This window comes from Carassius gibelio, chromosome B11 (genome assembly GCF_023724105.1).
Source record: "Carassius gibelio isolate Cgi1373 ecotype wild population from Czech Republic chromosome B11, carGib1.2-hapl.c, whole genome shotgun sequence".
Lineage (NCBI taxonomy): Eukaryota > Metazoa > Chordata > Actinopteri > Cypriniformes > Cyprinidae > Carassius > Carassius gibelio.
Window position 1 is genome coordinate 6,615,445 of NC_068406.1, and position 144,179 is coordinate 6,759,623.

General features: G+C 39.3%; 5 protein-coding genes, 1 long non-coding RNA gene and 1 pseudogene across 7 annotated transcripts; 2 read left to right on the forward strand and 5 right to left on the reverse strand.

Moving 5' to 3' along the window:
* Positions 1-16,091: 16,091 nt before the first annotated feature.
* On the reverse strand, positions 16,092-22,881 carry LOC127967921 (ATP-dependent RNA helicase DDX19A). Its single transcript, XM_052568693.1, has 13 exons — positions 22,819-22,881; positions 22,628-22,712; positions 22,235-22,301; positions 22,074-22,121; positions 21,837-21,972; positions 21,649-21,741; positions 21,206-21,308; positions 20,999-21,113; positions 20,648-20,825; positions 18,544-18,781; positions 18,290-18,452; positions 18,024-18,215; positions 16,092-16,321 (listed from the first exon to the last, which is right to left on the reverse strand). The coding sequence occupies exons 2-13, from the start codon at positions 22,682-22,684 to the stop codon at positions 16,260-16,262; spliced, it is 1,452 nt and encodes a 483-aa protein (XP_052424653.1). The 5' UTR covers positions 22,685-22,712; positions 22,819-22,881; the 3' UTR covers positions 16,092-16,259.
* An 11-nt stretch (positions 22,882-22,892) lies between these two features.
* Positions 22,893-52,120, forward strand: si:dkey-33m11.8 (trypsin-3). 2 transcript variants are annotated; one of them, XM_052568694.1, is made up of 6 exons: positions 22,893-23,029; positions 49,528-49,590; positions 49,760-49,910; positions 50,053-50,194; positions 51,306-51,560; positions 51,692-52,120. In XM_052568694.1, exons 2-6 carry the CDS (start codon positions 49,539-49,541, stop codon positions 51,848-51,850), a joined length of 759 nt encoding a protein of 252 aa, XP_052424654.1. In that variant the 5' UTR covers positions 22,893-23,029; positions 49,528-49,538; the 3' UTR covers positions 51,851-52,120. The 2 variants fall into 2 exon arrangements, with proteins under 2 accessions (XP_052424654.1, XP_052424655.1); XM_052568695.1 differs by lacking the exon at positions 22,893-23,029 and adding an exon at positions 48,662-48,708.
* On the reverse strand, positions 32,430-34,259 carry camk2n1 (calcium/calmodulin dependent protein kinase II inhibitor 1). The gene is made up of 2 exons (XM_052568697.1): positions 33,709-34,259; positions 32,430-33,411 (listed from the first exon to the last, which is right to left on the reverse strand). The coding sequence occupies exons 1-2, from the start codon at positions 33,875-33,877 to the stop codon at positions 33,347-33,349; spliced, it is 234 nt and encodes a 77-aa protein (XP_052424657.1). The 5' UTR covers positions 33,878-34,259; the 3' UTR covers positions 32,430-33,346.
* On the reverse strand, positions 39,417-45,492 carry LOC127967933 (trypsin-like; annotated as a pseudogene).
* A 5,073-nt stretch (positions 52,121-57,193) lies between the features above and the next one.
* On the forward strand, positions 57,194-58,434 carry LOC127967924 (uncharacterized). Its single transcript, XR_008155862.1, has 3 exons — positions 57,194-57,739; positions 57,870-57,961; positions 58,088-58,434. It is a non-coding gene; the product is annotated as an uncharacterized LOC127967924 (long non-coding RNA).
* Positions 58,435-58,563: 129 nt separating this feature from the next.
* On the reverse strand, positions 58,564-71,574 carry LOC127967920 (dnaJ homolog subfamily C member 16). The gene is made up of 15 exons (XM_052568692.1): positions 71,429-71,574; positions 70,632-70,830; positions 69,513-69,579; positions 66,844-67,165; positions 66,487-66,671; positions 65,549-65,653; positions 65,300-65,458; positions 65,057-65,187; positions 64,781-64,958; positions 64,500-64,682; positions 64,256-64,332; positions 61,915-61,995; positions 61,731-61,820; positions 61,443-61,613; positions 58,564-59,884 (listed from the first exon to the last, which is right to left on the reverse strand). The coding sequence occupies exons 2-15, from the start codon at positions 70,805-70,807 to the stop codon at positions 59,449-59,451; spliced, it is 2,361 nt and encodes a 786-aa protein (XP_052424652.1). The 5' UTR covers positions 70,808-70,830; positions 71,429-71,574; the 3' UTR covers positions 58,564-59,448.
* Positions 71,575-103,339: 31,765 nt separating this feature from the next.
* itih3a.2 (inter-alpha-trypsin inhibitor heavy chain 3a, tandem duplicate 2) lies at positions 103,340-118,318 on the reverse strand. The gene is made up of 20 exons (XM_052568498.1): positions 118,140-118,318; positions 116,641-116,807; positions 116,419-116,523; positions 116,154-116,316; positions 115,936-116,046; positions 115,056-115,184; positions 114,856-114,972; positions 114,611-114,779; positions 114,332-114,448; positions 113,024-113,205; positions 112,743-112,928; positions 112,521-112,660; positions 112,286-112,443; positions 105,513-105,539; positions 105,310-105,396; positions 105,080-105,193; positions 104,770-104,971; positions 104,484-104,656; positions 103,802-103,913; positions 103,340-103,705 (listed from the first exon to the last, which is right to left on the reverse strand). Exons 1-20 carry the CDS (start codon positions 118,251-118,253, stop codon positions 103,567-103,569), a joined length of 2,712 nt encoding a protein of 903 aa, XP_052424458.1. The 5' UTR covers positions 118,254-118,318; the 3' UTR covers positions 103,340-103,566.
* Positions 118,319-144,179: the final 25,861 nt, after the last annotated feature.

Sequence of the window (144,179 nt, forward strand, 5' to 3'; positions counted from 1 at the left end):
TCATCACGCGCGCGTCTGTCTCTCTCGTGATGAAAGCAGCAGCGGACCAAGCTGAAGAGAAAGCAGTCTCTGCCAATACATTAGAAAATCTACAATAATGAATACATGTGAATCAGGAGGATTGAACTTGGTTTCTGTACTCTAAATAATACCTTTAAAATTAACTGGATCAGACATTTCACTCTAAATCCAAATTCTTTGTGGAATTTTATACCTAATTTCTTTTTTCAAATTAGGTGGTCTTAAATTTCTCTTGATTTGAAGTTACAAAATTGATAAAATTCCTTTAAGCTTGTCCTGCTTTCATAAACAAATGTTGCTGGCTTGGTCTCTATTATATAAACATAACTTTTCTCCCCATACGTACCTTATTTGGAACAATTACAATATATTATATAAAAATAAATCTTTAGTTTTTGAAAATTAGTTTTCAGTAGGCATAATACGAGTTAGTCAGTTATTAAACCAAGAAAGCATGTTACTCACTTATTCTGAGTTTTTAGCTGTCCATGGAATTCCAGTAACACCAAAGGAGTTTTCTGTTGTCATGGATGCAATTCCCACAGGAGTTTTGGCATTATTCAGAGCTAATACTCAAAACAGTATTACACCCCCCTCTACGTTTGATTGATTTGATACTCATATTGGAAAAAAACGTTGTTTTGGCCCTAGAAATATGAATGTTAACAAAACTGTTCGTTCCTTACTTCAAAAAGATATTGTTTCTTCTGTATATTTTATTGGAACAGATTAGTCAAAGGTTTAATATGGAAGGACATTTTGACCTTACCAAAAAAATATATTGGTAAACAAAGTCAAGGAAGTGTCTTTTAAAATTTTACATAGATACTACCCAGTAAATAATTTTCTTGTTAAATTTAAAAATGATATTGATTTGAATTGTTCTTTTTGTAATATGAGTACTGAAACTTTGTTTCATCTATATTGGCATTGCTCTTATGTTAAAATATTTTGGAATGCTTAATAATGATTTAATAATAATAATAATTAAAAAAAAATTAATCAGTCTCTGCCTGAAAAACAATTCAAAACAGTTAAAAAATATGCAGTTATTTTAATAAAATGTTTTTTTTTTTTTTGCTTGTTCTTTTTTACACTAATCCAACCAGTGCATGTGGTTGTTCACTGTTTCACTCATCTGCATTCAGATTCTCTCACTGTTGCTTGCCTCAAAACATCTGTCATCCTCTTCAACACAACGGCTGCTCATTAAATTGCATCTCTTTTGGAAATGGAATATAAATATAAATATACTGCGGTAAAATCCTTTTGTGTGATGCTTTTCTGTTGGCAAGACAGATAGTTGTTGCGTGGCTTGGATGGTCTCTACTTTTGCCAAATATTTTAGTTAACCCAAGTAAAGCCTGATACATGAAATACAAGTTATTTAAAAAGAAATGAAACGGTTTATGTATATGTAAATTAATAATAAAACTATTAATAACAAAGTAAAAAACAGCAATTTGTGTTTTGTATCATATATTTATAGATCAGGATTTTATGACACATATTATCCTGTGAAATAGGAGAATATTTTCCTATATACAGAGAGTAAATCAAAAAGCAAAATATATTTTTATGGCCCAAAATAACATGCAATTCTGATTTGCTTGTAATGTAAATCTGTAATGATGAGACAGAGACATTCGGATCCATATGCAGAACTTTAATTATTAGAACGGTCAGACAAGCAATGATCAGTAATGGTGTCAGGTTGGTATGTTAGGGATAACCAGAATCGATAACAGAAACAAGCAAATGTTGAGGCAGGCAGCAAAGAATCAGAGTAGGTATAAACAATCCAAAGGTCAGGTACTGAAGGAACAAACACAAGGAAAAACCACTCAGAAATATCAGACTGGCTAAACAAGGCTTCGCAGAGAGTGAGAGTGATAGTGCTGCTTTTATGTGAGTGTAAATGAGGTGCAGGTGTGGCAAGGAAATTGGCTGATGAATGAGGTGCAGGTGTGGCAGGGTGATTGTGATGCAGTGACTCATGAGGAATGTAGTTCGGGTGTGGTGCAACAGTATGAGAGGTGCTAGTGTCCAAGTGGCATCTGGTGGTTGATGGGTGGAATGGTCCTGAGTGGAGTGCCCTCTACTGAAGTTCATGGGCACTCCATCTAATGATCGTGACAAAATCAGTGAGATGTATATATTTTTAACAGACTACTTAAATAAAAGATCATTATATCTCCCAATAATATGTCTTTGTTAGATGACATACAGTATATGCTTTGTTTTATAATCAAAGGTTTGTTTTAATAATTTAATCGTTTGGTTGATGTTTAAATCGACCGAAGTTGCTTCAGTCCAGATAAGTTTTCATGCTACTTTATATAATCAGTATGCATATAATACAATGCATAAAGAAGGTTATGTACTGTATAACAGTTTTTTTTAGCAAAGTTGATCATTTAGAGGCCTTGGAAATTAATGTATATAATATGATACATTAGGCTTTGTAGGGTTAATAATGATTGCACAAATCCAAATTGTATTTGATTCAAAGGTTATATTTTTATATCTCTCTAAGCCAGAAATATATATGTATAATGTCATGATGCGACCAGAGCTGTCATGCAGATGAAATTCATTTAGACATTTATGTTAAAGATGCTGAGTAGAGGTTTTGTTGAATATAAAACTATTGTCAGTAAAATGTAAAGGGAAACCATGTTCCCCTCGAACAAAACTCCACTAACAGTCTCTGAGATTTTTCTTTTTAATTCCCACACATTATCAGTGTTATAATTATGCAGTTAACTTCGTTTTTAATCTTCATTTACAGAAGCACACTCATAATCTGTGTGTGCCTGCATGTCTTTAATTACAATATTGCAGTAATGATGAAAGGGTCACAGAAGAGATTTAAAACCTCTGACAAAGTATACAATTTAGCAAATTTGTGACATCAAGCATGTGAACTCCTTTGTACACACGGTCAGATTGTCCGCTTCCGTTCAATCCCTCAAGGTAGCTTTTGGAATGTTGGTATCATGCTGGATTCCAGGATCATGGGGCTTGTTTTTTGTGTGCAGAAACTAAAGTCGGTGCATGAGGTGTCAGTGTTCATCTTCAGTAGAACAGACACTGTTGTGCACACCTTGTGTAACTCTGCACATGTAGATATCCAGCGGAGAGGAGACAAGCCGCTGCCAGAGCAAGACCTGGACCTAGTCTTTTAAGGCATTTAATAAACTGAATGCTTTTGCACCCCCGTTTTTTTAACAATAGGCCTAGTTCAAGTTTGAGGTCAGTGATCCCCTTCTTTTTTCAAGAAGGATGCATTAAATTGATAAAAAGTGAAAATAAAAACATTTGCATTCTTAAAAAAAAAACAAAAAAACAACAACAATATATATATATATATATATATATATATATATATATATATATATATATATATATATATATATATATATATATATATATAAAATGATTTCTAAATGTTCATTCCAATGGAATTATTAAGGAAATTACAGACTACATATTATAACACTCTAAAATAGAAAATGTGACATTAGCAGGTTATAAGGGAGCAATAAGACAGAAAGGTTTTCTTTTAAAAAGAGGTCAGAACAGGGCTGATTCACATCTGCTGCAGTCTTTGGAGGTTGTGTAGTTGTGAAAGATCAGGGCCAGTTCTCTAAAAATTCAATCCCCTGAAGGGATCCCCAGTTGCTGTTGTGCAAGAGACATAATCCCATGATGCTCCAGGGGGACCTTCCTTGTATTAAATGCTGTGTAAATTGCTTTTACAAGGTCACCTTGACACATCCTCTGCAGTGAGGTTAATCTGCGATGTGCTTATATGTTGCTTTGCTGTTAGTGACCACCTTAAAACATCAGGTAGCACTTTATTATACAGTCCTGTTCTTCATGTCCATACCATGTAATTATTGTAGTTATTACAATAACTAAGCAATAACTAGGGACTAACCCTGAACCTACCCATGGAATTACACCAGTACTTTCTTGGGTAAGTTCACTGTAAGTGCATTTTCACGTACTGTAAAATAAAGTGTAACCAATCATTTTGTGCTGGTAAGTATGCTTGATAATGTGATCATTTCATTGGTTGATTATAAATAGTTGAAATTTATATCCCACTGGAAATTGAAGTGTAATTGCTGAAAAGAGGAATTTACTGAATCGCATTTCAAAGATAGTAAATGTAGCCAATATTAAATGCAGTTATTATAAACTTAATCATTGCTATTATTTGGTGCCAACGCTGAGCATTCAATTAAGCGTTATTCCATTAATTTCTGAAATATAATTAAATATATACATACATTTCAGGCACCTAAAGAAATTTGTTTTTATTATAATTTAATATTTCCGTTACATGTACACCACCGTTAAAATGTTTTTGTTTTAGTATTATTTTAAACGTAACACAGCAAAGAATCATTGAAGTGACATTAAAAATGTATAAAAGACTATTATAGATAATTAACCGATCCCAACTCTGAACAGTAACTAAAAATTCAATCTATTAGGCTCAAAGACGACACTTCCCATTTTGGTGTCTGCCTCAAATTCAGTTACAAAAGTGATTTAATACACATAGAAATTGAACATTGAAAAGCTGTATTAATATTTAATTGTTTGGGATGCTTGGAAACCCCTTTTCATCTTTAACCCATTTAAAAAAAATAAAATAAATTACATTTACATTTATTCATTTAGCAGATGCTTTTATCCAAAGTGATTTTAGGCAAACATCAATGCCTTGAATTTTATGCGAGCAGCTATTGGAAGCCAGTATGAATTGATAAACAGAGATGTGACGTAATAAATAAATAAATAAATACAAATCTAATAGTTAAATTACAAGCAATTAAATATCGGCTATATATAATAATAATAATAATTATTATTATTATTATTATTTTTTTATTTTTTTTGCTATATGAATCCAAATTCTGTAAGAACATGTTCGTCATATTCAGATGCCTGGGATTTCTTAAAAGGCTAAACAAAGATTTTATTAATGTATTAGTCCTGCTTTAGTCCTGTTTTCATTTAACATTTGCCTTATATGTCACAATAACGTGTATATTGATGGCACACAGCTCTGTGTGTGTTTCATCACGTTCCTGCTGGTAAATCATTAATACCCACAGACAGACTCCTCTGGGAGCCCGAGCATGTCTTCTTCTTTATCTGGTGTTGTGAGTGCTGAGCAGAGGAGCAAACTGCAGGAAATTAGCCCTAAAATGCCCCAGCAGCCCTGCAGAGATGCTGTCAGACGGTAATGGTGCTTTTAGCTGGAGATGTGTTCTGGCAGCTGTGCTCTTTTCTGTCTGGCTATTCTATGATTAAACACTGACCACCGAGACTACATCCTCACCGACACATGATGAGTTTTTGAAAGTATTAAATTCACTAAGGCAAATTAAGTTTCTATTTGAATGTATTTTGAATCTCTATCTGTCTGTCTGTACGTTCTTCCATATATCCATCCGTCCGTTCATCCATATCCATCCATCCATCCATCCTTCCATCCATATCAATCCATCCATATCCATATCCATATTCATATACATATCAATATCCATCCATCCATCCATGCATCCATCCATCCATGCATCCATCCATCCATCCATGCGTACATCCATGCATCCATCCATCCATTCATGTACCATCCATCCATCCATATCCATCCATCCATCCATCCATCCATCCATATCCATATCCATATCTATCTATCCTTCCATCCATCCATCCATCCATCTAACCATATCCATCCATCCATCCATCCATATCCATCCATGCATCCATCCATCCATCCATCCATCCATCCATCCCTCCATGGATCCATCCATCCATCCATCCATCCATCCATCTCTATCTATCTTTATTTTTTGTTTAAAAGTTTTCTTTTTTATATTGGCATATAGTTGATCTCCCATCTGTGGTCTGTTCTTTCTGAAAGATATTTTCTGCATTTGACTCTCGTGGCCTCATCACAGTAAATGTATTGCATTTGAACATGACTTGGACTTCAGAACTTGATCATCTTTTGTGATGCTATAAATTTAACATTTAATATACTCGTAGAATATCCATATTGTGGCTCTCATGAATGATGATGAAGCCCCCTGTCATGTGCTTCAGGGAGGTCTCATGGGATTATATTGCATAAATATTTAATAGGGAATTGAGGCGCTTTGTTATTTAATCGATAAAGACCACCATCCCAGCAGCTGACAGTGTTTGGAGCAGGATATATGGTAAAAACCTAAGAGATTTAGCAAATGCTGTTGTATGTTTATTCAATTTATTATTTTAATTATATTTATTTAAATAGTATTTCACATAGTAAACATGATATTGAATATGTAATCTAGATTTGAATGCGTTCTGAAGAAAATGCGAGGCGTACTGCTCTGATGCTAAGGTGTTGCTTTGATAATCAGGTTTGTAGAAGTGGTTTGATTCTGATTTAATGTACATCTATAGCAGAAGTTCACAATCAGGGGGCAGAGACTGACTAGAGGGTCTCAGCACACTTCCAAGGGAGGCACAGAAAGGCTTAAAATCTGAAATAATATTTCTTATTTTTATTTGTTCTTTTAACAACTTAACAACAATAACTGTGTACTTTGCTATGGATATACTATAGGGATTTGATTAATCCAAATTGAAATTAATCCAAATATAAAATCTCTTCTAAGGAATATAATACAAATGTACACTTTTATGTGTTTTTTTTATGTAAAAAAATGTATATTCATATTTAATTGTCAAGAACTATGTATTTTATTGAATAATTTTTTTTTTACATTGTACATTAGGAGCACATTAAAACAATTTAGGGCTACAATGCAATTTTTTCAAATTATGTGTTTTAGCTTAAGGGGACATACAGAGACATTTACAAACACAATCATTTTTTAAAAATTTAGCTTCAGACTCTATTTAATAGGCTAATTATGTATTTATTTATAGTCAAATTCTGTGTACATTAGGTATGTGACAGTATAAAATTTTCACAATAGTCTTTGAAGATTTTATCACGGTATATGGTTTTATCACAATGTATAACATGATAGGCAAAAAAAGTGTTGTCCTCCTAACAGGTTAAATAATTTTATTAAAGATATGCTGAATAAAGTCATAATTTTTGCTATTTTTGGACCAAAATGTATTTTCGATGCTTCAGAAAATTCAAACCGACCCTCTGATGTCACATGGACTACTTTGATGATGTTTTTCTTACCTTTCTGGACATGGACAGTATACCGTACACACAGCTTCAATGGAGGGACTGAGAGCTCTCGGACCAAGTCTAAAATATCTTAAACTGTGTTCCGAAGATGAACGGAGGTCTCACGGGTTTGGAACAACATGAGGGTTAGTCATAATTGACATCATTTAGATTTTTGGGTGAACTATCCCTTTAAGACAGCTGACTTTACTGTGTGACCCTGTCCCTCTCTCACTCTCTCTCTCACACACGTGCGTGTGCGCACACACACTCACACACACGACACGCAAAACTCCTCATTTGAACAGTCAATATATCAAATACTTAAGATTGTCAGATTGTCGTAGCAAAGAATTACCTCCTCCCCCAGGTTAACGAAACGGTCGTCCATAAAATGCGTTGCTGTTCTGTTGTAAGCAATCTTAAAGATTACTAAATATATCTTCTTTCAGAAGGCCAAATAAAGTGCTTTTGCTTATGCCTAGATACACACAGCATCTCCCTGACATGACTACTTCAACACTAACTGTGGATACTTTGTCTTCTTTCTTTGCGTGAACATTTGGGTGACATTACGCAAATATTTCCAAATAGTGATGTAGAGATGTGGGGGTGTGTTTAAACAAGGCGTTTTAGGAGGGCGAGGCAGAGTCTTATCTTTGATAAAGAATATGTCTTTGGATTTTGAGACTTTATCTTTGCAACTTTACAGATCTTCTTCATGCATCAAGAGCTTGCACTCCAAAGCATCATATGACCCCTTTAATACAGAGTGGGAGCCCATCATATTTTGCATGCTTGAGCATCATTGTCCAGTTTCACTGGCATGATTCAATAAGGCTTCAGTAGTATTTGTAGAAAAGGGTCATTCCCATAGCAATGTCTCGTCCCCTCATCTCAGGGAACCGAGGTTACGTGAGTAACCGAGAGCGTTTTAGTCTCAAATGCGAGTGAAATGCCCGCACCGTCGAGCCCTGACTGTGATGATATTACAATATTTGTAATTATTTTAAAATATATCTATGACATTGTAGCATAAGTAACAGAAACATCCTTGACAAAGGGAGTAAGTCTTGAAGTAAATATGTTTACCATTGAAAATTTTGGCAAAATCATTTAATGGTTTCAGCAGTGCATCAAAATTTACTTTCCTTGAATATGTTGTGTTGAAGAGAAGAATGAACACATTTCCATGTCACTCTTGTGTGTCCTCAACCATGAGTATAAACCAGATTTGTGTGTTATGATCAAGCTGCATTTCAATGATGAGCGACTATTGTTTTTCTTTCATGGAAACCAGTGTTTTGGTATTTCCTCCAGTGTCTTGATTTTCTCTGGACTAACTTGAACCTTTTTGGGAGGAAATTGGAGGGCGAGTTTGCAAAACAAACAAAAAAAAAAAAGAAAAAAAAAAGAAAAAAAAAAGAAAAAAAAAAGTGACGTGACATTCAGCCAAGTATGGTGACCCATACTTAGAATTTGTGCTCTGCATTTATCCCATCCAAAGTGCACACACACACACACACACACACACACACTCACACACTCACACACTGTGAACACACACCCGGAACAGTGGGCAGCCATTTATGCTGCGGCACCTGGGGAGCAGTTGGGGGTTCGATGCCTTGCTCAAGGGCACCTAAGTCGTGGTATTGAGGGTGGAGAGAGAACATGCACTCCCCCCACCCACAATTCCTGTCGGCCCGGGACTCGAACTCACAACCCTTCGATTGGGAGTCCGACTCTCTAACCATTAGGCCACGACTTCCCCTAAACATATGTACATTACCAGATTTGAATCAGTGTCTGCCATTCTGCCTTATTTCCCATCATCACCAGTCTACAGTGACTTCCACGCATGTTACAGGGCAGTATCTCACACATATGTGCTTTTGGGTCTCAGACATCACACAGAAATGTCAGTAACGGAGAGGAACCTATTCTGGGTGTTTCGAGACACGTGAGTGCCACCTCCGCTCTTCTGCACATGCTCTAAAACCGTATCAATACGCATATGAGGCTAAATCACGACTCTGATTCACAGCGGATGAAGCCGCACTTGAATTATACACACTCACAAACAAACGCCATCATCATGAGGGCAAGCAAATGATTACAGTTATCAAGGCCAACTCTAAAACCAAAGGACTCAGATGAAGAAAGCATTGTAACAGCAGTGCGTGCCTCAGATGTCTTTGTGAAGCAAAGGAACGTCGGAGCGAGAGGGTGACGCTTGAACATGAATGCTATTTTTTCCACTCTCTTCATATTTAGCTGGAAAGTAGGCCAAGATAAGCTCTGGGCTCGTAGTGACGCAGAACAACACCCACCGTCATCTCATGTCTGCTTCATGCACACACATTCCAGCTGCTTTCCCATCTCATTCAGAATCTCCACACAGAAACTGGATTCGTTCCTTTAAAATATGTTTCTAGAGGCTCATCTCAGCGTTCATTGACCTGTGTGGCTTTATGTCATCATTTATTTCTTACAAGACTATAAGAGATAGTTTGCCAAAAAGTAAGTAAATTACGAGAGCATTTAGGTGAACTAATCCTTGAATTTCAAATGAATGTTCTTTGAAAGTCTTGCCCATGATTAGATTTTTTTTACTTCATATACTCATATAATCAGATGAATTGGTCTGGGGGATGTAACGGTCCGTCACAAATCAATAATATATTACCCTTTTATGTTACCAAAATGAATTTAAGTGCAGTTTATCCCACAGTTTGTTATTCTGTCATTTGGTTAATGCATTTTATTTTAATAGCCACTTTTCAACAGCATGCTGAAGGATTCATTGAGCAAATGTGGAGCATATATATAGCCTTTGATTTCCTAGAAAGATGTATCACGGAGCACGTCCCATCTGCGATTAATGGATCAGCAATTACAACATGCTGTCAATAGTGGCTAATATACATTCCTTCTCCAGCTATAAACCCTCTTGGCTGTTAATAACCCTAATTATGACTTCATATAGTAAGCCTTATGTTCTTCAAACACTGGTCATTACCAGCTATAATATTGTGTAGATACGTGAAATGCAAACACACAGTATGAAAGGCGAAGCGGCGTGGATGTCCGGTCTTTGAGGCTCGTGTTTCATCAGACGTCTCTTCAGTAAGGCATGTGCAATGAGACTGTTGCTAGGCAACAGATGTTGGACTGAAGCATGATGTTGACAAAAGCGGGCTGCTCATTCTCTCTGTCCTGAGCAGCTTGTCAGACGAGGTGAAGAGTGGCTGTTTTTATACTGTCCACATCAGCGTTCTGAAGAAAACATTATTTTAGTCACAAAAAATATAAAGGAGGATTCATTATTGGATGATTTGGGATATATCCTGTAGACTATCATTCAGAAACAACTGAAAGAAATGAATGCTTTTATTCAGCGAGGATGCATCAAATAGATCAAAAGTCACAGTTAAGACCTTTATAATGTTACAAAAGATTTCTTTTTGGAATAAATGCTGTTCTCTTGAACTTTTTCAAAAGAATCAAATCAAAGTATCAAAGATTTCTGAAATGAATATATCGTGGGCTTCACAAGAATCTTAAAATGATTTCTGAAGGATTGTGTGACACTGAAGACTGGAGTAATGATGAAAAAAAAAATCTGCCTGCATCACAGCAAAAAATATATTACATTTTTAAATATATTACAGTGGAAAATAGTTATGCAACCTTGGGCATTCATAAGAGACTAAACAATCACAGCAAACTTTTGAACAGTATTTAAAGGAATATTCTGGTTTATTGTGGACTACATCTGTGGCATTTAACCTCATATTTCTTAAGACTCATAATTTCAGTGTTATAGTAACATATCACTAATATATGTGATAATCAACAAACTGGTTTTATCTATTAAAAAATATTCTGCATACAGAAACAAAAAAATGATGATCCATGCCTCTCTTTAAAAGCCATCGGGACATATGTTTAAAACCAACTCACACTGGGATCCCTTTGGCAGGTCATTTTGGGTTTTTTACGTGCAGCTCTAAGCTGTCAGGAAACACACACACACACACACACACACACACACACACACACACACACACACACACACACACACACACACCATCTGCTCTGTTACACACTAATGTCAAAATCTGCAGGGGACTGACTGCATTTATCATTCACACACACACACACACACACACACACACACGTGTCACTGTCTGCATCAAATCCAGATCAAGGCATTTTGCGGCATAGCCCTTCAAAAATGCAAAACAGAAGGTTTTTTTTTTTTTTTGTGGTCTTATAAGCACAGTAATACAAATGAATAGTTCACTCAGAAATGAACATTTGCTGATAATGTACTCACCATCAGGCCATCCAAAATTGTAGAGGGGTTTGTTACTTCATCAGAGCAGATTTGGAGAAATGTAGTATTAATGTACATAATTTGCAATGCAATGGATCCTCTGCAGTGAATGGGTGCCGTCAGCATGAGAATGGCTGATAAAAACATCACAATTATCCACAAGTGATCCACACCAGTCCATCAATTCCATCTCCTGTTGTCCTCTCACGTCAAAATCCACTGATATGTTTGTTTAGAGTTGTTTTGGACTGTTTTCGTTTGTAAGCAATGCTTGAGCTGTACATATTTCTCTCCTGATTCAGATGAGACAATTTTGTTTTTAGTTTTTTTTGAGAAAGCAATATTATAGAGAGAGGACACTATTTTATTCAAAAGCAATTGTTTGAAGTTAAAAACATGTTATTTGTTTCTTAGAAACATTCAGTTTTTCACTTCACAAGACGTTAGCTGATGAACGGTGGCAGTATGGATTACTTGTGGATTATTGTGATGTTTTTATCAGCCGTTTGGACTCATTCTCACGGCACCTGTTTACTGCTGAGATGTAATGCTGAATTTCTCCAAATCTGTTCTGATGTAGAAACAAACTCCTCCACATCTTGGATGCCCCGAGGGCGAGTGCATTATCAGCAAATGTTCATTTTTGGGTGAACAGTTTTTTTTTTTTTTAAGTGATTCAGTTAAACTATTCATGTATTAACTTGGATTCAAAACTTCAAGATAAAATTGTTAATATGGAAACAAAGTTTTAAACTATAGAAGTGTTTACATTAATGCCATGTTCATCTAAATCATAATGAACTGAGAGGACATCACACACGAGAAACATCATGAATATGCCCACATGTAGTACGGAGATGAATTAATTAATAAATGGAAAACTAAGATGACCAGGTGCACCTGTTTAGAAAATGCATTTTATTATGAGTTAGATATGAAATGTTTGTTCAGTCACTTAGTTAATGATATCCTCCACAATGGGGTGATGTTCATTAAAATGATTGGTTATATGGAGAGAGAGAGAAAACAAGTTAATGAGGTAACCCTAGAGTTTATTGTTAGTGAAAAAGAATATGCTACGCCTTGCTAGTTAGCATTAGCTTAACTGATGTTAGGATTTATAACAATGCTACAGTTTCTCAGACTGGACTACCCTAGTTAAAAATAAATGTACTAAAGTGTATTTGAATTACATTTATTTCATGCTAGGTATAATACACATACATTTACATATGTATGTACTTAATAAGAAAATACTGTACTTTTGGTATGCTAAACAGGTATACTTAAAGTTTGATAAACTGGAACGACTTATTTTGTACTTAATGCACTTTAATTGTGTTAAAATAGTGCTGACGTTCAACTAAAGATATACTGAACTATATTTGATTGTGCTTAAGTGGAACTATTGCAAATTTAATTCAGATACACTTTAAATATCTTGCATTTAAAGACTGAAATTATTCAAAGGTCATGCAATCCTCATCATACTATTTGACATATAGTAGAAAAAGTAGTGCAGTAAGCAGTTATCAGTAGACTATTATTCTGTTGTGCACCTAGTCTTTATTCTGGAAGTGCAGCTCTATATTTGCTTCCTCTGAGGTTTTGCTTGCGTTGGTGTTGAACGCTTATCTCTATTCATGTAACGTTCATTCAAAGCCGTGATTAAATGAGAGCCAGACGATCTCATTAAGTGTCTCTGTGAAGTCAGTCCAAACAAATCTCATCACGAGTTTAACTCTTGTTAGAAAAGGCACTATGAAGCGGCTTTGCTCGAGATGTTGTCCAGTCTGAGCGCTCCAGGGCTCCTGCAGCAGCTCCAGTTGTTTATTTGATGCAGACAACTTGGCAGAATAGCACATTTAGATTTGATGGAAAAAGTACTGTACCAGTGAGTGAAGGACACAACCCAAAAGAGGTCAGGCCTGAACTCTTCACCCATGAATCTCTGCACACGTGGAATTTTGTCCACGTTTGATGACTTTCAGAGATATTCCGTTCTGGAAGCTCAATTTTAAAAGTAGGTTTTTTTATACAGACATGTACTGGCTTTGTTTCCTAATGAACAGAATCTTTGTGTGGCGTTATAGGATGTCTGCCTCCTAGTGTTAAATGTGTGAATCTGCACACATTTCATTTCAGTAAATTAATCTTTGACGGTAACAGTAATAGTCCTGTACTCAGTATGCAGTACACAGTATCAGTCACACACTAGAGTTATGCATTCCTCCACAAGAGCATGCATTTTACTGCACACCATGTAATTAATATTGTTTATATATTTTTTTTTTTCGTTACAGATCTTGGGGCTTGTATGACAAAAAAAAAAAAAAAGTAATATAATTATGTATTTTAATTAAGATACAGAGATTTCACAATATCTATTGTAAATATGTAAATATATATATATATATATATATATATATATATATATATATATATATATATATATATATATATATATATATTAAAGTCTTCTTTTTTTATCCCTCGCCTCCAACAATCATATTTGTCTCACTTAAAAGATTCATATAAATCAAATTATTATTTCAAAACTGCATTTTGTATTTACTCTGGTTATCTTTGTGTAATATTAAAATTAAATTAAAATTAGTTTGATCTGAAACATTCTAGTGTGACATATGCAAAACAAAAAATTAACAGCAATATATATATATATATATATATATATATATAAAAAAATTAAGTACTACTGATATTATAAACTTATTTTTTAAGCCGTTTTATTTTTAAAGACAATTGCAAAAAGTAGGTCAACGATGCTTGAGTTGGTAGCTTTATTCTAGCACACATCATTCAGACATCAATATGAGCACAGAAGCAGCAGACCTGAGAGGAGCTGCATTAGTTGAACAGTTTTATCAAGCGTTCCTCGTCCTGTAACATCCAGACAGTCACTGATCCGCTCCAAACACACAGAACCTTTCAAGACACATCACTTTCAAAGAGATACATACTTTTTTGTCATCAACATTCAATTGAAGTGAAACACGGAAATGATTAATCGTCTCAAAAGGCTGATTTGTCAGCTGTAAGTGCATGTTTGTTGAAAAACTAGCAAAATTGTTTTCACATAAATGAGAATAAATGATTGTTAAAAAAACATCTTCATTGAGGTGAACGTTACATGCAGCCTTGTGGTGCTGTGGAAAAATATCGAATTGGCCTTGAATTGTACTTACTAATATAATAAAAAAGAATGCAATGATTATGCAGGAATGTGTTTGATTACAGAGACAAGTCCATTTATTTTCTGATCATACACCAGATCAAATGTTGGTTTCTAAACAGTCCTTTAACTTAGTCATAGATTTCAAATTCTGTTTGCAAAGAAAAAAAAACCCTCACTTTTATTTAACATCATCGTAACAGGTATGATTGACAGCTTGAACCAAACTGAGAAAATACACAAGGCAGCAGGAGATATATTTAATCGATCTAGTTATTCTTAATCAAGAAAAGTCTTTCCTTCGAAGATGCGACTGACACACTTTACCCCAACCTCACTACTTGCATACCAATGAATAAAATATACGTCTATCATAATGCATATATAATGGAGCCGAGTGCAGTGTCGTGTAGTTAAATTAAAATGTCCCATAATATAAAATAATCATTTGCTACGGCTAACCTGAAGAATACAGTGAGATTGTAGAGGATGCGCTCACATCTGCCTTTCACATTTTTAAGGCGGCTGCAAAATGGGAATGTGGCACAGCCTTCGGTTGCATTTGTGTACGAGTACCTGATCATTTCTAATTAAACTCAGTCTGTGACTGGGAACACAAATAATGCTTCCGCTCCAGAGCACTCTTCCAATGAATGCCATGATGCATCTGCTGTCTGTTAAATATAGCAACAATTTCACTCTTTGTACTTATTAAATATGTATGACAATATTTGTACATGATGAATAGATAGAAACGTTTGTGTTATATTCCATGTTAAATACTGGAAAATCCAATGGAGGCACAAATCTTTGGTTTTTGCATAATTTTATACCAATAAAAGGATTTTGGCAAACGTTTCAGTTTAGTTCAAAGCCAATAACTGCCAGCATCCATTCGTTAGCAATGTCATGAGGTATCAAGTATTAATGTATGACACAATAACAGCAATCTCTCAATACGTTAAATAAACCCTGCATTTGGACTCCTATTTTAGAGCGACACGCCAAAATCAAATGTAGCTGCATCCTGATTTCATACAACACAAACTTGACAAAAACAAAAAAAAGAGCTTATTTTTCAAGCTTGATAGAAAATTCATCTCATTCCATAAAGATCTCATCCGTAATTATGACAACATGAGCCCTTGGTTGGGAGTCCCATGTTAGAAATCAATAGAACAGTCTATGGAATTTTTTCCCACGTTTTGTGTGAAGACAGGCTGTTAAAAATGTGTTTAAAAGGTTCATGATGAGTTTGTGGATATCCTCGTGCCACTATCCCAGAGCGCTGCTGTAGCATCCTCATACACGTGACGTTAAGATTAGACATTCAGAATTTATTAAGAAGTACAAAGAGTGAAATGTGTTTAAACAAAACCTATAAAAACACCATCTGAGATAAAACTGCTCCACATGTAAACATCCTCTCCTCTTCCAGCCTCTGAATTAAAACCAAGTCCTAGTAGAAGAACAAAGACTGCCGCTCAGTTGGCGATTTTCTCGATTTCATCCAAATCATCGGTGTCCAGCTTCTCGATCTTCTTATCTGCAATAGGAAACGGATAATTGAATTAAGCCACATTCTGAATCATGAAGGCATGGCAATAAGTAGAAGCATGGACACAAGTTATTGTTCTGGTTTAAAACTGAAGATCTTTCAGCAGCAGCTGGGAAATGGAGATCTCGGAGATAGAAAGTTAAAAAATTTATATTTGTTAGTTGAAACCATTAAAAATTTAGAATTTTAAGACACTGTTCAAAAAACAAATACTACTTGGTCAAAAAAAGTTTCTCTCATGTATGAGTTTTAAGTCAGTTACCAAAACCATGTGGACAAAGAGATGAGCGAAAAAGAAATCGCCTCAATTCTGTAAATACCAGAGGAAAATAGTGTACTAGCTAACAAATTAGCTGCTAGTAAACACAATCTGTGATGCAAGAGAGCGAGATCACATGAGGTGCTCATAAACTTGCAGTGTGTGATGCGCTGTGATTTTCAGATCTTGTAATGTGTGCATTAGGGGTGTGAACCGACACCGGTTTCATGATCAGGTCAACAGTTTGATTCAATTCAATATCACGGTGCATCGCATCCATTTCAATATTATGGCACATGCCTACATTTTCATTTAATATAAAAATCTATTTGTGCATTTGTAATAAATTATACTACTTTACTTTAGACTACTTTTAAATTTACAAATTAATAAATCAAAACAATTGTTAAGAATTTAACTATACAGCTTCAAAATATACAAGCAAATATAAATAAAGAGGGTGAAAGACAATTACAAGTGATTAACAAAAACAGCTTTCATTATCTGCATGTGATTTAAATCAGACAGCGAATAAGTCACAGACTCTACAAATCAGAAGTTGTGTTAACTCAAAATTTCCCATCATCTACAGAATTTTATTTTGACAGTGGTGGAAAAATCCCACGGCTCTCAGTTACTTTGACAGTTTACACTCAGGGTGATCTATTGTGATTTATAACTGTAATTCCCCCCCGGTCCAGCGGGTGGCGAGTTTGCTCCAGTGTGGCAGCAGAGCTGAGGATCATCAGCTCCAGAACAAAAAATAAAACTGACACCAGTCTTTTGCAAAGCATTTGATTACAGTAATATAAAGTAAACTAACAAATCATATAATAATAGCATAAATACAACCAAGTTTCAGGTAGGCTACAGAAATTAATAAAATGAATTAAAAGTTTTAAAACTGCATAGCTTTCTTTTCATAAATAGATTTAAATATTTAGTCAAGATCAAGGATTTTTCTGTTCTTTGATTAACATTAATGACAGGTAGCGTGATTATTAGGCTGCTGTCTCTTTAACACCGAACGTACGCAGATCTAAAAATACTGTGCAGGAGCATTTTCTTTCTCTTCTGTTAACAGTCACTTAAGACAAAAACGGCTGAGTTTATGATGATATACTGACAGAATTTGACAGAGACCGCTGTTCTCTGTGCTCACGCTGCACACAAACAGTTCTATCCGTTCCTGCACTTTAAATCACATTAAAATGCAAACACAGGAATAATATCCAATTCTTGGAAATTTGGAACCGGTTCTAAAATAGAACCAGTGTTCAAAACCAAACCCTAACTGTGAAAGAATTTGTACAACCCCGTCCATCAAAATGACGGACAATACTGAAGTCTAACACAACCTCTGCAGCTGATAAAGCTTCATCCAGGACATTCATTAGATTTTTTTTCATGAGAAATAAGTGCTGAACTTACTGAAGTGCTCCTGGATGCGGTTGAGGATGTTCATGCTAAACCTGCTGTCCACCATGTTGATCGCCAACCCCCTCTTGCCGAATCGCCCTGTACGCCCGATTCTGTGCAAATACGTCTCGTTGTCAGGGTTTCCATCCTTGTCCACTGGCAGATCAAAGTTGATGACGACTGAAACTTGCTCCACATCAATACCTGACAGAAGGTGAAATCTGCTTAGCCTGAACGGAGGATGAGACTGTAGGTAAAATGAAAGCTAGCCGTCATACCTCTAGCACAGACGTTAGTGGTAACCAGAACTTTCTCCTTGCCATCACGAAAACGTTCGATGACCGCTGCCCTCTGTTCCACCTGCATCTCTCCGCTGAGCAGCGCCACCTGGTGGCCTTCTCTGGACAGCTCTCCCGCCAGCCACCCGGCCGTTTTCCTGGTCTGTGATGGCAAATCTCATGGTCATGCATTATTTCTTTTGGTTGTACTTTGAACCAACACTTTAAAAATCACCAAATGTTATCGTGCTTACGTGGCAGAAGATCATGGCCTGTGCGATAGTAATGGCTCCGTAGATGTTGCACAAAGCCTGGAATTTTTCCTCCTTGCTGTTGCAGATGACGAAGTACTGCTTGATGGTGTCCAGAGTTTCCTCCTCGCGCTTCAGTTTAATGATGTTGGGGTCGGGAACGATCCTCTTTGCGAAGTTCCACACGGTGTCTTCAAATGTGGCCGAGAACAGCAGCATCTGGCAAGTTTTAGGAAGCATCCTGTAAAAATACAAGAACAACAGCTCGTGATACTTTCATTGAAAAATTCTAAACCACTCATTTCTTCCTAATGCTCTGAACTAATTAAAGGGGGGGGGGGGGGGGGGTGTTGGTGAAATGCCATTTCATGCAAACTGAGTTTTTTTACACTGTTAAAGATTCCCATGCTAAACATGGACAAAGTTTCAAAAATTAAGTTGTACGTTTGAAGGAGTATTTCTGTTCTAAATATACTTCTTCCGGTTTGTCACAAGTTTCGGAAATTTATTTCGAGTATGGCTCTGTGTGACGTTACATGGAGCGGAATTTCCTTATATGGGTCCTGAGGGCACTTCTGCCGGAAGAGCGCGCGCTCCCGTATAGCAGAGCACTGAGAGCACAACAGACTTCACTGATCAGAGCGAGAGCGTCGCCAAATGTCACAAAAGGAGTGTGTTTTTGGTTGCCAGGGCAAGACAACCCTGCACAGATTACCAAAAGAGAAACAGCATTAAGGGACAAGTGGATGGAGTTTATTTTTACAGAGCATCAACGGAGTTGTGCAAGTGTTTGTGTTTGTTCCCTGCATTTCGAAGATGCTTGTTTTACAAACAAGGCCCAGTTTGACGCCGGATTTGGGTATCGTTTATTTCTTAAGGATAATGCAGTCCCAACGAAAAAAGGTCACGATCGTGTGTTGGAACCGCAGGCGGTGAGTTAAACTGCTTTCCTCACTGTAATGTCACAACTTCCAAATGCTCTCAACGCAAAAGCCTACTGGCGCTCGTGATTCTTTAGCTCCGCCCACACGTCACGCCTCCAGCCACTCGTGTTTTTCCGGGAAAAATTGGTACAGACTATCTTTCTCTTATGAATATAATAAAACTAAAGACTTTTTGGAGTTATGAAGGATGCAGTACTTCTCTATAGGTACTCAAGATTAACAGGATAATGAGTGAAAGCATTTCACCCCCCACCCCCCCCCCCCCCCCCTAAGGACTATATATATATATATAGCAATGTCCTCAGCTGATAAAACCTCAGGTTTAGAGATTTACAGTGGGGTAGCAAAAGTCAAAGATCACTTTCAAAGATTCTATTTTTATGAAATATAAAAATAGATGTATAACATGTATAATGTATAAACCATGTATAATGTATAAACCGCACCAATTTAAATATAGCAATAACTCAAAAGTTGAAATGGGAGAAGAAAATAAATAAAGGCAAATAGGAATTCTTCAGTATTTGTAAGGACCAATGATTTCCATGATGTAGAAAATGTAGATGAACTGAAAATTTTGTATGAAAACAGTAGGGCTGTACACTTAAGGGTGTTCAATTCTAGATTATTTTTGATAGTTGATGTAGACTCCATTTACTAAAAATAAACTTTCAATAAAAATATATGTTGTTAAAATATATGTTTTTTTGGAACGGTTGCCTTGGTAAAATTCGCATTTTAGGCACTAAATATCACGTTATTGGTATTGGGGTTGCTTCAAACCGCGGACACGAAAAACAACCGCAGACTTGGCAACACTAGTTCAGGTGGAGCGGCAGTTACTAAACAGAGCCATAGTGCACCGACAACTAACACAAAATCACTTTCAAAATCGACAAAGAATCGCCTGCGATTTTAAAATCGATTTTGTGTAGATTGACAGTGAATTACGGCTGTGTAGTAAATGCCGAACCAGTGTTGCCAAGTCTGTGGTTGTTTTTCATGTCCACGGGTCAAAACGACAACAGCAATAACATTTAGCCCCTAAAATGGGAATTTTACCAAGGCAACCCATCCAAAAAAACCAATAATAATAATAATAATAATAATAATAATAAATGGACTTTTAGAGAACTATGCAAACTATGAGAGAAATCCTGTACCTCTGGATACGAATGCTCTGGTCTTGATGGCCCTGTGTGGCGATCATGACATCAGCTTCATCCAGGACGAACACCTTGATCTTCCTGGGGTCGATGAATTTAAGCTTCTGGCACCAATCCAAAACAGTACCAGGAGTGCCGATCACGATCTGCTCCTGTAATCGAGTTCCCCGCTCCACTGGACCAAACACACCACAACATGCACAATTACAAGCTACTCCTGTGTAACAAACATGTAGTGAGCCTTTAATAGAGACATCATGGGGTTTACGAGAAAACATGCAGTAATCTACAGATTCCAGATGTTGTGTTAGTAGAGAACTGTACAGAAAGAGAAATAAAAGAGCTTACATTTGTTTCCTCTGATGGCATACACCAGCTGGACTTCAGGGTAAAATTTGCCCATCTGTTCGATGACCTTGCCTGTCTGTAGGGCGAGCTCGTATGTGGGGGACACACACAGACACTGGACACACAGAGAGTCAGAGCGACATTAACACTAAAAACAGCCAAATTATTTCCATGCATTACATTCACTGCTTCTGGAGCATTTCATACCTGAGGCCATTTGTTTTCAGGGTCCACGTGACTCAACATGGCCAGCACAAAGGCAGCGGTTTTCCCCGTGCCTGACTGAGACTGAGCGATCAGATTCTGTGGACTGGACAGGATATGATGCGATGTACTCTCATTAACAGTCCCTCAAGTTATTCACAATGTCACATTTTTGGGATCATTTGGATTCTGCATAATTCACCATTTGACCACAAAATGACTGCAAAAATGGCATTAAAAGCGTGACAGTAGTCTGAAAAAAGCAGCAAACTCAGAATCTGATGAGAAACATTTTCTGTGAGAGGAATATTAAATGTGTGTGCTCTTAATTTTATAAACAATATTGCAAACTTGACACACAATTCTAAAATCCCGTCCACGAAATGATTAAAAACAAAAAGAGATTCTGTCGGCAATGCATTAAGGAAAAGGTTATATAAACGTACGGTTCTGCGAGCATCATGGGCAATGCGGTCTCCTGGATTTTGGAGGGCCTGTTGAAACCCATGGCATACACTCCTTGCAGCAGCTGAGGTTTCCTGGCAAGAGAGAAAAAAATAAACAATTTCATGCCAGTCTGGCCTCTGTTAAAGCTGGAACACAATCAGGAGTGAGAAAGCACTGTCAGACTCACAATCGTAGCTCTTCAAACGACTTGACAGAGTACAGTGGAGAGCTCGGGTCCCTCTGAAGGACTTCCACTTGATTGGTCGTGTCCACTAGATTGCTGCGGATCAGTTTATTCAGTAGTGACTGAGCTGCCTTGTCGTCTGCAATTCAGATCAGTTTTAGCTACCTCAAATTTGGAGAATACACACACACACACTCTCAAGATTTGAGAAAACATTGATGATTCTGCTGTAAACATCACCTTTATCATCGTCCTCGGTCTTCTCTCCATCTCCTTCGGTCTTTGCCCCTTATTAATAAAAGGAAGAAAGAACAATACCAACACCAATCATTATAAGACTCCAGATCAGCAATACACAAAAATAGCAGGTTACTCAATTTTGAACAGAAATCCATTCTCACCATTGGCTTCAGCTTTTACTTCAGCTTTCAGCTTGTCATCTTTTTCATTTATTTGCAAGCTGCCTATCTGTAAATGAAAGTGAAATCAGGACTGATAAGTCAAAAGAGCATTACTGTAAAGCATGTTGAAAATACAAAGAAAACAACTCAAAACACACACGAAATATAACGTGTAATATATGAAGAACGACTTAAAACACCACTAAGATAGCAGTACAGTAACAGGACACTAGTATGTTGCGTTAATCACTGCGCCACAACTTTAAAGTTTTAAGGTCACAAAAGCTAAAAAAAAAAGAGTGATAATTGACTAAGTGAGTCATTGTGGTTCGTTCAGTGTTTGATTAAATTATCCAGCTTGCCATAATTGTTATGTTTGAGGTTTAAACTCACCGATTCCGCTGCGGCTTCTTGTTCATCCACAGCCTGGGCCCACGAGTCTGTTGCCATCTCCTTAATTGTAAATAAAAGGTTCGTCCTTAAAAAAACGGATGTCGGTGATTTAACAAGGGACTGTTAAATCAGACTGCAGATAAAACTTTAATAAAACTAGACGAAAAAAACGCGAATGAACAAATTCATACAATGGCGTGTGTCGGTCCTCGCTGTTTAGAGGGTGCGACACTCACACGTCCGGCCGGAAACAGAGTCGTCTGCGCTTGGTTCCTCTTAAACGGTCCGCTGTAGGGGTTACATGCATGACGTGAATCGAGATCCACAGTGAAACATCTCTACTTGTACATAATTTATATAAAGGATGTCCTGGACCAACAAAAGCTGGCTAAGTATTGACTGGTAAGAGGTTCATTAATTCATAATTGTGGCAGAATTTCTGCTGTTCCTAAACGCTTCCGTTTTCATATACTAGTATCACTTACAGTTACATTTAGTCATTTAGCAGACACTTTTTTATAAAGCGATTAAGAAATGATGACAACATAGGCAATCAAAAGTAAACAAAAAAGCAATAAGATGCAAGGGATATGACAAGTCGCGTCTAACGCACACGTAATAAGGTTGTTTATATATATATATATATATATATATATATATATATATATATATATATATATATATATATATATATATATATATGTATATATATTAACCACTCACAACAACTAGGGGGGCACCACATGACACAAGCTTTAAAAATATTTTTCGTAAATTGTTTTATTTTTAACTTGAAATTCTTGAAAGACCATACATAACTCGTTTATGAACACGAACTTAACAACAACAACAATAATATTAATAATAAAAAATTATAAATAAATAAAGATTACATGACGACTATCAGTCCCCCCCTTCCGTCCCCAATCTGTCAGAGTTGGATTGGTCCACAACAAGTCCGCGCAAATGCTTTTGAAGTTGTACCCAGGGGCACCACACTGTCTTAATACAGCCCTGATTTGGGGTGTAATGGTATGCAAAAATCACGGTTAGGTTTGTACCTTGGTTTTAAAGTCACGGTTCGGCTCGTTTTCGGTACAGCAAGGGAAAGAAATTCAAACATTAAACTGCAGGTTGTTTATTACTTTAAACCTTTTTTTTAAAAAAAAAACAATTTGTATACACTTTTAAACACTTTAATCAAATATAATAAAAAATAAAAAATATATAAAAAAATATATATATATATATATATAAAATTAAAAAAATTATACGAAATAAAATAATGCTGCAAAGTTTTCCAATAAATAAAATACTGTCTCAAACCAATATCACCTAATAAAATATAATGAAAAATATAAATAAATAACTTTGATTACAGTGCAGCATTACCAATCCCAGCTTCTAGGCCTGCTGCCCTGCTCATATTTAAAAAAAATATTAAAAAAAAAATTGAAATGCAGACGGGAGCTGCGTTTGAATTACGGTCATATTTTTCCTAGTTGTAGTGATGTTCACACTCGCGTGATGCCTTTTGAAAACTTTAGAATCAGTTGCAGGCATTGACAGTAAAAGAAATGGACACACCGACATGGCACGAGTGCAACTGGCTCTTAAACGGAATGGAAGATGAGACTCTGATTGGTTTATTGCACGTTACGCCCAAAAAACACCCATTACTCAATAAGAGAATAGGGACAACCCATTTAGACCATGTGCTCGGCGCGCCAACCGTTTTTCCATTGTTAAAACAGCAAAAGTGGATTTGGACACACTTTGAGTGCACCTGCGCTGTGCGCTTTACACTTTGCGTTTAGATCGTTAAAATAGGGCCCCAAAGTGTTAAAGGCCTTTTTTAAAAAGAAAACTAGACATTAGAAATCCTCTTTGCACATTTACTAGACACAGATTAGAGAACATCTTTACATTAAAAATTTTCTGGTCTGAAACCATTTCAGCATAAGATGTTTTTTTGTTGTTGAGTATTTAACTAAAGTTGTTTTCTTTTGGGCCGTCTCCCTCACAAAAATTCTCTTGACAGTAGCATTGGGGAAAGTTCATTTTAAAAGTAATGCATTACAATATTGCAACCCTTAATAACAAATTAACTAATTGAACTACTTTTTATGGAAAGTAATGAGTTACATTACTTTTGCGTCACTTTTTGTCACCTGGGCTGGGCTTGCTATGGTTGTTTAGTAACAAAACAACTCAAAAGTTATATTTTAGGCAACTGTAAAGGCCCGTTCCCACCAAAAGTGAAATAAATAAGTGCCAGGCTGAAGGAAGTGCCCCCTAGAGAAGAGAGATATCAGTGATTAAATGGGAAAACAAAGTAACTGACTCAAAAAAGTAACTCGGATATAAATTTAAAAGTAATGCGTTGCTTTTCTAGTTACTTGGAAAAAAAACATTGACCATTGAACATTGAACATCTAAGACCTGACAGAACAAAACCATACGTCCAATAGGAAAATACACTTCAATTTTTATCTCTTTATATTGCTGTACATATGAATAACTATTTTCACACATTCTTATTTGCATATATTTGTATATAAGAACAATTTGTATGTGTACAATTTGTTTTTGTATTTTTCTTGTTTGTCATATTCTAGATTTGTGTCATGTGTGTCAAAACTGAAGAGGCTTTGTAAATTGTACAGCATGTCCTTCCTCAGATCAGACGTCCAAATGATGCAATACATTGACAAAGTACAAGTTTTGATATCAGTAATTCTCTTCATTGCCTGTAGATGTTGCCCCACACCTCTCGAACGGTTTCACAGACAGGCGGTTCTCAGTGACAGACCAGAAGAATATGCTAGAATGAAACATTATATATTTAAAACTCGGTGGACATTTCTATTGTTCTGTTCTCTCTGCATCTGGACTTTGTTCTGTGGATCAGGAAAGAAGAAAGCGTTGAGGCTCTAATTAACAAAAATAGGCTTTTTATTCACTTCATTTACTCTGTGCATCTGTTACTTATGCAGTGTTGTAAATTAATACCTATATTATACCAAAATTAAGCTGGCTTCATTTTATTATGAGCTCTCTTTTTATTTGTATATTGATTATTGACTCTTTCACTGTTTCACTATCAAGACTGTGGTCTGGCTGACTCTCTTGTTAGTTTGAATGAGTAATTGATTCTGGATTGTTCTCTTGTTGAAAAGGCTGACCGATGCTTGCATTCTGCTTGTGTCTAAAGATTGCATCAGGTTTCGTCGAGAAACATTCTTCTCTTCCCAAAAGTATTTTTGACTGGGGGACTTTTCATCTTTGGTATTCATAATGATGATCTTTGCAAGTGTCCATGGTAACCAGCGATAGAAAGATGAGGAAATGCTCCTTCACTGCACGCACAGTATTCAGTTCACCAAAAATATATCTGTTTTCAGATATAGCTATGCAATACAACAATCCCCAGTCTTTGAGCTGGTATTTTCACCTTCTCTTCCTAGTGAGCTGAAATACTCAAAACATTTTCTGCTATGATTTGCACATTAAAACAATCTAAAGCAACATCATAAAACTTGGAATATTTAATATTCATTTATATTTTTATTATAATTTATAATAGTATTTATAATAGCATTTATATATATTTTTTTATTTTATTTTATTTTATTATATTATTCTACTGGATTCAGATGTGTCAGTCTGCATTCGGCCGTAAGAATATTTCCAATCATTCATAGTGTGAATGCTGTACTACCACTTTTCCATCCACATTTTTTTATGCAAATATTGGGACAGCGCATTAAAAAAATGCTGGATGTAAAAACCAAGACTTACATAGAATCTTAAAATGTGCATAAAAACATATGCACTCAATTAAGGCAGATAATTATTAACACATAAACTATGATGGAAACAAACTGATTGTTCCTTGATGCACAACAAAAAATTCATGTGAATTTGACATGATTAGGAGATTCAAATCTTTTAAAAATAAGCATGTTTATGGTATGTTTAGATGGATCGTGAGGTTTTTGGAAAATAATTGACTTGAAAAAGCGTGTGTGAGAGGAGATAGTAAATATAATAATTTTATTATATAGAAAAAAGAGCAGAAAAAAGAGCCACAATATTCACATTTTTAGCATAATGATTTGGATTGAAAGATCTACCTGTGCAGCCACAGCTGCCTAAATTACCTTTTTAGTATTATTTTTTACTGTAATATTGTTGCGGCATTTGTCTTGCTGCCAGGCTGATTGATTCGTACATTGTAGTGAACTATTTTTTCTTAGTGGAGGTTAAGATAAGAGTGATGATTATTTTAACTAAAGTTTATAATTTTCACATCCTCTTTAAGAGATGATTAGCCATGTCATTTTTATTATCATAAGTTTTTATACGTAATAACTTGGCGCTTGGCTACCACACCATAAACTGCAAACACATACGCTTCCTAAAGGTATGACATTTCAATCTCAAGAAGTCTAAAGGATGTGCCAGACGATAAAATGGCAGCAATAGCATCCATATGCAGATTTTTACTGGTTTTGCCTGTAAAAGTGAGGCAAACAACAAGCACAGCGCTCTGACTGCAATGACCGGAGCTTTTCATATCCAGACGTGAGTGCTTTATTGTGTTAGTAGACAGCAGGCAATCATTCTCCAATAACGTGTTTCCAGCACTGCCTTATTACGGTCTTAATAATACATTAGTTTCTTTATAATGCTGACACTCAATAGCTATTTGGTACCCTTTCACCTGGACAAACAAATATTGGATTTGTAGAATGTGGATTTATCTGATCTACTACTCTGAATTTGAAGGACTCTTAAAATCAAGAGTGTTTTGTGTTTCGCTTCACCCTCCTAAATGAAGGTCTGATGCTTCAAATCCTTTGGAGGGATTGCTTGAACGAGTCAATGTCCTAACGGTTTGTTTGGGTCCTTTAGACACGTGGGTCTAATCCAGCGCCCAATGGTGGATTTCCAATGGCATATTTAATTCAAGAGCTTGACTTACACAGTTACCAGCCACGTTTCCCCGAGTCGCTCCACGCCACCGAGAGACAAAGAGCCCACTCTGAAAACGATCTCTGTGTAATAGCTTGTGAAGTGACCTCTTGGCTTCTGTTAGTGGAGCGTTTGTTAGGGGTGAGCTGATGCATTTTAAATGCTTTTCCTCAGAAGCCTATGAACTACACAATAGGGTCACATCATCCTCAGCGGAAAGCCAATTGTTGGGACACAGTATGATTTTTTATATTTTAATTAGCAGCTGTAGCTCTGTTACATCATATTTGCCATCGCAGTTTCATTTTCCAGAGACTGAAAGATTTCCACAGAGAGCCCGAGGCCATTGTTCGTGCCGCAGTTGTTTCCGAAGGCTTTCGTTTGAAGCCTCTGCACCAAAAATCCCTCTCTGAAATATTCTCGTACACTTCCAGTGGCGACTTTGCGGTAGCGAAGAGAGCAGAAACCTGTGATGGTAACCATGGAAACAGTCCAGTCAGCCCACAGTGTGTGTAGCCTTGTGGTGTGCATGGTGTACATACTGAGTGAGGCTCTGACTCACACCCAACACAGTCACAACTAATCCAGCGCACACATCTGACCTCATCAGGCATTTAAACACCCTGAGTTACTCTACTCTATGATTTAATGATATAACACTGCTTTAAATGTTTCCTATAGGAACTATTTTGAAAGGTTTAAAATAGTATTCATTGACTTTTACACATTTATCAAGTCAATCCTTGCACAATACTGTATGATTTAATTATTCCTTATTTAAATTTAAGGATTTAACAATATATATTACAAAAAATATGATGAAATGTTTAATATGTGTGTACATACATTCAAATCTATTACAGATATAATTTATATAATGATTGATTTACCATATAAATAATTGCACAATATGATATATTGTATGATTTAATTATTAATTATTTAAGTTTAAGGATTTAACCATATATATATATAGAGTATATATTACAGAAAGTGTTATGAAATGTATTTACATTACAAATTTATTACAGATTTTATTTAAATATAAGGATTTAACAATATATATTACAGAAAATATGATGAAATATTGACTTTGTACATATATAAGAATTTTATTACAGATATTGTTTACACAATAAGTGAATTTATCATATTATCTAATCAATCATTACATAAGGAGATATAATATAATTATTAATTAGTATGAATAATTATTTATTAGAAAATAATATGATTTGATTATTTTGTATAATAATCTTATGTATATAATGATTAATGTATCCTCAATCATTGAACAATATATATATTTAAATATATATGATGTAATCAGTTAAATGAATGTAAGGATATATATGTGTGTATACATATATGTATGTATATATATATATACACACACACACACATGTTGAAAAAAGTAGTTGTATTAATCCTGCAAAAATAATTTATATATTCTATAAAATAGTTATACATATAAATGTATGAATATGCATGTATAGATAGATAAAAAGATAACTGTTCAATGTTCGTAAAGAATTTGTCATTACATTTTTCTCGATTGCTAATACACAGTTCATGAAACAATTCACAATTTTCTCACAACTATAAACACAATCTCAAAACTACACCCGATTTTGTAAACTTCCAGGTCAAAGTCAAACAGTTTAGTCAAAATTGTTCTCTTTTGTCAGACTCAGACTTTGGCCTCAGATGACACACAAACCTGTCAGATACACACAGGACTGCACTGCCTAGAGAACACTAGATCAGTTCAAAACACTTACAGAAACCTCCTTTTGGGAAATATGTCTCTTACAGTATACGACATAAACAGGGGTGTAGATATGGTCAAATTCAGCAATACATTTAAGAAACATTTACTGTCATTACACTACTGTAAAGAGATCTTACAGTAAATGAAAAGTTCAAAGACTAAACAACTGAATATGCAGTAAACACACATTGGAATATACTGTCAGTTACTTTACAGTTATTTTATAAATAAATAATTTAATAAATTCATTCATTCATTCATTCAGCATCCTCTGCCAATTTGTATTACAGTATTAATCATATCCTTATTTTTTTATAGCAGTTTCTTAGTCTTGTTTTTTTGCCTCCCCTAAACAGTCGACTTTCAGTTCTGCACAAATACATTACATGTAAGGACTATTTTGCTACAGTAATGAGTGTGTTACAGTATTTATTTGCATAGAATAATGAAAGTTCTCTCATCTGATATACTACTATATACTGTTATTACAAACCCGATTGAAAAAAAGTTGGGACACTCTTCAGATTGTGAAGGAAAACAGAATGTAATGTGGAAGTTTTAAATTTCAATATTTTATTCAGAATACAACATAGATGACATATCAAATGTTTAAGGGAAGAAATGTTTATGGTGTCAACACAGATCTCAAACAGTTTGGACAAGGCCATGTTTACCACTGTGTGTCATTGCCTCTTCTTTTTATAACTGTCTGCAAACATCTGGGGACTGACGAGACAAGTTGCTCAAGTTTAGGAATAGGAATGTTGTCCCATTCTTGTCTAATACAGGCTTCTAGTTGCTCAACTGTCTTAGGTCTTCTTAAAATGTTTTCTATGGGGGAAAGATCTGGACTGCAGGCTGGACATTTCAGTACCCGGATCCTTCTTCTACGCAGCCATGATGTTGTAATTGATGCAGTATGTGGTCTTGCATTGTCATGTTGGAAAAAGCAAGGTCTTCCCTGAAAGAGACGACATCTGGATGGGAGCATATGTTGTTCTAGAACTTGGATATACCTTTCAGCATTGATGGGGTCTTTCCAGAAGTGTTAGCTGCCCATGCCACACACACACACACACAATCATGCAACCCCATACCATCAGGGATGCAGGCTTCTGACCTGAGCGCTGATAACAACTTGGGTTGTCCTTGTCCTCTTTAGTCTGGATGACTTGGCGTCCCAGCCTGCACTCCTGGATCATGTTTAGATATTGCTTCTTCTTTGACCTGTAGAGTTTTAGCTGGCAACGGCGAATGGCATGGTGGATCATGTTCACCAACAAGTAATATGGAAGTATTCCTGAGGCCATGTTGTGATTTCCATGACAGTAGCATCCTCTGTATGTGATGTAGTGCCATCTAAGAGCTGAAGATCATGGGTATCCAGTATGGTTTTCCGGCCTTGACCCTTACGCACAGAGATTGTTCCAGATTCTCTGAATCTTTGGATGATATTATGCACTGTAGATAAGGATAACTTGAAACTCTTTGCAATTTTTGTCTGAGAAACTTTCTGATATTGCTCCACTATTTTTCGCTGCAGCATTGGGGGAATTGGTGATCCTCTGCCCATCTTGACTTCTGAGAGACACTGCCACTCTGAGAGGCTCTTTTTATACCCAATCATGTTCCCAATTGACCTAATAAGTTGCAAATTGGTCCTCCAGCTGTTCCTTATATGTACATTTAACTTATCCGGCCTCTTATTGCTACCTGTCCCAACTTTTTTGGAATGTGTAACTCTCATGAAATCCAAAATGAGCCAATATTTAGCATGACATTTCAAAATGTCTCACTTTCAACATTTGATATGTTATCTATATTGTATTGTGAATAAAATATAGGTTTATGAGATTTGTAAATTATTGCATTCCTTTTTTACTCACAATTTGTATAGTGTCCCAACTTTTTTGGAATCGGGTTTGTATTTTTTTTAATTACATAGTATTAAAACCTTGTAGATGAATCTGTAGGCCATCTTTCCTCATGGTCAGTCCATGTAGAAGAACATGATCAACTATAGTGCTTCGTATTTCATCAGGAACAAATAACCTTTGACCTCATCCCCTTCATTTTTATTTTCCCCTCCCTCCTATTCCTCTTTGTCTCCCACTACCAGGATTCATTTTCTAAAACTCATATTCACTTCTGCTGCTGTGCATATCATCCTAAGATTCGGACTGGTGCGTCATCATTTTTGCTACTGAATGTTCACACATGGATAATTGTGCACTATTTAAGTTCATTTTTTTATTCTTGAGTTAATTATACTGTGTCTTTGTGTTTTCTGAATGAGAACATGGTTAAACCTGTGCAAAATGTTGGCATTTTTGTGTAGAGGAAAAGCAATACATAGAAGCGAAATGCAAATTGCAGCAGGAGCCAGATTATTTGCATGTCTCTACCAAACCACCACACAGCGCCGACTTCCCTTGTGCGTTACGTAACGCCTTCTGACATGAGCTAACGTTATTACATCCTGCAGTCTTCCCTGGGATTTGTGATATTTTTTAAATGCATCATGTCACAATCTGAACTCACTGCTTCAGGGCAGATACTCAGACTGCTTTTTAGGAAAAGTCTCCAACTGGAGCGAGTGTCCTCGAACGCCTTTTTTAGGATGCCTATTCATTCTGGCATAGTGCTGAACAGGTAAAAAGCACTGGAGAGTGATAAACTCGTATGAGCCAAGCCTACTATATAGAGTTTATGTGTTGCTCCTCCATGTTGCCAGGTCCTCTGCTGTGGTTTCCCTAGTGGACACAGAGGAGATTTCAGGAGGGTTGAATCTGTTTCCATGGCAGCCCATCCATCCAGCCAGCCAGTGTTTCTAAGGAAAACTCCCTCGTACAGTGTGCAGATCATATTTGTGATTCCTCGGCGGACTGGATATAAAACGGTGAGCTTTGACAATGCTCATCCCAAACCATGAATCATTTAAAGCAGGTGGCAGAGGCTGAAATGTCACGTCCCTTGGATTTGAGCGCGCGCACAGATTTAACCGGGCTAAACTGAGCATTAGAGATGTGTCAGGAAGACAGAAAAATTAAAACGTTTGGAACGTTTCTCAAAATCTTTATTATAACAGATATCCTGTAGAAATGTTCAGTGAGATAAATACGTAATATATTCAAGAAGACGTTCTTGAGGTTTTGAGGTTCGTCATGCATGACTAGAATACATCACAAGTAGTATGAAAGAGCCCTGTAAACATGACCACCGAATATTAATAAACCTGCGCACGTGAAGAAAGCACAGAAAGATACGTTTCTTGTCAGGATAAATTTGGCACATCTACAGTTAATATGCTTTACGATAATAAAGTTACTGTCCTTAAACTGGCATTTCAGATCGAATCAAACATCAAATGAATGAAATGAAACGAAGCAGATCACGAGAATCACAGTTAAGCTACATACAAAACATTTATCCAAAGCAAAATTCACTTCTCGTCATCGTTCCATTATATAAAATGGTATCTCAACCTTCAACACTGCAAAATATGTATCCAAAGATTTAATAAATAGCTTTTTTTTTAACATACGTAGTGGAACCTCTTTGGAGGTGCACTCTTGGAAGAAAAGGTCAACATTGCTAGTATACCATTAACACCACCAGTAGGCTACTGGGTTAAGCGGGAAGATACTGGTTTGATGTTAATGGTACTGTTTGCTCAGTCTATCAAATTGCTTCATTAGAACCAAAAAAAAGAAAAAAAAGAAGAAGAATCCGGTCTCTAATGAGACCGAACCCTGTCATTGCACATATCTCGGAGTATAGTTTGGAAAACACAGTATTCCTTCAAGCCCCTGGGCCGCTCTTCCGGACCGCCGGCTCACACTGTAAACCCTGGACAATGGAGTTTGGGAGATCGAGAGGGGAATGCATGTCGCCAGATGGGAGAGAGAGGGTGCCTCTTCACAACGTCTTTGGATATACACATCAGAGAGGTCAAGAGTCTTTGGGTCAGTTCACGCTGACGAGGACTTCTCTGTGCTCTTGTCCAGTGCTTCGCCATCGTTGTCTTCCTCCATGACTGTCAGTGAACAGAGACACAAGGGTTATGATGAGAAACCAACTCACACATATCCTACAGTCTGCGCACTGGCACAAAGATGGAGATTCCATGTGCCATGATTTTTAATACATCAGAAATGGCGCAATACATCACTGTCTTCCAAATCGCGAAGCAGAAAGCAGACAGTTTAAGCTCAAATAAAATAAGCAACATTTTCGCGCGTAAATGCATATAATCGCGAAGCGCAGCGTGGAATTTCGCATCATTACAATGATTCCTTTTGTTCGTGTGATAAGCGAAGGCTTTGCCCGTTACCTCTTTTGCTTCTCCCGATCTGCCCCAGCTTTGGTGGTCGTTTATTCTGGTTGCCACCGAAAAAGTTGTTGGTGTCTTGGAGGCGGCAGGTGAAGGAAAGGTGTTCCTCGTCCCCGTCGTTGCCATAATGAGTCATTTTGTCCTCGTTGTACGGTAATACATCCGACATGCTGTATAAACCGACAGCGGCTACTGTATCTGCTGTTGAATCGGTAGCGCGAGGTGAATTTTGCGGAGCGGATCTCTGGGCTGTTTACCTCTATCGCACGTGTCTCCGCGAGTGGATGGCGAGGACGCGAGGCGAATGCATGTGATTTCCTCCGTTCAGTTCGAGCGCGAGTCAGGAGCGCTGGAGAGGCGATGAACGCGCGATCGCGGCGGAACGCGCCTTTGCCTTTGCTCTCGGGGCTTGTCGGTGGCTGGAGCGTAGTATGGAAAACCTGAGAAACAAATGCAAATCGAGAAGCGATGCAAAACAAAGATCCCTGATGGGGAATGAACGTCACTGAGGCGCGGGCTTCCTCTCCAGCTCTTTCATTGTCGCTATGGCCAATATTAATCTTGGGAAATTTCCAAGCTATTTGCGCGTGGAACAAAATGCTTCCATGTGTCAAAGATGTCCGAGATTAATCATGCATATTCATGTGGATTTCATACATATTTTCATACACAACATTCTACACAGACTTTCTGTTTTAATGACTCTTAATCTTAACTATGCCATGTAATGTATTCACCAAGCAGCCTACTGAGTGTATAGCTACAAAATCATTATAAAGTCTATCTATCTATCTATCTATCTATCTATCTATCTATCTATCTATCTATCTATCTATCTATCTATCTATCTATCTATCTATCTATCTATCTATCTATCTATCTATCTATCTATATGTATATTTGTGACCATAACCTTGAGACATATATTATCCTATAGATACATTCAGATTTTAACAATACTGAAAATCAGAAATGCTAAAACAGAAAATCAATATAGACTATGCTGGACAAAAAATAAATAAATAAAAAATAATTATAATAATAATATTAATAAAAAATAAAATATTAAAGTCCACAAACTTCTGGGGAGGATATTATTATTATTATTATTATTATTATTATTATTATTGTCATCATCATCATTATTACTACTTTAGCTTTATTTTCATTCATTTCATGAAAGAAGGTGAACCTGAATAAACGGAATTTTTATTAATATGCATATTTCATTTTCATAAGAAATCCTCTCAAGTTTTTCCAGTTTCTGTCATATGTGCAGTGACGGTTTGCAACACAGACTGAATGCTTATGTTGAGGCTTACAGATACATTGGTTCTCAGTCCTGAACTCAATCCTGAAGTACAGAAGTCTCTCTTATGTAATACACCTGCGTCGCCTTCGATTGCTCATTTGTAGAGGATCCAAGGCCTGAGCTGGGTAGACATGTGTGGATTTGACAAATAAATGAACTGTATGTGCATCGCATCACCTGTGATCATATATATCACTGTAGTGAAACCAGGGGTTTATCAGGAGTCAGAAAATCAGCAAATCAGAGACAGGCCTGATTCACAGTGTTTTTACACTTTAATCTACCACCAAAATACCAGCTAAGGACACAGTTAAAGGGTTAAGGCACACGATAGTGTAAATTAAATAAGCACTGACTCAGTTTAATAACATTGAGAGCCATCTACATTTTGTAAGACCTCATATCTTAGATGTAGCAAGAGCCCATGTGTTATTTTATTTAGTGATTTTATCCTTACTGCATGCTTTTTCAGTTAAAACCCGACCAAACAGAATAAGATATTAAAACATGCCTGTAAATCACAAAAGGAGGCAATATGGGATGTTTCCCCCCCTCTGTGTATAGGTTTTCATTTTGTAATATCAGAAACTGGAGTGATGCTGAACTCATACTGGCACAATCTGGATATACAGTATGAGCTGAGGGGGTTTGCTTCTCTGTCCAAGATTTGGAGAGCATAATCTGCACTAGACACAGTTATAACCTTTCCAGGATTGAGCAGCAGACACTGTCACTCGGCGGGATGAAAGCGAGATGCACTGCTTCCTCCCATCTGTGAATGAGACGCCATTTTGTTCCGTTCTATCTGATCTGAATAGCTGAAATGGGAAACGCACAGAGCCAGTCGAGCCTCGTCTCGGTTTGCTAGAAACCAGCCTGTTTTCTTTGAGAGAGAGGCCATCTTCAGAGAGTTTAATATTGGGAAGAATGACGAAGATGAGCTGAGCGTAGAGTAGCCAATGTCAGAATAGGAAAATGAGGGACAGTTGTGATGCTTTACATAAAATTAAGGGACGATATTTTCATGCATTTGTAATTTCTGTGTGTCTGCAGCGAAGCATGTGGTTTTCAGAAATAGTAAAATTTGTTTCGCTCAATCTGTTTATGTACAAATTCATGTCATACACGTTATACAAATAATTGGCCTGAGTAAATTGTACCTATATAGAATTGTGATAAATTTATACAGTACAGACCAAAAGTTTGGACACACCTTCTCATTCAAAGAGTTTTCTTTATTTTCATGACTATGAAAATTGTAGATCCACACTGAAGGCATCAAGGGCTATTTGACCAAGAAGGAGAGTGATGGGGTGCTGCGCCAGATGACCTGGCCTCCACAGTCACCGAACCTGAACCCAATCCAGATGGTTTAGGGGTGAGCTGGATCACAGACAGAAGGCAAAAGGGCCAACAAGTGCTAAGCATCTCTCGGGGAACTCCTTCAAGACTGTTGAAGACCATTTCAGGTGACTACCTCTTGAAGCTCATCAAGAGAAGCCAAGAGTGTGCAAAGCAGTAATCAAAGCAAAAGAAGAACCTAGAATATGACACATTTTCAGTTGTTTCACACTTTTTTGTTATGCATATAATTCCATATATAATTCCACATGTGTTAATTCATAGTTTTGATGCCTTCAGTGTGAATCTACAATTTTCATAGTCATGAAAATAAAGAAAACTCTTTGAATGAGAAGGTGTGTCCAAACTTTTGGTCTGTACTGTATATATTTTAGGAAAATATTAGTTATTATTATCGTATTGGACTAACAATTAACAACTTATCCAAATATTTGATAATTTTGTACTTTTGAGGGATTTTTTCCCCATGGCCATATTTGGTGAGACAACAGTGTTGAGAAAATGTACTTCTAAAAGTAATGCATTACAATATTGCATTATTCCCCCCCAAAGTAGTGTTACTTAGTTACGTTTTATGGAAAGTAATGTATTCCATTACGTTTGCATTACTTTTTCTCATCTAGACTGGGCTTGCTGGTTTGATTATATATAAATGACCCATTTCCACCAGTTGTAAACTTCACTAACCACACTAAATTACAAACAAATATTTTGTGGTACAGATAATACAATGAATCTTGGTCAACTCCTTGTCCTGGCACGTGAAATAAGCATTGTTCTTTAGTATTTACTTGTTTTTGTGTGGCTTGTTCATTCACAATGGCTTTCCCTGTGGGAACATGCTATTCTGCGATTTATTTCCCATGAAACTCTATTCAGAGATCCATCAGATTACTCCGTTACAGGCAAACATGTTTGCAGCCCTTCTCAAAAACATTATTATTCCCATATGACCTTTACTGTTGGTTGGTTTAACCTTTATGCTTAATGTTACCTATTGTTTTTAATTATGTAAGTAATGAATGATGCCCCAGATACATAAAAGTTATTCTTATCAAACTAAACTTGCATTCATATGGTGCATGCATAAACTGCTGCGAATCATTGTGTGTAGTTCTTGCGGCGATCATCTTACATGTGGTGTCATGTGCAGGCAGTGAAACCAGCAGCTCCTGAAACTGATGCCACCTTCAGAGAAGAAGAATTGCAGACACACCCAGTCCTATTAGCTGCGCAAAAACATCCATTGTTGCAAGAACGGTACAACGTCAAATCTTTTTATGGCTTCCCAGTCACAGCAGTTGAAATAAACAAAGGCAGATTTTCTACATTTAATATCCTTTGATGAAACCATTAAAGCAATTTAAAGGGAGACAGTTTATTATTACAACTATATGCATGACATCTAGTTGCTAACTGAGATTAAAACGTAGTCATCAGTCCTCACAACATCAATGTTTGACATTTTTGTTCATTTAACATGTATATTAACCACATAACTTAAGAGTTTGTAAGTGTATTGTATTTTTAAGAGGCCTTCACATTCATTTATGGGTGTTTGATGTTTTTTATTTGAGATGTTTTAGAATGATGTTTTCTATTTTAAGATGTAATTTTTTCCAGTGATGCAGTCTTGAGTGCCACATGATCTTTCAGAAATCATTCATATATGCTCATTTACTGCTCAAGATAGGTTTCTGATTATCAGTTTTGAAAATTTGGCTACTGGATGATATTTTTATAGAAACTTTTTTTTTTTTTTTTCAGTATACGTCTTTGCATTAACTTCTTTTGTAACTAAATGTGCATATCTTTTTTGTTGCTTTTGAAAAATTGAATGTCTCCTCACTAAAAAAAAAAAAAAAAAAAATATCTTGACCTTATTGAAAATCTTTCAAAGATGAGCCAGGGACCAGGGATTTAAATTTTTTATGAAAACGTAATATATAAATATATTTAAAATCCTATTAAAACAATTGACCATGCCTTTTCCACTGCTTTTCAAATTCCTTTTAGGTAACGAAATCAATCATGTTATGACAATCAATCATAAAAATTATAATTGCATGTTTTAAACTATGATAATATAAGCAAGCAGTGAAAAAAATGAACAATATAGTTCATACAGTATTGTGAGTAAACGATATAAATACGTTTTTTTTTTAAATTAAGACCAAAATTAACAAACCAAAAAAAAAAAAAACATTCATGAATTAGGTTTTCGGTCACACTTTATTTTAAGGTCCAATTCTCACTATTAACTAACCATTAACTATGACTTTTGCCTGGGTAGGATTATGGATGTCATGCATTATATGTACTTTATAAGCACTAATAAACAGCCAGTATGTTAATAATAGACATGCTAATGAGCAACTAGTTATTAGTGAGAATTGGACACTATATGTAAAATATAATATTCTATCACTGTGATTTCCACCACAGGATGATGTGAAATGAATCACAGAATCATTTAAAGCTGTGGTAGGGAACTTTTGACGCTCTAGCGGTTAATAAACAGAACTGCTTGCGTCTTGCGGAAGAACATCGTAGCCGGATCTACTTCTCTCTGTTTATGTCTATGAAGAATCACAAAGGTACTGTGTTACTCCGCCGCAGTACACCCGAAGCAATCTGAAATAGTCCGAATATAAACACTTATTATAGATGCACCCTAGTGATTCAAGACAAGCTAAAAACACGGTTTGGAAAATGGATTCATGGTGTTCTCGCTTATTATATAAATTTTTCTACAATTTGAACACAAACAAAGTTACGGACCGCAGCTCTGATTGGTTGATTTCTTACAGGGAGCGGTCCGTAACTGCAAATGGCAATAGGACCACTGGGAGGAGCCAGAGGAGCTTGATTTTTTCACAGATTATCTGTCTCATATTCTACTGTCAGGACATAATGACAGGTTTAACAAATATGTAAAAAATATATTTTTTTTACAAAAGTTACCTACTGCAGCTTTAAGATGTGGTGCAAATATTGAATATGGATGCAAGTATTGGAAAAAGCACAAAGAAATTTAATCTTCCCTTCTGAAAAGACCGGCTGACTTAAGGCATCGTGAATATGGGCCGTACATTGTCTGGTTATTCCGCCCGTGAAACCTGGACACGCTGTATAAACCCCTGGAATCCTAGAATCTCCACAGCCAACTCCCCAAAAGACCAGGCCATAAACACGTCCAACACACACCAGCGGCCCTCCGGAGGCTCCCTTGAGCACCAGAACTCCAACATCCTTATAGAGCATTTGAATTATGGGTAACGGAGAATGTCAGCTGGCCATTACTGCTAGTGTTTTTCCACTTTACCTTACACGCATCTTTTCCTCCTGTGCTGGACCCAGCGCAGATCATGTTTGTTGTGATGTTTCCGCTGAAGGAGTTACTGATGTTGCGCTTGGAGGTGGAGGTGATGGGGAGTTTGACAGTACGCAGGGTGGAGCCCCATTCAGAAACCCGGCACATCCTGCCCGCCAGCATCCCTGCGTTCTGTTTGGGGAGCGGGGTGAGGGACACACCTGTTCAGTTCTATGGGCACACTAAGCTGAAAGAACCCACATCCAGAGACAGGCACACAGTTCAGAATTGATATGAAAGCACAGCTTAAATCATATTGAACTCAATGTTAACTTACATTGTATAACGTAAGTAAACAAAAAATTATTTGGAGTAAATTTAGAAAGAAAATACCATTTCAGTCTTTCTACTTTATTTAATACAATGTGTTACTTGCTGTTTCATTGTAATCAGTGTTTTAGTGACTAATTTCAGACAGAAACTTTAAATTGAAGAAATGTGTTGAATAAATGATTCAATTATTCATTATCGAAGCATATTACATACTTTCTGAGTAGGTCCTTTTTTCGTCAAAGCAACTGAACAACATTCATTAGGAAAACAGTGACTCTAGTTCATGTTGGCCACTATTATTGTCACCCAATTATTGCATTGTCCTTCTCCCATGATAACAGCTCTGAGTTTCTCCTATAGTGCCTGATGAGTTTGGAGAACACTTGTCAAGAGAACAGAGACCATTCCTTCATACACAATCTCTCCAGATCCTTCAGATTCACAGCTCAATCCTGGTGCTTCTTCTCTTCAGTTCACCTCACTCGTTTTCTATAGGGTTCAGGTCAGAAGACTGAGGCAGCCATGGCAGAAGCTTCATTTTGTGCTCATTGACCCATTTTTGTGTATGTTTTGGATTATTGTCCTGATGGAAGATCCAATCACGGCCCATTATAAGACTTCTAACAGAGGTTGTGAGGTTTAGATTTTTTATCTGTTTGTATTTGATAGAATCCATGATGCCATGCATCTGAACAAGATGTCCAGGACCTCCAACACAAAAACAGGCCCACAACATTCAAGATCCAGTAGTATATTTAACCGTGGGGATGGGGTTATTTTATCCACTGTTTGCACCAAACCCGTCTGGAGGTAAAAACCTCTATTTTTAGCTTCATCTGACTATATAAGCCAGTACCATTTGAAGTTACAGTCATGTCTGACACTGAATATGCTGGAGATTGTGTTTGGATGAGCAGGAGGATTTTCTTGAAACTCTCCTGAACAACATTTGGTGATGTAGTGTCTGTTTAATATTTTTTAGGCTTTCTGACCCCAGGACTTATCTAATCTCTGCAATTCTCCAGCTGTGATACTTGGAGAGGCTTTGGCCTCCTTGTCACTGTGCATTAGGTAGATATAGATGATAGAAATGGGGATTTTTTCAATGCTTTATCCCTTTTCTTACAACCACTTTCTATTTTGTGAAGCTCAACAATCTTGTTCTGCACATCAGAACTATATTCCTTGGTTTTACATCTTGTGATGGAGGATATAATCCTGTGTAATAGGAAGTCATGGCTGGACAATTTCATGCTCCTAATCACCCTGGTGTGTTAAACATGTAAATACGAATGGCAATAGAATTTAGAGATATTTTACTCTTAGGAATTTCTAGGGGTGCCAATAATTGTGACCAACAAGCTTTGGAGAAAAACATTTATTTCATCATAAGATTTTCAGTCAGAGACCTCCAGTAATTTTTCTTATTTCTGGATGAATCAGTGATTTTGAACAAATCAGCTGAATTAATGATTAAATGATTCAAGACTTAGGCTGCAGCCAAAATCGCATAATTCGTTATTATACAGTAGGTGAAAAACAGCATGCGAGCCATAAGACCAAATTCATACCTATAGCAAATTCTACCCAGATGCAACACACCTTCATATCATATAGAATGTATTTTAAATGATCATGAAGTAACTACTTTTTCAAAAGAAGTACCTATTTAGAGAGTATGCTATTAATGCTGTATAATTTGAGTACTTGACTCTGACCGGTTGATCAAAAGGTTCAGAAAAGTTTTATTATGTAAGGAATCATAGCCAGTCTGTAATAGAAATTCCTACTGGATGATCAGGACGTAAGGTTTTGAAAATATTTTAATGTATTTATTTATTTTGTCTTTCAACGTTTTTCGCTATGCTGTACTTTATATTAGATTGTCATAATTGAAGCCATGAAGGCCATGATAGTTGACCAGATTGAAGCAGTACTTTCTTATTTACTCACTTGAGAATGATATAAGCACAAAGGTGCCATTTATGAGCATAATATCTACATCATTGGTGCTCCTGTTGTACTGAGGGAGGGTGCGGGATAAGTGACAGAGGCTTGGAGTAATGCTCTGTCCCCTCATGAGCACCTAAAGTATAGTCTCCAGACACCACCATCATCTGATCCATTCATAAAGACAAGCAAAAATACAGTAAAGACCCTCTGAAAAAAACATGGGATGATATTCTAACACATATGTAAGCAACAGTGAAGAAACAGATAGTTATATGCTTGATATCTGATTTCTTGTTTTTCACAGTGACACTTTTGTAGAGGACATGAATTGAATAACAGTATTTCTTCGCTGTTATTGCAGCCTCATCTGTGCCAAGCTGCAGATAAGCCAGCATTCATTAAGTCCCACATGGTGATGACGGGTCAAGGTTAGCGTGCGTCCTTAGTGCCTGTCTGCTTTTCTCTGGCTTTCGACTCGCCCACGGACTTGGCCATCAAGCCTGCCATACTGTACACCCTGTTAGTCTCACTAACAATCTGTTAGGCAGATCATTTATTTAAAGAAAAGTTGAAAAATCACTTACCGCGTATTGCAATGGGCAGCTGTAAGCACCCAGGACTTATGGACCAGAGATCTGCCACAGAAGTGCTGACCCTTCGAGCTCTGTAACAGTACAAAGTATTTGATTGAATTTGGCGAGGGGGTATATCCACCAACAATGCGCCCCTGAACAAAGTCCAGACCAGAAAAACATAAAAAACATTTCAGAACTCAAGTTACAGTAAAAGGACAAGGAATTAAACTTCTAATCTCAGAATACATGGCCTGATATTCAATTAAGGCTTCTTCTTGGTTACAAAGTTGTTAATGGTAGTATGCAGTAGTGGTTTATGATTTATGATATTTATGAACATTAAGAATGTTCACGATAAACAAAAGAAAAAGAAAAAAAAAGAAAAAATTCCAGTTGTTGATTAATGAGTTTAAATGTAATGACTCTAATAATGTTATTGGTATAACTAATAAGTAAAAACTATTAACATATTTCCTTTTTAAAAAATAAATACATTTTAGATTACATAAGTAACTTAAAATTTTATATAGCTGAAATGTACATAGGACAAAATTTTCTGATATTTTGAGGCTTATGTATTTATATATATATATTCTCTGCCATATCCTGTCCCAAACCCGGTTGAAAAAGGAAGAGGGTAAGGCAACCTCACCCAGCAAAAACCTTTTTGCTATGGAAACTACAGAAAGGAAAACAGCTTCACCCTGCAGAGGGAGGGAAGCAGGCCAGGTAACTGGACTAATGAAGGGTGAGGATAAAAGCCGAAGGGACGCCTCAGCCCGATTGCTGACTTCCTGATGCCAAAATGCCAAGTGCGAGTTGGAAACTGGAATGTACGAACATTGCATTAAGCTGGAGGGTTAGCACAGACCATGAGCGAGTTAAACAGATACTATCTGAGCTTACTCGGAATCACAGAGACAAGATGGATAAAGATGGGGAAACAAAAGCTGAGCAGTGGGGAAGTGATCATCTGGTCAGGTAGACAGGACGATGTTCACCAAGAAGGAGTGGCCTTACTCATCAACAAGAAGTACACCAATACTTTGCTGCAGTTGAACTCCATTAACGAACACCTGTTGTATATATATGAGTCTGAACTCAAAGTACAACACGCTGTCCACCCTAGTGGCCTACACCTCTACCGAAAATGGTGAAGAAGAAGAAAAGGACCAGTTCTACAGTGCATTACAGACAGCACAGGAGGACACCTTTGAAACACGAAATGTTCCTGTGCAATGTCCGAACTGATTGCACTGTATTTTATGCAACATGAAATGATTCCACTGTATTAAAATTCATTTTAAATGCCCTTTTAAATAATTTTCTACGTTTTTAAATTCCTTGTTTTATTTTTGTGATTATTATTACGTTTTTTATGATTATATTACTTTATTTTATGTAAAACACTTTCAATTACTATTGTGTCGAAATGTGCTATATAAAAACTCTTGCCTTGCCTTTTTGCAAATAAGAGAGTAAAACATAAGGTTTTAATCATTAAAATGATCCCACTCCGCTAACGCATTCAAAAAGATACTCCCCTAGCTTGACACAATCGGTCACGAGACACACAAGAGCCAGTGGCTGACATAAGTCTTCTTCTGGCGGCATTTTTGTTTGAATTCGCACAAAGAGAAGGTTAGCCAGCACACAGGAAGAGATTCACAGTAGACTGACTAGGCAATCACGTATATTGGTTGTAATAAATATTAGCATTTTATTTTTAAGTTTACTATAAAAATAATTGTATTTGTACTTAATACTAGGCCAGTGGTCTAACTAAATCAAGTGCAATAATATTATTACTATTATGAATTCATTTTTTAGAGTTATATTTAATGGGTCATGTTATATGCAGTGTTAACTTGGAGTTGGAGATTATTGACTTTTGTGAACAGAATGACCTAGTCATTGGTGGAACACTCTTTCAGCATAAAACCATTCACAAGCTTACTTGGACTTGCCACAGATCCTTCAGTGCATCTTACAGGACATCTGGGAGAAAGAGACAGCCCAGAGACCTGGAATAGTGGCACCATCATCAAGCTGCCAAAGAAGAGGGGACTTGGGGATCTTGGGGAATGCAAAAATTGGCGAGGCATCACCCTACTCTCTCTCTCACCAGTAAGTTCTTCAGCCATATCATACTGCAGCACATCATAGCAGTGATGGATTACATCCTTCAGCAAGAACAGGCTAGCTTCAAGGGAAGGATGGTCATGCATTGACCACATCTTCATTCTACACAACAATCCTAGAAATGGCCCATGAATGGAACAGCTCATTATTCCTCATGCGCATCGATTTTGAAAAGGCTTTTGACAGTCTGCATTGTGCATCTGGTATATTCTACATCATTATGGCATTTGTAAGAAACTGGTCAACGTCATCCAGTCACTATATGAGAGCTCTGAGTGTCCTTTTTTCCATAACAGTGAGCTGACAACCTTTTCCAGTAGAAAATGAAGTGAGACAAGGCTGCATCCTGTCTCCAGTCCTATTCTCCCTGGCCATTCACTGGCTGTTGTGTAATGTCACCCAAGGAAAACGTCAAGGCATCCAATGGAGCCTGACCTTGCTTCTGGTGGACTTGGATTACACTGATGACCTTGGAATGCTAGCTCACAAGCATCATGACATTCAGCAGAAGACAGAAGAACTCTGCAAAATAGCAAGTCGGACTAAAGGTCAACAGCAAGAAGACTTAAGTCATGAGGAAAAATGCCACAGTTAATATTAATGTCAACATAGATGGAACACCCTTGGAGAACATGTAGGAGTTTGTCTACCTGGGCAGTGAAATGACAGCAGTTGGTGACTGTGATGTTGAAGTGAATGCCAGAATCAGAAAGAGCAGCATGACCATGGCTAATGTGAGATTGAAAAGCAGGACTGAAGGTCAGCTGGACTATATCTACCAAATCCCTCAACATAGGTTAAGGAAATCACATCAACACTGTTCATCAGGTTTCCATAGTTCTGATTTCAGTATTCAAGGGGTGCTATGAATCAAACAGTGTTTGATTCAACTGAGCAAGTTAGGCCTTCAGCGGGGTTGCCCTCCCTGACCTTCCCATAACACATAATGTGTTCTTCCTGGATAAGCTTCAAAGCAATTGACATGTATTAAGACAAGTTAAAACATGTCTGGTAAGCCTTCCCAAATCTGCATTTAATAATTCATCAGTCCCTTGTAGTTGATGTGCGTCACTGGATGGTAAAATTGTGATGAAACGATGGGTTTGATGGAACCACAATTAATTATGTCTTGGCAAGATTGAGTTGAAGGTGATGGTCCTTCATCCAGAAAGAAATGTCTGTTAGACAAGCTGAGATGCAAATAGCTACCGTCGGATCATCAGGATGGAATGAGAGTAGGAGTTGAGTGTCATCAGCATAGCAGTGGTATGAAAAGCCATGTTTCTGAATGACAGAACCTAGCGATGCCATGTAGACAGAGAAGTGAAGTGGTCAAAGAACTGAGCCCTGAGGCACCCCAGTAGATTCAAGATTTTTTTTATTCGTCACATACACAATTATATGTAGCACATATAAGTTGTTAGATGTTGCGACTTGGACAACTCACCTCTCCAAGATACTTTGAAGGACCTATCTGATAGGTAAGACTTAAACCACTGGAGTGCGGTTCCTGAGATGCCCTTTGCCAGTAGGGTTGACAGGAGGATCTGGTGGTTAACCGTGTCAAAAGCATCGGACAGATCAAACAAGATAATTATTGAAGATTTGGATTCCACTCTTACCAGTCTTAGGGCTTCAACAATTGAGAGCAAGGCAGTCTCAGTTAAATGTCCACTTAGTAAGACAGATTGGTTGCTGTCAAGGAGGTTGTTCTGTGTGATAAAGGCAGAGACTTGGTTGAACACAGCTCGTTCAAGTGTTTTTGCAATGAAAGGAAGAAGGGAAACTGGTCTGTAGTTCTCTAAAAGAGATGGGTTGAGGGTGGGTTTCTTAAGTAGTGGAGTTATACGAGCCTAAATGTTGAGGGAAAAATACCAGTGTGGAGGGACATGTTAATGATGTGAGTGAGTGCAGGTACAACTGCAGGAGAAATGGCTTGAAGGATATGAGATGGAATGGGATAAAGAATATATAATTAGAACATAGATTATTAAAACTTTATAGTTTTAATTTGTGTTAAGTTACCATCCTTAGTGTAAATGGCCGTTAGATACAACTGAAATTCTGGATGCTAAGTTTTCAGTTATAACTCATTTGATTGTTCATAGTTTATAAGAGCCAAGTCTTGGAAACCGTGCAGAGATGTTTGCTAGCATTCATAGCTTTTGTTGGGGTGTACATACAGAATTCTATCCCCTTTCCTCAAGCCTGATCCAAAATATATTATGGTGATATCGTGTTCTAACAAATCAAAAGAGCAATTCTTAATAAGTTAGTGCTATGCTAAGCTAGCAGGCTAAGCTCTAGTCCACTTCGAGTGTAACTAAACGAACCAATGCACATTGGCATGCATGACTGCATCCAGCTCTGAACATGGTGCGAGTATAATTAGGCAGGTGTAATGCATACCAGCTTTTGCTTTGGAGTCGAGTGATCACATTGTTTTGCTACTGAATATTCTGATGAGAGAAGAAGACTGAACAAGTTCAGCATGCTCTTTGGAGCTCTAGCTGTTGGCTGTACGGTGCTTCAGCGGTGGTGGTTTCTCATGTCAAGTGGGATGCAGCCTGAACTACCCTGTTTGTGTGGCCATCTCCTCTGTGCACTTCAGCACGCTAAAAGAGCTTTCCCCCCTAAAAGAGCATTCATGGGTGCGTCTTTGGTCATTACCTGGTGTCGGGTGATGGTCACGATCGCTGCCTAACATGTCTGGGCATTAAGCACGCTGAGGTGGCGTTCTTGGATAAGTCATGTTTTCTCTGCGAGAAGATGACCATTGCCTTCTTTGCCTGTGCCTCGATCTAGTTCTTGTCATGGTGGCAGTCAGGCAGGGGCTACTTAACAGAGTAGCTTGGGAGGTCTGAGGATAACAGTGATGGCAAACCCTCCAGGGAACCAACCCTAGGAGAACCAACCCTTCTTGCACTCCGCAACCAGTAACATGTTGGGCCCTCTACAAGGAGCATACCAACAGTATCCATCGGCACTCCTCCCTATGAGTGGATGTCAATCGCTGCATCGGAGGGCGAGTCGGAGCTTTCTGGAGAGGAAGATTTGACTGGGCTGCTGGCCTCCAGGACTGTAGCAATGCCTGAATTGGATCCAGAAATGACGGCTATGCTTTTCCAGGCAGCCGTGAGTGTAAGGCTCAAGTGGAGAAGTCCACCATGTCCCGAGCCCTCAATGTTGGATGATTGGTCCTTCAGCGTGGCCCACGCTGGTTTTCTCTGTTGTATCCCACATGAGCATTTTGTTTCAGAAATACACACAATATTTCTGTAACTGCCCAACCCAAGGGAAAGATAATCACAACAACATTCTCTGGGTGGACTCCCTGAACAGATTATAGTTACATACAATAAAGACAATGTAGCACCAATAATAAGAATTTCATTTTTGGTATCTCATTTGATTTTCAAACAATGAGAGGAGAGAAATTGACATTATTTTTCTAAACAAATCTCACAAGGTTCTATGAGAATACAGATTCATTACATTCAAGGTGGGACTTAAGATAAATGGCAAACTCATCCTTCTAGGTGGAGCTCTCCCCTGAGGATATAGACGTGTATTTATACAGTCAAGCAATATTGGAAAGACCTTGTTCGCAGCTGCTTTGGTTACCACCACCATATTGCCCTTTCCACCCAGTTTCACTGTCACCCGATATCCTATTCTCTGACAAACTGTTTTTTCAAATGAAATCGTCTATAGATATTTGATTTCTCCTTGGAGAGCAGCTCACTGTGTGTGGATCAAATGCAAGGTCTTAGACTTGATAGCTTCAAACAAGAGGAGTCGATCATAGATATTCAGAGCTTTTGGGTCAGCCCAAGTCCTGGCGTGTTATTGTTTTTGTTCCTGCGAATAGTTAGTGTACAAACAAGACCATAAAACCTAAGGGACAGATGTGGTTACACTATATAAGCTAAGACAATATCACAGCTAAGTTACTGTTGGTGGAAGTAAGTGGAATTTAGCTGCTCAGGATTAAGCTTTCGATGCTCAGGGTGAGTTTTTATGCTGTCCATTTATGTTTTGAGCAGAAAAAGTTATATATTATCATATTATACAGCTTTGTGAAGCATAAGAAACCGCTTATGCATATGAGCTTTCTTACGCTTCCCAAAGCTGTATTTATCTGATCAAAAATAAAGTAAAAACAGCAATATTGTGAAGTATTATTACTTTTATTAATTTTAAATGTCTGCTTTCTATATGAATATATTGTAAAATGTAATGTATTCCCGTGATGCAAAGCTGAATTTACAGCATCATTACTCTAGTCTTCAGTGTCACATGATCCTTCAGAAATCTTTCTAATATGTTTTTTTGCTGCTAAAAAAAAAAAATTCAGCTGTTGAAAACACTTAAATTGATTCATATTTTTGTGGAAACCTTACTTTCTGTGTCTTGTATTTATTATTATTATTTTTTACATTATTTCTCAGGATTCTTTGATGAACATTTATTTGTATATATATATATATATATATATATATATATATATATATATATAGCGTTCCTGTAGCTCAATTGGTAGAGCATCGCATTATTAAGCACAAGGTCGGGGGTTCAATTCCCGAGAACACATGATAGGTAAAAATTGATGGCCTGAAGTCACTTTGGATAAAAGAGTCTGCTAAATGCATATGGAGAGGTTATGCATATATATATATATATATACGGTTGTTGGAAATTTGCTGTGACATTCATTCAATATCTCAAGAAAAAAAAAAAGACCATGTATTATGTAAAATGTGATGTCTTTTCTTAACCACAGCTTTTTGTATTTGTTTCTTTACCTCTAAACCTCCTCTGTGTTTTAGACCCCTCAAACATGAAGAAATGCCTTGAATACACCTTGCTCCTCATCATCTCTTCGCTTCACGGTAAAGCACTGCATTACATGTTACTAGCAGCGGTGCTATCTAAAAATAATGCAGATGTAACCAGAAGTTGCTTTCTGTGCATACATTATTGAAATCCGTTGGTGAGCACAAGCGGCTGGTGTTTTAATGTGATTCTAGCACATACAAGGCTTTGCTTTAACATTCACAGGCTCACTGCAGCAGAGAATCATTGGAGGACAGGAGGTTGGGCCCTACTCAATAAAGTACCAGGCCTCTATCCAGTACAACAACTTCCATTACTGCGGAGGAACGCTCATACACCGGCAGTGGGTGGTTACAGCCGCCCACTGCTGGAGACCGTGAGTATTTCAGTCAGAATTCACCTTCATTGACAAGCAACTGAACACGCCAAGCATGCTACAGTATTTGAGGTAGGCCAAATCTTTACTCTGACTGTACTGATGTGATAATATTGGGTTCTGCTGTCTAATCTGTTCGCAGGAGCTATTTAATCAAAGTGGTTTTGAGTGAGCATAACCTCTCCATTAAAGAGGGTCTTGAGCAGGTGTTCGGTGTGTCCAGAGCTCTGGTGCATTACATGTACAATTACAGGACATTTGATAGTGACATTATGCTCTTGAAAGTAAGTTCATCAAGCATGATATATACAAATATTGCACACATGGTAATAATCTGAGTTTATGTATCCTTGTATCCTAGTTAGGAAGTAGCAAACATATGTGACCCTTGACCACAAAACCAGCCATAAGGGTATTTTTTTTTTTGAAATTATGATTTTTACATCATCTGAAAGCTGAATAAATAAGCTTTCCACTTATGTTAGGATAGGACAATATTTGGCCGAGATACAGCTGTTTGGAAATCTGGAATCTGAGGATGAAAAAAAGAAAAAAAAAAAAAGAAAAAAGAAATTGAGAAAATTGCCTTTAAAGTTGTCCAAATTGAGTCCTTAGCAATGCATATTACTAATCAAAAAAGTTTTGATATATTTACGGTAGGACATTTACAAAATATCTTCTTGGAACATGATCTTTACTTAATATCCTAATGTTTTTTGGCATAATTCTTTTTTTTTTTTTTTTTTTTTTGACCCATACAATGTATTGTTGCTCCAGGGTCACATATAGTAACAAACTGAACTACTATTTCCTTTCAAGTAAATAATCACTTTTTATTTTATTTTTTTAAAATACATAATTATTGGAGAATGTTTTACTATGAAGAAAATAGTATTTCAGTAATATAGAAATGAAAATAAAACGTTCATAAAATGGTCATAAATAAAGGATTTTTTTTCTTTAGTTTGCTATATGCATATATATGATAATATCAAGTAACAAACTGATTTTTAAAATGTAAATTAATAGAGTGAAAAATCTTATTGTGAAATATTATTAAAATAATATTTCACAATATTTTTGGAATATTGTAATATATTTTAAAATGTTATTTACTCCTGTAATATATTATAAAATGTGTAATATGTGTAATGTAAAATATTATACAATTTCAAAATTTTGTTCCTGTGAACAAAGCTGAATTTTCAGCATCATTACCCCAGTCTCCAGTGTCACGATTCTTTAGAAATCAATGCAATATGCTAATTTGCTGCTAAAGAAACATTTCTGAATATTATCAAAGTTGAATTATCAATAGTATATAATATTATCAACAGTTAAAAATGCAATTGATAATATTTTTCATTTTAATTCATTGTTGGATTTGTGCATTAGCTGGAAAAGCCTGTAGAGTTCAATGCCAACATTCAGCCAGCTGTGCTGCCAATCTCACCCGCTCCCTTACAAGGGGGCACAGTTTGCACGGTGAGCGGCTGGGGCGTCACTCAGGTCTACAGTTATTACCTGTCCCCTGTCCTGCGTGCTGTGGATGTCCAGATCATCCCTCAGTGTCAATACTACTACTACTACAGAATCACAGACAACATGGTGTGCGCCGGCTCCCCACTGGGCGGCAAAGACTCCTGTCAGGTGAATCCGAGAAGCAGGGTTTTATTCTGAAACTCAAAACACAGAGAGGATAAGAGACATTATATTTATAATTAAGCTGACGCATCATAGAACACTTAGCACTGTGTGATCCTGTGTTTGTTTGGCTGCAGGGCGACTCTGGTGGGCCTCTCGTCTGTAACGGTTATTTTGAGGGGATCGTGTCCTGGGGCATCAGTTGTGCCAACCAGTATTTCCCAGGAGTCTACACCAAAGTCAGCAACTACGTCTCTTGGATCAACTGGATAATCGAGAACGACAACACCAGCTAGAATGTTCCTTTTCTAAAGGTTATTGAACTGCCACACCATAGAAATGACACCCGATGGTCAAAACGACCCAGTATACTGAGTACGGCAGTCAGTGTCTGTTAGAAAAGATAAATTGTTTTATTCTTATACGTTCTCAAAGAAGGATGCTCAATTTATGAATGAAAGAAAGAGCAGCGGGTTATTGTCTTAATTTTACACCAGTAAAAACATCAGTTTAACCACAAAGTCTAGTACAAATGTCTAAACATTCTTAAATCAAGATACAGTTACTTGAAGCAAAATTACTTAAGATGTAAATTCTTGTTTTCTAGGAAAAATAAATGTATTTTGTTTGTTTCTGAAATTTTTATACTTTTTTCAGCAAACAAGATTAAATATCTTAAGTCATTTTGCTTCCTATAGCTGTATCTTTATTAGAAAATGTTTCGATGTTTGTATTAGAATTTATGGTCAAATTGATGTTTGTACTGGGGTCAAATCAAATTCCAACAAACTTAAATGGTCATCTTGATTTAAAATCATTATAACACATTAATAAATAAAATATTTTCCCCAGCTTATTACCGCTGTTGGCATATTTATCTTCAGCTGTCTTTTGTGAAAAGGAAATGCTTTTTCATCATTATTCCATTGGGAATGCCACTGTAATGTAGTCAGTGACCTTTATACCTCATCCTCCTCACTGTCTCTCAGTGTGGCTAAGGGAAAGGTTACTGTGTTGTCTCTGACTGGAAATTACATAACCTTGCAGCATGACAGAATCACACACATCAAACACAGAACGTCAGGGAGGTGGGAGATCTGGGAAAAGGGGATTGGATGCCGGTTCTGGGAAAACAAAGTCACAGGCAAGTCTGTTAAGACACAGAACACACAATACACATATGGCACAGCAACATAGGAGTTCAAAAGATTAGATGTAAGCTTATTAATGGGTTGAATGAACACTCTTTGGAATGAAAGAATTGATTCGGAAATCCCTTGAGGCCAGAAAATTTGCCTACTGCCCCTACAGCAATTTCCGAGTCGGGCGGCACTTCTGACACAAGACAGGAAGGTTTTCACAGGTAATGCACTGTAAAAGTGCCAATTTCAGTCAGTTCCCAGTGCTGGTTAGGTAAAAAAACATCAACTGCTGTAACGAGTGTTTATGAACTCAGGACTGATGAATAATATATGAAGGCTGAAATCTGTGTGCTCAATTTTTGCCACTCTGAGAGCAAAGATGTTGGCAAATTCACATGAAAGCTTGCTAAACCATTGCATGCCAACAGAAGGAAGACTAATAGCAGGTAAAACCTCTGACACGTAAATGAGACTCAACACACACACTTTACTCAGCTCTTCAGTCTCGTGAAATTCTTTGGTCAGATATTGCCTGATCTTTGCCGTCTTAATTGGCAATGGTGTATTTCAATCCAGTCATCTGAGTAACTGAAACCGGTGCTATTTTCACGTCACTAGTATCATACAAAGTTATCACACGGCAGATTCTCCCTCTCTTTTCATTCAAACATCTTGCACCTTGACTATCGACTGTGGTAAAAATGCACTCAGATGACTTCAACATTAATAGACAATTACTAAAATATTGTTGCAATGTTCATCTTATTGCTAGACCAATAGTTTTGCACATTTTATTGAATTATTTTCTGTTAGTGGAAGCTTTAAGATAATATACAAGTAAAATTATATTTAAAGGTGCTGTATGTAGGATTGACACTGAGTGGTTGAACTAGGTACTGCAGTCCAAATTCTAAATATTGGAGAGGGTTTTTTCACGCGGCCTCTGCTCCTCAGACTTGACGCACAAGCAGGTTGCCAGACTGATGACACGAACAGGAACAAGTGCACTTGACGATGAATTAAATGAAATATGCTGTGTTTTCCTCCAACTGGCAACCTGAAGTGCCGAAATACAATTGGGTAAACTGGGAGTGGGCAGTTCACAAACCAAAACAGAGACCGACATTCTGGCCCAGAACACACATTTTCAAAGAAGATAAACTGACTGTAGCATTGTTTTTCAGATAAACAAGTATGTTAAGTTAACATGTTTCTTAAATATCTGCAAACCATTTTATGGTATTTTTATGCTTTAATAGAGTCACCATCTTACATACAGCACCTTTAATGTCATGTCTACGTCTGGGGTTCTTATGATTTTTTGTGTGACAATATGGAGCCCCTAAAGCCTGACGGTGAAATTTAACATTGAGTTCTAAAGCTAATTAGGTTAAGCAGAACTCAATATAAATAAGTTACTATAAATTATTTTAATCTATTATTACCATAGAGTCTATGATTATTACATCTAAATGGCTGAGCACAAAATATTGAAAAGATATATGAGCTTATTTCAAGAATTAATGTTGAAATGTTTTTCGAGAAGTCACGTTTGTATAACGTGGAACTATAGGTTATTATGCTTTTCATAAATTACATAGTCTAACTTAACATAATATATTACCTTTTCTTAACTAATTATATAACTAAACGATAATATAATAAATATATACATGTATCTCATATTAAGCATAGACTAATCATTTTAAAGTAATTAATTTTACTCTAGACAAAATATTATATGGTTGTTTTTCAAAAACTGCATCACATCAGGACTACTCGCAAAGCGGTCACGGAAAATAACAGGTAAGCATTCCAACTTCTTTATTCTTCATTATTAAGCACTTTTGAACGTTTTGTGTTTTATTGTCAACTTTAAATGAAGATAAACCAGCCTAGTTATCATTATGCGTGTAAGTTAGCTGGCAAAGAAGAAAGCAGCTAACGCACCATTACATCAAAGGTATCAACGGCAAGTGTTAAATATGCAGTGTTATATACACAACAGTTTGTCAGTGATTTAATTAAGATATTTATTTACTTTTTTTTTTTTTTTTGGTTTCTCAGAGCTGGACACAGACAAATGAGTACCGCAAATAGGCCATCTTCCTCATCACTAACCGTCACTCGCGCCACAGCTCTGTATCAAGGTATCTTTAATCAAGGTAAAGCAAACTCACATTCTCTATATAACAATATGTTTAACCTTTTTGTTATTCGTTATTAATTATCAGTTTTGTCAGTTTCATCTAGAATATCAATGTGATACTAATCAAGTTTACTAAATCCGCTGAACAAATTGGCTGAGGGGCGTTTAGGTTAACGTTTTGTTAACCTTAACATTTTACACTGTTATTTGCTCCTCACGTTGTATTTTTAAAATTTATACTAACACTTTGTTAGTAGAATTGACATTAAACAAATTGTGTTGTTTTTAGTGTTGCTTTTACCATATGTAATTTGTCACATTATGAACAGCTATTTAAATACATCGTTCTTCAGTTTTAATTTTTTTATTAATTTCTATTGATGCAAAAGTAGTGATGATCTGAAATGACCAGCAGCAGAAATGTTGTCTTCTGAAGCAATACTATACTTTTTTTTTGTGAACATTACATGAAATGTAAACCTAAACATTGATCAAATCATGAACACAGCACAGATGAAACATAAATACTTTATAAAGTAGGTAGTAAAGGGACATGGAGATGAGAAAAAAATTAGATGAAAGGAAAAATTACATTTCAAATGCTGAAACTTGAATACAAAAGCTTGAGAGCAAATGCTAAGTTTCTCCGGAGAAAAAAACCTTTTGCTTTACTCGCGCTCTCTCTCTCTCTCTCTGTCCATTTGTAAATATATATTGTTTATATATTTACACACACACATACAGGTGTGTCTAAATAAATGTAAATGTCATGGAAAAGTTCATTTATTTCAGTAATTCAACTCAAATTGTGAAAATTCATGTATTAAATAAATTCAATGCACACAGACTGAAGTAGTTTAAGTCTTTGGTTCTTTTAATTGTGATGATTTTGGCTCACATTTAACAAAAACCCACCGATTCACTATCTCAACTAAATTAGAATATGGTGACAGGCCAATCAGCTAATCAACTCAAAACACCTGCAAAGGTTTCCTGAGTCTTCAAAATGTTCTCTCAGTTTGGTTCACTAGGCTACACAATCATGGGGAAGACTGCTGATCTGACAGTTGTCCAGAAAACAGTAATTGACACCCTTCACAAGGAGGGGAAGCCACAAACATTCATTGCCAAAGAAGCTGGCTGTTCACAGAGTGCTGTATCCAAGCATGTTAACAAAAAGTTGAGTGGAAGGAAAAAGTGTGGAATAAAAAGATGCACAACCAACCGAGAGAACTGCAGCCTTATGAAGATTGTCAAGCAAAATCAGGAATTTAAGAATTTAAGTCAACTTCACAAGGAATGGACTGAGGCCAGGGTCAAGGCATACAGACGTGTCAAGGTATTTGGCTACAGTTGTCGTATTCCTCTTGTTAAGCAACTCCTGTACCACAGACAACATCAGAGGAGTCTTACCTGGGCTTAGGAGAAGAAGAACTGGACTGTTGCCCAGTGGTCCAAAGTCCTCTTTTCAGATGAGAGCAAGTTTTGTATTTCATTTGGAAACCAAGGTCCTAGAGTCTGGAGGAAGGGTGAAGAAGCTCATAGACCAAGTTGCTTGAAGTCCAGTTTTAAGTTTCCACAGTGCAGTGATTTGGGGTGCAATGTCATCTGCCGGTGTTGGTCCATTGTGATTTTTGAAAACCAAAGTCACTGCACCCGTCTTGGAGCACTTTATGCTTCCTTCTGCTGACCAGCTTTTTGAAGATGCTGATTTCATTTTCCAGCAGGATTTTCCACCTGCCCATACTGCCAAAAGCACCAAAAGTTGGTTAAATGACCATGGTGTTGGTGTGCTTGACTGGCTAGCAAACTCACCAGACCTGAACCTCATAGAGAATCTGGGATATTGTCAAGAGGAAGATGAGAAACAAGAGGCCAGAAAATGCAGATGAGCTGAAGGCCACTGTCAAACTGATCACCTCCAAGCAACAAATTGAGGCAGTAATTAAAGCAAAAGGAGCCCCTACCAAGTACTGAGTACATGTACAGTAAATTAAAATACTTTCCAGAACGCCAATGTTTTTTCTAGTATGTTGATATTTGGGTTTTTGTTAAATGTGAGCCAAAATCATCACAATTAAAAGAACAAAAGACTTCAACTACTTCAGTCTGTGTGCATTGAATTTATTGAAATTGAATTACTGAAATAAATTAACTTTTTCACAACATTCTAATTTATTGAGATTCACCTGTATACATAAAAAAATAAAAATAAATAAATATATATATATATATATATATATATATATATATATATATATATATATATATATATATATATATATATATATACAATATTCTACCAATTTATGTTTTGGCCATTTTTGTTTATGAATTTTACTAAATGTAAAAATATATATGTATTAATATCTAAAAATATTATACCCTCCATAAATTGAATATAGTGTCTATAGCAGTGGTTTCTATCCACGTTTCTGGGAGGAGTTTCGTCAAAGTTGATTGAAAACGTGACCGAGGTTGGAACTTGAACTTGATGGACCTTTTATATCTTCAAGGCGAAAAAGGAAAATAAAAGCTGAAACATTTTCACAGAACCTTGCACATCATGTAGCTTATAAACGCTGAACAAAACTGGTTTTATGGTTTTTAAATGCAATACACATTTTTTGTTTGTTTTTCTAAACTGGCTAAAGCTCTGGTTAACTAACACTTTGATCCCATTAAGTAATGCAGTTGATTATTGCTCTCTCAGTACAACTGACACAGCCTTGAACTGGTGAAACAGCACTAAATGTTGTTTAATGACCATACTGTTCGTGACTGCAGCAACTCAACAGTGGCACGAGAGAGGACCTTTTTTGTCATCACAGAAAGTAAATAAAAACTTGGCTCCTGACCTGAAAGGCGCCTTCCGGTCCAGCTAATAGAAATCGGTACAAAACACAGTACAAGATGTACCTCACACAATATTTGTTAAGTGTTTATGGTGTGATGTAACATATTTTGGCAACTCTCATTTAAACTTTTTATTATTTCTCTACATCATTCTGTAATGTACTGTAGGAAACACATGCTTGGAAATCTGTCGAAAGAACTGCCATCTAAAAAGACAACTCAGATGGCTACCGGGATTTCAAAGCCATTGCTACTGCAAGGTAAATTTCTACTGTATTCACAGGCCCTCTAGTGGTTGAATTACATTTCTAACTACCTCCATATTTGGAAATAATATACTCTTATAGTACAAAACTGCATCAGTGTAATGTCTTCTGCTCTTTTAGCAATATGTGTGAGCACTTCATTTCCCCCTGTGGTGGATGCAGGCAATTCATGAGAGAGGCAAGTTTCATTTACCACAGTATTTCATATCAATTAAGCAAGAAGCATTCTCAGATTTCATTAAACACGTTATTTTTGTTTTTACCTATACAGTTCTGTGCAAACTGGGATGTGTATTTGTCAAAACCTGATGGTTCCTATGCGGAGATGACTATTAAAGAACTGCTGCTTGCATCTTTTGGTCCAGAAGACTTAGAAACGAAGAAAGTGAATATCCAGAACGAGTTTTGAAGCACAGACTCTAGAAAGACTTTGTACCTGATACTTTTGCTTGTAGATAGAAAAAGGTTTATGTGGATTAATGGTGTTGTTTAATAATGTGTCTTAATGAATGCTTTGTGTAAATGTGTAAATTATGTTAAAAAAGATTCAAATTAGTATGTCAATACAGTTATATATACACAAGTGAACACGTCACTACAATACAAACTTTTATTATTTTTTTAAACAATGCACATATAAATCAACCACAAAAAAGTGCAACATAAATATAATGCCATTTTCCTATAAGAAAATGGCAACTGATGATCTAGAGACATTCTTAACCTTAAGTTTCAGAGATAAGTCAAATACCGTTAGAATCTCTATTTAAATATTACGTTTATTAATCGAATCCTAAGCAAGTCATCAAAGTGCAAAACATTAAACAAATGACATTAAAGAAAGTATGGGCTTTAAGGAAAGGCAGCACATGCACGAATGGCAGTAAAATCTAAGCATCTTCTCAAGTCTTCAAAACGTGATTCTTCATGCTTTCATTAAGTTGGACTTTTTGCATAAGGAGAGAAGGATAATTAAACGTTTTCCACACACACTCTTTTTCAAATTTCTATCATCCACATAGTGACTCTGACTGGAAAAAAGGCAGAACGGTAATCTCATTATGAGTTGCTTCTGAAATCTGGCCCATTGCTTGAATTCACAGGACCCTGGATGATATTATATGGGTGGACTGTAGCTGCCACATGACCAGCAGTGTAAAGAAACCATAGCCCTGTTGGAAGCTACACAGAGAGGCTTTACCTGGACACCGGTAACCATTCATACAGTAATGAAACAACCATACTAACAAAAAGACAGTGTATGTTAACAGATGGAAAGGAGTTTTGCCCTTAAAGCAGCCAACGAGCACATGGTGCTCTAAAACAAAACGAAACCAAAAACTCTACTAATAACCAGTGCTTTTTACAGAATAACTTAATATCTTTTAAAGTAATTTGGATCGAAAAGATGTTGACAAGTCAACTCTTTTCACGTCACTACAGACCGCCTCCTGCAATGGGCCTGAGGACAAAGAAGAGTCTTATTTCTGTGGTGTTATAGTGTCCAGACTGGGCCAGGCCGGAACATAGTGGCGTGGTAGAGTTCCCTCCATGAGCCTCTCCATCCACAGACCCAGTCGGTCCAGTTTGTGGTGGATCTCCAGAGTGGTGGCCTTCTGTCGAGAACTTGACCGGGACCTCGAGGCTCTGCTTGGACCGGCCTTCGCCGCATCCTCATCGGACCACCTACCACATTCGGCTTCCTCCCCTGTGAACACGGGTCTGAATATGCAGAAGTATTTCTTGTGGCCATTGAGTGCCAGGACATGGCCAGTGTAGTCTGATTTGTCGGAGGTGGTGTCTTCCTCTTCATCCAAGTAGTCTGACGGTCTGGCGTCAGGAGCCGACTCCATGAGGGAATCCATCCATTGGCTGTGCTTGTCCACATTTAAAAAGGAGTAGTGAAGAGTCTGAGACCTGTGGGAGGAAATAGGGATAGTTTTCTTTGGATTTGTTTGTAGCACGATTTAAGTTGAAAGCAAAGATGCTTAATACAGCTTCTGGAGAAGTGATTTCTTTCAGTGTTTAATTCCGGTAATGTAATGCTGCTTTCCGGACTTGGAAATAGTAACAAATGGACATTCGAATTCATATTCAAATGATGCTCCATTGTTTCTCCAAGTGGTGGTGAGAGAATTGCAGTTGGAGTTGTCTGGAAAGCACCATGACTGGAAATCAAAACTATGCAACTTCTTACTTGTAAATGACCTCTGGAATGCTACTCAATTTCAGACACCTGAACCCTAGTGTAAAAATAAAGCAATATGCCCCAAGAAGCTGTGGTTTACAGTGAATATATAACAGTTAGGGGTGCTGTAAAGCATGACGCAGAGTGCCTAAAATCCTCTTAACGGTTATAAATTCACTGTAAACCATGGCTTCACGGGGCTTATTTTATTGCTATAAAACAGTTATTCCATTCAGGTACAAACGTTTTGATTCTCAGTGTAGTATTGTTGCCGCAGCCGCCATGTTGTGGAGATAAAAAATTTGGGGGACACAACTAGAAATCAGTGGTTAAGTTGTCTTTAACACAATGTTCTAGAAGTTCAAATTAAATAATCGAGTGTTTGCAGCGCATTTTACGGAGGACTGTTTCCCGTTCTGGGAGAGTAGCCTACAATGTTGGATGTTCTGACTCACAGACTGTAAGTAAGTTTTGATATTTAAAGAATTGCCACTGACGATTAAAACGTTGAGTTTTAAGCAGTGTAGTCTTGCTGTTTGTCGTTTCTCCGATCACAAATGAAGACATGGTTTTATGTTTATGCGGCGCGATACATAACGTGACACGTAAAAAGACATTATAATCAGTAATTATGTCCCCAATGGATGCAACAAATGCCTAGTTTTTTAATGGGTTTTATTGGTTTCTCAAGATCTGTTTTGAACAGTTTTGAATTGCTGAGTGCAGAGAAAAGATATTGATGTGTGCGAGGGGAGCATAAAAAAATAAATGACTAACCAGATTCATGCTAAATTTATACATCTAAAAATGTAATAAAAAAATATAAATATAAACCATTTACAGGTGATTGCACAATGCACGGACCCAGAGTTTACAAAAGGAATGCACCTTTTAATTGTGCACATTGACAAATTAGAAGTTTGGAATAATGGGTCCTATTGTGCTTTTATGAAATCCAGATGATTTCAAGTGAACCCAGGCTGCATTTACTAAAAGCACTGGAAGCCCATGTAGATCACTGAAACCATTGGTACCAATGTTCTCTAGGATCTACTGAGATCTACTTACAACTACAATCTCAGATTTGGAATATGTTTAAATAGCATCATTGACTTTGGTTCAGTTGTCTAAAGCTTAATGGAAGATGATTTGCATGTGTGCTAAGCTTCAAGTGGCCTTCTAAGTTGGGACGTTTTGAGTTGAATAGTTGACAGCCTAAACTCTGTAAGAAGGTAGATCTCCAGAAACAGGTTTTAGCATTCTCTCAAACACATATGCAGGCCTCACCCTGAGAACGAATACACTTCTTTGGCAAACTTCCTGAGCAGTACTTGCTTAGAAGCATCAGTGAGGATCAGCACAACGTTGATGTGACCAGGCTTTAACCTCACTAGGTTACTCATGTATGTGATGTCCGTCAGCTCCGTTACCTCCACAAAATTCTTCTTTGGTGGACGACTGTAACAGGAAAACCAACTGTCAGCTATTCAGCTAATGAACTGAACACATCTGTGATCTCAAACTATATTTGACATACTGTTATTATATTTTATTCTCAAGCAAGCAGTGCCTTACCTTGAAGTGCTTTCTTGTCCTGGTGAGCTCTCTGCTGTCTTTGGTGGATCAGTGGCCTTTTGTTTGGCTGGTTTCTCTTCCCCAGCATCGCTGTTGATCCAATGAATGAATGAATCAATGAATCAATCAATCAACAAAAAACTCTCCTTACCAAAGCACTTTGATATAACAAAATCGGTTCTACCTGAAGGCCTGAATGATTACAGTCCCGAACAGAATGAAAAGAGCGGAGAAGATCAGAGACAGTACGGGCATCATCTCACGCCTGGGGGGAGCAGAACATGACATAACAGGGTGCTTGTTTTTTTAGTTTGTCATTTAAAAAAAAATAAAAAAAAAATTGGGCTGCTAATCTAAGTTAATCAAAAATAAACCCGAAAAGAATCATCAACAAAAGTCACTATCATTTAGTCTGATATTATTTGTTGTCAATCCCATTTGAAACATTTTTGCACACAATGTACAGCTTTTGCACCTTTTCAGTCTCTAATCTTTATGGTCTAATTGCAGATATGTTAATATTATACTACAGAATCATCAATCTCTGATGATTTTATCAGCAGTATAGTAGCTTGAAAGCTACACTCGATTTCTCACTAGTGAGGAGGTAACAACGGCATTGTTCTTGAAGCTGATAAACTTACAGTTTCAATATTAGTAGAGATGCTGCTGCTGGACATAGTTGAGAGACGCACAGACTCAGGTAATTCACACACCCTTGATATCTCTCTCTCTCATGCTCTCACTCTAAGAACTTAATTAATAACTGCATTAGTCTACTATCAGTTGCTCTAGGTTCTGTTAATAGGTCTAAAATTATGTTTTGGAATTAACAACTGAAGCAGGGATTGAGATCTTCCAGAAATTAGTGCTAGAGGCAAGGGCAAAAATGAAAATTTTATATTTATCTGCTTACCGCCAGGGCATCCAAGATGTAGGTGACTACAAACAAATATGTAGGTCACAAACAAAGATTTTGAACTAAAACCATTGCAGTCTGTCAGTCTTATAATGGAGGTGAATGGGAATCACAGCTAAAACATACAATACACATCAACAACCACAAAAAAAAATAACAGTAACAAATTAAACCCTATGGCTAGTGACGATACACTGATGTGTAAAGACACAAAACGATCGGTCTGTGCAAAAAAACTGAACATTATTTATTCGTTTTTTACTTTTGGTGTACTGAACTGTCTGAACTGTGAGCGTGTCCTCGACACAGCCTGTGTGAGGCATCTTCTTCTTGCTTTATGGTGGATTGCAGACTTATAAGTGCATTACTATGATCTATCTCTCAAATGGACCACTGACTCTCTATCTACAATCTCAATTAGGAGTTGCAATGGTCCACTTGAGAGGAAGGTCATGGTAATGCACATGGTAAGTTTGCGATCTGAATTAAAGCAAAAAGAAGTGAATCAGAGGTAAATAACAATATAAATAAGGTTTGTACAGTTTGTTTCTTGCACTGACCGATTGTTTTGTGTCTTTACACATCAATGAATCATCAAGAGCTGCAGGATTGAATGTGGTTTTGTTTGTGTTTTTTTTTATTGTATGTTTTAGTGATTCCCATTCACCTCCATTATAAGACTGACAGACCGCAACGGTTTGAGTTCAAAATCTTAAGTTTGTGTTCTACTGAAGAAACAAAGTCACCTACATCTTGGATGCCCTTGGGGTATGCAGATAAACACTGGATTTTCCTTTTTGGGTGAACTATCCCTTTGAGGGTAAAACCTGATGAATGTCTTGCAATACAACATCTGAACAATATTTGAGGTGTGGTAACTAGTACAGGTGGAATAACTGATTCCAATCCGTTGAAATATTAGAAAATAATCAAACCCAGGGTGTAATGAACACACAGTGTTAAGTCTTTGATTTGTTAACATGCAGGTCTAGTTCCATTTTAAAAATCCAATTCCAAATTAGAACAGGTCCTATTGTTTTTTTTGTTTTTTTTTACTAGTTTCATAAAGCAGTAGGTGAAAAGTTCTGAAGTGCGCAACCATTGGAGACGTCCAGTTAGTGAAGCAACACAAAGCACACTGTAGGCCTTGTGACATGAAGTACATCCAAATTTAATTCGTATTACACAGAACAAGCTGTTTTAATGGTTGAGTTTAGTTTCAAACAAAATATAGCACAATACAGTTTGCAATTTAAGATGTAGCGACTGTATGACCCAAAAGTCAAGTGCTGCTAATGTTGCTATACTTTCTGATTGACCACAATAGACCACACATCCTTTTTTCACTGACACAGATTTTTGAACCATTCTATGTGTTTCCATAACGGTTTGTTTTAGCTGGTTTTAGTCAAGTAAACAACAAATAGCAATATTCATTTCTCAAATCTGTGGAAACATATGGCTGGTTTGCAACAGGACCCAGTTTGCCTGGTAGAGCACTGGTCAAAATTTTGCTCTGGCTCTAAAACTCAAATCATTCTGGGAGAAAAAAGAGCTTAGAAATGGCATGCAGACAGGAACATGAACACTTTATGATTGTACTCACCAGTTAGAGTAGAGAAGATCAAAGTAAAATTGAGCGAGGTAATCATATGCAGCATTTATCCACTGAATCAAAAACATCTGAAATAATAACAATTACAAAATGCATTATTACTGTTAATTATTTCTCTTATTGCCACTTAGACCTTCATGTGATCAATCTTGAGGTTTAACAATGCATTCATTAAACCATGTTTTGGAAGTCCTAAAGACAACCTAAGCCCTTCACTACCCTCTACATGACTTACAGAGGCAAACTCATTGTTGAGTTCAGGCAGCATGGCATCATGGGTAAGGTAGGAGGGGTCTCTTTGCAGAATCTCAAGCTGCTCATGGAGGCGGTGCTTATCATCATCACTCCCATTCCATCCATCCGTCACAGTCCGATACAACACCCGTCCTGTAGCGCTGCGTCTCTCCAGGAGAATCACCTGAAGTAGTTATATGCACAAGAGGTTTAAATTCATATGGCATCAAAAAAAAAAGTGACTAAATGGAGTGTGTGTATTAGCACATGGATCTCTCTGACCTGTGGAGGGGTTGTGTCTTCCTTTTTGAGCAGGGTGTCACAGAGAGGCTGCTGTTGTCTCTGATAAACATAAGCAAACCTGACAACTTCTTTAGTGTTGGAAGAAGCAAAGTCAAAGAACGCCTCATTCACTGACACAAACTGCTCCCCTTCACCAGTAACGAGAAGAACACAGTACCTGTCAATCCGAAAGACAGGGAGATGATTAGGTTTACTCAGAGACATACAGTTAGTCCAACGACACCCAATGCTACAGTTAGAGGTCAGATTTCTTACTTCCTGCGACGGTGGAACTGTTTAACTGGACACAGCTCATCGAAGAATTTCTGATTAACCAGCCGCGGCACCAGCAGGAAACGATTATTGGACACAAACTCGTCAATGATCTGCTTTTTCATCCCTCTTGCCTAGAGAAGAAAACAAAAAAGGACTCGTCTAGCAAAAACAAATCAGGCAGTATACAGTTGTTGAAAAAAGAAACTACAGTTGGATGTATGCTGATGGAGAGCTGGGCCTCACCTGTATGACATCAGCAGGTTTGTCTGTGTTCTCTTTGAACAGGAGCATGGTGGGAGCGTATGTGTTGATGTTAAACCTCTGCACGACTTTGGAGGTCTCAGTCAGACCCATGTCTACATAGCCAAACTGTACATAGTCTTTAAAGGCAAACGCGGTGAGCTGCGAACAAGAGAATATAACAACTTGTGTCAAAAACACAGATGATTTTAATGACAGACTCTTTGAACGGCTAATATAAGGAACACTCACCTTATACAAAAGAGGGATATTAGATGCTACATCAAACATTAGCACTCTGGGCTTATTCTCTTCATGCCAACTATTTAAAAACTCGAGGTAGCTGTTATCAGTCACCTAAAAGAAGAGAATAAAGAAGGAAAGAAAGAGGGAAGGAATGGAAAAGGGAAAAGAACGGCAAGGGAATACAAGAGACAAAGGGATGGGGGAAAATAAAAAGTTACAAAAGTGGGAAAAGAAAGGAAAGGGAGAGGGAAAGAAGAGAGGAGGAAAAGGAACAGAAAGGCATTAGGAAAAGGGAAAAACGGGGAAGGGACAGGAAGAGGAAGGAAGGAAATGAGAAAAGAAAAGGAAGAAAAATAGCAAAGGAGAAAGGTTAAGGAAATGGTAAAGGAACAGAAAGAGATAAGGAAAGGGAAAAGAGAAGGAAAGTGGGAGGAGGAGGAATGAAGTGAAAAGAAAAGGTAAAAGAAAGGGGGAAAAGGGGAAGTGGAGAGGACAAGTGGATTAAGTAAAAACGAAAGAGAAAGGCAATAGAAAAAGAACAGGAAAGTAATAGAAATGAGTAAGGAAATGGGAGAGAGAATGAAAAGGATAGGGAAATGGTAAAGGAAATGAAAATAAAGAGACAAAGGGAAGGGTTGAAAAAAGGAGAAAGGAAAAAGAGATAGGGAGGGAAAATGAGCATGAAGGGAAAAAGAAAACACAAAAGGAAGGAAGGAAAGTGGAAAAGAAGAGAAAAGGCAAGGAAATCGAAAAGAAGAGTGACAAAAAATTAACTCTTATAAGCTGCATTTATGTGATTGTTTAATTGACAGTCCGTGTTCATTGCAACAGGAGCCAGTGCTTGAGTTAAGTCGAACCTGACATATAGTTAAATTCACCTCAGAATAAAAATAATTCAATATGTAATAACGAATACACCTCAAAGTGGCTGACTGAGTACAAACCTTCTCAACCAGCTTCTGGGGCAGAAGGCTTTCCACAAACTGTCTCAAGTGTTCCCTGACCACAGCGTAGTGGAAGAAAGTGACTTTGCCATTGATTAAACCAAGTATGGACGGTGTGCGGTGGGCACCAAGATGATTAGCAAGCTGTCTCTCATATCCAATGTCCACCACACCAATACCAACCCCTAAAAACAAACCAATAGCTTATATTCCGATTATATCATTTAATTGAAAATATCGTCATATGATATAGATTCATTTGCCCAATATTTGCATGCTCTGCCATTGTATGCTTATTAGAATATTACCCAATTCTACTGGAATTAACTGTGAGGGTGAAAATCCTGAAGACCTTACCCAACGGCTCCAGCTCTAGCACAGTGTCCTTCCATACGGGCTCAATATGGATGCAGGTGAAGCACCACTCTGACGTGATCTTGATCAGGTAGGGTCTCTTGAAACTGTCCGGCAGCACCTCACTGATGTATTGGTTGTAGTGAAGGTGGTGCTTGCTGTCGGTGAAATCGCCACTCGTCCGAGGGAAGTGAAAGAAAGACTCATCGAAGTAGAAGCTGTCATGAAAATGTCTGAAGCCCTGCGGTGCTCGGGCAAAGTTTTGATTCTCGTCCATTTGACCAAACCGGTCATAGTTTGACCTTCTCTCCTCATTGGAAAGAATCTATGGACAGCAAATCACATGCAATTCAAAACGCATGCTTTTTACTGAAGACACATTCAAATGTTTAACATGCGTCTTACACCAATTCCTCCAGTTTGCAAATTCCAACCAGCTTTGCCCTGTTACAATGTCAGTACTGTTGTATGTAAATGAATGATGTGTACTTTTGCTCCGCGTTACATGCAAACAAACATCCCTGTGTGTCTGTCAGCAAAAGTCTGTCGGATGATGCAAAAATGTTTTGTTTTGCTTCTTCCAGCAGACTTTTGACAGTTCTAGGGCTTATGTTAAAGGAGTCATATGATGCTTTTTTGTAAAGATCATTATTTTGTGTATTTGGTGTAACAGAATATGTTGACATGCTAAAAAAACACATTATTTTTCAAATACGGTACATTATTGTAGGTCCTCTATGCCCCGCCTCTCTCAAACTGTAATTTTCTACAAAGTCCCTCCTTCTGACAAGCACAGTCTGTTCTGATTGGCCAACTGACCCAGTGCATTGTGATTGGCCGAACACTGCAAGCACTCATCGGAAATGTAACGCCCCTTTCCATTATCACGTGCTTCAATAGATCCAGAATTAGATCAACTAAATCTCTCTCATTTACAGACCAGAACAGAGTTAAAATATATATGGAGGAAGAGAGACCCAGATACTTTCACTTATTCATGCTACTCGTTATTCATGTTATTCAATAGTACTTATAAAACATTCTTTCATATAGACTATTTTCTTTTATCTGCTGATCTAATTTCCAAAGTTAGTAACTTGGTTGAGAGATCCCAAATTTTTGGAGTTCAATGATAAACAGATAGATAATTTTTATCTTTTATTAGAAAGATTTTCTCGCAAAATAAATGTAAAGAGAGTTAATAATGACCATTGTTTTAACATCAGTTCAAGCCTGAAAGGGGAACAGAGTCACGTGACGGACACAAGCTTGTATGTGTTTGCAGTACACAAACTACTGACGATTAAGACAGCTGACTCCTCTTCCTGTCTGTCTCTCTCTCTCTCTCTCCCACACACTCACAGTCAGAATTACTTACACTCCTAGTTTCATGAAACAGTAATCCATAAAATGCGTTTCTGTTCTGTTGTAAGTAATCTACTTTCAGAAGGCCAAATAAAGTGCTTTTGCTTTCTCCTAGACACACACAGCATCTCCCTGACATGACTGCTTCAACACTAACTGGGTTACTGAAAACACGTGGATGTGGCAGTCTCAACTTTGATATAGAATATCTCTTTGGTTTTGAAACTTTAGTCTTTGCAACTACAGGGATCTTATCTATGCAGAATCAGCTTGTATCACTCCAAAGAGAAAGGAAAAACTTGAAATTGCATCATATGACCCCTTTAAAACCACTGATTGAACTTACTCTTTTTTTTTTGGGACTTTTTGTATTCACAGAAGGGTGGCACCAAAATCAAAAGTGCATTATGTGTATGTTACACATAATGCACAAGTTATGTTCTTGATTTCTTGCATCTAAACTCTTAAACAAGTCTTTATAATGAGCAGATATTAATTAACATTTGTAGAAATGTTAAAGAAAATATTGCACATTTGCCAAATTTACAATTGTAATTGTACAATTGTTCAATTGTAGACAATCACATGCTATAAATTTTGGATAAAGATTTCATAAAAATATTTGTATAAAATAAAAAATGTGTGACTATAGTGGTATAATACAATACAATATTTTCAATATAAATAAATATCCATTTTATTTTATATTTACAATTAATTGCTTGTAATTATACATTATAATTTTTGCCATTTTATAGCACATATTTCGTGCCATAAACATATTAGCAATCAAAAGATCATACAGAAATGTATAATGTTACAAACTAAAAATTTGATTTCAAATAAATACTGTTCTTTTGAACTATTTATCAAATAATCCTTAAAGTATCACAGACAGTTTCCAGAAAAATATTAAAGTTCTATAATATGAAACTGTTTTCAGCATTGATAATAATAATACATGTTTATTGAGCAGCAAATCAGCATATTAGAATGATTTCTGAAGGATCATGTGACACTGAAGACTGATGATGTATTTTTAAATGTATTCAAATAGAAAACACTTATTGTGAAATATTACAACAATTTAAAATATTAAAGTCTTTTTGATCAAATAAATACAACCTTGGTGAGCAAAAGTAAGTTATAAAAAAATAAAAAAAATACACACGGATCCCAAACTTCTAAATAGTAATGTACACACACACACACACAGTATTATGTATAAAAAAATAAATAAAAAAAAAATTAAGAGTGTTTTTGCTCTTACTCTACATTATTTCCAAGATGCAATGCATCCATCCTACCTCATATGATTTAGTGATCTTGATAAACATGTCCTCTGCCCCTGGACTTTTATTTTTGTCTGGATGCCTAAGGATAATTGTGAGAGAGTTACACAAAGTTACACAATTACACTGTATTAAAGAAAAGCAGGTTCCCTACTTATTTTCCATTTCAAAATTCCATTTCCAAACATCTCAGTAGATTTTCAGACCATATTTAACATAAATGGTTCATAGAGCATTATTTTTAGCTTTATATTTACAGTCCAGCCATCAGTAAATATTTGTATTCTCTCGTTTTTCCTCATTGATTTCAAAAATACAGAACCCCCGAAATACTTTTACATTAACACAACAAACTTTTTTTCTGCCAAAGAATGTTTTTGCATGCTTATGCATTACAATTTCTAGTTTTATATAACCCATTTCCTTTGTTTATCACTGCCATCTTACTATGAATAAAACGAAAGCATGGATGCACATGAATTAACAGAGATACACTAGCTCAGAATTTAGCTTTTCTTATGGTATCTCTAATATCGAGACCCGCTGTCCAATTTAACTCATCCTCTGTGGTGGAGGAGAATCCATGACACAAATAGTCTGATGGCATATAATCAGCCAAGTTCAAGGGTCTAAAAAAATAAGACTGGTACTATAAACAAGTGTTCAAAATTAGGCCTTCATTAGGGCAGTATGCCATATTTTAAGGCATTAGGTCTCTTTAAAGCATAGTCTGTGGCCGTCAAGAAACCACTGGGAAATGGGCTGATAGGACATTAGGTGCCAAGTTTAAGGGTTCTTTGTGTGCACAATAAAGTCTGTATAATTTGTATTTTTGTAAAGGTACTTGAGGCTGTAATACAGTTCTTAAATATAGTGAGAAGAAACTAGAAATGCTTATAACCTGAATTATGCATCATGAAAACGTGGACCTTGAAATCATTTAGTGTATTTGACGATCACTGAAGAATCACTTAACAGCTGCCATGAGAGCACACTTCTTATATGACAAATGTATTTTCAATGAATTCTTAATTTGTTATATTATGAATAACTAAATGGGGCAGAAATCTGGAAACACTATAATTTTTTTCATTTTTTTCATACTTTGCGAGACCCCGCAGGAACCCTGCTCACCATTCTCTCACGAGCTTCTTGTAGACTTTCTTGATTTCGTCCTGGCTGGCATGTTTGGACACTCCGAGAACTTTGTAGGGATCAAACTCAGGCGCAGATGCCAGTGAATCTCCAAACAGAGCCAGGAGAAGAATGGCCCAGACACAGCAGGTCACAAACATACTCCAGCCTCCCATCTTGAGGTATATGAACCGACAGGCTACACAAACAGAGGAGACTCGGGCTAGTCACACACTTTAAACCACTACAAATTCCTCAGGATAGGTCTACTTCTTTATCAACAAACAAAGAAACATACAGTTCACTGACTCCAATAGCGGGGCATGTTGTCACACTATATGGGGTAAGTTGTCACAATAGAACATAATATTAAACGGCCTATAATAGGCTTCCCGACTAAATAAAAAAATAAAACAATTCGAAAACATGACATATACGCAAACATGTAAAAGGTAACAATAATATCAAACCACAGTCACAGTGATCAGTGACTGCAATTTAATCTGAATCGTCTCTATGGGAACCAGCACACCGAAGCGATCAAGAAAGTAAATAAGCATCAGATCAGCTCAAGGTGTGATCATTTGATCAGTGCAGTCAAAATGCATAAGACAGCGATTATTTACAGCAGATCAAAGCACTGTCAGCGTCTGATAACACAGATATGCCGAGAAAACATTGCCCCATTTAATGATTTCCACATCAGTGCGCAGAAGCGCGAGCTGCACGCCCTACAGAGGATGACTCTTTCATGCAAACGCCTCATTAAACACATTAATCCACAATGACTGTAATACCTAGGCACGACTCTTGCTGTAATCGTATGTATCTTCAATTTAGCAACAATCCATGTTTTCCCGATGGCAATGGGTGGATCGCTTCCCCGGCCTTCCCAGTCCAGGACTTCCGGAAGAGAGGGATTGTGGGTAAACACTTTCTAAGACAAAAGTCCGACGGATTTGATCCAAAATCCAAAATCTTCAACAAATCTTATTTTATTATTGAATTACATATATTAGGGCTGTAAATCGATTACAATTTTAAATCTAATTTATCTAAATTCATTACAGGGTGTTGCAATACATTTTTAAATATAATTTTAATTAATTGTCAAATTAATTTTGATATGAAAATACCACACAAAAGACATGTTAAAAATTTAGGCTACAATGGTCTAACAAAGTATGGAGGATAAAAGAAGATAATTTGAGAAACATCGCAGTATTTTTGTTCATGCATTGAAAGTCACAGCTTAGTTACCAACAGTAGGCTATTCAAAATACCTTCTTTTATGTTGTGTAATAGAAAGTGAGTCATTCAGGTTTAAAACAACACAAGGGTTAGTAAATGATGACAGAATTTATTAATTTATTTTTGTTGAACTATCCCTTTATTAATTAATTAATTAATTAATTAATTAATTCATTAATAAAGGGAATTTTCACAGATCAAAACTACCAGAAGGTGTTTATGAGTCGATTCGTTCACACAGCTGATTCATTCAGGTGCCTTGTCCAAATACCCACACTTCTGGTCTTTGCACTTGACCACTTGATAACTTATATGAGGTATGTCCTGTATTTGGCCCAAGTGTTCATGTGTGGATGAAGACATACCCTCATACATAGTCTCAATGTTAAAGTAAAAAAAGTTAAAAAACAAATGGATGTTTATAAAAGTTCACATTGCTCTTGCAGATGAAATATAACACGGATAACAATAAATAAATATATTTTACTAGGTTTGGTCATTCGAAGATATCCAGGCACCTTGTATGTTTAGAGGGGTCTGTGATCATTTGTTAATCTAATGAATAATTGATTTGTTAAATCAAATGAAAAATGGCGTATCTGATTTGTCCAAATGCTACATCAATGTAAATTTAGTGCTAACATATGTATGGTATTGTTTTCTGAAGTAATCACTACTTTTCAATAACATAACAAATGTATCTTTTTATAATATATATATAGAGCAATGAGGTCGGTAACAGGCAACGCAAGCAAAAATAAGGGTTGCAACGATGCCTGAAACAGCTTGAGCAGAGAGGCCTGTTTTTTTTATTTTAATTTTTTTTTTTTTACTTTCTTTAGTTTTGTTTTCTCTGCACCAGATTGCTGATGTCCTTTACCCAGCATAGATGTCCATCCATCAATTATGAACATTCAGCTGCAAACATCAGTGCGGATGGGAGAACGGAGCATGTTTTTTTTTTTTTTTTTTTTGGAGCAACAGGGATGGTGCCACCTCTGAGAGTTAGTGCCCTACACAGACTGCATACTCTGCATATAGGGAGCGGCTCAAAGACTGTGAATCTGACTCTCACACCGGAGACCCGAGTTCTAGTTCCGGCTCAGAAACTCCAAGCCTTGGTGGACTCTTGGTGAACTTTATGGTCATCTCTCTTGCTAGGAGTCTCCAGATCCCTTTGAATCCCTCGCTACCCCTCTGACAGTTACTTCTCTGGATGAAAGGCCTCTGGGTCCAGGCAAAGTAACACCTCTTACCTCTCTCCTTTGCCTCTCTGTTTGCCAACACCAGGAGGAGTTGTGTTTTCATCTGATACAGAGTCCACCCCCCCAAGATTACAGTTATAAACATGAGCCGAGTCTAAAAGGCAAAGGGGGAGGTGTTGCTTCAATTTATAACAACGTTTTCAGGATTGCTCAGAGGGCAGGCTTCAAGTATAACTCGTTTGAAGTAATGGTGCTTCATATAACATTATCCAGAGAAACAAATGTTAATGATAAATCCCCTGTGATGTTTGTACTGGCTACTATATACAGGCCACCAGGGCACCATACAGATTTTATTAAAGAGTTTGGTGATTTTACATCTGAGTTAGTTCTGGCTGAAGATAAAGTTTTAATAGTTGGGGATTTTAATATCCATGTTGATAATGAAAAAGATGCATTGGGATCAGCATTTATAGACATTTTGAACTCTATTGTGGTTAGACAACATGCACCCTAAAGAGAGCAGACCGAAAAATGGAGCGCAGCTGGAGGAAAACAAAACTAGAGGTATTTCGTATTGCTTGGCGGGAAAGTAACCTATTCTACAGAAAAGCATTAAAAACTGCTAGATCTTTTAGAAGAAAACAAACATAACACCAGGTATTTATTCAATACAGTGGCCAAATTAACGAAAAATAAAGCCTCAACAATTGTTGACATTTCTCAACATCACAACAGTAATGACTTTATGAACTACTTTACTTCTAAAATCTATACTATTAGAGATAAAATTGTAACCATTCAGCCATCAGCTACAGTATCGCATCAGACAGTGCACTAAAGATTCCCTGAGGAACAGTTCCACTCATTCTCTACTACAGGAGAGGAAGAATTGTATAAACTTGTTAAATCATCTAAACCAACAACATGTATGTTAGACCCTATTGAGAGCGAGGAGTCACATGCCGATTTGGGTTGATTTGGGAGGGGTCTGAGCCGGTCGGCCCTGATGGCAGGATACGCTATCGGTTGCCAGGGGCAATGCCTTCAGAACTTCACAGAGGCGTGACTAAACATTTCAGGGATCTTAAATTTTTGCGCATTTATTTTGTCGGCGGAACAGATCGAGACGGATCTACGAATACGAGAAAGAAAAGGAAGAAAGTAAAGCAATGCAAAACCATAAGGCGAAAGAAAGGGGACCTTACAGGAACAAGCTCACACCAAGTGCAAAACATCTGTGTTTGGAGAAGCTCTCAGGCATCCAAAATATCGACCAATACAAGCTCCCTGCAGCGGCACAGAGACCTGAACCATTTACATCCATGCAGACATATGGACATTGGGAATTATATTGTTTACGATGTAAGTCACCTTGCATTCACACTGTTAATGGCTTTAATCTAACCAGGACATTTACATCTTGCAATCACACATTTAACTACCCTAGCTAACCCAGAACTGGTTTGTCCACTTTGCAGCCCCCAACATGTGTGTGTCAAGTATGTGTCATTGGGTTAAAATCAAATTATAACTAAACATACACAGCTTTAGCCTACATCAAAAAATGTTGGAAACGTTTGTATACATTGAACATCTTGTTACAATCTAATGTTTACGAAACAGTCGCAGTTAATTACTTTGTCATTTTGGTCAAGAAGTGCATTCTAAATGCAATGTAATTACAATACACTAAAACGCATGTGAATAAACTTACTTTGGCCAGTACAGCACTGTTTTCATCACCTGCTGTAGATGGACCCAGCCACAGCAGAAAGCCTCGTAACTTTCCAAAGACTTATGGCTTTTAAACTCCTACATTGTGTAGTAACTTAAACCAAAAACCATATAATTCCCAATGTCCATATGTGTGCATGGAGGTAAATGGTCCAGGTCTCTGAGCTGCTGCAGGGAGCCCGTATGGGTCGATATTTTGCATGCTAGAGAGCTTCTCCAAATACCGCTGTTTTGCGCTTGGTGTAACCTACTGTATTCCATTGTTCCTAAGTTTTCCATATGTATTGTGTGAGGTTCTGGAGCTGTTTTTAATGCAGCAGTAACTTCCAGGCATGGTAAAACAGTGCAGAATTGTGAGAACCTCCTCTACTACCGAGTTAACAACACATTTAAACAATCCTATTTTGCCGCCGGTATCCTGCCAACATGGCGAAGACTGTGATATCGAGGGAGGGGCTTTGTGTTATGATGACAACTCCTCATTCTCAATATACCATCTAAGCTCCCAAAAGAGGTGCTTCCAGAAGTCATAGATCCTCTTCTAACTATTATTAATTCCTCATTGTCATTAGGATATGTCCCCAAAACCTTCAAACTGGCTGTTATTAAGCCTCTCATCAAAAAAACACAACTTGACCCCAAATAACTAGTTAATTATAGACCAATCTCGAATCTCCCTTTTTTTGTCCTAGATACTAGAAAAGGTGGTATCTTCACAATTTTATTCCTTCTTAGAGAAAAATGGTATATGTGAGGATTTCCAGTCAGGATTTAGACCGTATCATAGTACTGAGACTGCTCTCCTTAGAGTTACAAATGACCTGCTCTTATCATCTGATCGTGGTTGTATCTCTCTATTAGTTCTATTGGATCTTAGTGCTGCGTTTGACACAATTGACCACAACATTCTTTTGCATAGACTTGAACACTTTGTTTGCATTAATGGAAGTGCATTAGCATGGTTTAAATCGTACTTATATGACCGCTATCAATTAGTAGAAGTGAATGAAGAGGTATCATTTCGATCACAAGTGCAGTATGGAGTACCTCAAAGCTCAGTACTAGGGCTGCTACTCCTCATACTCTATATGTTACCCATGGGAGATATCATAAGGAAACATGGTGTTAGGTTTCACTGTTATGCTGATGATACTCAGCCCTATATTTCTTTGTGGCCCGGTGAAACACACCAATTTGAAAAACTAATGGAATGCATAGTCGATATAAAAAACTGGATGACAAGTAACTTTTTACTGTTAAATTCTGAAAAAAAAAACAGAGGTGTTAATTATAGGACCTAAAAACTCTGCATGTAATAACCTAGAACACTGTCTAAAACTTGATGGCTGCGCTGTCAATTCTTTGTCATCAGTTAGGAACCTGGGTGTGTTATTTGATCGCAATCTTTCCTTAGAAAGCCACGTTTCTAGCATTTGTAAAACTGCATTTTCCATCTAAAAAATAAATCTAAATTATGGCCTATGCTCTCAATGTCTCAATGCCGCCAGCCAAGTGCCACGGCACAAGGTGGCCGCCAGTCCAGCCCCTCTGCACAAGGTGGCCGCTAGCCCAGCGCCACTGCTCTAGAGTCGCGTCAGGTCCCCGTGGACTCTCTAGAGTCGTGTCAGGTCCCCGTTGATTTCCCAGAGTCAGGTCAAGTCACCTTTAACACCCATGAGTCAAGCACAACCACAGTTAGACATCATGAGTCAAGTCAAGTTACTCTTGATCTCTGTGAACAGGGTCAAGTCACGGTTGGTCTTTATGTGCCCAGTCAAGTCACTACCATTCTTCCAGAGCCTGGTTGAGCCTGGTCACGTCTCAGCTGAACTTCCAGAGCCTCATCACATCCTGTCTGTTGTACCCAGCAATGCTCTTTCAGCCGGTTTTATTGCTGTCAAGAAGACTGTTATGGCTGTGGAACCTCCAGAGATGGCAGCAACTGCTGCAGAACCTGCGGAGGCCATCCACCCTCTCGTCATGGATATGGAGGCCACCTATGAACTCACCGCCTGCCCTGTCATGGCCATGGAGGCCATCTACCATCTCATCATGGCCATGGAGGCCACCCTTAACCTGTTCATGTTCTCTGTTTCAGTCTTACCTGACCAGACTTGCTCTCCTGTGCCATCGACCCCACTGTGGTGGTCCTCTGCTCCACCCTGGTGGGATTCTGTCTTGTCGGCACAGCTGTGTCGGTCCTCTGCAGTGCCCTGGTGGGTTTCTGTCTTGTCTGCTCAGCTGTGGTGGTCCTCTGCTCCGCCTTGGTGGGCTTCTCTCTCATCTGCTCGGCTGTGGTGGTCCACTGCTCTGCCCTGGTGGGCTTCTGTCTTGTCTGCCCGGCTGTGGTGGTCCTCTGCGCCGCCCTGGTGGGCTTCTGTCTCATTCGCATGGCTGTGGTGGTCTTCTGCGCCGCCCTGGTGGGCTTCTGTCCGGTCTGCACGGCTGTGGTGGTCCTCTGCACTGCCCTGGTGGGCTTCTGTCTGGTCTGCACGGCTGTGGTGGTCCTCTGCGCTGCCCTGGTGGGCTTCTGTCTCATCTGCACGGCTGTGGTGGTCCACTGTGGTGCTCCAGTGGGCTCCAGTTCCACCTGCTCCACCCTGGATTCCGGCTCTGTCGGCACTTGCTGTCCCTGTTCCCCTCTATAGACCTGGCCCTCTGTCCCTACCCTTGATCATCCATCAGTCTACCTCCCTCCTGGTCTCTGTTTTGTTTTGTTGGTTTTTTCCTGTCCCCGTTACCGTCTATGGACCTGGCCCTCCGTCCCTCCACCTGGTCATCCACCAGTCCACTTCCCTCCTGGTCTCTTTGGTTTGTTTTTTGTGTTTTCTGAGAAGCATCTGGCACCTGCTCCTTGGGGGTCTGGTCTGTGTATCCCTGGGTGTCCACTAGTGGTCTCACTTCCCCATAAAGTCACCCCACAGCAGGTACTACATTTCCCACAAGCCTTTGTCTGATTCATCACTGTTAATTGCACACCTGTTAATTGCACTCAGCTGTTTCCACTTGCATTGTTTTCACCTGCCCATATATATCCTGTTTGTTTCTATTAGTTTCATGGAGTTCTTGGTTTATGTCACCCTGCTTTTCGTGTTCCCTAGTGTTCGTCATGTTTTTTTGTTTTGGATAGATGACCTCTTGCCTGACTGAATTACCATTATTTGGATTCTCCTAATAAAACACTGCAACTGGATCTCTCCTTTTGTGTGTACGTTCGTGACAAAATTCTACCATAATGTCTTATCTAAACCCAAATGCTAACCTAACCACTGTTTAATATAAATGTATTTATTTCACTTACTGCAGTCCTTCTAAAGTTTTGTTGTTAGTCCATGAGACTTTTGCCTGTTTTCCCCTTTCAGACAATAAGATCTCCTTTGAGCTCACCATCAATCTGATACCAAACTTCTTGTGAACAAGCTCCCAAAATAAGTGTGCATCTTGCTCCCTGGAATGACTTTATCTCTAATTATCTGGCCATTCACTACAATGCCTGAATATGATTAAAAAATTAGAAGAAAGAGTATAAACCTAGTCACAATTACACGCATCTAAACTTTGTTTCTTGTTTTTTGACAGAATGAATCACCTGTAGGTGGGTCTCTAATCAGGTTGAAGATGGTACCAGGTTTGTGATCAATGCTGAAGCACAGAGCGTCCTTCTGATTTGAAAGCTCAATGATGAAGTGTGGATATCCATCAACTCCAAGGCAACAAGAGGCAAACATAAGAGTGACACAAGATATTTTTCTCTAGACTGTAATAGTTATTTTTTTAAAATTATTCAAATTACAAATAATGACTTTTCTTCTAACAAAAATAGGAGGAGAGTACATTTTAGGGTTTTAGTCCTTGGCCTAGTTGAGCACTGCCAGCTATTTGAGGTGGATCATAGCGGGCATATCTTAAAGTAGTTGTGAGCCATATAGAGTGTTCATTCCACAAATTTTGTAACACAAGTAAGATAGGACACATCTTAATGTTCACAATGATGATGTACCAGTCCAATTCCTCTTACCGGGTTCTGTTGTGTTCTCTCCAAGCGGCAACCTCCTGCTCTCTCTCATGAAGCCAACAAGGAAGTGACTAAAACTGTAATTCATCGACTGCCCGCTAGATGCTGGCTCCAAAAGGGAGTCAATCCCATAGACTACATGTTAAAATGCCCAACTTAACAGCAGAAAAAAAAACTTTTACAGCCTGGTCCAAATTTTTTCAATGATCCAGGTAGTAACGGTGACATGCTTCTAAGATGGTGGCGGCCTGCTCCGTCCAGTTTAAACTTCAAAAGTGCACTTCAGAAAACTACGAGTAACATCACGGGCACTACGTCCATGATTTTATACAGTCTATGGTCCTTTAGCTGACCTGTGAATCACTGTAAATCAAACTGTGTTTATGTTTCACATTAGCCCCTCTTCAGTTAGTCACATTTTTGGGCCATCAGGATAATAATAAAATTTAAGACCAAAGAAATCATAATCTGAATATTGCTTTTTCCATTGAATTATATTGCTGGATTTGCAGTTCAGCTTCAAGGAGTTGGAAGTGTATAGTTTTTTTTTTTAATCAGCCTTCAAGAAAACAAAGATACTGTAGGTTTACAAGGTGCTAGGCTGGTACAATTAATAGATTCTAGAAAGAACTAGTTCTGGTTTTGTTGGTGAGATGTGCAAAGGATAATTTGATAATTAGTGTGTCATCAAATTTTGATTTACCAACCTGTGAGCTGCATATAAAGTTTAGAACACCTCCATTGTATGAATTAGAAAAAAAGGCTTGGCTAGGAAATGGAGCACCATCTGTGGTCTGTGATGAAATGATCATAAAGTATGTGCCACTGCCCAGTGTGGGCAATGTTGATGACATGCTGAAAGAGGCAGTCCTTTGCTGTTGCAGACTTTACTTCCTCCAGTGTCATGGCTTTAGGGACTGTGTTAGTGGCGATAAAGTTTACATGCATTTCTGTGTCAACATCATGCGTGATGGAGGACTTGTGCAGTTGTTGTGGGTGGCGAGACATATAGTCAGCCGGACTTGTCTTCCCTGCTTTGTAGATTACCTTATACTTGTAAGGCTGGAATCTGAGAGCCCATCTCTCAATTCATGCTGGCGGTTTTGATTTAAGATTGTTAAAAATTAGCTCTAAAGGTTTGTGGTCTGTGATCATGTTAAATTCAGCACCATAAAGATACAGATGGAAGTATTAACAGCTCCAGATGATGGCAAGAGTCTCTCTTTACGTCTGAGAGTACCTCTGTTCAACTGGGGTCAATGCCCTGCTTGAATAAGCAACAATATTTGTGTGATTAGTGGTTTTGTCTCTCTGTGCCAAGATATCGCCAAGGCCAACAGGACTGGCATTCACAATGACAGTGGTTTCTCTTTCAGGATAGAAGTAGCTCATCACAGGGACTTTGACCAGTCTTTCTTTCAGGGTTGTCAGTGCGTCTGCTTGCTTTTTACTCCACAGCCATGCAGAGTCCTTCTTTGGGAGGTTGTGTGAGTGAAGAGTAGTCAGGAATGAATCTTAAACTATAATTGGACATTCCTAGGAGGCTTCTTACCTCACTCTGGGTTTGTGGGGGTGGCATACATGTTATTGCCTCAATTTTTTGGGGGGGTCAGGTGCGATGCCACGATTAGTGAATACATATCCAAAAAACTCCAGGGATGTTTTGTGAAATTCACATTTGTCCTTGTTGATTGTCAGGTTGTTTTCATGCAATCATTGAAAAACTGCTTCAAGAGATCTGTTGTGGCTATTTGCTGTGGCGCCATACACCAGAATGTCATCACTGAAATTTCTAACTCCAGGGATTCCCTGCAGGACCTGTTAAATGGTATTTTGAAAATCTTCAGCTGCAGATGAGATGCCAAATATGAGCCTTGTATATCTCCTCAGTCCAACATGGGTTGAAAATGTTGTGATATATCTGGACTCAGGTGCTAGTTCAAGGTGGTGATAGCCTGAGTTAAGGTCCAGTTTAGAGAACATCACTGCTCCATTGAGATTGTGGATGATGTCATCAACCGTTGGTGAAATGTGTCTCTCTCTTCGTACAGCTTGGTTTGGCAAGCGCATGTCAACACAGATACGTATTTTCTCTTAATTTTTAGGCTTGGGCATTGCTACGATAGATGACCTGAAGTTATGAATGTTACTGAAAGAGCTTTCTTTTTGTTTGATAATCTCGAAGGAGAGGCTCGAGACGAAATTAAATATCGACCAATCATGGATAAAGATGACCCAACAAAAATTATTTTAGCACTTCGCGAGTTATATGGTTGTGCAGTATCTTATGTTGCACTTCAAGAGGCTTTTTACTCGCGGCGACAATTGGAGGGAGAAACGTTACAAGAATTCTCCCTAGTATTGTTGGGTCTGTTCGAGAAACTTAAACGCTGGGAATTAAAACAGCTAGTACTGCGTCAGCCTGCTGCAACACTTTTGGAGGTGCGAGGGGAAGCTATTCGCTAGGAACTAGAGGGGATGCCAGGTGGTGCCAGGGGCCGGAGCCAATCTGCACCTTTGGTGCACGGGAATCAATGTGGGGTTCAAGGCGATATGGGGATAAACTCCGAACATGGGAGGCGTTCATCAGAATTAGGTGAATTACGGGAAATGTTGCATCAACAACAAAAGCAAATTGATCAACTTACTCAGATTGTAGCCTGTAGCCATAGCCCCCAGTTTCGCGGTCATTCGTCAAGGTTCGCGTCCGTGATTTGCCGGCAGTGCCAGCAGCCCGGTCATTTTGCTCGAGAGTATAATCGGCAACATCACTCTCCTGGCCCTGCAGCTCATCCTCATGTTGATTCGTTACCCTGCGATGCTAGGCCTGGCTTCTCCAACCAGTCAGAAAACTAGGTTATGAATGGCTCTCGTGCATTATTTGATGGTGTCTCCACGTCTCGTTTAGTCTCCTCTTGCCCACACTTTGTTGTCACGATTGGGGGTGTCTCAGTGCCCTGCTTCATAGATACTGGTTCCATGGTATCGACCATTATAGAGAGCTGTTTTAGGTCGTGGTTTGAACTGTGGGGCCAGGATCGGTTGCAATCATGCCACTGGTTGCGACTTAGAGCCGCCAATGGATTAGAAATTCCTTATATTGGGTACATAGAGCTAGATGTTGGACTGTGTGGTCGTACTGTACCTGGGTGTGGAATATTGGGGGTTCGTGACCCCCCAGGCGCTAATCCGAGTACCCCTGGTATTCTAGGAATGAATGTTCTTAGTCATTGCTATAGCGAGCTCTTCGGACAACACGGAGCAGCCTTATTTGATTTACCATTAATAACGCAGGATGCGGAATTATCCCAGGCCTTTCAAGCCTGCCAAAGAGTGGATGCCATTCTTACATGCGGAGGTAACACCAAAATCCGTGGGCGTCGGGGGTGTCGTATTCCAGGCGGCACTCTGAAATTTGTAACTGCTACATGTTCGTCAGTGTTTAGTGGTAAGACAGTATTATTTGAGCCTCTTGAGACCAGGTTACCTGTGGGCTTATTAGCTTCTCTGTCTTTAGTACGTGTGAGCGATCATACAGTCTTAGTACCTGTGGTTAACGTTGGTATACTCGATGCGGTTTTATATCCTACAACGATCCTAGGGAAGCTGCAGGAAGTGTATTTTGTGGATCCTCCTGTGGGGCTGACTGAGGTCTCAACAGCGGCTGCTAGGACAGCAACCTGTGATGGGATTGTTGTGTCGGGGGCAGAGTGTGTCGAAAAGGTAGAATTGCAAGGGTTGTCGGATGAAGAGCAGGATCAGGTAAGGGCTCTCCTTTGGGATTTCCAGGGCGTGTTTTCCACTGGCGAGGGAGATATCGGCTGCACTAACCTGTTGTCTCATGAAATCCCTTTATTAGATGAGACTCCAGTCCGACAACGCTACAGACGAATCCCTCCGTACGAATATGAGCTGGTTAAGACTCATATTAGTCAGCTTTTAGATGCTCAAGTGATCCAGGAGAGTTGCAGTCCATATGCTTCCCCGGTAGTATTGGTAAGGAAGAAGGACGGTAGCCTGCGCTTATGCGTAGACTACCGTCAACTAAATTCTAAAACTCGTAGAGACTCGTTCCTGTTGCTGCGAATCGAGGAAACATTGGATTCTTTAACAGGGGCCCGCTGGTTCACTACATTAGATCTGGCCAGCAGGTATAATCAAGTCCCTGTTGCTGAAGCTGACCGTTATAAAACTGCCTTTTGCACGCCCTTTGGGTTATACGAATGGAATCGTATGCCCTTTGGCCTGTGCAATGCACCCGGTACCTTCCAGCGCTTGATGGAGCGGCTCTTTGGCGACCAGTCTGCACCAGTCTGTCTTATTGTATCTTGACGACATTATTGTGTACTCCTCATCCGTGCAACATCATCTGCAGAGGTTGAGGATGGTGCTGGGTCACCTACGAGCCGCTGGCCTCAAAGTTAAGTTGGAAAAGTGTGCATTTTTCCGGGAAAAGGTGCAGTACTTGGGACACGTAATATCGTCCCAGGGGGTAGCTACAGACCCAGGAAAGGTTGAGGCCAGAGCACGGTGGCCCTGCCCGAAGACTGTATCAGAGCTGCGGACCTTTAAGGGTTTCGTTAGTTACTACAGGCGATTTGTGGAGGGGTTCGCTCAAGAACAGTGCGAGCGAGCATTTCAGACTTTGAAACAGAAACTCACTACCACGCTGGTCCTTGCCTATGTGGATTTTACACTTCCGTTTATCTTAGAGATTGACGCCAGTTATGTAGGGTTGGGGGCAGTGCTTTCCCAAGAGGTTGACGGCAAGGTGAGACCAGTGGCGTACGCTAGCCGAAGTCTTTGGCCAGCGGAGCGTAATACTGCCACATACAGTTCCATGCGACTTGAGTTTCTAGCCTTAAAATGGGCTATGGCAGAAAAATTTTGTGAATACCTGTTGGGTCACCGATGTATTGTCCGTACCGACAATAATCCGTTGAGTCATCTGGCCACTGCAAAATTGGGTGCCAAAGAAAAGCGATGGGCAGCCAAGTTAGCGGCTTCCGATTTTGTAGTGCAGTATCGATCATGTTGGCCTAACCAGAATGCGGACACGCTATCGCGTTTACCTTCTGGGAAACAGCCCGCGGGGGACAATAGCCAGTTGGGTATGGTAGTTCCCGAGCTGCTGAGGCATGTGGCGGTGCTAGATCCAATGGCACCCACCGCGGTGAGAGCAGTGCAGGCTATGCCAGGTCGATCCGGGACAGAATTGGTTATTGGCATAGCCCTTAGGTATTGGCATCAAGGGCGAGGCCCAGGGCCTCATGAGAGACGATCCTTACCTAATCTGGTGTTAATATTACTTCGGCAGTGGGACTGTTTAGAGGAACAGGAAGGTCTGGTATATCGAAGGGTCCATCGTCCAGATGGTGGCGAAGAGGTGCTTCAGCTGGTGCTGCCTGCTGTGTTACAATCTGAGGTACTGACCCAATTACATCAGGGCCATGGGCATCAAGGCATCGAACGCACCCTGGAGTTAGTGCGACAACAATGCTACTGGCAAGGGATATCGGCTGATGTAGCCCAGTGGGTGCAGCAGTGCGAGCGTTGTCAATAGGCCAAGGGGCCTGCACCAGTTGCTCGGAGCTATATGGCACACTTATTGGCTTCTCGTCCGAATGAAATCGTGGCCCTTGACTTTACAGTCTTGGAACCCTCTCATTCTGGGCAGGAAAATGTGCTCGTGATGACAGACGTGTTTAGTAAGTTCACAGTGGCAGTCCCTACTTGGGATCAGCAGGCAGAGACCGTGGCTCGTGTCTTGGTGGGTGAGTGGTTCTATAAGTTCGGTGTTCCAGGCCTAATCCATTTGGATCAGGGGCGAAATTTTGAGTCCCGTCTTATTCAGCAGCTGTGTAACCTCCACCAGGTGGGCAAGTCTCGTACTACATCATACCATCCAGCCGGGAATGGCCAGTGCGAACGGTTCAACCATACTCTGCACAACTTGTTGCGGACTTTGCCCACCGGGAGAAAGAAGGTCATCTTGTTTGCCCCAGGTGCTGTTTTGCTACAACACCACTCCCCACCAAGCCACTGGAGAAGCCCCCTACTATCTGAAGTTTTGGCAGGAGCCTAGATTGCCGGTGGATTTCCTGCTGGGTCGGGTGCAGGAGCCGGTGGCGGGTAGGGTTCATCATTGGGTGGATGAGCATCAGTCCAGGCTTCAAGTGGCTTTTGATGGCACCCGTGAGTGGCTGCAAGCGGCAGCCCAATATCGTAAGGCCAAGCATAACCAGCAGGTAAGGGAACAGCCACTATTTAAGGGTCAAATAGTCTATCTGCGTGACCATGGGTTTGTGGGACGTCATAAGATCCAGGACCTTTGGAGCTCAACGGTATATAGGGTAGTCCAGACTCCACGAGACGGCGGGTCAGTGTACACCGTGGCACTGGTGCAGGACCTTGAGAAGGTTCGCCACGTTCATCGTGCGTCCTTGAAACCTCGTAATCAGAACAATACAGCAGGTACTGAGTCCTTAGTAGGGCATGTCGAGCCATCGTCACCCCCAGAGATAGAGGACAAATTGGAGGACGGGGATTTAGTCCGTGTGGTGGTAGAGTCCCGTCGGTTGCTCAAGGGGGTGTAGAGGTGGGTAGAGCTCTAATAGAGGCCAGGGGTAGTATAGCTCCGGGGGCGGAGGAATCCACTAGTTGGCCTATAGTGGGAATACATGGAGATGGCGTTAGCCCTCGGCTACAGTTAGAACCCATAGCTTCGGGACCACCCACTCTGTAAGCGGGTGCCCCAAGAAGAACGGGCCGTGTTGGGGCAGGTCAGCACTCCAATCGGTACCACTTGCCGCGAGCAGTAGGAATCGAAGTCCATCAGATTTCTGCCAGCTCTAGTTTGGGCCCGGCCTGATTCAGACCATGGGAGCGGTAGTGCTTTTCATCATCGGGACTACGATGACTAATGGTGATGTAATTAGCCATTATAGGGCTAATTCCCAAATATGGCATCTCGCGAGTATAAAAAAGAGGTGTGACAGACATCTAGGCAAGCATCGTCATTCCAGGGTGCTGGTCTAGGTTCAGGAGGTGCCGTGCTACCTTCTTTAACCCTGTGCGGCGCTGAACGATTCCTGGCAGATCGGGTGTTGTTTCACTCCCCAGTCGCTGCGTTCGCCGTCCCTTCCATCTTTTGTTCGAACTATGCAGTTTCTGTGAACTTGTATGCGAATTCTAATTGACAGGTGACGGTCTCCATCCGGTGGAGGACGACATCTGAGCTGACCAACATACGCGCTGAGCTTACAGCCTGTTAGGATACATCCAAATTGGGGCTGCGACAGTGTTCCTCGACGGGTGGACTGAGGATGGGGGGAGGGGTAACCTTACAGTGATGAAGGTCTATGGTCTGTGTGTCACCCATATCTTTGTATATTATTAGGAGTGGTTGGTTTTCCTTTTGTTTTGGGGATTTTTTTGTGGTGTTTGTGTTAATTTGATTTTCCGTTTGTGTTGAAGTGATTTCTGTTTGTAATTTTGGATATGTATTTATAAAGACGTATGGGGAATGACTCATTAACGCCCGCTATTGTGCTGATCACGGTCCACGAGCATCAGCTGGTTGGCTGGTATTGCCACTGAGAAAGACAGGCCTGTATGGCCGGGTCTGATTATATGCTTCATTGACAGATTTTTATGTGGAAAGTGTGTTTTTTTTCTGTTTATTGTTATATTGATTGTTCTTATATTTTCCTTTCAGAATCTGGGGTACCCGTGGTTCCTGAAGTCTTCCGGGTGCGGTGGTGGTTTGACTGACAGTTTGCAGTGTCCACAACGGGTGGAGTGTTGTGAGAGAGCACGAGTGGTTGCTGTGTTGATCTAATAGTCAGGACAAATCCCCCAGGTTCTGAAGTGGTAGGCGTGTGTGTGTGTGTGGGTGTGATTGATTTATTTGACTCTACGATTTATTATTACAGATCGTGTTGTATTTTATCAAATGGTGTTTTTTTTTAATAAATTGTTTTGTACTATCATCGTGGTCTGTTATCTGACTCAGCCACTACGTGTCTGCGTGCTTTGTATACCTGAACAATCTGTGGGTTCCCAGACCACTTCCGGGTGGCGTAGACGGATCCAACCTAAAACCTTGAACTGCCACATCTGTATTGCTCTCACCTTTTGTGTTATATTAGGTTTTGTTGTGGTTTTGTGTGTTTTCTGTAGTCTTGTTCTTTGTTTAGTTTGTTGAGACAACAACGTGCAAAATGATTTGATTTGCCGCATGATTTGCATGACAGACCTCTGGCTGGACATGCTGATTGTCCACCAGGATTTGGAAAAGAGCCACCACAATTTCTACATGTTGATTGTTGTTTTCTTTGTACTGTTTTCTGTTGTGGGCTTTTACTTACCATTTTCTTTTAAAGTTTGTCTGTGGTATCGCTGCAACACGTTCAATGTCACTAATTTGTGTGTTATTTTCAATGCAAGCTGCTTGCAATTCTGATGTTTCTAACAGTCTGGCTAGATCCAACAGTTATTTAAATGTCAAGCTGCTGTCTCTTAGTGCTCTTCTCTGTAGTCGTGATGATGAACAGGTAAGTATGATTTGGGATTTTATTTCTCTTTCTGCATTTGAAAATTCACAGGTTGTTGCAAACTTTCTTAACCTGGTGTGAAAAGCATCAATGGTCTCTCATTGTTTTTGCGTAGCTTGTCTGAAAACATAAACTTTATACTCAATATTGTGACTTGGGCTGAAGTATTCTGTGAGAACTTGTACTGCTTTATCATAGTCATCACTGTCACCATTTTCTGGGATCGTTTAAAAAAATGTCCTGCACTTGTTCACCTGCATAATACAGTAACATTGCTCTTTTTCTGGTTTTGTTGGTTACACCAGTGGCTGTCAGGAATGTTTCAAACCTTAGTAGCCATTTTTTTTTCATTTTAATGCGAGAGATCCTTGGTCTGTGTCGATATCAAATCTTGCAAAGTAGGGCAGTTCAGCAGCTGTAGCCATGATTTATCAAAGTTATTGGAAGGCGTTTGGCCTGTTTATGTATATACAAGCATTTGCAAATGGTGTTAATTTTTTTTTTTTTCATTTCTCGTTTTACTCACAGGCAGAGTTCAGATTTGACGATTTTCTCTGTCCTGTGATTTCATGTTTCACTGGATCCTGTTGACTGTCTCAGCAACTTTTAGCGACATCTTCTGCTTATGGTCGTCTTTCCGTTTTGTTTGTGGGTTTATTGAGGTTGTATTGCCAATTAATCACTCGTCGCCATTGTAATAACTTCAGACCAACAACTGTTTGAAGTACAAACGTCTCTCTCTTTTACTGCTTGCTTCTTATTCTCGAACAGTACATGCTTAAACACACGCTACAGCACAGAACACCGGGAAAGTACTTTCTTAAAGGTGAAGTACAACATTACAATGATCATGTGCATCTTGTCAGTAAAGCCGGTTGGGATTTACCGCTTATCACTGAACCGGCTTTATTAACAAGAGGCACATGATCATATAGTTCAACATATTGTCCAGCCGTCGGCAGGGATCCCAAGACCAATACAATAAGTTTGCCTCCTCTATTTTAAAACCCACGACCCGCCACTGTGTGTGTGTGTGTGTGTGTGCACGCACATGTGTTGGCACAGTGGTTAACCAGAAAAATAAAAAATGGCACGTAATGACGAAAAAGTTGTCTACATCGTATTTAAAATGTGTCAGACTTTAATAGACAGTCAAACAAAGGCAGAACACTGTATAACTTCATATTGTCAGGCTAAACAAAGGCAGGACACCGTAACTCAATTTGAGCATTCCAAACAAAGTGAAAAAGTGCTAACTGGTGTTATACAGTGTTCTGCTTTGGTTTCTATGAGGCTTTTTGAAGTTGCGGTTGAGAAGACCCAATATTTTCTCATAAAACCAACTAAACTGACTCAAGATACTTTATCATACACATGATAAACGATGTCTTGAATGTCCCAAAAATAATTTTCAACAAAAATCTTTGCCTTTGCACAGCAGTATAGCTGTCCAATTATTTAAATGGATTTAAATGAATATTATAATTATAATATTCTAATATAATATGAATAATACGTCCCCATAGACAAAATTAATAACTCTAATGACTATATTTACTTAGTTGTCACACCACAGAATTATGTAAAATTAAATCGTGAAGGCAATAAAAAATGTGTCAATGTAATAAGCTCTAGACCAGTGGTCTCAAACTCAATTCCTGGAGGGCCACAGCTCTGCAGAGTTTAGCTGCAACCAGCTCCAAATCACACCTGCTTGGAAGTTTCTAGTAATCCCGAAGACCTTGATTAGCTGGATCAGGTGTGTTTGATTAGGGTTGGAGCAAAACTGTGCAGAGCTGTGGCCCTCCAGGAATTGAGTTTGAGACCAATGCTCTAGACTAATGTTTAAATGGCTGTACTCATGGGCTGTGTGCTGTTCTCACTGTATCTAATGAGAAGCTGTGGTCACTGTAAGCACAGGGAGCCACTGACTGCAAGCTTGTAAAGCTGAGAGAATGATACGCTTCACTGACGACACACAGATCAAGCACTCACTTACATCTGCTCCTTAATTTGGCCAAGAAAATGTTCACTGGATGAGATCTGACATTTGTGAAAGGAGTGTTTCTTATAAACCATTCAGACTTAGTTTCCTTTAAATCATTTGCCACAGTTTAGTCATCATTTTAGTTTGAGTAAGTGGCTAGATTTGTGTTGTCTTCAAAGTATATACATTTTTATTTATGTTAGTTGTGTGTGTGTGTGTGTGTGTGAGTGACTGACTGACTGTCAGGTGTCATGTAAGGTGTCATGTTTATTTGTGCTAAAGTTTATTTTTAATTTTTAATTTCTTATGCTACCTTTAAGGGCTTCGTTAGCTTTCATTATAGTGATCCTCCCTGGAAAAATCTGTGTCAACTGCAGTCATACAAAATGAGCCAAATATATTTTTATTATAAATTGTTGATGAGGATGTAACATTTGGACCAATCAGACACACACAACCTTTTGTTACATTTAACAAATAATATCTAATGCCTCCTTATCTAACCAAAGGGGATCCTTCCCGCAAAATGCACCTATCACCTTAAAATGGACAGATCAGTGCCCGGTTGCATGAAACTCCTTAAGCTAAGAAATCCCTTAGATATAAGGTTAAGGGTACCCTTAGTGAAACTTGGGTTGAAAGAAAAAGACCCTAAGGGTTTCCTTAAGGAACTTAAGGCTGTTATTACGTTTTTCCCCTTAATTATCTAAGTGTTCCCTTAAGTGTTGCTACAAAGTCCTTAGTGACCATTTCACCTTAATTCATTTAAGGGACCAAAACAGCTCCCTTAAGTCAACTTAAACTCAAAATACGATTGCTGATTTAGTGTTAATTGAAGAGGAGGAAATGCCAAGGCGTGTTTTTAATGATCGTAATCCCTTGGAGGCGATGAATGGTTGATGAAAGGCTGAAAAGTATTATTATTATTATTATAACCACTTACGAAAAACAATAATTGCCTTTTCGTTCTCTGTCCAGTTTGGTTTACGTTTTTTTTGTTATGTTTGTTATGTTTGTACTCTCCATAGCAAAAATATATTAATAAAAGTGTGATTTTAGCAAGGGTTTGGCTTTGTGGTTCGTTGTGTTCTGTTTACTGTTAGAGGTAGTAACTATAGCAACCGCGGCGATCTTTGCCGTATGTTGTCAGAAACTACTGTGAAACTCTTAGTATAACACTTAGGTAAGGGTGACAGTTAAGAGGTTTCTTGCAACGCTCTTAATGAAATTCCTTACCTTAGGGATTTTTTCTCCCTCAGGGAAACCCTCACTTAAGGAGTTTCATGCCACCGGGCACAGGCCTCTGGTTCCCTAGCAACCATAGGCACACTAATAACACTAGTTATTAACACTAATAACACAAGTTTACAACGCCCAAGAATGTGGCTAAGGCACTCTTAACTCTAGTCTCTCAAAATCAGACACATAATGCACATAAAAAGGGACTCTTCTCTAATTAATTGATAGAAAATCTTTCTTTGAATTAATTCACATATACTTTAGGGCGTTGTGTATGCTGTTACTTTTCTTGTATTGTGTATTGTATATGTTTTATACATGCTTATGATGGATCACTAGTTAATATAACCTCATCTATATGATGTTTGGAACCTATGAGTTCGTATTTTCATGATCTAAATGAGAGTGTATATTATATGTTGATGCCTATGCAACATATTCGTTTTATACAAATCTTAAAGATTCTTCTCTTGAACCCCCCAATCTAATTTCACATGCAAGACACCATACTAGGAACAAAGAGTTGTAAAACTTCCCTCCAAAATGTACTATTCCTCATTGACTCACTGAAATCCTGAGGGTGTGACATCATCCCCCTAATATAGATCACTGATCACCAGATCAGGGCGGTTCTTCTAGATTCAGGAATTCCAGGAGGAGATGCAGAGCTAAGAGCCTTCAAAACCACGCTAAGCTTGTGCCGGCTTCAGCCTTGACTATTTATTCATCAAGATCCTCTGATTCTAATTGGTCTCATCAATTCACTTGAGCAGAGACCAACTGGAGCCCCAAAGTGCATCATGACTCTTTATCAAACAGGCGAGACTTGCAAGTATAAAACTGAGTCTTATTAAGTGATACATTAAGTATCATATGCACCTTTTACAAAGGTGTATGTGAACTAAGAAATTGATGTTTCCTTCAGGCTGTAGATCTGCTGAATATCAAATTGTACCATAGCTTCATGTCTTTTTTTTCTCATCTCTTTACTGCTTAAAGAGATAGTTCACCTAAAAATCTAAATTATGTCATTAATAACTCACCCTCATCTCGTTCCAAATCTGTGAGACCTCCGTTCATCTTCAGAACACAGTTTAAGATATTTTAGATTTAGTCCGAGAGCTCTCAGTCCCTCCATTGAAGCTGTGTGTACGGTATACTGTCCATGTCCAGAAAGGTAAGAAAAACATCATCAAAGTAGTCCATGTGACATCAGAGGGTCAGTTAGAATTTGTTGAAGCATCGAAAATACATTTTGGGCCAAAAATAGGAAAAACTACGACTTTATTCTGCATTGTCTTCTCTTCCCTGTCTGTTGTGAGAGAGAGTTCAAAACAAACCAGTTTGTCATATCCGGTTCGCGAACGAATCATTCGATGTAACCAGATCTTTTTGAACCAGTTCACCAAATTGAACTGAATCATTTTAAACGGTTCGCGTCTCCAATACGCATTAATCCACAAATGATGAAACTTTTTTTAATGTGTCTGACACTCCCTCTGAATTCAAACAAACAAACCAATATCCCGGAGTAATTCATTTACTCAAACAGTACACAGACTGAACTGCTGTGAAGAGAGAACTGAAGATGAACACCGAGCCGAGCCAGATAACGAAGAAAAGATTGACTCGTTCTCGACTCAAGAACTGTTTCTGTCAGACGTGTCCGATTCGAGAACTGAGGAGCTGATGATACTGCGCATGTGTAATTCAGCGTGAAGCAGAATGACACATAGCGCGTCTGAACAGAACTGATTCTTTTGGTGATTGATTCTGAACTGATTCTCTGCTAATGTTATGAGCCGAGGGCTTGAATCAAGGGCAGTCATCGCCAATGAAGCCATTACGTTGAGCGCAAAAGAACCGGTGAACCATTTTCTTCCACCGGTTTATTGAATCGAACTGTCCGAAAGAACTACTGGTGATCTGAAAACCGATATTTTTAAGTGAAAATAAATTATGGTTATTAATTTTATTTATGATTTTCTAAAATTAATCAAATTTAGGTAGTTAAGTCGTTTGAGTGTATTTGTATGTGGGTGACCCTTTTTTGTTTTAAAGAAGATGTGCTGTCCAAACTTGGAAGCGCTTTTTATTAACTGTAAGCTTTTTATTAACCACAGAAGTTTTCCTCATTTATTGTGTGTGTTTACATTCCTCCTGATGCATGTGTGAACGCCATGCTAGAACTTTTGGCCGATCAGATCACACACACAGAAAAATGTTATCTGGACTCTTACATTATCATTCTTGGAGATTTTAATAAAGCTAATCTCACCCGTAAACTACCTAAATATAGACAACACATCACCTGCCCCACCAGAGACAGCAATATACTGGACCACTGCTACACTATCTTAAAGGATGCGTATTACTCTGTCCACCAAACAGCACTGGAACATCACTGTTTGGTTCATCTTCTTCCAGCCTAAAGGAAGAAACAAAAATCTGCTAAGCCTGTAGTGATAACTGTAGAGGGATGGACTGCTGAAGCAGAGCAAGATTTACAGGCCTGCTTCGAACTTACTGAATGGAGTGTTTTTGAGGCTGCAGCTACTGATCTGGATGAGCTTACTGAGTCTGTGACATCCTATATAAGTTTCTGTGTGGACATGTGTGTTCCCACCAGAACTTATTTAACATTTTACAATGTCAAACCTTGGTTCTGTGCAAAACTAAAACAGCTTCTCCAGGCCAAAGCGGATGCCTACTGGAGTGGGGACAAAGACTTACTGAATCGGGAGATAAGAGTCACAAAGTTAAACTACTCTGAAAAGCTAAAAAAAATAGCTTTCCAGCAAATCCTTCTTCACTGTGGAAAGGGCTGAAAGTCATCACCAGCTAACCCCACACCCACTCCGACCATCTTACAGCACAGCCCATAAATTTTTTTTGCATGTGGGTGCATACTGTGATGCAGTCATTTAAGAGACTGGTGTTGGACCACCTGTAGGACATTACTAGACCCTTGCTGGACCCCCTGCAGCTTGCTTACCTTGCAAACAGGTCTATGGATGATGCAGTCAATGGGCCCTATTTTAACAATCTGAAACGCAAGTGTCAAAGCGGGAAACGCAAGTAACTTTGTGGGCGGGTCTTGGCGCTGTTGCTATTTTCCCGGCGGGATAAATGGCTCTTGCGCCCGGCGCAAATCTAAAATGGGTTGGTCTGAAGTAGCTTCATTATTCATAGGTGTGGTTTGGGCGTAACGTGAAATAAACCAATCAGATCTTCATCCAACATTCCCTTTAAAAGCAGGTGCGCAAGTTCCATTATGGATTGCTATTATTATGGCGTATTTACCAGGCGCACGCCAGGAGCGGTTCACAGCCGAGGAGACTGATGTTCTTGTAAGAGCAGTGAAAGGCAGAGAAGTTGTGTTGTATGGGGATGGGAGAAACCCACCCAAAATAGCGTCGGTTAAACAGGCGTGGGAGGAAATAGCCACAATTTGTCAGATGTCCTTATATACACATGTCTTGCCACTGTTTGGCCAACAGGTCTGATCCTTAATTAGCCTATTAAAATTAGCCTGAATAATTTGTAAGCTAGATTTATGCCTATTTTTTCACATCTTCGTGGCACACCACAATGATTTCCGTCATCTCACGTGTTAATATTTTTTAGTGTAACAATTTATGATTTGCAACTGTTGCATCTGTGTAGATTACATGAGCAAAGTGTATGCACGTTGTGCACGCTATACATTATGGTCAAGCATGCACCCTTAAAATAGCATAATGAACAACGCGCAACGCGCCACTGACTTTAGACTAGTTTTTTTCTGGTCAGTGGCGCAATTGTTTAATGGAACAGCAAAATAGCACCAGGGATTGTTTGCGCCGGAACACGCCTCCTTTTTTGCGCTGAACCGCCCAGGGAGCGCAAGTTCATTCACTAGTTTAGCGACGTGCTTCTGTGAAGGGAAAAGCGCGCTTTGCGCGGGTGCAAAATAGGAATGACACATGCGTCGGTGTAAAAAAGTCAATTGCGCTGGGTGCAAGATAGGGCCCAATATGAGATTGCACTACATCCTCCAACAACTGGACAAATCAAGCACTTATGCAAGGATCTTGTTTGTGGACTTCTTCTCCACTCTCAACACCATCGTCCTGGGCACCATTAAGAATAAACTGACCCAGCTCTCTGTGCTCACCTATATCTGTCAGTGGATCACCAGCTTCCTAACAGACAGGCAGCAGCTAGCGAGGATGGGGAAACTCACATTCAACACCTGCACCATCAGCACCGGAGCTCCCCAGGGCTGCGTTCTCTCCCCACTGCTATTTTACCTCTACACAAATGACTGCACATCTAAAGACCCCTCTATCAATCTCCTGGAGTCCGCAAACAACAAAGTCATCTGTCTGGTGCTGTCTCAACAACCTGGAGCTGAACTCGCTCAAAACTGTAGCGATGACAGTAGACTTCAGGAGAAATTCCCTTACCATCTTTTCATTTTGCTGCCATCTGGTAAGCGCTTCCGTAGCCTGAAGGCAAAACCCGAGATACTCTGGAGGAGTTTCTTCCCCCAGGCCATTAGGGTCTTAAACTCAAAACCAGCCTCTTAACATCTTCATGTCTCCACTTAACATTAACGTATTAGTAAGATATTCATCATTCTCTACTTCACATTTACATACTGGAAGTGTCAACCTGTTTGCACATTTGCCTCTTGTACATTACAGTGTATCTTAATATTTAAGACTACAGTTTACTTTCATGCACATTATTTCCGATCTATATTTAATTCTACAGTATACATCTTTTTTTATATTTTATTCTTATGTTTTTATTGTTTACTTTTATTTCAATCTTTCATAGCTATATTTATGTATATTTTCATCTGTGTTGTATTCTTAATAATTGCACTGTCCATGGAGCGGATCTGACTCACATTTCACTGCTGGTTATATATGCTCTATATAATTGTGTATGTGACAAATAAAAATCTTGAATCTTGAATCTTGCTCTCCTCCCACTCACCATCCTAGACAGCACCGTGGCTGCAGTGGAGTCATTTAGCTTCCTGGGCACAACTATCTCTCAGGACCTGAAGTGGGACTCTCACATTGACTCCATCATGAAAACGGCTCAGCAGAGGTTGTATTTCCTTCGTCAACTGAAAAAAAATTTTCCCCCATGCCACCTTCTGTCAGACACAGACGAGGACACAGAGGATTCAGTGATAAGGTAGTTTAATGTGAATCAGAGGTTTCAGACACAGGTGAATCTTGACACGTGGATAGAACGGTGACAACACAACTTCCCTTATGGTGAACGGTGATCCAGATGGTGCTCAGATGAAGACGATGGGGACAGGAAGACTGACGAGGATGAAGAGGGTTCAAGAGTTCAGGTAGGTTTAATAATGGCGTTCAGGCAAGTGAGGAGATCGGTGCAAGACCAGACGATGAGTGATGGTGACTGATGGCTTTATATGTGGTTCTGGTGATGATGCACAGGAGTTCAGAATTCGGGTGATTGGGGACGAGTGGGTGTGGCGTAAGTGTCCGATTCCGGGAGTGTAGAAGGTGTGGCTGTGACAGTACCCCCTCCTCCACGGGCGGCTCCTGACGGCTGGGATCTTGTGCGACGACGGGGTCTACCTCGGCCACGGGGAGCGGGGCGGTCTGGATGGTCTTGATGAAAGTCAGTGAGAAGGCTGGGGTCCAGGATGTCGTTACAATTAACCCAGCAACGCTCCTCCGGGCCGTAGTTTTCCCAGTCCACAAGGTACTCCAGTTGAGGACCCCGTCGTCGAGAGTCGAGGATAGCTCTCACCCGGAAGATGTCGTTGTCGTCTTCGATGGCCGGAGGAGGAGGTACGGCATCATCACCAGGTTCTGTGGATGGAGGAGACAAAGGTTCAGTGAAGGGTTTGAGGAGTGAGACATGGAATGAAGGTGAGATACGGTACTGTGCAGGGAGTTGGAGTCTATAGGTCACTTCGTTCAGTTGCCGTTCAATAGTGAATGGTCCGATGTATCGGGGACTCAGCTTACGGCAGGGCAGTCGGAGGCGGATGTCCCTCGTCGAGAGCCAGACTTGTTGTCCAGGTTGGTATTGCGGCGTGGGTCCTCGACAAGCGTCCGCTTGCTCCTTATGCCTCCGCACTGCCCGCTGGAGATGCACGTGAGCCGAGTCCCAGACCCTCTCGCTCTGTCGGAACCAGTGATCTACTGCTGGGACCTGCGAGGGCTCACCTGACCATGGGAAGAGCGGAGGTTGGTATCCAAGGACACATTGGAAGGGGGTGAGCCCGGTGGTAGATTGCTGGAGGGAGTTCTGAGCGTATTCGGCCCAGGGTAGGTACTGGCTCCAACAGTCATGGTTACGGTGGCAGTAAATCCTCAGGAACCTCCCCAGCTCCTGAATCTTACGCTCCGTCTGGCCGTTGGTCTGAGGATGGTATCCCGAGGAGAGACTGACGGACACCCCTAGAAGACGGAAGAAAGCTGACCAGACTCTAGAGATGAATTGGGGGCCTCTGTCGGAGACGATATCTTCTGGGATGCCAAAGTGACGGAAGACGTTGTGGAATAGTGCCTCTGCCGCTTCGAACGCAGTGGGGAGTCCTTTGAGAGGGATGAGTTTACATGATTTTGAAAACCTGTCGACCACTACCAGTACACAGGTGTAGCCTTGAGAGAGAGGGAGGTCAGTCATGAAATCAATGCCGATATGGGTCCATGGACGTTCAGGAATGGGCAGAGGCACCAGTTTACCTTCCGTGAGTCTTCTAGGGGTGTCTGCTATGGCGCAGACGGAGCATCCTTTGAGGTAGCGGACCGTATCCAGAGCCATCGATGGCCACCAGTAACGCTGTTGTAGGAGCGAGAGGGTCCGCCTCCTGCCTGGGTGTCCAGAGCCCGGAGAGGTGTGAGCTAAGTCCAGGAGGGTAATCCGATGTTGAGGGGGGACGAAGAGTTTCCCTTCTGGACCTCCCGGCGGAGCAGGGTGTTGAAGGTTTTCCTGTGCAATCAGATGATCAATACTCCACTGGATAGGACTAACTATCATGGCTGGAGGGAGGATTGGTTCTGGAGATTCGGGTTCGGGATCTGCTTGATGAAGACGGGAGAGGGCGTCGGCTCTATTGTTCTGGGAGCCAGGGCGATAGGTGACCTTGAAGTTGAATCTTGTGAAGAACAAGGCCCATCTAGCTTGGTGATGATTCAGTCTTTTGGCTTCACGGAGGTATTCCAGGTTCCGGTGGTCGGTTACCACCTCGAAAGGGAACTGGGCTCCCTCCAGCCAGTGACACCATTCTTCCAGAGCCAGCTTAATGGCCAGTAGTTCACGGTTACCGATGTCATAATTTTGCTCCGCCGGGGATAGCTTCTTCGAGAAGAAGGCACATGGATGGAGTCGTGGTGGATTCCCCTGCCGCTGGGAGAGGACTGCTCCGACCCCAGTGGATGAGGCGTCCACTTCCACGATGAACTGGTGGCTGGGATCAGGGTGGATGAGGATTGGAGCGGTCTTGAAGGCTTGTTTGAGCAGGTGGAAAGCTTCAGTGGCCTCGGGGTTCCAGGACAGAGACTTGGGCCGGTTCCGGAGGAGAGAAGTTAGAGGGGAGCTGAGTAAACTGTAGTCCTTGATGAATCTTCGATAAAAGTTGGCAAAGCCCAGGAAGCGTTGAAGTTCTTTTATGGAGCCGGGTTGAGGCCAGTGTCAGATGGCGTCCACCTTCCCCTGGTCCATCTTCACGCCACATGGGTCGATGATGTAACCTAGGAACTGGACTGAGGGCGTATGGAACTCACATTTTTCGGATTTGAGGTAAAGGTGGTGTTCCCGGAGTTTTCGGAGTACGAGGATGACATGATGGATATGTTCTTGCTTGGATGTGGAGTAGATGAGGATGTCGTCGATGTAGACAATGACGAACTTGTTAAGGTAATCTCTGAAGACTTCATTCATGTAGTTTTGGAAGACGGATGGACTGTTGGATAACCCATACGGCATGACCCGGTATTCATAGTGCCCGTAAGGAGTGATGAAAGCGGTCTTCCATTCGTCCCCCTTCCGGATGCGGATTAGGTTGTAGGCGCTCCTCAAGTCCAGTTTCGTGAAGATCCTGGCTCCGCGTAGTTGTTCCAACGCCGCTGGGACCAGGGGAAGAGGATAACTGAATTTGACGGTTTGTGAATTGAGGTGGCGATAATCGATGCACGGCCTCAAGCCTCCGTCCTTCTTGGCCACGAAGAAGAAGCTGGAAGCGGCAGGGGAAGTAGATGGTCGGATGAACTCCTGAGCGAGGGCTTCCTGTATATACTCCTCCATGGCCTTCTGCTCCGGGATGGACAGGGGATAGATTCGTCCTTTAGGAAGGGTTGCTCCAGGCAGGAGGTCAATGGCGCAGTCCCATGGCCTATGAGGTGGTAGCTTCGTTGCCAACCGCTTACTGAACACATCCTGGAACGCCCGATATTCAGGAGGGATGATATGATCCATCTTCGTGTCGGGGCTCTCCACTGATGTGGACTGGACCGGTAGGGAAGACTTCCTTAAGGGAGGACTGACCTTGGGGATTTTAGCTGGAGGAGTGATGCAGGTATGATGGCAGGACATTCCCCATTTCAGGATCTCGCCAGTGGGCCAATGGATGTGAGGTTGGTGGAGGTTAAGCCAGGGGCGTCCCAGGATGATGTCTGCGGTGGATTCCTCCAGCACCATGAACGTGATGTCTTCTTCGTGCAGGAGTCCCACGCGGAGGATGATTGTGGGGGAGAAATAGTGGACACGACCCTTGCCCAGCGGCTTTCCCTGTATGGTAGTAACTTTGAGTTCGACAGGGCTTCGGTGATGTTTGGCGTTGAGACGAGTTAAGGTTTGCCGGTTGATGAAGTTCCCCGCCAAACCGGAGTCGATGAGGGCTTGTACTGAAACAGAAGAGCAAAGGTGTCTTAGAGTAACCCAGGTCTTAGTTAGATGAGCAGTTTGAGGAGGTATATGGATGGTACTCACCGCTGGGCGTGGAGGTCGAACTGGACAGGATGGTAATAGGTGTCCATCTCCCCCACAATAGAGACATAGCCCGGCGTTGATCCTCCGCTGACGTTCAGATGCGGACAGATGGTGAGAGTCCACTTGCATGGGTTCAGGTGCTGGAGGAGCGACAGATGGTATAGCGGGCGGAGGAAGTAAAGCGGGAGTGAGCGGATGACAGGCAGTGAGTCTCTGGGCAACTCGAATGGATTTCTGAATGAGATTCTCTAGTCCTAGTGAGTCTTCGTACACAACTATCAAACTTTGTATCTTGTCATTCAATCCGTGGCGATATGCTGTAATTAAGGCAGTTTCATTCCAGCCGCTTATGTAAGCGAGAGTACGGAAGCGTATGGCATAATCACTCACAGATTCATCTCTCTGTTGGTGAATGGTAAATAATTGGTCATGGACAGACAATGCAGAAGTTTGATGGCCAAAGACGGATTTTAACTGGGAACAGAAGTTAGTGACGGATCCAAGGGCAGGTGAGTTCGAGTCCCAGAGAGATTCAGCCCATTGGAGGGCCTTACCTGAGAGTAGGTTGATGATGAAGGCTACTCGACTGCGTTCGGAGGTGAATAAATGAGAGTTGGATTCCATATAGAGGGAACACTGTAGCAGGAACCTGCTGCAATCCTCCGCCGTGCCGCTGTATGTCGCTGGTTTGGCCATGGGACTCGCAGGGGCAACTGAAGAAGTGACCGGAGTTGTAGCGGTGTTTGAGTTGTTGACAGCCGGTGAAGAAGGGGGAGTTTGTTGCATCAGTGAGGACCGTACAGCGTGAACCAGTTGCGTGAAGGGATCCGCGGTGCGGTCCTCGCCCGTGTCCAAAGAGCTCTGCATGCGGTCTGGTCTTCTGTCAGACACAGACGAGGACACAGAGGATTCAGTGATAAGGTAGTTTAATGTGAATCAGAGGTTTCAGACACAGGTGAATCTTGACACGTGGATAGAACGGTGACAACACAACTTCCCTTATGGTGAACGGTGATCCAGATGGTGCTCAGATGAAGACGATGGGGACAGGAAGACTGACGAGGATGAAGAGGGTTCAAGAGTTCATGTAGGTTTAATAATGGCGTTCAGGCAAGTGAGGAGATCGGTTCAAGACCAGACGATGAGTGATGGTGACTGATGGCTTTATATGTGGTTCTGGTGATGATGCACAGGAGTTCAGAATTCGGGTGATTGTGGACGAGTGGGTGTGGCGTAAGTGTCCGATTCCGGGAGTGTAGAAGGTGTGGCTGTGACACCTTCATCTTAAACAGCTAACACAGAAATGTTTACCTGTGTTCTGTAATTCATTCTTTATCTTTAATTATTGCCTCTCTCAAGTACTATGTAAAAACATATGCATATTTTCTGTACAGCTGTATATCCAGTATACAATAACGCATACATAATGCACACATCTGTACATAAATCTTGTTCCAGATTCATACACATTAACTTTATTCTCTTATTTAAATGTTTCTGTTCTCATGTCAGAAGTGTCTGTATATATGTATGTACTGTACCAAGTATATATTCAGATTTACTTATATATTCAGACATAACAATATATTTAGACTTATAAACTATATATTCACTGTTTGAATTGATATATTCAGGCTAATAACTATATATTCCGATATTTATATAATTATTTCCTGTTTGACCTCTGAGGTCTAAGGGTATTTTTGGGGCCTGGAGAGGTTTTGTCATGCCCTGACATTTGTGCTTTTTTCAGTTTCTTATAAACATCTAAATGGCTAAAGTCTATCACTGTAATCAGCGACAAAATAATATGTGAGCAGCATGCATGTACATGATTGTGTTTTTGAGAAAAAAAAGCGTGGTTAGCAAAAAACTAAAAATATTAAATCACTTGAATAAGGCCATAAAACACATACAGAACATTGGTTCCCGGGACTTTTGAGAACTGGAGCTTGTAGCCTAGGATTTTCTTTCTAAATTCACTTGATTATACATTTAGTCAGGAATTATAGTTTGGAATAAAATCTAACTAGTAAAATGTTTACACATTATGTGAAACCTAATACAAGTATATAAATAAATCAAAAAGAGACTTACTCATGATTATGATCTCTGCTGAATAAAGCGTTTCATTCTTTTTTTTCTGAGGAAATCCATTTCTCAAATCCTCAACCACATCACATCTTTATGGGGTGAATTATGTATTATTCCTCTCATCGCGAAGCAAACAGTGAAATAAAAAAAACTTGAAGAACAGTCTTGCTGCGTTGTCTTCGTATTCAAGGCACGCGCTTCAGTTAAACATTAGAATCTGAATAGAGCATTCAGCGCGGGGTGTGGTCGCATTAGAAGACAATGAAGGGAGACGTGAAAAATGGACATCGCGTTGCTTTCATATGGATTTCTAATATTTCTGGATATTTAAAATACAAGTCATTATAAGCCATTTATAAGCCATTTATAAGCTATTTATAAGCTTTTTTATAAGTTGATTTCTCCGAAATGTTAAGGCAAAATATTTCAAAATTCAAAACTTCTTCTTTCAATAGAAATGGGATTCTTATTTCCAATTAAAATGTGAAAAAAAAAAAAAAAAAAAAAAAAAAAAAAATGAAAACAACTTACAAAGCCAGAAAACGTATCTACTATTTAAACTTCTTTTTCTTATGAGGCTAAATTTGGATTTCCTTCTAGAGTTTTCAAGCTATAACCACCAAACGTGGATCAGACCTCCAGACTGGTCTGACTCTGGTTGCTGTCTTTTTTAACTGGTCTGACCTATGGTCACTCACTCACTCTAAACTGTAATAAAAGTAATATCATAAGAATGCAGAATAATTTACTGATGAAGGATATAATGATTATCTCCCTGCTTTGCTTTAAAATAAATATTTCAGTGTTTATAGTTCCTAATGTGCTGTACTGTCAAATTATGTTTAGTACTACTTACTCATAATTTTAACACCAAGAATGCATCAAAAGGATGTTTTTTTTTTTTACTTCCACTGTGTATCTGAGCTCTTGATGGTGTTATTGAACATGTTTTTGAATGAATCAGTCGATTTGAACAAATTGTTAAAATAAATAATTCTGCGATATACTTTCCACAGTTGGCGATAATAGTTTAAATGTAATATAACATAACGTTAATTAAAACAATACTCTAATAACATTATGCAGTTATAATTGTAGTGTAATTTGATTTTGATCAATATAAAACACTGATTTCATTTTGATGGTATAACAGCCTCATGAATGTCAAAATGTATGTGCAAGTCCCTGACTGTACTGATAAATCTATGATGATTAAACTAAGATGCATATTTTCCCATATTGACAATGAAGACATATTGTAGCTCAGAATGTTACTGATCACTGAGTTAATCACTTCATTAGTGTAGCAAAAAATGAGTGAATGACAACAAAACCAGACCTACCCATTGCTCATTTCCCTTTGAGATGATCAGAGTCTCAAAAGACCCTGAAGAAAAATGTATGCACACAAATATGCATAATATCCACCATGCAGACATGATGCACCAGCTACCCTGTCACATTCAGGACTTCTGAACCAACTTTGTACAAGATCAAATATTTATTTGACTGGGAGTGGGAATTTGAGACCTTTGTTAAGTTCTGAACATGCGCAACCTGGTATTTTTGTGTATATATTGTTCTTGCTCAGATATTTTTTTTACTGTTCATGTTAGTATTTGGAGGTAAAAATGGAGGCTGGAAACATAACACACGTTTGGACAGGCAGTTTATTGTGTAGTCACATAATGCCAGTGTGTGTATGTATGTATGTATATATGTATAAAAAAAAAACTATTAACAGCTCTTTAAACCAGCTTTTTTTTAGATTTTGCATTATATCCAAATAAACCCATCACATCTTATATACTTCAGACTACATGAAAGCTAACATGTACTTGTTGTGCAGTGCAAATGTCAGTACAGTGACAGATGTTGTCTATATTGTTTTGAAGAGACCAGAGACGATGTAGTCTGTGTGAACTCCATCGAGGAGCCCGGTGCCGTTATTGTGAATGAACCAGCAGGGCACATTTTCTCCATTCTTCACGTCCTGTCTGAAATCTCTCTTCCAGCCCCTAGAGTTGTGTGGGATTGAATGAAAATCAGAATGAATTTTCAGTCTCTCTTGAGGTGTGAATTGAACAATGCATTTTATGTTCGTCTTCATTCACCTGGTAACAGTGAGCTTGTTTCCTTTCACAAACATGTGGGCATCTTGTTTATCAGGGTCCTTTCCTGGAAACAAGTCACTGACCTCAAAGTTCACGCCATGGTAGAACTGACCTGCAGTAAAAAAAAAAAAAAGAAAAAAGAAAATAGTCCAAAGAAAGCTTTTGTCAAAGACATAGATTACCCTCAAGCCATCAAAGATAGAGGTAATGCACTTAATTAACTGGAAACAAATAAATAAAAGTGTGGAATGTTGGATGCTTAATGCACAGTAGAAGCTTTACTTGCATGCGTTATTTAGCAAAGGTAAGAGGCTTTCAAACTCTAATGCTGGATGACAAAATAATTCATGCCCTAGACCTAGAAAGTTACTGTCCAGCAAACATCAGTTCTAACCCTACTCCAACAAACTGCCTGGAATTATCAAGTAACCCTAAAAACCTTGATGAACTGATTCAGTTGTGTTTGAAATCTGCTGGATGGTACAGTAGCTCTCCAGGAACAGGTGTGCACAGTGCACAGGGTATAGTACGTCATTTGTCACACAACTAATGAGTTTTGAAATGTTTGGAAAGTCACAAAAACTTAAATGTGGGGATGATCAAAGATTCAATGGATAATATAAAAAAACATAACACAGTTGCATCTCTGTACAGATTTTCTGCTAAGAACATCTAATTTTACCAAGCAGGCCGTGGACGCTGCTTGAAAAGAGGTGACTGTCCAAGGTGTAGAACCCGAGGTAGTCTTGATGATACGGGTGCATCTCCCATATTTTGTGCAGGATAATGAGAAACTTGACTGAGTTCCTTAGGGTCACTGTTAAACTGCGATCTTTGATCACCTGCAGATCCATGCTGGAAAAAAAGCAAAAGATTGTGCTCAAAATCAAATCAAATCAAAGAAGGTGAATGAAAATGCAAATGCCAAACTAAGCACTGTTTAATATAAATGTATTTATTTCACTTACTGCAGTCCTTCTAAAGTCTTGTTGTTAGTCCATGAGAACTTTGCCTGTTTTCCCCTTTCAGACACTAAGATCTCCTTTGTGCTCACCATCAATCTGATACCAAACTTCTCGTGAACAATCCCAAAGCTCCCAAAATAGGTGTGCATCTTGCTCCCTGGAATGACTTTCTTATCTCCAATGATTTGGCCATTCACTACAATGCCTGAATATGATTAAATATGAGAAGAAAGAGAATAAACCTAGTCACAATTACCCACATTTAAACTTTTTTTTTTTTTTTTTTTTTTTTTTTTTTTTAAGTATGAATCACCTGTAGTTGGGTCTCTAACCAGGTTGAAGATGGTACCAGGTTTGTGATCAATGTTGAAGCACAGAGCGTCCTTCTGATCTGGCAGCTCAATGATGAAGTGTGGATCTCCATCAACTCCAAGACAACAACAGACAAACTCATGAGTAACGTCAGATTTTTTTTCTTTACTGTAATAGTTCTTTTTAAAATGAATTCAAATTACAAAAAAAAAAAAAAAAAAGTCTTCTCACCAAAAGAGGAAAAGTATAACTTTTGGGGGATTACTGCTTGGCCTAGGACAGCACTGCCAACCATTTGAGGTGGATCATAGTCTATATCTTCAGGTAGTTGTGAGATGGCGATATAGTGTTCATTCCAGATATTTTGTAACAAATGTAAGTTAAGACACTTCTTGATGTTCACAATGATGATGTACCAATCAAATTCCTCTTACCAGGTTGTGTTGTGTCCTCTCGCTGATCTGTGAATCAAAAGAAAACAGTGTTAATGTGTCACAGTAGCCCCTCTTTGTCACAGTGTCTGGGTTGTGTTCCCTGGGGTTCCACTAGATGTCCTCCTTTCTCACGGTGTCTGTCACCAGATCACTTCCTGTTCCCTTATTTGGTCACCTTCCTCCTTGTTGTGTAATTGATTGTTTTCCCACCTGTCTCCTGTTTCCTCATTATCCTTCTGTGTATAAATACCCAGTCTGTCTTAGTCTGTGTGACGGAGTCCTTGTTTATGTCTTATGATAATTCATGTCCGTCAACTTTTGTCTTGCCGTGCTTTTGTTATCGTGTCTAGTTTATGTTTTGGATTATGTTTGGTTTTGACCCCCGCCTGGACTGTTACCTCTCTGGATTATCCCTTAAATAAATCATGCTTACCTGCAATTGGTTCTCTCGCCGTGTTTCAACCATCACGTAACGTGACAGAAGGACTCGGTCACAAAGAGAACCAGTGGTATGTCATTTTTCCGTTCCCCAGCCAAGATGGCGGAGAGGCGAGCCAGATATCTGAGGTTAATCGCCCTCCGCCAAGAGGACAATGAAGTGGGTGCCCTGGCTCAGGTGTTCTGGTCCCTGGCAGAGGGCATGGGGTACAACGACACGGCCCTTAAAGATTATTTTAATGGCGGTCTGGATGATCCAGTGTCTCTGGAGGAGATGGCGCAGGTAGAGACACTGGAATTCTGGGAATTCGTGCGCTACCTGCAGCATCGGGGTCGGTGGGATGCCCCAGCCACTCCTGTCTCTTCCAGCGGGGTGGTCGTCAGCCCAGCACCACTGCACAAGATGGCCGCCAGCCCAGCGCCACAACACAAGATGGCCGCCAGCTTAGAGCCACAGCACAAGATGGCCGCCAGCCCAGCGCCACAGCACAAGATGGCCGCCAGCCCAGAGCCACAACACAAGATGGCCACCAGCTTAGAGCCACAGCACAAGATGGCCGCCAGCTTAGAGCCACAGCACAAGTTGGCCGACCCAATGTCTGAGTCGCCAGTCAAGGTGCCCCCGACTCGCCATCGTAGAGGGCGGAGGAAGAGGGGACAGGATTCTACCGTTCCTCAAAGCCTGGAGAACGTTCCCGAGCGGGCTGCTGCCGTCCAGGAGGACGTTCTCGAGCGGGCCGCTGCCGTCCAGGGGGACGTTCTCGAGCGGGCCGCTGCCGTCCAGGAGGACGTTCTTGAGCTGGCCACTGCCGTCCAGGAGGACGTTCTCGAGCGGGCCGCTGCCGTCCAGGAGGACATTCACGAGCGGACCGCTGCCGTCCCCTAGGCGGTACCCGAGACGGTACCTGAGGCGGTGCCCGAGGTGGTGCCCGATGCTATTCCAGTGACCGAGGTGGTGTCTGATGCCGAGGCAGTGCCCGAGGCTGTTCCTGAGGCCGAGGCGGTGCCCGATGCGGTTCCGGAGGCCAAGGCGGTGCCCGAGGCCGTTGCCGATGCGGTGCCTGAGACCGCACCCGAGGCCGTTACAGAGGCGGTGCCTGAGGCCATTCCCGATGCAGTGTCCGAGGTCGCTCCCGATGCCTCGACCGAGGCGGTGCCCGAGACTGTTCCAGAGACAGTGCCCGAAGCCAAGACACCTCAGGTCTTCACAGACAGTCGAGAGTCGGGTCAGGTTCCGGTGGACTCTCCGGAGTCGGGTCAGGTTCCGGTGGACTCTCCGGAGTCGAGTCAGGTTCCAGTGGACCCTCCGGAACCAAGTCAAGTCACTGGGTGGTCTGCTGCTCAATCCTGGGGGACTCCGGCCTCAACCACGGGGGCTTGTGGGTCATTTGCTCCGCCCTGGGGGACTCCGACGTCGACCACGAGGACGTGGTGGTCGTCCGCTCCGCCCTGGGGGACTTTGGCAGCGACCACGAGGACATGGTGGTCTTCCGCTCTGCCCTGAAGGGCTCTGGCTCTGACCACATGGAGATGGTGGTCATCTGCTCCGCCCTGGGGGACTCTGGTGGCGACCACAAGGACGTGGTGGTCATCTGCTCTGCCCTGGGGGACTCTGGCGGTGACCACAAGGCCGTGGCAGTCTTCCGCTCCGCCCTGGAGGACTCTGGCTTTGACCACATGGCCGTGGTGGTCTTCCGATCCACCCTGGAGGTCGCTGGCTTTGACCACACGGCTGTGGTGGTCCTCTGCTCCGCCCTGGTGGGCGCTTCAACATGCCCTTTTTGGACTTCTGTCTGGTGTTCTTGGTTTCTGTTTTGTTGCTGTCTGTTCCCCCCAGTTAGTCTTGCCCTCCATCCCTCCCCCTGAACCTCCTCCATTCCTCCTCCCTCCTGGTTCTCCGTGTTTTATGTTACATTTCTGGTGTTTATTCCCCATGTTTTTCTTTTCCGGCCCTCCGTCCCTCCCCCTGAGCTTCCACCTGTCCGCCTCCCTCCTGGTCTCTGTGTTGTGTCTTGTCTTGGAGCGTCTGGGAGCCGCTCCGTAGAGGGGGGGTACTGTCACAGTGTCTGGGTTGTGTTCCCTGGGGTTCTACTAGATGTCCTCCTTTCTCACGGTGTCTGTCACCAGATCACTTCCTGTTCCCTTATTTTGTCACCTTCCTCCTTGTTGTGTAATTGATTGTTTCCCCACCTGTCTCCTGTTTCCTCATTATCCTTCTGTGTATAAATACCCAGTCTGTCTTAGTCTGTGTGATGTCTTAGTCCTTGTCTATGTCTTATGATAATTCATGTCCGTCAACTCTTGTCTTGCCTTGCCGTGCTTTTGTTATCGTCTCTAGTTTATGTTTTGGATTATGTTTGGTTTTGACCCCCGCCTGGACTGTTACCTCTCTGGATTATCTCTTAAATAAATCATGCTTACCTGCAATTGGTTCTCTCGCCATGTTTCAACCATCACGTAACGTGACACTCTTCAGTCGGTCACATTTTGTGGCCATCAGCATATGATAATTATATAATTCAAGCCCAAATAACTCAGAATTTGAATATTGCTTTTTACATCAAATTATATTGTCATTGGCTTCTACAAAATAGAATGGATGCACATTCAACTTCTGGGAGTTGGAGATGTATAGGTTTCAGAATCAGAATCAGAATCAGAATGAGCTTTATTGCCAGGTATGTTTACACATACGAGGAATTTGTTTTCGTGACAGAAGCTCCGCAGTACAACAGAGTGACAGCGACAGAACATAAAACACATAATAAAAGAATAAAAAAATACAAATAAGTATATAGTGAATGACAATATACAAATGACAATTGTAGGCAGGTATATTACAAAATGAAGTTATGTATGTACATGTGTATTATGTGCAAAATTTAAGTGTATACTAAGTATGTGTGTTAGATAAATAAAGTGTGTGTGTATATAAATATAAAGTGTAGTGTGTTCGCCGTTATTATCAGCTGTTCATAAGATGGATTGCCTGAGGGAAGAAACTGGTCCTGTGTCTGGTCGTTCTAGTGCTCAGTGCTCTGTAGCGTCGACCAGATGGCAACAGTTCAAAGAGGGAGTGTGCTGGATGTGAGGGGTCCAAAGTGATTTTGACAGCCCTTTTTCTCACTCTGGATAAGTACAGTTCTTGAATAGAAGGGAGAGTTGAACCGATGATTCGCTCAGCAGTCCGGACTACTCTCTGTAGTCTTCTGAGGTCAGATTTAGAAGCTGAGCTGAACCAGACAGTTACTGAAGTGCAGAGGATGGATTCAATGATGGTGGAGTAGAACTGTTTTAGAAGCTCCTGTGGTAGGTTAAACTTCCTCAGCTGGCGAAGGAAGTACAACCTTTGCTGGGCCTTTTTCACAATGGAGTCAATGTGAATGTCCCACTTCAGGTCCTGAGAGATGGTGGTTCCCAGGAACCTGAATGACTCCACTGCAGTCACAGTGCTGTTCATGATGGTGAGTGGGGGGAGTGCAGGGGGGTTTCTCCTGAAGTCCAAGATCATCTCCACTGTTTTGAGGGTGTTAAGCTCCAGGTTGTTAAGACTGCACCAGACAGCCAGCTCTTTTACCTCCTGTCTGTAAGCAGACTCGTCACCGTCCTGAATGAGGCCGATGAGTGTGGTGTCGTCTGCAAACTTCAGGAGCTTGACAGAGGGGTCCTTAGATGTGCAATCGTTGGTGTAGAGGGAGAAGAGCAGTGGGGAGAGAACGCAGCCCTGGGGAGCTCCGGTGCTGATTGTACGGGTGCTGGATGTGTATTTTCCCAGCCTCACTAGCTGCTGCCTGTCTGTCAGGAAGCTGTTGATCCACTGACAGACGGAGGTGGGCACGGAGAGATGAGATAGTTTGGGCAGGAGGAGGTTTGGGATGATCGTGTTGAAGGCCGAGCTGAAGTCCACAAACAGGATCCTCACATAAGTCCCCGGTCTGTCTAGGTGTTGCAGAACATAATGCAGTCCAATGTTTACTGCATCATCCACAGACCTGTTTGCTCTGTAGGCAAACTGAAGAGGATCCAGCAAGGGCCCAGTGATGTCCTTCAGGTGGCCCAGCACCAGTTTTTCAAATGACTTCATGACTACAGACGTTAGAGCCACAGGCCTGTAGTCATTTAGTCCTGTAATTTTGGGTTTCTTAGGGATGGGGATGATGGTGGAGCGTTTGAGGCATGAAGGGACTTCGCACAGCTCCAGCGATCTGTTGAAGATCTGTGTGAAGATGGGGGCCAGCTGGTCAGCACAGGATTTCAGACAGGCTGGTGTAACACAATCTGGGCCTGGTGCTTTTTTCCTTTTCTGCTTCCGGAAGACCTGGCGCACCGCATCCTTGCTGATCTGAATTGCAGGTGCCCCACCTGGGAGGGGGGATGCAGGAGGTGTGAATGGTGAGAGTGCTTGATTGGAGAGGTGTTCAGGATGGTTTGCAGGAGTTGTTAATGGTGTGAACGGTTGTTTGGAGAGGCATTCAGGGCTGGTTGCAGGAGTTGTGAATGGTGTGAATGGTTGTGTGGGGAGGCGTTCAGGGCAGATGATGGGTGTTCTTTCAAACCTGCAGTAAAACTCATTCAGATCGTCTGCCAGTCATTGATTCTCTACAGTGCTGGGGGGTGGTGTCATGTAATTGGTGATCTTCTTTAGACTTTTCCACACTGATGCGGAGTCGTTGGAAGTGAACTGAGTCCTTATTTTTTCAGAATAATTCCTCTTTGCCACTTTGATCTCCTTTTCCAATGTGTATTTAGCCTGTTTATACAAGACATTGTCCCCCTTCACGTAAGCATCTTCATTGGCGTGACGGAGCTGTCTGACTTTTGCAGTGAACCACGGTTTGTCATTATTGTAAATTAGTTGAGTCTTTGTAGGAATGCACATATCCTCACAGAAACTGATATATGATGTTACGGTCTCTGTGAGTTCATCCAGATCGGTGGTAGCAGCTTCAAAAACACACCAATCAGTGAGGTCAAAACAAGATTGTAAATCCTGCTCTGCTTCATTAGTCCATCTTTTTACAGTCCTTGATACAGGTTTAGCTGATTTTAGTTTCTGCCTGTAGGACGGTATAAGATGAACCAGAAGGTGATCAGAACGTCCCAAAGCTGCTCGTGGAACAGAGTGAAATGCATCCTTTATTGTGGTGTAACAGTGATCCAATATATTACTGTCTCTTGTGGGACAAGTAACATGCTGTCTGTATTTTGGCAGTTCACGGGACAGATTGGCTTTATTAAAGTCCCCGAGAATGATTAAAACAGAGTCCGGGTGTTGTTGTTCTGTCTCTGTGATCTGATCAGCGAGTTTCTGTAAAGCTGAGCTCACATGCGCTTGAGGATGGATGTAAACACTGACCAGAATGAATGAGTGAAACTCCCGCGGCGAATAGAACGGCTTGCAGTTAATGAAGAGTGTTTCGAGATTTGAGCAGCATGTCTTCTTTAACACAGTTACATCTGTACACCACCGTTCATTGATGTAAAAGCATGTCCCGCCGCCGCGCGATTTCCCCGTTGATTCTGCATCACGATCCGCTCTGAACAGCTGAAAGTCCGGCAGATGGAGCGCGCTGTCCGGTATGGTGTCATTCAGCCAGGTTTCCGAAAACACAGAGCAGCAGAGTGTGTGAAATGCTTATTTGTCCGAGAAAGCAGAAAGGAGTTCGTCCGTTTTGTTGGGTAGAGAGCGGAGATTTGCCAGATGGATGCTAGGCAACGGCGTTCGAAATCCACGCTTCCTGAGTTTGACGAGCGCTCCCGCTCGCTTCCCCCGTCTGCGCGTCCTGAAGCGCTTGATCAGCGCCGCCGCTCCTCCGATAACAACGTTCAGTAAAACATCTGAATAATTGAAATCCGGAAAAACATCTTGTGGTGCGTTCTGCCGAATGTTCAGCAGTTCTATCAGCCCACAAGGAAACAAAGGTAGGTTTACTAGGTTCTAGGCTGGTACAATGAAAGGTTCTAGAAAGAACTCGTTTCTGGGTTTGTTGAAGTTGGTGAGATTAGTCGAGGGGGAAATGACTGTGTCATAAACAAAATAGGCTTGCCTAAGACATGAAGCACTGTCATTGGACTACTGGAATTTAAGTATGCCAGTTTAGTATCCCAAAATGTTTTTTTTATTAAGTAGCCTACTTATGCCAATATGTATTTGTAATAGATTTAGCATTAAATAAATGTATTTCAAATACATTTTTGTATACTTATTGGTATATTTATTATATCATGGTAATATATATCTAAAAAAGAAAAAGAAAGACCGGTTTGGAACAAGATGAGGTTAAGTTAATGATGGCAGAATTTTCATCTCTTTAAAATGTAAAAACTGCAAGTACCTTCTGTCAACTTGTCAGCAATGAGTTTTTCATCTTCATCTTTGGTCTCTGGTTTGGTGACCACCATGGAGGTAACAGGCGTGACAAAGTTATATCTTAGTGAAAGATCTAGAGCTTGAGCTGTGATGTTCTCCTTGTCTTCTGCGGAGCATTTCTCTCTGTTTAACACGTTATTGGAAATTATTATTTTTGTCATTCTCAGGTAATATTAGAAATATTGGAGTGCATGTTCGACCTTTCATCCAAGAGCTGCTGGATGGTCAGGTATGCCCACAGTCGCTCTGTGAAATCCCCAAAGATGTACTCCTGATCAGGAAACACACTGTCCCACTCCTCAGCCATCACTAGGCCCTCGACTACAAACTGGTCTCCCAACTGAAATCAGGTGTATGTCACTAATGAAACAGTACAATCAAACTGATTTTTATTTCATAAGTAAATAATATGCTTTGCTTACCCCATTTGCTGACACTTCAGTCTGAAAGATGTTGGTCTCAAGTTCTTGTAGACGTCCAGCTACAACAATCTCAGAGCCTTTGAAAAACTGTCTAAAGTGACTTTGTGTCAAGTCAGTTACAGCATTGCCAGGATAATTGAGATTCACCTCTAAGAGAAGTGGGCTAGCCACCTCATCATAAAAACCCTGTAGAGACAGAAAATCATTTGGGCCCTGGATGAAATCTGGATCAGGCTAGATTTATTAAATATATAACAGTATATTTTATTGTCTGAGAATACCTGTAGTTGAAGGGCAGCATCGGACGCCTCATAGACTCTTCGAGCGAGTCCATCGTTCTGCTTGGCCAATGTGTCAAGAAGACTGTAGTCCACATCATAGCCAAAGCCCAGACAAAAGAGACTCATGCTTCCGTTAATAGCATTCTGGACATTTTCTTGGATTTTGGATAGATCTTGCTGGCCTTAAACACACATTATTCATTGCAGATGGTTCAAACAGTATAAATTAAGGTTTTGAATGGATTTTATGAAGCAGAAGTTTTCAAACTTTTTTTATTGCCATGGACCTGCAATATAATGATCCCCTTATAAGGGACACCTTTCTTAAAATAAAAAAAATAAAAAACTGTTTAAAAATGGCTAAACATGATATTGTAAATAAACTTTATTGTTTCCCAAATTTAATATATAACCTTAATATTAGTGATTAGACAACCTGATTTTATATTACAACATTTAGCTGGCCACTATATGTATAGTAAATTGGCCCTCAAAGTCCAGGATGTTGATTTCTGTTTGACTGGTTAAAGTGATGGTTTACCCCAAAATGAAAAATAATTTACTTCCCTTTAGTTGTTCCAAACCTACAAGAGTTTGTATGTTCTGTTGAACACAGAAAATATATATATATATATATATATATATATATATATATATATATATATATATATATATATATATATATGTGTGTGTGTGTGTGTGTGTGTGAAGAATGCAACCAAACTGTTTCTGATTTTGTGTTCTATTTTTTATTTTTTATTCCGTACTGTGAATGTCACTGGGGACCAGAAATAGCTTGGTTACCCACATTCTTCAAAACATCTGCCATTATGTTTAACAGAAGGGAAAAAAACTCATGCAGGTTTGGAACAATTACCTATATTGAGTAAATGATGACAGAATTTTAAATTGTCAACTGAAATAAATTAAAACAATGGCGTGTAGACAAATCTTTTTCAACTAAAGAGCTTTTAAAAATACACATATTGAAGAATAAAAACACATTTCAAGCCAAAAAACAAACTAACTCCAGAAGGCTTAAATTTTCCAGATAAGAGAAGCAACCGTGTTTCTCTTTTTCTTTACATTACTGTTAAACACATAATAAGCATTGATGATATTAAAAACAGTGTCTGTTTAGGCTGCATTTAGACTTTTATTTTTACATAATCAGATAGTCCTAATGCCTTAAAAATTGCATCCCACGAGTATCATATTAATTTCTTTCTCAAAGGTGAATTCTAAAGCATATTGCCCAACGAAGACAACATTAAATGATTAATAATTATCACCAAAGCCAATACACACCAGAACTGGGTCGCCCATCAGTGAGTAGAATGATCATGGACATGTCTGGGAAAGAGTGACTTTTTTCTGAGATAAGCATATCCACCGCAGACAAAATGCCCTCGTTTATATCAGTCACTAATGGAAAAATATGAGAGAATGTTTAATCCAGAATCAGTAATTTACTGCAAAATAAAGACTTGATGTACTGGGTTACTTGAGAACCATGGCTCAATATGTCAGAGCTAGGATATGATTTTAACCTTGGTTTAAAGTCCTTTTATTTCGCTTCATACTTACTGTCTCTCGCTTGAATAGTCTTGACAAATTCTTTCGCTTCTGTCACATTCTCTGGTGTAGCTTTGCTAAGAAATGGTCTCCACGACTCTATTTTGTTATCAAACGTGACCAGCCCAAAGTAATCATCTTCGTGCAGTTCACTTAATATAGTCATCAGAGCTTCCCGAGTCTACCAACAAACAATCAGCAGATGAGTGAAATGTACAAACTAGGAGGAGAGTATTGGATGTGTTCATCTGACTCGCCTGTTTCATCTTCTCTCCCTCCATGGAGCCACTTCGGTCGATCACAAATACCACATTTTTAGGCATTTGTGGCAAATCATCTGGGGCAAAAAAGTGTACAAAGTAGCCGTTTATTATCTGAAACAGAAACAAGAGAACATCCGAATAAGGCATGATTAGTAAGCAATTCATTGGGAGAAGAGGCTTTCTTGATACTGTACCTGAATTTCACCTATATCCTGTGGGTGGTTCACATCATATCTGATGAAAAAATCTCCATCAATTAATGTTTCTACGCAGTCTGAGCATGTCTTTTGCTGATCCAGTGTTGGAGAGAAGTACACATGTGCCTGAGGTGGATCATAGAAGATCAATGTTACAAGCATAGCAGGAAGTGTTTCTTCTTGTAGTTAAGTACTTTATTGGTAAAGTGAGATGCTTATTGATTAAACTTTTATCACTAGATCAAAATACTTCTGGAACCTGTACTTTGCCTGGTTAGGACAGAGTGTAAGGTGGAGCTATATGAAATTTAACAAGTTTCCAGGTAACTGCAGTAGTTTAAAATAAAACTACACTTTTTGGTGTAAGAAATTACGTTTCAGGCTTCAGATATAAATTCGAAATTATGATAAATTAAGTCACATTTATAAAGCTATAAGAAATACTCACAATTGCAACCTAAAATTGCAATTACGAGAAATAATCCATGACTGTCAGTCACAGTGTAGTCAATTGTGAAGACGCTATTACAAGATACAAACATGCAACTTTAAGAAATGTTTGCACTTACAAGAAAATCGTTACAATTAAAAGAAAGTCACAAAAGTTGCCACTGTCTTTTTATTTAAATCATGTATGTATGTATTAATTTATTTTATTTAGTTTGGTTTAGCCTTTTGTTTTGTTTTATTAAGGTATAAACAGGCGTCCATATCAATTAACCATTGTTAGAAGATTATTTGGTAATTGAGATTTAACTATACTTTTTTTTTTGCCAGAAATAGTTACTTTGATTGATTTGGTTTGGCTTTTTGTTTTGACTGAGGCTTAAACAGGTTTTAATTTTAGTCAATCAAGGTTAGGGGATTTCATTTGAACCTTTTTATCAGTGACAGTTTTCTTCACTAGAGGGAGCAGTTCATTGGTGATGAATGTCCCGTTGACGTCCACAAACGCAATCCCGTACGGTTCATAGATATCTACCACAATCTGTGGGCGAGAGACATGACTGATATAACATGACTTCCAATTTTTTTTATTATATTTGAACTGAATATGTGCAATGAAAGAGTTTGAAAGAGAAACTAATGATGAACCTCAAAATTCTGAACCAGCTGTTTCGGACGGACACCTATCATGATCTCATAGCTGCCAAGACGCCGTTGCAGAAGCTCTTCGTAAGTTAGAGTGAATGTAACGCGGCTCTGGGCTGCGATGTTCACAGACACTGAAAACTTCTCCATGTTCCTTCCCGAAGCCCTGCAAAGCAAAATCATTTCTGGTAAGTGAGATTAGCAAATACTGAAAAGCAAATGTGTACTCTGTCAGCAGTCCAGAGCTCAGCCATTGACCTGTACTTACTTAACCAGGCCAGCAGTTTGGCCGGATGACACAGCGCTCTCATACCGCTGCCTGGCCTGCTCTTTTTCTTTCACCTCGCTGACATATATCCTGCCCTCAATCTCTCTAAAAAAAACAAACACAACATATTTCAAGAGGCACTAGTTGGTTTTGGGCATGCTAGAAAAAGATTGCAAGTGTAATAGACATATTTATAGCTTGTGCAAAGAAAGGAGGACTAACATGCTAAAGTTGGTGATGAAGGCTGTTTTGGGTAAGTCCACCTCAAAGAACACTTCCTGTGATGCATTGGCTGTGTTCAAGGCTTTGGTTGTCATGACAGTGTGAGCAAAGCGAGATGCGACCTTGCAGTCCACTCGCATACTCTGCACTTCTATCCGAGAGAGAGACTGATAGATAGGAAGAGAAAGTTAGAATCTGCTTCACAGTACTAGTTATACGGAATTTATATTTAATATATGTAAATGGTCAAAGCATGAGAACAAATTATTTTCTTTTATAACTTATGGATGATATCTTCAACTTCCTAAAAGGTTGTTGATTTCAGTGCTGTTTTATAACTGTAGTTATGACAACTTTCAGCTGTTTGAAAACATCTGTCCACCACTATTTGTATGCACAAACAGACATGGCCATTCTTAACTTTTGACATTCTGAACATTCTTAAGACTTCTGGTGTCTGCTGCTTTCAGTTATTTTAACTGTCCAAAAAACAGCCTATTTCTTCTGTGTTGAAAAATAAGTTGAACAAACGCCACCTACTGTACTGTCAGAGAGTGAATTTACTTTTTCAATCAGCCTGTGTGCCAATTTTTTTTTTTTTTTTTTTACAGCATTCGTATTGGTGTGAAAAGGACTTTGTAGGAAGGTTTTTGTTTTTTTTGGGTCACTTTTTCCACTCCAATTTTGGACCTCAGTGTGCTGTTCCAAGTCAACATTCCCAGCACTCCCTCCCTGATCTCGCTCAAAGGAGTATATTAGTCACTTTTTGGAGGTAAAAACTTTTGATAACATTGTTGGTTTGTTTAACTTTATAATCAGATTTTGCTTAACAGATAAATGACTCTAAATGTCACTGCTGTGAAGTACTTTGTCTAGTAAATATACATCAATAGAATTAGACCAGGTTAGTAATTTCACATGGTTTCAGTGCGTTCAAAATGAAACTTCCATGGACCACTAATGGAGAAACTAAGAAATTTGGTGTTCAATGCATTCTACATTCACTCTACAGTAAACATTGGTGGGGACCAGGGGCTGTCAAGCTTTAAAATCACTGTCAAAACTTGGTAAAGTAGCCCATACAAACTATGCACTAAGTTTATTCAGAATAAACTTATATGGTAACTTTATACGAGGGTACAACTTCAGTATATGACAGAATTTATATATATATATATATATATATATATATATATATATAAGCAGGCCAATCAAAAGCATCTCAGTATCATTGATTTACTAAACTGCCTTTAAATGGCTGGAGGCATTGCGCAGATTACAGATTAGAAACAGGCAAGGCAACAAATGAAAGAAGATTTTCAGATGTAACCCCCTTTGTAATCATTCACATTTTCGGAAGTAACTATTATTTAATTACACAATTGTTTAGTTTCTCAGTAACAGTAACATTAGATAGATAGCTAGATAGATAGAGGAAACAATTGACACTCACCAGCGTTGTGCTCATGATGTAGACTTGAGAAACTGAAAAACCTTACCTGTTTTGCTGAATAATTGTTTTGATCTCTGATGGTCATAGTGTCTTGAGCTTTAGCTGTAAGAATCACACAAATACACACATACATCCACAGCATGATTTTAACTGCAGACATGGTGAAGCCTGGTCCGAACTGACTTCAGCGCTTGGTGTAAATGTTCTTAAACGGGCGTGAAATGAAGAAAGAGAGAGATGGATGAATGAGCGCCTGTGTGTGTTGTCCAAGCACTTTAAGGGTTGCCAAAGGGGTGTGTGTGAGTGTGCCCAGTAATCTAGTAAATTCTCCACTGCCTACCCACTCCACCCAGAACAGACATCCATCCGTCTGTCCATCTGTACATACATCCTCTGTCTGTCTGTATCATGTCTGTCACACTACAGTGACAACAAAAAATTAATGAACCTATTAGAGTTGATTGGTTTTCTGTGTAAATTGGTCATAACAAGTATAGAGAAACAAAATGTGCTTAAGCTAAAAAAAAAAACACAAACAACTATAATTGTCTTTATAGATCACATCCCATTAGACATTCACAGAGCTGTGGAAAAAGTAAGTGAACTTATTGTCGATAGCAACATTACTCAAGTTATTTCCTGAGTCCCTTGTTTGTCCTGAGCAGTTAAACTGCCTGCTCTTCTTCAGAAATATCCCCCAGGTCCTGCACATTTTTCCCAGTTTTCCCAGCAGTTGTAAATGTAAAGTATTAAAAATGTCTTATTAATGCATTATATATATATATACAGTTGCAATCAAAATTATTCAACCCCCTTGACCTGCAAGACATTTTGTTGTGGAGAACGACATTTTATGAATTCAGTTCAACAAATGCATCAGTAAAGTATTAGAGAAAGTTTGTTAATACACTTTTGAGTGATTCTGAGAATGGAACACTGATGAATCATGATGAAATTCAAACTGGCTCTAAACATTCATGTTCAAAATTATTCAACCCCCGTTTTGCAGAATCTTTCATTCTTTAAAATCACCAATAAACGCTGTCTGTAAGTGTTTAGATGCTTCTGTCACCTCTCTAATACAGTCTTGGACCATTCCTCGCCTGAAAGAGCTTTCAGATCACTGATAATCTTTGGTTTTCACATTGCCACTGCTTTTTGAAAATTCAACCAGATATTTGCAAATGAGAATTAAATTCTGGAGACTGAACAGGTCACTCAAGTACATTCTATGACTGATCCCTGAACCAAGCAGTAGTAGATTTGGATGTGTACTTTTGGATGACTGTCCTGCAGGAAAATCTCTGATCATCAACTTCAGTCTTTGCACCAAAGGCATCACAATTCTTGTCAAAATGGCCTGATACTTCAAAGAATCCATGATGACATACATACAGACATGATTTCCACTTCCTTCTACAGTAAAGAAATCCCATAACAGGACTGATCCACCACCAATTTTGACGATGGAGATGGTGTTCTTCTGCTTATGAGCTTTGCCTTTTTTGCAGCAGACATACCGCTGATCCATGGGTCCAAAAAGTTCCAATTTGGTCACATTACTCCATAAAACATTCCTCCAGGGCTCCACAGGTCCACACAAATGAATTTTATCAAGTTCAAGTTGGCTTTTTGAAACAAGGCTGAGAGCTGTGTCTCTAGGAACTTTCAATGTCTTGGAAATCATCATATAGCCTTAGCCTTTCTAAAGTAATACAATATTTCTTCTCTTTAGCTTTTGTGAGATCTCTGTTGACATTATTGCTACTCAACTTCAATACATGCATGGGCCAAACTGTATGTGTAACAGCTCAAGATAATTCTGTTTTTAATAAAATTTCTAAAGGCTTAATTGTGTTTTGAGACTGTTTTATTCCCCACCATGCAAATAAGTGATTTAAAAACAGCAATGTTGAATAGGGGTTGAATAATTATGACATAGCAGTACTATTAAAAAATCTTATAACTCAAATATATTACATTATATATTGACAATATCACTTTTAATATGCCAGTGAACTGTTATAGATGCAAGTTTTATTATATCCTGGATCTTCAGAAAAGCTTGTATTTGTAAAGTACTGCAGTCTCTGAGGGGTTGAGTAATTTTGATTGTAACTATATATATACTTTACAATATATATATATATATATATATATATATATATATATATATATATATATATATATATATATATATATATATATATATATATATATATATAATTATCTGTGAAACAAGCATTTGACCATCATAGAGTTTTGCAAGTTCTGATGTGGGACTGCTGATGTGCTTTGCCTCTAAAGTGCTCTCTTTTTCATGAAAGTACAGATGCTTTTTGTGGTGTTATGAGAAACTATTTAGATCCTCTGTTTACTTGAATAACTCACACAGAACCTCTCATTTATCAGAGGTAACTCCTCTTTACCGTATGTACAGAGAGAGAGAGAGTTAATGTGCCCGAGAGCTGCCAAATGACAAGCAATCAAGCTGCTGAGAGAAATATAGAGACGAGAAGGATCAAGTGTGTCAATGGGTCTGTTCACGGTTTTCTGGACTCTAGTGTGTCATGTTTGGATAGCATTGCTAAGGCACTAGAGTGTTTGCATGTGTTTTGGTTTTCTCACCACGCCCTCTCTAACAAGGCTGAAGTCAGATATGATCTCATTCTTCAAAAGGTAAACATTCAGTGAGCACTGAAGCAACACAACCCAGGGATGGCTGCAAACGTGCCCTCACTGTGCATCCAAAATTATCGCAAGGACTACCTCTATTAGTCTCATCTCATTACTCTCATATAGCAACCAACATATAGTTCATTTGGTTCATCATCATTTACATTTAATCATTTAGCAGACGCTTTTATCCAAAGCGACTTACAAATGAGAACAATAGAAGCAGTCAGGTCAACAAGAGAACAACAACAGAATACAAGTGCCATGACAAGTCTCAGTTAGTCTAGTATAGAACGCATTGCCAGTTTTTTTTTTTTTTTTATAAATGAAGACAAGAAAAGGAAAAGTGTTAGTTGGTTAAGTGCAGGCAAAAAAGATGAGTCTTTAGATGTTTCTTGAAAATTAGTAAAGACTCTGTACGAACTGAGATTGGGAGGTCATTCCACCAGCTGGGCACAGTCCAGGAAAAGGTCCATGAGAGTGATTTTGAACTTCTTTGGGATGGCACCACAAGGCGTCGTTCACTTGGAGAGCGCAAACTTCTGGAGGGCACATAAGATTCAACTAGTGAGTTTAGGTAAGTTGGTGCAGTGCTAGTGGTCGTCTTGTAGGCAAGCATCAGTACCTTGAATTTGATGTGTAACCTGATGAGGAGAGGAGTAACGTGTGCTTTTTTTGGCTCATTGAAGACAACCCTCCCTGCTGCATTCTGGATCAATTGCAGAGGCTTGACAGAACATGCAGGAAAGCCCGCCAGGAGATCATTACAATTGTCCAGTCTGGAAAGAAAAAGAGCTTGGACAAGAAGTTGGGTTGCTTGCTCTGACAGGAAGGGTCTGATCTTCCTAATGTTGTATAAGGCAAACCTGCAGCACTGGGTCGTTGTAGCAATGTGGTCTGTGAAGCTTAACTGATGATCCATCACAACCAGTGTTGTGGGTAACGCGTTACAAAGTAACGCGTTAGAGTACTCTAATTACTTTTTTCCTGAAATGTGTAACTTAACGCGTTAGTTTCGTGCGTAAGTAATCAGTAACTTCGTTATTTTTTTAAAAAAGTAATCCGTTATTTTAAGGAAAGGAAAATCCCGACTGCAGCCTGCTTTTTGTCAGACAGTAGGCCCAGGTCTATTGTGCCACCTGCGGATGTATCAGCGGAGCCGAAGCTCTGTGATCGTAAAGTCAATGGCTGTGATACGTCTGTGCCCTGCGCCTGACCCTGTGTGTGTGTGGGTTTTTTTTTTTCCCGAACTCCCGGCAAGATAGCAGAGAGGACAGCGTTTGGTTTATGGAAGTACGCACATTATTTTCAATTTGTCAACGAAAAAGAAAAGAACATAACGGTAAAATGCACACTCTGCTTTGGTGAAAAGCTTCTGTCGACCGCCAAAAATTCTACCTCAAATTTAACGCTACGTTTTAATCACTACTTTGAAGAGTAAATGTTAGAGGACTGTGTTAAAGCGAATTTAGGCTTGTGACTGTGAGTGACACTTTAATAATAATTAGTTCGGCTATTAAGCGATTTGTCATTTGCCTGTGTGGCAGTGAAGGATTTAATTCGGTTTGTTATCATTTTTGTTTGACAGGCAGATGTTAATTTCTGTTAGATCATTGGCTGGCTGGTTGTTCATCATTTCTAAATGGATTTAAATCTGCAAGCCTGTTTAAGGTTGTGTTTACAAGTAAGCATACTTGTACTTTGATAACTGCATTATTTAAAGTTAAAGAAAAATCAGGAGTTATCTTGTGGTGCTCATAATATACAGTAGCCTAGGCTACCCGGGCTGGGTAACGTTAGGTGCGAATTTTGATTAATAATATGTTCTGTGATAGTAAATAAATAAAACGCCATGTGGAATAGCCGATTGCTGACTGTCTTTCCTGTTATTGTTATCCTGCAGTGTTAATTTAGTCGGATGACTGACGTTATTCATTGTCGGGAGACGGGAGTCACGACTTCTAGGTGCATTTAAAGGGGCCGGGGGCTGTGTCTGTCATGTGTGAGCCGCTGCAAACGGCTTTTAATTTTTGGTAACGCATGAGTACTCTAACGCGTTACTTTTATGAAGAGGTAACGCTGTATCATAACTGATTACTTTTAATTGATGGTAACGTTGTAACCTAACTAACTACTTTACAAAGTAACTATACCCAACACTGATCACAACTCCTAAGTTTCTGGTTGTCCTTGAAGGAGTAATGGTTGATGAGCCCAGCTGTATAGGGAAGTTGTGATTAAGCAATGGGTTAGCTGGAATCACCAGGAGTTCTGTCTTCGTAAGGTTAAGCTGAAGGTGGTGATGGTCAATCATCCAGCTAGAAATGTCACTCAGACAGGCTGAAATGCGAGCAGCTGCCGTCGGGTCATCTGGCTGGAATGAGAAGTAGAGTTGGGTGTTATCAGCGTAGCAGTGATAAGAAAAGCCATGCTTCTGAATGACAGATCCTAATGATGTCATGTAGATGGAAAAGAGAAGTGGTCCAAGTACTGAGCCTTGAGGAACCCCAGTAGCAAGGTGGTGTGACTTAGAAACATTACCCCTCCAAAACACACTGAAGGATCTGTCAGAGAGGTAAGACTTAACCCACAGGAATGCAGTTACAGAGATGCCCATCCTTCTGAGGGTGGACAGTAGAATCTGGTGATTAACAGTGTCAAAAGCAGCAGACAGGTCCAGTAAGATTAGTACCGAGGATTTTGTAGCTGCTCTTGTTAGTCGCAGGGCTTCAGTAACCGAGAGCAGAGCAGTCTCAGTTGAGTGGCCACTTTTGAAGCTAGATTGGTTGCTGTCCAGGAGGTTGTTCTGTACAAGGAACATAGAAAGCTGGTTGAACACAGCTTGCTCAAGTCTTTGCAATGAATGGAAGAAGGGATACCGGTCTGTAGTTTTCAAGAAGCGTTGGATTTAGAGATGGTTTCCTGAGCAGTGGGCTTACCCGAGCCTGCTTGAATGCTGAGGGAAATGTTCCAGAGTGAAGAAAGGAGTTGATAATGTGAGTAAGCAAAGGTATGACTGAAGAAGAGATCACTTGAAGGAGGTGAGTGGGGATTGGATCAAGTGGACAAGTAGTAGGATGATTGGACAGGAGAAGTTTGGAGACGTCCATCTCTGAGAGTGGGGGGAGGATAAAGAGTGTGCATCGGTCATTGTGTAGTTGTCCTCAGTCTGCGGTGTGGAGAATTGGTCACTGATGGATCTTGTCTTATTTGTGAAGAAAACTGCAAAGTTGTCTGCTGTAAGAGTCGATGGAGGAGGTGGTGGTGGCAGATTAAGAAGAGAAGAGAAAGTCTTGAAGAGTGTCCGAGCGTCACAGCAGCTGTAAATTTTGTTATGGTAGTAGGATGTTTTAGCCGTGAAGACATTTGCAGAGAAGGAAGAGAGGAGAGACTGATCATTTCCTGCCATTTCCTTTCTGCAGCCCTGAGTTTAGAGCGACATTCATGGAGAACCTCGGACGGCCAGGGGGCAGATGGGGCGGTGCGTGCTGGTCTAGACAACAGTGGGCAAAAGTTGTCCAAGCAAGATGTTAAAGTGGAGCAAAGAGTGTCCGTAGCGCTATTCGTGTCCAGAGCAGAAAACTGAGAGAGTGCAGGAAGTGAGGATGAAACCACAGAAGATAGGCGAGATGGAGAGAGTGAGCGTAGGTTCTGTCGAAAGGTGACCTACGTTGGAGTGTGAGGCACTTCAGGAGTAAGTGCTAGTTTAGCAGTAATGAGGAAATGGTCTGAGGTGTGCAGTGGAGCAACTGAGGAGTTGGCCACAGAGCAACAGCGCGTGTAGATGAGGTCCAGTTGGTTGCCTGATTTGTGAGTCACTGTAGTAGACAGTAGCTTGAGATCAAATGAGGTGAGCAGAGTTTTGAAGTCAGCAGCCTGGGGTTTATATAGTTGGATGTTGAAGTCATCAAGCAGTACCAGAGGAGTACCATCTTCAGGAAAGTTTGATAGCAGCACATCCAACTCCTCCAAGAGGTTTCCCAATTGACCTGGGGGACGATAAATGACCACAAAGTGGATTTTAACAGGGTGGGTTACAGTAATGGCATGTGATTTAAATGAACCAGTACCTGTAGGTGATGGCTGAAGATCAAATTTCCATTCTTTTGATATAAGGAGACCCCTACTTCCACCCCTCCCAGTGGTACGAGGAGTGTGGGAACAAGTGAAATTAGTGGAGAGGGCTGCAGGGGTGGCAGTATCTTCAGGTTTAATCCAAGTCTCTGTCAGTGCCATGAGGTTGAGACCGGAATGAGTAGCAATAGAAGAAATGAAGTCTGCTTTGTTAACTGCAGACTGGCATTTCCAGAGACCAACTGGAATAGAGAGGGTAGTAGTAGAGGTCAGAGGGACATGGCATAGGTTTGTCAGACAGGCCTTCCTACGACGTACATAGCGTGCTTTCCGTGTGTTAGTAGTGAAAGCACATATTGACTACAAGTGTAAGAGATATTTGAGAACAAGGTATGCAAAAAGTAAAGAAAGGGGGAAAAAAAGCAATACTCAGGTGCCCTGTCGGTGTCCTTGCCCGGTGGAGTCGCGCAGGTAGAGTCGATTTCATCAAAGAAATAGTGTCGATAAAGTGACGTTGACAGCCGAGAAAAAAGGTGGCACTAATGCAATCTATTTTTGCTTAAAAGAAACCTAAACTGCTGTATACGACCCGCAATGTTTTTAGTACATCCTGGTGGATAATTTTAAGTCATGTAAAGATTCCTCTCAGTTATAATGTTAATACTATCTTTATCCAGAAGATTGCTATTTTCCAGCCGCTCACCGTATTAATTTCAGCAAAGTAAGACGTGCAATTTCATAATAAAAACAGCATTTTCCAGTTAAGATGGCAAACAGATAGGCTTTTTTTTTCTTTTTCTTTTTTTTTACAAGTTCAAGGGGATACTTATATGTTTAGATTGTTTGGAAATCTGTTATTTAAATCGCCATCACACCACTACGCACAAACAATGGGTGCCAGAGTTGCACTTGCCTCAAATTTCAAAGGTAAAATGCATTGCACTGAACTAGGTTCTTAGGGTTTCCGCAGGTTCTTAAAAACACTTTGTAACCATGTAAAACTCTTAAATGATACAGAAAGTCTTAATTATAAGAGGTCTTAACTTTTGGAGACCCGTTTGGACAACATCCCTCTGCAGTAATGACGTCACTAAAACCCGCCCACATGAATACACAAAAAGGGGCTGTGGCCTTGATGCGCTCCGACGGAGAAGAGGAAGAGCTGCATTTTAAGAGTGCTTTTGTCGCCATGTTGCCATGTTATTTTCATCTCGGAGTCCAATCATCTTTGTTTGGTCTTCCCAGTGACGCTGTACTTAGAGATCAATGGTTACAATTTATGTTTAACCTGCTTCCCGAAAATTATAATCCACATGTAAAACTATGTGCAGCTCATTTTGCTGAGGACAGCTTCCTAAATCTCAATCAGTTTAAGGCCGGATTAGCACAAAGATTATTCTTGAAAGATGGAGCAGTTCCCTCTTTGTCTGGAGAAGGTGTTGTTTATGGTCCACAACCGGTAAGTGTATTTTATTATTTAAGTTGGTGCGTTTAACAGTTTCTGTAACTTATTACACAAAGGGCAACGATGTATAGCTTTGTTATCTAGATGTTAGGGCTGTGCAAAAAAATAGATTTTCATGCGCATCTCGTCAGTAAAAACGCTCTTGTGATTATGAGTACATCTCCAGCACATGCGTTGTTTTACTGTTTATGGTTCAGATCAGGATTGCCAGTTTTTCAAAACAAATCCTGCCCACTTGCTTATCAAAACTAGTCCTATTACGTATCCAGGAGGGCAGCGTGTGCTAAGCTGCTGTCGAATCACAACACAGGAACCGCTGGCCCAATCAGAACTCATTACGTATTTCTGAAGGAGGGACTTTATAGAACAAGGAAGTCATCAGCCCGTTTTTATGACAGTGAAAACAGCGGTATACAGATAGGTGAATTGTGTGAAAAATACTGTTTTTTTTACACGTGAAACATGAACACGTCATATTGCACTCTGTAAACACAATCAAAGCTTCAAAAAAGCACGAAAAATGGGACCTTTAATTTTTATTTTAACCAGCTATTTTATGGTACTATTTGGAATAACTATTTATTTATTTGTTTTTAATAAGCCCTTTTTAGCTGTCCTCTTATGTTGTTTTGAGAATGTTTTGTAGGCCACTAATAAAAAATAGAACCTTTGTCAATTTGTTTGTTGCAAATTTACAGTCAATGCAATTGGATGCTTGTTTGTTGGGCTGATATTGCTGTCAACTGACAACAAAGTTTCCCTTCTCAATTAGCTTAACTACACACGTTTTATAGTTGATAAAATCTTTAAACACAAATTACATTAAATACAGCCTATTTAAATTTTCTTTAATAAAAAGACGATGTAAAAGGTGTCTGAACATAGATTAGTAATCTGGCCTCTTGGTATAAAGGAGAAAAAATGCTGACTCTTATCACTATTAAAGTGATTAATGTTAAAACCACTAAATCCTAATGTAATATGTCCCAAAACACACTACATGATACCATTATTTAATGGTTTTAATGGTTAAAAGTTGATGGTTTGTCATGGTATTCGTAGTGGAAATAATTAGAATTTCTGTGAAGGTTTCTATTGTTTTTGTTTGCAGGGTCACCATGGGTTTTGTGATGTTATTTGCCATAAATGTGACAGGAATGCTGTAATATTGTGAAATAGTAGCGAGTGCTTGTAGTTGTGGTGAGCTTATTTGGGAGAAAATTCAGGGCCGTTTCTCACTCCCAGTCCATCCCTGGCTCTGACTGTAACTCAGCAGCCGGGTTGGGTAGAAAACAATAACCCAGCATTAACCCAGCAAAACTACCCAGAACCTGGGTACCAAAAAAACATAAAAAAAACAATATGTATTAAATTAATCACTAAAATTTGTCTGAAAAAAAAAAAAAAAATTAAATAAAAAAATAGTGGGTGATCATTTGGACCCCCTTTTTCATCCATGTCAACCCTGTCTCCAAACATTATTTAGGGGCTTCTGTTCGTCTTCATGGCTGTAGGCATACTTAACCCCAGTAAGAGCTTTCTGAATCAGCGTTTAGTCAGTAATGCATGTGAAATCAATGGGCTGAAATGAAGCTGTGTGCTTTTCAGGTTTAGTTCTGTCCCGTGGCTCCTGCAGTCTCGCTGGCTCATACTGGGCAGGGGTGAGGATGTGCTGTCAGAATCTCTATTGAGGAGCTGACATCATCACAGAAACACACAACATCATCACTATGGAAACAAGGCTGGCCAGAAGGAGTTTGGTCCGGAGGAATATAGGATTTGGACACGTTAGGGGCCTTTCTCACACAAAGTGTTCAGGTGCTTAAAACAGCTAGACTGAGCAGATTTTTCAAAAATGTGTTTCTTATGGTGCAAGACGCTCAAAAAACAGTTCAGTTCGATGGTCAGTGTTTTTCATTGGATTCTAGTAAGATATATATTGAATTTTATTGTATACTATATATATATGTGCATGAGTGCTGAACCCTTTACCTCTTTAGCTGTGATTAGATGGCTGAAGTGTATTTCCTTGAGGGAGAGGGCAGAGGAATTGACCCAGATCATGTCGGAAGTTCAGGAGTTGAGCTGTATTTGAAGGAGTCTGAAAGGCCAGAGGGAGATCGGGCTATTGAGGCCTGTTAACTCACAACAGATGTGCTTCTCAAAGCAATGGAAGAGAGGGAGAGATATGGAGATAGAGCGTACATAGAGGTATAGAACTCAATATAGTCAATATAGTAACTGTTTTACAGTGTTGCTTTGCATCGTGAAGCGCTGTGAAACTGATATTAAGTCTCATTTTTCCCTAGATAATGTATTGGATGTCTCATCACGGTCCAGTGAAGGTTCCAGCATTAAACACTAGATGGCAGTACAGTCACAGCATTGATCTAGAGGCATTATCCACGAGATGGCAGCACAAGTTGATAAATTTGAAATGTGTGTGTGTGTGTGTGTGTGTGCGTGTGTGTGTGTGTGTGTGTATAAACCACTGGCATTATCCATGAGATTGCAAATATAATTTAGAATAAAACCTTATTTGTTATTGTGGTTTCAGAAAAAACAACAACAACACAAACAAACAAAAAAAAAATAAACATGACCTTAAGTGACTCCATATTTATCCTATAGTATCCAATTGTGTGCTTGAAATAATATACTGTATAATATACATTGTAAGTTGTATGTCTAAATTTAAAAGAGCAATCATTTGAATTTACTATGAATCACATAAACACAATCTAAGATTGATTTGGCGTATTCTTAGCATCTCTGATGTCAAACTATTATATACATTTACATGCGGTTGTATGTAATCATCAGATTAGTAACAGTGATTGATCTTCTTTCCTTACACAAAATACACATATGACCTATTTTCTCCAAGGCATACTGTTAGCAGTATTTCTGTATAATATTTCAACATAAAATCCAACCAAAAATGATGAAAAATACCCTTGTCTTTTGAACGAGTATACCTTCATTATATAGTTAAGCCTTGTTTGAACGTATGCCAGTGTGGTATTATTTTATTCTCCTGCTTATTCAAAATCTATTATAATATTATAATTTTATTTTGGAAAACAGAATACACAATTTCAAATTTGACCTTAGTGTTTGTAAGGAGCACATATCATTGCTAGAGAGAAGAAGGGCTTTTCAATAGTTTAGTGTTGCTTTAGTCTGGCAGTATATTAATATGTAGTCTTGTCTGTCTGTGCTTATATAGTTTATTGTCTGTATTTCGAGTTTTACTAATCTCAGTATTTTAATGTTGCTCTTGACAGTAAATTAATACTGGGTTTAAAGCATTTTACCATTGTTCCTGTTGTTATTTCATTATCACTCTAGTTTGATGGTATATTAATACTCCTCAATCTTTTTGTCCCTGTTAGTGTAATAATGTCACTAAAGTCAGTTTGTTAGTATTCTGTTGTCACTCTGTCAATATTTTAATGTCACATAATGTCCCCTAAGTTGTTCAATGTTGCTCTAATCTGACAATATATTAATATTACTCCTAGCATTTTCTTATTGTTAGCATTTGATTTTCAGTCTAGTTTGTGAGTATCTTAATGTCGCTCTAATCTGTCAATATCTTAATGTCTGTCAATATATTAACGTTGCTTTGTTCTGTCAGTATTTTAATGTCTCTGTGAATATGTCAAAGTTTTAATATCGCTCCAGTCTGACTTATACAGTATTACTCTCATAGCTTTTTTTGCTCCTATTAATATTTCCAACTTAAAATGGCGTTAATGTCTGCCGGTGCTTTGTCTCAGTCTAGTCGGAGTATATAAACGTTGCTCTAGTCTGTCAGGACTTTGTGTCATGCTTGTCTGCACATGTCATATGTAACAGGATCTGTTTCATTATCATTCAACCGGCTCATGTACTGAATGTAATGAAAAATCCAAACACGGCGTGTCACTGAACACGACCTATGACCTAATTTCTCTTGAACTGTATCTAATGGTCCTGACCCTAACCCTGATGGTTCCAGCTCCATCAGAGCTCTGTAAAGTTGCTCCACTCTGATCTCCATGTCCAGGTCTTGTTCTCCACCCGTCACCCCTTCTTCACCCCTCGGCGTTCCGCCACGATCCCCTCACACCCCTCCTGTGCTGTACCTTTGTCCCTGTTTGAATATTTCACATTGCTGTTGCCGCTGGTGCGTGATGCAGGACTGAGCTCTCATTGTGTGCACGCGTGTGGGAGCGCTGGTATGCGGGCCCTTGGCGTGTGGTGCGACGGGGCATGCGTGTGGCCGCTGACGCCAGTCTGCCCGCCTGTGCCCGCCTGTCTGTCTCAGCACGCCGCTGTTTGGACACACCTGACCGAGGCTGGAATCACCCACATGGCCGCCCAGGTTTTATCTCTTTCCTTCGTTCTCCGGTCGTACATTGACTCCTTCGATCTCTGTCCTTGTTTCTCTCCGCGCTCCTTACTGTGCTCTTTGTGTTTGACTGTCTCCCTCTTTCACTGATTTTTCTTTCATGTCTGGAGTGGTTAAAGAAAGAGTTCATTTATTTCTCGTGTCTCTTTCGGAGCCTTGTGAATCGTATCATGTGATTTTGGGCTTCATTCAATCAGATTTGCTTGAATTGCTTATGCTAGTAAAACTTGAGATTCAGAGCTTTAGGTTATGAACTGTCCAAAATCTTGATTTATGTTTGGTGGCCCAAAGTAACATTTTCAAAAGACATTTAAATATTAACTCTCTTTTCCCAATAGAATAGTTTGCGTTGCTCCATCTATGTGTAGATTTGAGGTCTTTCTAACTTCAATATACTGATGTTGCTCCAAACAGTGAGACACGTCTACAGTCTGCTATTCATCTGAAATATCATGTCTTAGAGGACTTTTACACATTTCGACTTTTCATTATCAGATTGAACATCTGATCAACTGTGTCTAAATGTACTTTATGTACCCACCGTGTAAGATTTTTGGAGCTTGTCTGTACTTTAGATCTCCATTTACTTTAACTGTAGGGCCCGCAGTAAGTGCTGACAGAATTTTGGTGACACTTTAAACATTCTAACTATAAATAACTTCACGAATACATAATAACTACTATTCATGCTTCATATCATATATATTTTTGATGCTCCTGCAATACATAATCAAAGCTTTTTCTTTCTTACTGGTCTGCATAAGACCAAACGAATATGAGAAGAACTGGACATCCACTCAGTGGTGTCAATGATGTTGAATGAAACATCTTGTACCTCTCAGATGACCCTGGCGGGAAAGGTTAAAGCGTAAAGTTGCAATCTGTTCGTCGTTCCTGTTTCTCTCCGCTCTGCACCAGGGCAGCTCTGCCACTTTTGCACATTTTTTTAGTTGCATGCGATGATAAGATTCTGTACATATTTCAGACTTATCTTATTGATTTGTTGGTTTGTTTTCACATGCTGGGAGTCGTGTCCCCGTACTGTCATGCCTGTTAAATCACAATTCCATCTGAGCAAGTGAGAGAGAAGGAGAGAGAGAAAGAGAGACAAAGTGGTGCCCCATGTTTATCAGATCCATGGAGTTGAATTCCAGATGGCATGATAAGGAGAGAAACAAGCAAACAAAAACTCCAAAATAGAAAGTATGGAAGTAAAAGAGAGGGCAGACAGGCTGACGACGGGAGCCCTGGTGCACTCTGGGAAAATTATTCGGGATTGTGCTGGTTTGCCGCTCCTTTGATTTGCTCAGACGGAGCAGGTTAAAAAAGTTTGTTATTTCAAATTCATCCTCAAACTCAAACTGAATCAACATGTTTTTTGTTTTGTTTTTGTTTTTATAGCAATATATGACAATTAAAAGTGAAGGCATTCTTTAATGTAGCCTCTGCTTTTCATTCGTTGGTCTCCTGGAGTTAAAACTGTGCGTTAGAGTCAGTGGCATATATATATATATATATATATATATATATATATATATATATATATTTTTTTTTTTTTTTTAATTTTTTTTTAAGTAACAGGAACATGTTTAAATATTTTTCACATTTTGGCACTTGCCTGCCAAATCCAAGTAAGCAAAACCAATATACCGGAAACAAAATAAAATAAGAAATTATGCCACATACATGACCCTTTGGACCCTCCTTGCTGTGTCAAGGTCAGATCATGACATTGGTTTCTCAGTGACTATATTAATTAGTTCAGGATGTCAAGTGGCATTACTCAAAGAAAAATGCATTTTAAAAATCTTATCTTTAATATTGAAAAACTCTTTAGAACATTGTGAATTAGATAATATAATGTCATGTAAAACTTTATTATAATGTATACATATGCATATATTAAAAATGACGTTTGACATTTTTCAGTCATTAAATCAAAATATATATGGTCAAAACAGTGTATTTAAAATTATATACGAACATAAATAAAAAGAGCATATTTCTTAAAACTTGGTTTGCTTTCAACTCAGGATTTTTACACACCCTTTGTTGTCACTGACCCATGAGTTATCGATTTCGCAGAGGTCTGAAGTGGGATTTGCCTTCATTTAAAGGTTTTTAAGGTATTTAAAGGTTAGGCTGTTGGGGTGCTCTGGGGTGCCTACCACTAAACAGCCCTGTCTCATGCTGCGGTAGTATGACGAGCTCGCTTCCACAAAGAAAACAGGAAATACACTCGAGCTAAAACCAGCATAATCCCCGTTCCGAAGGAGAGAAAATAAGGTAAAGTTTTTGAACGGCGCACAGCTCTCCCATCTGTTTCATTTTTGATGGGTTATGATGACCCGGCCATGACCTCTCCACGTTCTGCCTGGTCACAAGGAGTGATTGCATGAAACAAACCGAATACAAGAACTAATTATTTGTGCTTGATGAATTTGCTGGCTCTTTGGCAAGTTTAGATTGCGGAAGATGTTTATGAAAGGGGCAAATCCACACGGATCCCAAATCAACACTGACCCAAAACCCTGAACTTGTCAGAAATGCCCCCCAAACGTTTTCTGTCAGAGATTAGACGAACGTGTGAGAGCAAGGAAAGCTAAAAAAGTGTGCATAATCATTAATGCAGAGTGGCTCTGAGAGTCGTTTCTCTCTGACCTGCATGTTCCCGGGTCATATCAATCCCGTGCCAGTAGTACAATTTGAAGTGTGTCACTTCCTGTTTTAGGTGGCGTGTAGGAAGAGAGGCCGTTCAGATTTGAAAGCGTATGTCTGGCCAACAGGATCAGAGGATAAGACTGTTTGTTTGCTTTCGCTTGCTCAGAAAGGCTAGGGGAGCTTGGCCCTCTCTGTTTTAGAAATGATTCCCTCTGCCACACACACACACACAGTCCCCAAAACACACTGACTGGAACCTCCCTGACCTCCATCTCACCCAGAATCCCTGGGAAAAAGCAGACAGCCAGAGTGAACATTCAGACACGAAATCACAACCAGACCCGTCATTGAGCACAAGAGCCTTCATCCAGGCCAAACCACCCAAGGAGTCGGCCCCCTCGTGCCCAGAGAGAGAGCCCTGCCCTGGGGCAACACGCTCAGCAGCAGCCCTTGTGTCCACATGGAGGAGGGTGATTATTGCTGGAGATGGCGATGAAAAGCGACACTTACATGATTATGAAAACATGTTTTGAAGAGCATCACTGCTAGTCAATAATAGCATTGTGAGTCCAGAGAGGATGACATTAAATCACAAAGAGAATTCTGGGAACGCTGCTCCGTATAGGTCAGACTGGGTTGCTTTTTCATCTGCATCTGACTACTGATTTTTGCGCTGGCCATGTTTGGTTTGAGATCCCATGATCGAGGTCAGGTAAAGGGGACTAGAGGAACGGACACGCGCACACACTCAACACACGCCACCCTTTTCCGACCCCTGCCTCATCTCCCACAAGCCCCTGGGTGCAGAAGCCTGGCACCAGACAGTTATTCCAGCCCTCGGGCGGCAGAACAACTACAGGTCACACAGTCAGAGAGAAACAGAGATGCAGAGGAAGAAAGAGGTTAAGGTTTGTGTGTGCGAAATGCTCATGCTAAATTTCATATGAATGTGAAGTTGTTGTTTTTTTTTGTGATGCTCTGCGCTCATTGCAACATATGTTTTATTCTTGAGGGATGTGTATTTTGCAGTTTCAGTGGTTTTTACACTTGGATTTTATGTTTTGCCAACACAAAACAGCCTCTTTACTCACTGACAGGAGATTTTCTGCCCCTTTAAATGTTTAGGGTTTGTTTTGAGTGTAGATTTTTTTTCTCCTTTAAATATGCTAATTAAACAACATATACATAGCAAGACCAATCCTCATTGCTCTCCCTCTGTCTGTTGTTCCTCTTTATATCTTTTAGCATGCAGTTTCTGTTCCTTCAAATACAAAGTAGACCTTCCTTTTTTCATGATCAGTAAATTAATTAGTTGTGCTGTTTTCGTTTTTTAATTTGTGTCCTAAGCTCATGAAAAGAGCAGAAGGAAGCGGAAAGAAGACTCTGTGATTGGATTAAAATTTCCCTCTCTTTGTAAACACTGTGACCTGAGTTTTTGACGTGCAATTTTTCGCGCGTTTAATGACTGTTTTCGTACCCTTTCAACATGCGCGTCTTCATAACAAGGGGAGTGGAGATGAAGGCCTTATTTAAAGTTGCCTTTGAGTCTTTGTGTGCCGCATGGGGTGTATTTTGCTCTGTTTTGTTCAGCTAAATCCTCCGTCTGTTTGCTCTAAGAAGAGCCCTGAGCGATTAGTAATATTTTGACTGAAGAAGAACATTTTACCCTCCTCCAGGTTGGTTGATTCTGTTAATTGTGTGGAAGCGTGTGTGTGTGTGTGTATGGGTTTGTTTGTGCTCATGGATTTACTGTGTTTATGAGTCAGACTGATTTACTATAGTACAGGTGGTAAACACAGTAAATCACTGCAACTTTTTATGCACTTAATAGGCTCACAACACATACTACTTAGAAATACAACTGTACAGTTAAACAAGTACAATTTACAAATGTTTGTGACAACCAAAACTGTTAGTAAAAATAGTTCTTTTTTTATTTTAAATACCATTATCATTAGAGTTTTTGTTACTTTATTTAAATTGTTGTAAAAAAATAAATAAACAGTTTGACACTGTTTTAATGAGAATTATTAGGGCTGCACAATAAATCAAAATAAGTGTGATTATCAAATTGGAAATGCTGTGATTTAATTAATAAATATGCGTTGTGTGTTTCAGAGTGAAGTGAGCAGCTCATGATGGATGCTTTATATTTTGTTTGGCTTGGGAATGCAAAATGTACCAACTTTTTGCATGTCCCATACTTAATATTATTATTATAAGCCACATAATTTCTGCCAAATTGTGCAGCCCTACAAACAAGCACAGAAAACCTGGTATTTTTCATATCACAATTACATTTTCACCCCTAATCGTGCAGCCCTATGACCTATTTTGTGACTATCGGGGAGTTGAATAGTTCTGAATAGCTTGTTTGTGATGATTTTTATTTTATTATTTTCTCCACATCCTTATACTAGTATTAGAGTAAATGATCACAATATTTGCGTGGCTTTAACCAATGAAACGCTGAAGTGTGAGGTCAATGATTTGTGTTTCTTAGCATGCTTTGGGACGTGTGTTTCTGTGGATGGACGGTCAGGAGTGAAGTAGCATGGCCTGAAACGGGAGCGCAGACCTGAGGAGAACAGGGTCTATCAGGAGAGAGGGTCTATCAGCACAGGCATCAATGGAAATCTGAGTGGGGGCCATTAAGCAGAAGGAACAGTAGCGGAGTGGGGGGATGAGACTTGGAAAGAGGGAGAGAGAGAAAGAGGGAGAGGGACAGGGAAAGGATTGTTCAGAACAGACTGACTGTCCTTTTAGTCTTATCTCTCACAGCTTCTTTTACAGAAAACTAAGGAGCGAGCGAGAGAGAAGGGAAAGGGAAAAAAGAACACTTTCTCTCCCTGCTATTTCCCTTTCTCTGATTTCTCCTATGTCCGTCTCACTCCATTTCATTCCTTCGCTTTTCTTTTTTCCATTTCTCAGTCTTTACCTCCTCACTTCTTTTTGCTTCTCTGAGCAATGTTGTATACTGGATCTTCTCAGAGCTAACACTCACCTCCGTTATAAGCATATTTAATGGAGAGTCTGTTTTGCGCCTTAAGTTTGCAGTAATATGAACAGAAACTGCATCGACAGTGATGTACAGTACCTCCAACTGCAGCTTGTAGTGCAAGCCATTAAGGAGTGTTTAAAATAGTGAGTATTAAACTCAGATTTTTACAAAAACATTTCCTACATACAAAACAAAAAGTATGCATTTTGAGCAGTAAAATCTTTCTGGTGTAAACGGTACTTTTGTAAATAGTCCTTTCTGTTATTCTTGAATGAATGAATGAATGAATGAATGAATTAAATAATTAATGAATTAATCCTGTTCTTTTTACAAAACAATATTGGCAGCTGTGGTAGGCAATAAATAAATAAATAAATAAAAGCATTAAAAAAAAAAAAACGTAATGTTTAACAGTTAAAAATTTTACTTTTATAATGTAACTTCAAACAAGTATGTTGAAGTACTAACAAAAAGTTTATGTAAAGTAGTTGATAAACTATCATGTTATTTGATATTACATTTAAAGGTAATGTATATAAATGTACTTAACTGCATCTTCGTCAGTACAAATATGTAATTACAAAAATGTATGACATTTATTGCGATGGGAATTACATGAAAATTATTCTTTACTTTAAATGCTTGTCAGTGCATTCAACAATAAACCATATTTCAAAGACAACAGACTAATAACTATGATATTGAGTTGTCTAAATTATGCTTTTTTTCTGTCACGTATGTACATCTTATGTTGTGTTTATCCTGAACTATTCCTGAAACATCTGATCCGCTTTTCTCAAAAGGCTTTGTTTGTTCAGCATGGATTCATTCAGTACCTGCTCAACCCCACAGCATGTTACCTACTCAGATATTTAACAACGAATATCTGTCTGAAAGAGGGTTTAAGCTGTAATAACATCAGCAGTTTAAACTTGAAGACTAATGCAGACACCCATTGATATATTCATTTTGTGCCCTAAATCAGGCTTCTCTCTGTAGTTATTAAAAAGCCAATTTGAAAAGACCAAAATATGTTTTACTTTTACAAACATAAATCATACCCCAAATCATGCAGCTTGTTGGACTATTAATATTCTATTTATTTAGACTTATGATTTTGACCTTTGATAGAGGCATATTCATGGGCTCGTTTGACTTAAGCCAAAAAGTACTTACTATAGAACCATTATACTCTAAAAGAGTATGAGTGAGTGACATTCAGCCAAGTACAGTGACCCATACTCAGAATTCGTTCTCTGCATTTAACCCATCCAAAATGCACACACACAGAGCAGTGAACACACACACACACACACTGTAAACACACACCTGGAGCAGTGGGCAGCCATTTATGCTGTGGCGCCCGGGGAGCAGTTGGGGCTCAGTGCCTAGCTCAAGGGCATCTAAGTCATGGTATTGCCAGCCCAAGATTCGAACCCACAACCCTACGGAGTCATACTCTCCAACCACTAGGCCATGACTTCCCACCCAAATGAAATGTGTTGGCCGGGAAAGTATGCTAAAGTGAACTGAATGTAATGTTTTCCAACACTCAAATCGTATTATGCTTTTTCAAATATGACTTTTTATGTTGTGTGTAACATAGCTTTTTGTGAATATTAAAGGCTTGCAAAGTTTAAAAGATCAAAGTGCATGGTTAATGCATGCATGACAAACAAATGACATCCGCATCACTGTAGCGCCATTTTGGAGAATATCCTCTGAACGCAATCTGCGTACACTATCCTGTGTCAGCCACGACTGAAGGATATATGCTTTCTACATGTATTTACGCTTGCATTTGAATGAAAACAGCATCTGTGCAGTGCCAATGTCACAGAAGAGCATACGCTGCTTGTGTTCAGCGGATATTCTCCATAATGGCGCAACGGTAAATACGTTGAAACACAGAGGAGACAAATTGGTGAATAAAGTCGTTATTTTTGTTTTCTTCGCGTGCAAAAATTCTTCTCAATGCCTCATAATGTTACAGTTGAACCACTGATGGCAGATGGACTATTCTGACAATGTCTTTCATACTTTTCTGGACCTTGGCAGTGTAATTTACTCGGCAGTCTGTGGGACAGTCACAAGCCTCCCGGTTTTCATCCAAAATATCTTCAATTGTGTTCCAAAGATGAACAAAGCTTTTACGGGTTTGGAACGATATGGAGGTAAGTGACAGAATTTTAATTTTGGGGTGGAGTATCCCTTTAATAACAGGCATGCTAATCAGCAACTAGTTAATAGTGAGAATCGACCCTTATTCTAAAGTGTTGCCATGTTTTCTTTAGCAAATGTAAAAATGTAGCGTTTGTTTTGCAGTCTGCCTTTTAAACAGTGTCATCCTCATGTTCTCGCACAGTATGTGTGTAGGTACATTGGCATAGCATGTTCAATGGCTGATAGAGAGGAAATGGGAGGGGTGTGTGTGTGTGTGTGAGGGTGGGGATAATTAGATATCAAAGGCAAGGGTGGGGAGGGAGGCAGAGGTCTTCTCTGATGCTAAAGCACTTATTAATGAGATAGGCCTTATCTTACCTCCTCGGAGGAATTCTGCCTTTGATCGGCCCCACTTTGGACTTAATACATTTTTGATTGATAGGCGGAGATGACAGAGGAAAGAGGTGAGGAGAAGAGAGAGAGAAGGAAGAGCAGTTCAGTAAAGATGGAGATGCAGTTGTTTCAATGCCCTTCATTTGCCAGAATAACCAGTGAAATGGGATCATGGGAAGGCATTAATTGTACTGGAAAGAAGAGAGATGTTGAGCGAGCCGTTACCGATGACTCACAGACCACACAAGAGCGGCGAGGTTGATGGCTAGCAGGAGGAATTCTGGGAAGTTATCGAAGGTGGGCATGGTATAATAGATAACACGTGGCTCTCAATAACACACAAACACCACATATACAGACACACAGGCGATGTGTCACCTTCACTTCCTACGACCGAACGTGGCCATTAAAGCCGCGTGACTCCATGTCGTGTGTCTCTGTCAGGAAGAAAGGAGAAAGAAGGACGAGAGAGGAGGGAAGGATAAAATGAGAGAAGCCATAACTGCAATTCTATCACTGTCCATTACTTACATTCATCATAAACTTACACTCACACACTTCCATTTAAGACATTCTACTCATAGACAGGTTATATCCACCACTCACAGAACATTCTGTATGAAGACAGGATTTCGATCAACTTGACGACATTTCAGGAGGCCACATCAGTTGTTAAAATAATATAGCAGTCGAAGGCAAGTTTAAACTTCCTGTGGAAGAAAGAATGGAAGCTCATTTATTCAGAAGTCAATGTGACATACAGTAGAAACTATTCTAGAAACTATTAACTAATCTGACATACTTAACTAAGAAAAGTACATCTTTATAAATATAAAATGTTGTGGAAATTTATTGGATTTTTTTTTTTTTAATTAAATTAATTGAAATTAAAGTAAGCCAGAATCTTTTTCAGTTGGGGTGCATGACTATTCCTATGTCCCGACTGAATCTTATTGAATTTTGTATCTTTTAACCCCTGTGTAAAAAAATAAAAAAATAAAATAAAATACTGAAATCCAGAATCCTGAAGTATAATGGTTTCCATATAGATTTTAAGCAGCATTGAATTTTATTTAATTTTAATTTAATTTTTTTTTTTTTTACAGCTGCCAAACTAAGTTACACTCTTAATAATTGTTTGCAGCTTATGGTATTAATATTGAATGTGCACGTGTGGGAGTAATGTTTCAGATCAGCATAGAGCCAAGACTAACCATTTCATAATAAACCACTTAACTCCCCTCTCCAATGGCACCAAGTTCTACCTTTTTTGTTTGTTTTGTTTTTTGTCTACCAGTTTGTTTGTAGGTTCATTTTCACGGTCTAACCTTTACTGTCTGCCCTGAGAGGTTGATAAATGTTGAGACTTATTGAGTTTACTCTGAGGTAATCGAACTCCAGCAAGGCCTTCAGTGCCAGGTTCAAATATGGATCCTTCTGAAGTTTCATGTAGGGTAGTTTGCAGTGAAATTACAGAGTTTGAACCACTATGGACAAATTCCATTTGACTTATTTCCTTGATGCTGCAAAGAGTATGCAAGTGGGTGAGAATCAAAAGAAAGATGATGACAAAAGAAAAGAGGAGGGCAAAAGAAACAGAGAAGGGGGGACAAATCCCATTTCAGCGACATGAGTGGTATTCCAGAGATGGAGGACAGACAGGAAAAGAGCTATAAAGTATGGAGCGACAGCACACACATCACACGGACAGGCCTGCCGCCTGCTCGGCTGATAACACAGCCCGTCTCGCACCTCTCTCACCCTATCAACATCATCCGTCATCCACCCACAAACCCCCAGCCACCCCAACCCATCTCCACCCAGCCCTGCCCAGCCACACCTGCTGTATGGTCCCATCTCCATCTGATAGAACTGTCATCAACCAGAGAGAAAGATTTTCAGATGCCATGTGTATCATCGATAATATAAGCTCTCTCAGATGGGATGTCTGTGTTGCCATGCACTCAGTCTTGTGTGTCAGGCTAAGTCACCTTTCTCTCTGCATTTGAAAACTGCTGAGAATGTACTATAGGAAGTGTCTCGCCTGGTAGAGAACTTCTAGCAGAAATCTGCAGAGCTTTCTGGAGAAATCTGCAGGTTGGTCATTTTGGGGAAAGAAGGATAAATGTGTTGTAGAATTGCAGAAGTATATCTTTTATTATTCGTTTGTTTTTAAGAATTTCAGTTGAAAATGCTATATTGCTGAGCTTTCAATAATTAATATTTTATCACCTCAGGCCCAAACTACCTCTCATTAATATCCTTCATTATTATTGTGTCTGCAGGTTTGGACAAAATGTAGAATTATCTGTCAGTTGTTCTGTCGTTCTGTTTTATAATTACGCTGGCTTGAGAAATCAAACAAACTGTTAAACTATTTAAACTTAATATTCTGCTGAGACTAACATTTTTGACTGAGCCACCAAACTCGGCAGAGTATGTTCACTTTCTCTTCTTTTGACACTTTAGCGGTCAAATGCATACAAGATCACATTAAAATATATGATATATTGGCAAGTAGACAGTCATTTATGTCTCAAGTGAGCATAAATTGAAATAAATCAGAAGTTGATCATTATAATGGATTTATATATTAAAGTGTTGGCATTTACCAGCTGCAATTCTACAACACATTTGTCTTTGATTCCTCAAAATGACCAACTAAACTAAATGTCAAAAGTGGATAATTGATTTAAAAGTAGCATCATTCACAAACTTCAACATCCAAACAAACAAACAACAACAACAACAAAAACATAAATTTGATAATGCCTTCAGGCACCAATAAGTTGTAGTGCTCTAACATCCTTTTGAAACATTCACCACATTAAATAAAATCCAAAAGATTCTGCAGACTTTCCCCCTCAGTCAGCACAGAAAATGTGGAAAAAGAGTGTTCATACTATTCCATCTGGGCCACATATAACCCACATGTAATAGTTTAACCACAGTCATAACAAATACTGCAGTTAGTCTGTTACATGAGAGTCTTGTTCATAAACTATATGTGATCATGTTTAAGGTACCTTCTGGTGCGCAGTTATGAAAGTTTTTTTGAAAGTTCCTATGCTGAAATGTAATTTGCACATGTGCATCAAACTCCTGGCATCCCTTTGTCAGAAATGACAATTAGACGAAAATATATCCAAAGAGAAGCAAATGACCCTTCAAGGCCACCATTGTTCTCTCATCACTCTGGGTTTTGTTTGCGTATCTCCCCGACTCGTGTGTCCTCGTTACTCTGTGTGTGAGTTTGTGCTTGTGTGTGTGAGGGAAGTAATTATGCAAATGATGTCCCAGTGAGGTACAATGTCGATACGAACACCCCGTTACCCACATGTGCCTGTGTATTTACACAAGCACACATTTCATCCCTCCGACTGACCTGTGACCCTGCAGTTGCACAACTCTCTCAATTCTGGAAAGACAGGTTCAGAGGACGGATGACAAAAGGCCCAACAATGACTGTCATTGTGGCCGTTCCTGCTCCGTTTTATCTGTCTGCAGGGAAGACCCAGAACCCAGGGTATAAAAATACTTAAATATTGAATGAAGGGAAAGAGTGCTGTCAGACTCTTTATTTAAGCTGTCTGGAGAACTGCCTGATGGACCGCAGTCTTTTTGTCTGTCCCATGGCCTCTCGCACTGTTTTATGAATCTGTTTTGTTGAGTTCTGGATGTTTTCCCTTATTATTAGCCATTCTGTTTTCTGCAGAAAAGAAGTGTCACTTTCATTCAGATTCAGAAGATTGACAAGTGAAGCTTGAGGAGTTTCAAATGAGTGTAATGAGTTTCTTTCCACTTTCCAGTCATCAACCTTGGGTAATAGGTGTTTTCTTTATTCAATATATGACCACTTTTGGCTCTGTGTACTATTAGAAAATGAACCTTTAGTGATGAAAGTGTGCTTTACTGAATTTATTCATAATATTCACAAGTGGAAATTAATAATCACCTTAGCCCCACAGTAAAATTCACAACACAGTGTCATCTCCTTTAGTATTTTCTGTATGTTCTGTGATAGAGATAATAACTCTAAAAAATATATATTTTTTATCTGTATCCTATATGCATAAAATGAATTTATATTTTCTCTCCTTTTGCACAATTTGACGAAAAAAATAAAATCCAGTTTGCCTAGAATTTGCCTGGAATAACAATTTGCCTGAAAGCTTGCTATTATTACTTTATTGAGGTCATTTAAAAAATAATAATTTCATTTAGTAAAACAATTTACTATATATCATCTTAAAATATAATCTTGCCATGTAATATTTTTTAGTTTATTTACCTTTTTGTGTTACTCTTTGTTTAGATTATCTTAATTAAAAAATTTATTGATTCAAATTTATCATGCATTTTCAAACATTAAAGCATAGCAAAAGTAAACAACAAAATAAAACATTTCCAAGTTAGTTTTAATATGACCATGATGTAACAAAAAACAAACAAAAAAACATTTATTCTTGCTTTAATAATTATTATTGAATGTTCATCAACAACAAATGTATTTATTTATTCACTAACTAACTTGCATAAAAAATCAAGGACATAAAAGTGTTGGAAGTTGAAGAAACTTCTTACATGTTTATATTCACTGTAGCGAAATGAATAACAACAACCAATTTCATAGCAGAAACATTTGAAGTTAACTCTGTTGCTTCTTTTGAGGTTTGTTACGACCACAGTCATGTAAGCACGCATTTAAAACTGAGAATAAAACACAACAGCAGGACCACATGCTTGCAGTGCATTTGCCAGAATATATTTCTGGCCTAAATTTCATCTCTTCGGGCAACAATTTCAGTTTATTATCTGTCCAATGTAACGCTACTTCTAACCAGCTAATGTAGCCAGTTTAAAAGTTTTCATTTATGTGACATTGTTATTACATTTTCAGAATAACAACATTAGCCAGTAGCAGCGGTGGCTTGACACACGTATAATCTGGCTATAGTTGTGGTTATTACTGTGATCCAGTGGCGGTAGACTTATTTATGTTATTGTGGTTTTACAACCGAAGGGAATGCAAACGACTGAGCGGACTAAACGGATTACATTACACAGTCATTTCTCCCTTTCTCCTCCCTCTCTCCATCTATGCCATACCTGCCCGTCTCTCTCTCTGCTTTTTTCTCTGTGCCTGGGGAGGGAATTGGGCTGGTAATGCGTGTTCAGTAACAGGAGAGCCTATTGAAGGAGCCGTGCTGCTAATTTGCCATGGCCATGTTCCCCCTGAGTGAGGGAGATCTGCCTC

What these genes read in the sequence shown, in the direction of transcription:
- camk2n1 (XM_052568697.1), bottom strand. Translation starts at nt 33,877, where the DNA reads ATGTCGGATGTATTACCGTACAACGAGGACAAAATGACTCATTATGGC. An exon ending in GATCGGGAGAAGCAAAAGAG is followed by an intron (nt 33,412 to 33,708) that starts GTAACGGGCAAA and finishes GTTCACTGACAG; the next exon opens with TCATGGAGGAAGACAACGAT.
- LOC127967920 (XM_052568692.1), bottom strand. Translation starts at nt 70,807, where the DNA reads ATGGGAGGCTGGAGTATGTTTGTGACCTGCTGTGTCTGGGCCATTCTT. An exon ending in AAGAAGCTCGTGAGAGAATG is followed by an intron (nt 69,580 to 70,631) that starts GTGAGCAGGGTT and finishes AATTATCCTTAG; the next exon opens with GCATCCAGACAAAAATAAAA. An exon ending in GAAGTGTATTCGTTCTCAGG is followed by an intron (nt 59,885 to 61,442) that starts GTGAGGCCTGCA and finishes TTCCTCCCACAG; the next exon opens with GTCTCAGACTCTTCACTACT.
- LOC127967921 (XM_052568693.1), bottom strand. Translation starts at nt 22,684, where the DNA reads ATGGCAACAGACTCGTGGGCCCAGGCTGTGGATGAACAAGAAGCCGCA. An exon ending in AGTAAAAGCTGAAGCCAATG is followed by an intron (nt 22,122 to 22,234) that starts GTGAGAATGGAT and finishes TTTATTAATAAG; the next exon opens with GGGCAAAGACCGAAGGAGAT. An exon ending in TGCCATCAGAGGAAACAAAT is followed by an intron (nt 20,826 to 20,998) that starts GTAAGCTCTTTT and finishes TGTTTGGTCCAG; the next exon opens with TGGAGCGGGGAACTCGATTA.
- itih3a.2 (XM_052568498.1), bottom strand. Translation starts at nt 118,253, where the DNA reads ATGTCTGCAGTTAAAATCATGCTGTGGATGTATGTGTGTATTTGTGTG. An exon ending in AGGATATAGGTGAAATTCAG is followed by an intron (nt 114,973 to 115,055) that starts GTACAGTATCAA and finishes TTTCTGTTTCAG; the next exon opens with ATAATAAACGGCTACTTTGT. An exon ending in CAGCAGCTCTTGGATGAAAG is followed by an intron (nt 112,444 to 112,520) that starts GTCGAACATGCA and finishes CGTGTTAAACAG; the next exon opens with AGAGAAATGCTCCGCAGAAG.
- si:dkey-33m11.8 (XM_052568694.1), top strand. Translation starts at nt 49,539, where the DNA reads ATGAAGAAATGCCTTGAATACACCTTGCTCCTCATCATCTCTTCGCTT. An exon ending in GCCGCCCACTGCTGGAGACC is followed by an intron (nt 49,911 to 50,052) that starts GTGAGTATTTCA and finishes ATCTGTTCGCAG; the next exon opens with GAGCTATTTAATCAAAGTGG. An exon ending in GTGACATTATGCTCTTGAAA is followed by an intron (nt 50,195 to 51,305) that starts GTAAGTTCATCA and finishes TTTGTGCATTAG; the next exon opens with CTGGAAAAGCCTGTAGAGTT.